The 113,613-nt window shown below is 37.6% G+C and overlaps 3 protein-coding genes and 1 long non-coding RNA gene across 5 annotated transcripts; 2 read left to right on the forward strand and 2 right to left on the reverse strand.

Annotated features, from left to right (window-relative positions):
* Positions 1-34,583: 34,583 nt before the first annotated feature.
* On the reverse strand, positions 34,584-80,572 carry PARN (poly(A)-specific ribonuclease). The gene is made up of 24 exons (XM_083872542.1): positions 80,510-80,572; positions 80,157-80,234; positions 79,216-79,295; positions 78,792-78,859; positions 78,616-78,697; positions 77,895-77,955; positions 77,075-77,240; positions 76,794-76,859; positions 76,025-76,063; positions 74,130-74,172; positions 73,418-73,498; positions 71,550-71,606; positions 70,631-70,708; positions 69,503-69,546; positions 68,973-69,015; positions 67,216-67,291; positions 65,988-66,098; positions 65,833-65,902; positions 60,655-60,710; positions 57,062-57,148; positions 52,721-52,795; positions 42,330-42,519; positions 36,305-36,498; positions 34,584-34,733 (listed from the first exon to the last, which is right to left on the reverse strand). The coding sequence occupies exons 1-24, from the start codon at positions 80,526-80,528 to the stop codon at positions 34,681-34,683; spliced, it is 1,917 nt and encodes a 638-aa protein (XP_083728668.1). The 5' UTR covers positions 80,529-80,572; the 3' UTR covers positions 34,584-34,680.
* Positions 80,573-83,187: 2,615 nt separating this feature from the next.
* On the forward strand, positions 83,188-90,046 carry BFAR (bifunctional apoptosis regulator). 2 transcript variants are annotated; one of them, XM_083872546.1, is made up of 8 exons: positions 83,188-83,323; positions 84,490-84,820; positions 85,650-85,848; positions 86,193-86,362; positions 86,978-87,122; positions 87,377-87,547; positions 87,874-88,076; positions 88,873-90,046. In XM_083872546.1, the coding sequence occupies exons 2-8, from the start codon at positions 84,555-84,557 to the stop codon at positions 89,063-89,065; spliced, it is 1,347 nt and encodes a 448-aa protein (XP_083728672.1). In that variant the 5' UTR covers positions 83,188-83,323; positions 84,490-84,554; the 3' UTR covers positions 89,066-90,046. The 2 variants fall into 2 exon arrangements, with proteins under 2 accessions (XP_083728672.1, XP_083728673.1); XM_083872547.1 differs by lacking the exon at positions 83,188-83,323 and adding an exon at positions 83,343-83,485.
* A 620-nt stretch (positions 90,047-90,666) lies between these two features.
* PLA2G10 (phospholipase A2 group X) lies at positions 90,667-100,620 on the reverse strand. The gene is made up of 4 exons (XM_083872548.1): positions 100,459-100,620; positions 95,321-95,486; positions 93,709-93,815; positions 90,667-91,255 (listed from the first exon to the last, which is right to left on the reverse strand). The coding sequence occupies exons 1-4, from the start codon at positions 100,508-100,510 to the stop codon at positions 91,110-91,112; spliced, it is 471 nt and encodes a 156-aa protein (XP_083728674.1). The 5' UTR covers positions 100,511-100,620; the 3' UTR covers positions 90,667-91,109.
* Positions 100,621-106,972: 6,352 nt separating this feature from the next.
* Positions 106,973-108,321, forward strand: LOC310915575. The gene is made up of 3 exons (XR_014591183.1): positions 106,973-107,078; positions 107,428-107,657; positions 107,923-108,321. It is a non-coding gene; the product is annotated as an uncharacterized lncRNA (long non-coding RNA).
* Positions 108,322-113,613: the final 5,292 nt, after the last annotated feature.

The raw sequence follows: 113,613 nt of genomic DNA on the forward strand, positions 1-113,613 counted from the left end.
ATATTGTAAATGGCAATAATACAACTCAGTTCAAAGAAAACAACATACGAAAAGGATTATGAAAAAATATAAATTGAACTGAAAATCAACTATGTGAAAAATTGGAAGCAAATTTGTTGCTTTTTACACTAGAATGGGTCAAAAGTAAGCTATACATGACCACAATTAAAGTTCAAAAAAGGCTTTTTTCTTACAATAATTATTAGAAAATTGTAAGGTAACCAGACTAACAGTAAGCCTCTACTCTGCAAATAAATGACTTACAACGTCTGCAAAAGTTGCAGAAACACACACACTATTGAGAAGTCATAGTCAATACCCTCTGATTAAGTAAGGATTCTGTTAGAAATAAATAATATAAAGACTTTTAAAAGAAAAAAGAAATTATTTCTTAACATTTGAAAGTGGAAACAGAATATTCACTCTAGATTCAGAATACAGAAAATTGCTGAAGTAAGTCTGGACTCCTAAGTACTTTCAGTCTAGAAATGTGATGATCCCAGGCACCTCAGAAAAAAAATTACGTTCTTGCACCAAATTCAGCTACTAAGTCTAGTAAAAGTAGAACAATTAAAAGCTTATTATGTTCAGCTGCCAAAAATATATATATATTTATCTTTCACCAGGATGACTGTATCTAAATGAAGATTGGGTGAATTAATCAAACACTATTTTAAGTGTGGCACAGCATGATAGGAAAAAAGTGTATTTTATATTTGGAAAAAAATAAGGAGATTTCTACTTAACTGGCAGTTAATTAACAACATGTATAGGTGGATCAATCATATATGTATGAATAACAGGACACACCCAAATCATAGTCAAAAATCCTTTGGGAATGTCTGTGAAGACAGCAAATATTTTTACAATAACAGTGATTAAGCCTGAAAATAAAAGGAGAAAGCCCTGAAAGGAAATCAGAAATCAAAGTCATTAGTGGTTACTCTCATATTTATCATCTAAAGTGAGTCAAAATCAGCAGGCATTACTCTCATATTTATCATTATATAAACTGTAGTGTAAGAATGCAGTCAAGAGGAAAAGAGCAAATCCATATTTAATATTCTTTCCAAAGAAAGAATATTTGAGAATAGTGCTAGTAAAAGTAGCATTAAATAGAAAATTCTTCTTTACACACTCAAATGAGTTCAGAAAAAGAACTAAAATCAGTGGACTAACATTCCAATTTATGTTTTCCAGCCAAATCCTTTGAAATCAAATTTAAATACTATATGTAGATATTTACAATTTTTTGAAATGCACAAAAAGATCATAAATGTTCAGTACAGCCCTTTTTTGAGGCAAAATTCAGTGACATACTTGAACAAGTGAGAAGCTGAACATGAGTCTTGTTTCCAAGATTGCTTGTCTGATTCAATAAACTATTTGAAGACACAGGGTACTGAGCGGTGAATTTAATGTTTGCTGTGTCTATAATAAGAGAAACAGAATCTTGCTCCAGAATGAAGGTGTCTTGTGGCAAAGCAACAGTGTCTCTGCAGAGAAATAATCATTCTCTAGTTCTAGCATCTGTTTTCCTGACAGAATACAGTATACAGAAATGTCCTACTTTCTGATTTGCAGACCTCAAAATAGAAATTTAAAAATTTTACTTTGGCGCTGGGGCAAAATTACTTCCTAAGACAACAAAAAGAAAAAGAAAAAAAAAAAAAAGATAAAAAGAAAAATTGAAAAAATTACCTTATCTTGGTACTCCTTCCAGTCCTAGAAACTGCAGAACTAGAAACTGTTTTGAGATGTGACAATGTACATAATGCAGATCAGTAAGAGCCACATTCAATTACTGTTCTACAATGGCATTAAGGAATCAGAAAGGATGACAGAGAAGAAACATTTCCAGTGCTGGTTTTTCCCTTTGGATGAAATGAGCTTGTGAAGAGTTACAAAACTGAACTAAAATCGTAACACCAGAGTACAGGCATGGTAAGAAGAATATTTTTCTATCTTCCATATGCTGTATAAGCATAAAAATAATGATGTAGCTAAACAAAAAAACTTTTTATTTATGAAGAGAAAATTATTAATAAACCTATTTTGAGATAGCATTAAAAGGAACAATGAAAAAAATAAAGGTAAGTATATAGCAAAAAGGAAGATGGTTTTGAATGCTAAACAGGTATACAAATGATTTCCTAGAACTTCTATCAGTTATTGTTAAATCTATCATTCTTTGTGGCTCATCTTTGCCCAGAGACCTCCATTATTGATCCCATGCAGATTCTTGATTAATTCTTCATATTCTCTGTATGACTATATTAAAGTATAGAAAAGTAAAGATACACAGGGCTTACACCATCTTTCTTTTCAGTCAATACTTCTCTTATTTGTTTTTAGTCTATCAAAGGGACAAGGGAAGGAGAACAATAGCTTTCCTCTGAAAAATACTCCTGGTAATATATGATATCTACTCCCAAGTATTAAATTCAATGTAATATATGCAGTGATCAATAGATATGAACTTCATGGGGCAGTGGAGGAGGAAGGCTACAGCAATTAAACTCTACCATAAGTTACAAGGGCTGCTTGTGGCTGTTCTCTTTCTACCCTAAGGGTTTTCTCTTGCTTGATGTACCAGTAGATTTACATTATAAACCTGATTTTTTTCTTATGCACGTAATATATTTTAATATATAAGTTCAGCAATGGCAATTGCATCAGTTTAACATTCAGCACTTATCTCTTCTTCATGATCTTCATTTATCTCCCTTATTTATTATCAAATAATGCATATGTATATGCATAGGATTCTTACCACATTACACTACTGCTTATGATTTAAAATCAAATGAGTTAATTTTTTCTTCATAACAAAGAATGCAGCATGTTATTTTTATGTACCACTAGGAGAAAACTGATAAAAAGGAAATGAAGCAGGGGAACAGAAAAACAAAGTGAGAAATAAAATCCAAGTTTCTAATGCAGCGATGCAATGCCAAGAAACTGCTCCAGAGAAAATGAGTAACTGCCAGCTTTTCTACCTGATGCCAAGAAAATGTTGCTGTGTTCACTGATCCTGTAATTAAACTGAGTATGTTCTGAAACAACTTCTTCTGAATTGTGCCATCTTCTGTGAAGGGGGAGGGAGCTTCATTCCTATAATACACCAATAGGAAGATAGTTCTCTAAAAAATTAGGTAGAAGAGCAAGCTTGGTTTAATGATGTACACACATTCTTTAAAGAAAAAAATAACATTTGGAAAGAGAAATTTAATTGCCTACAGACCTTTGGAAGGAAGCAGAGAACTGTAATTTGCATCGTTCAAAATACTCATGTGCAGGGCAAAAAGTTTTAATAGCTATCCTTTAATGTCCTGTAAAAACAGCAGTCTTGCTGACTTCTGCTGTTTTATCAATATTTTACAATGTGAGTTACTAACTGTCATGTCTTTTAGCAATTTATTGCTAGGATTTTTAATATTTAAGTTATTGCAATTACCCATGCTAGTCAAGGTATTTGTATCCAAGTATGTCAATAAACCAGATCATACCAGTGTACTTCTGTTGCCACATTTTATCTTGTTCAGCCCACTGTTGGTTAACTAAGAGTTCATAAAGGTTGACTATACTCTCTTCACCTCTACTATGGTTCTCTGGGATCTTCTGGTAAAGCTTTATTGTACTTTGCACAGCTTTTCTGCATTCCTCATGCTTTTACACCTGATGAGTTAATGCAATGTTGGGTTTTCTTAGCTGAGTCATTCTTTGCTCTGTGGCTGGCTGTGCTAGGCAGGACAGTGGCCCTCTCAGGCATTTGTCACACAGAGGCACTAAACAGCTGGGGTTGGAAGGGACCTCTGGAGATTGTGCAGTCCAATCCCCCTGCTGAAGCAGGTCCACCTAGAGCAGATTGCACAGGATCACATCTTGTTTCCAAAACAGTTCCCAATCCTCTTCCCCACACACAGCAATACCAACTGTCTGAACGTGCAGGCTGACAGGTTCACTCCAGAGCAAGAGCTGGGCACAGCTGGCAATCACACTCTGCTTCATGTGCAGCAGAGTTGCTTTGGTTTAATTCTTTGTTGGCTTGTTTAGTTGATGAGTAACAGATCAGAGTCATTCACCAGAAAGAAAACTCTGCTACTAATCTACCTCCAAAATAAAACTCAGAAGCAGAGCCAGGTCACTCTTACTTTCCTGGCTTGCATCAGTCCTCCTCTCTCTTGCTGATATCAGCACTATCCACTGACTTCAGTGGACATAAACACACCCAGGTGGTCCATTACTGATCATTGCTTCTAATCCTGACATCAGCTAATTAATTCTTGTACTTCTAAGCCAAGCTTTGGACAGTTTAGCAGAGAATGAACGGTTAGCTGTTGGTGCTGATTCATTACCACCTGTTATTTCTCAAGCTGTAAGCATTGATTCCAAATGCATCTCTTCATATTTTCACTGCTGAGCAGTTTCCCTTGCTATGGACCAAGAAGCAAGAGGTTTCCACAGTTGATAATATTATGAGTACATTTCAACCACTGCTAAATGTACAGCAAGAGTAACACAAAAACATTACTATCTATTTTGACTTGCTGTGAAAGAGGCCAGAAGATGGATGCACAGTTATATTGTATCTGTTCAAAGGAGACAACATTCTGTAAATATTGAGGTTTTAGCAGCCTTCCCAGTTGCCATCAGGAGAGCTAATAAAGCTGACTAGCAGGCAGAGCTCAGCTTCTGGGAGCTATTTCTTGTTACAGCACCTCACCCTCCCTTTGTGTCTCTGTCCCCGTGCCCGCCCTGCCAGCAGGGCTCACTGCACACTTGCAGGGACACATGTGAGAAGCCACTGTCTTTACAGAGGTGACATTATGAGCACAAAACATCTTGGGTGAGATGTGACATCTCACGACTTACACAAGGTTCTTAATCACCGAATTTGGAGAGGGAAATTCAGTCTGGCATACAGCCTTTAATATTGCCAATGTATGACCTAGATTGCATTTCCCTAGATGGTTTATGAGAATGTTATTTGAGACATTTTTCAAAAGAGTTATTAAAATTAAAATATACAACTGCCTATCCCTCATTCACAAGAGCTGCTACCCTGTCATGGAGGGAAATCAAACTTGATTAACTTGGTTTGCTGTTCACAAATCCATCCTGTTACTCACTTCCTGCTTATCTTCTGGATGACAGCAAATTATTTTTCTTAGTTTATTCTACTTTTTTTTATTATTATTTTTATACTTAGTAAAAGAGAAACTAGTTGGATTCTTGAATAAAAGTAGTATTTGCAGTTAAGTTACAGGACAATTAACCTGTTCTTTGTAGTATGCAACAGTAAAAGAGATCTAATTTGATAAAATTTAAACTTAAAATGGGTTTGTTTCTTAATTTTTCCCCTTAACCTTATATTGTCTTTAACATGCCTGCCCTTTGCAAATCCAGCAGGATAATGCTGTGGCAGCTTTGTGTTCTGCCATCTCCTTCCCTTTTGACCATCCTCCACAAAATTCCATTTCATATTATCCTATTACTAACCATTTTTTAAATCTTCCACTTTGTTAACAAATACATTATCAATGGCATTATTATTAAAATATGTTGTTAATATTGCTAATCTTCAAAATGGTTTAAAATCCACAATCAGTTCATGCCTAAAATCTTTTGCAATAATATTGTCATGTGAAAACTCTTCTTTCTATTCCAATGTATTGAAGCAAAACCTTTACAGCTGCACATGGCTTTAAGAAATAGAAGAAATAACACCTTGAACTTTTTATTCATTACATGTTTTGGTAATTCGGTCAAGCTTTGCAACAGTTGAAATTGTCTTTGAGACTGAAGGCCACACCAAGCTCTTTTAGGGCCATGAAGACATTAAATCATATTTTTGGGAGGCAGATTGCATACTTGTAATTGTTTTACTGGTCTTATGGGATAAAATTAATTTGCAGAGAAGTTTGGATTTCTTTTTTAACATCAGTCTACACACTAAAAACTAAAAGTGGTTTTTCTCTGTGGATGTTTATTTTATGTATCACTGCTTGCACCATTTGGAATATAACAGTAAGAAGTGCTTTATATGTACTCAAGTGCATTAGTTTATAAGAAAAGATTTGACACATAGTGTGTAGGTTAGTTCAGTTGCTTATTTAACTGCACTGATTGCAAAATGCTGAACTCAAACCAGCTCACACAGGATTTGTTTTAATGTATCTCTGTTGGAAGAAATAAAACATATAATTTAATCCAAATTCCAATGCTGTGCTCTGAGTTTTACTAGTACATGCCATCTAAAATGTACTTATAATGCCAAAAAATGTAACATTGAATGTTCTACTTATTCTCCATGTATCATTTTCTCATTTTGAGAATCAGGCTCTGAAGTGCTGGCAATTAAAATAATCTGAACCATAAGTTTTTGAAAGCTATTCCTTAATATAGACCTTGATTACCTTTGTGGGTGGTGGTTTTTTGTACCTACATGAAAAAAAAAAGGTCATGACTCCTTTTTTTTAATACCCCACCTACAACTCTCCTTTCTTACTAAAGCTTCAGATAGAAGGCTGTATATTTCACCCTAGATTTCCTGATAAATATGACAAATGCATTTCATCTGTTTAGAAAGATGAATAGGCATCAATTATGAGAAAGTAATATTGGCACACATTTTTGTTGGGCCTGAATGTAAGGGATTAACTATTACATTTATAAAGATTTCTGGACTATTACAGTAAACACTTCTTTGCTCAATGGATTTAGATGACAATTTACTAAATAAATCTTCGGGCTCGTTCAATTACATTTTAGAGTGAATTTAGAGTGAAGAAAGGATGTGGAATTGTTTCTGGACAGTACAAAATAAAAAGTCACTCCTCTTTTAGTTCCTACCACGTATGCATATTTCACACAGGCTAAAGAGGACTCTGCCAGCATAAAATCTTAATTGGAAGACTTTCTCAGTGCTTTCTGTCATTGGAAGAAAACAAAGCAGGACCATTACTATCGTGATTTGGGGGAACTGATTTTTTGTAGATGTGCCAATAAAATTGTTCATCTAAATCTTCACTGTCTGTAGAGTCTGGGGAAAGATGGAAAGCAGAAAAGCAGCCTTCTGGAAGTGACTGCTTCTTTATGGGAAAAAACAGTGGCCATTCCTTGGAACTGACTCTTTAGGAACTCTAAATTAACTAACTGAGACTAAACAGCCAATATTTAAAAAGGTGGAGTGAGAACATTGTTACAGAAGGGATACAAATTTAATCTCTGAGTTGAGCAAGGATGAGAACAATCGGCTCACAGAAATTACCTGCGAACTGGTCCATCAGAAATGGATGTTTGAATACACACAACTCATAGCTCTGAAATTAATGTTGGGTTTTGGAAGGTTTTTTGAGTTTTTTTTTAAATTGGCGATTCCCTAGAACCAATCCTGCAGAACTACAGACAGCTGCAAACCAAATGTAAGCCTAAGGGCAGTAGGCCAATTCGTATGGTGTAGCACATCATGCAGCATTGAATACTATCGTGGCAACAACATTGCTAGTATGGAAATTTTTTGTAAGCATAACGGTAGCAGAAAAAATATTTTAAACTAACATTTAATCTTCAAATTTGCAGCTAAATGCAGCTGTCATCTGAATGGGTGTAGGGCAATGTCATCTCACCTCCCTCCAAAAGTCACATAAAGGATGCATCTTGACTTACTAAAAAAATTGGTGAGTTTAGACACATTCTTCACAAGTGAGAAATATTCCTTAATCTTAAGATTAAAACCTTTTTCATTAGGAAAATACATATGCAGTACCTAAGATACTTACATGCCACAGTACAACTGTGATTTTAAATCCATACATGCATATAAATAAATGCAATCAAAATTATTTGTAACAGTAATACCATGTTTTCACAGTGCAAAGCTTGTGCCCAGAAGTTTGGAAATCTCATATTAGTGTTATAAAACATTCAAATGACACTGCTCATCATTACAGCCACATTCTTAGTCTGATTTGGTGTGCTGCCTTCAAACTCTGCATGGTCTTAAAGAGCAATTTTCATGATCTAAGTTCCTCTAAGAATGGCATTTCCTTTCTAGTGCTTGGCACTTTATGACTACTGTTGTTTGTCTTTAAATCACAAAGCTAAGAGTGTCTCAAATACTCTATGTCATTATTTTATTAATAAAGTATCAAAGTCTATGTGCCAGGAAGACAGCAAATCTCCTTTTAAGCACTAATATATCTCTGAAGCCTTAGGTGTTATTTCTGGAAATTACACACCTGCATGACCATAACACTATTTTAAGATGCATCACCTTCTGAAGGTAGGCCCAGTATGATTCAAGAAAATAATTGTGATTACTTATATATGCACACTAGAAGATACCCAACTAGCATAACCTTGTCCAGCTGTATCCATTTAAACAAGTCCCTTTTCAGCTTTCAGACAACACAGCCAATTCCCTCTTGATATTGCCTTCCTGCTTTTGTAAACTTCTGACACTTTCTTTTTCTATTCTATTTTCCTCTCAACAAGAGCAGCTCCTTCACTCTGATAAAAGCAGAATGCTGTGACTAACACGGTGCATGAGTTTAACAACATCCTCAGAAACATCAATTTCAAGGACTTTTATATGTTAATTTGATAATATACTCATTTTTAAGCATATTGCACATATTCAAGGACAAATAAGATTTCTATTAAGATAATGGATTGAACTACATGATCTGAAAACTGCAAACAGGAGGGAAGGAGAATTAATGGTACCTGGCCATCATTAGACAATGTAGAGGCAATAAAGAGGCAGGGAGCAGGTACCTGTTCAGAGACAGATGCCCTTGAAGTATAGAAAACCACAAAATAATAATAAGACAGGTAAAGAAACAGAGCAGATAAACAGGCCTGTGGCAGAAGAGCAAGAGTTACCTCATGGTATCTAGCACAGCATTTATTTCAAAGTAGACTTGATACCTCAAGGGGCATAAAACCTCAGATTATGTAGTACTTCAGTCCTGGAAGCCTTCTGAACCCAAATGCTTTATTTCCTCCTGAACTATGTGGGTTGCTTTAAACACAATTATTTGCCTAAGAACAGGATAAGCTACAGGCCACAGATCATCTTGTGGAGTTGCTCGTATTTCTGACATTTCCTAGTGCCAAGAAAGTGCTTGGGAATCACTTTGCTAAATTCATAAAAGTGTAAAACCTTTCCTACTGCTCTGAGTGATCAAGATAGAAAAATGTGTCAAAAATCATCCTTTAATATGTAAATACTAGTTTGCTGAAAATGTAAGATAATAAAAGCATATAGTGATTCACAATTGCTCCAGGAGTTCTTTGGATTACTGGGAATAACTTGAACTGTTTTTTTAAGGAGCAAGTCAGTATTTCTCAGTGAGCATTCCTGATTAAAGTCATGGCTTTGTTTTATTTTTTCTCTTAACTTTTTTGACATTTTCTATCTGGGACAACATATTTGTGTTTTGTGAGCTTCCAAGGATGAAGGTTTTATTTCTTTCTTTCTTTCGCCCAATTCTTGTGTGAGTAGGACAAATTCTTTGGGAATGAATAGGAGCTATTTGGCCTGCAACAGTTATCCTTTTTTGGTTCTGTCTTTCTCCCATGATGTCATGCAGTTATTTTTCTGAATGATTTCAATGTGTTTGCCTCAACAAGTCTGCTATTTTTTAATTATTATTGTACTTTTCATCTTTTTAAAAGGAAAATTCCACCTTTTCATTAAAAAAAACCTCAAAACCTACAACAAAACAATCCCAAACAAGAGCACATTTTTCTTTTCTTCTTTCCCCCTTTTGGTTCATCATAATATCTGGGAATTGTATTGTAAGGAATATATAAGATGGCAAGTATTACATGTATCCTGCAAATATCAACACCTGCTACAATTTCTGTATTGAGAACCTCTGATAACATCAAGGTGACTGTAACTAGTTAGTAGGACTCATATAATTTTAATCTTATAATTTTTCAATCTGTTATTGTCAATGCCTCTCTACTCCATTCTAATATTTAATTATGATGATGAAAATATATTACATTTGATACAATTATATTAGTAGGAATTTAAAAAATATTCCCTCCTACTCCCTCAAAAAATTAATAAAATTTTCTAAAAGAAGGGCTTAAATAGAAAGGAAATTATAAAAGAATTATAAAGATTTATGTAAAAGATTTCTGTGGTAACTGGAAATATACAGACATCTCCCTCTCATCTGGCTTCAGAAGTAAAGGGGACAAATTCCAGATTGCTAAAATGGAATTTGTCAATGTAGAATTTGGAACAGCTAATTGGGATAGAAAACCTGAATCTGATAAGAAGAGAATTTGTGACACTGACTACCTTTCCTGCCTAACTTCTTGGTAAAACAAATTTGTATAATCTGATCATTGGCCTGTCAGTGCTAAAATAAGTACAAAATATTTCCTGAGAAGCTTGAGGAAAATCACTCTGCTCCTAGCACAGCATTTTTTCTCTACTAGTGAGAATTTATAACAGGACCTTGTCTCTTGAGAGTACACTGGATTTAAGAGGCTACTGTGTACACATTCTGGTACTTCGGGGTGGATACAGCCAGAAAAAAACCAGCCAGGTGCCCCAGAATGTGTGGCAGCAGCAGTTCTGACCTAGGGGACAGAGGTTCCTTTCAACTACACTTTCCTGGGCTGGCTGTTCCTCAAGAGGAGATGACACTCATGGAGGGGACTCAGGGACACTTGCAGGGCCGTGGACTACAGCAGTGTGGAAAAGAACTCCCCTGGGAAAAACACCAATGACTGCACCAATCTGTCCTGAATATCTCTGATGCACCCTATAACATTGCTTCAAAGATGGAACATGTTATATAAATAATATTTAAAGTCCCCAGAAATATTCGGTTGCTGTTGGCTTATTTCCCCTTTATTGACTCAAGTCCCTGACATACCACAGCTGTTCAAAATTCATTTTCGTATCTTAAAAATGAATTCAAAACCATATGTATTCACCCATTTTTTGTTGTTTCTCACTTTCTGAAAGGCTTATGAAATGAAAATATAACCATTATGAATTATAATCTATTTTGACATTGAAGATATATTCTTCTATACAATTGGGATTGTCAGATCACTGACAATATTACATACCTTTGCAAAGTCCTTTAACTAGCTTTTAGATTTGAACAAGTTGAAATAAAAACATCTGAATTAAATACTCCACAAAATCCTGAGTAATTTCAGAAGTTTTAAACAAGACTTCTAAATCTTTTTCCATAGTCCCAAATCACATGTACAAAATAATTCCCCTTGGTTAGAAACTGCTTTCTGAAACTCTACACCTCTGTTATGTGCTGTGCCTTTATTTGTATTTCCTCACAGTGTGTGCATTTATAATACAGCAGGTAAAGGTAATGAGGAGCTGGTGATAAAACATGAGAAATAAAATCTTTGTGCTTCTCTCATGTTCTTCAATACCTGTCTAGGAAAAGCCCAGAAGAAATCCACATTAGAAAGCCACACAGAAAAGCTGTCAAGGACTCAGAGTAGGCAAAAAAAGAACCAGAAAACCTAGTCACACAAATATTTGCACTGTGGGAATGTGGTGAGTCTCTCCCTCTCTGCTTATCAAGATAAATGATGTTGTAATTGCCATTTCTCTCATTCTCGAAGTTTTCAATGAAATTCAGCTGGTTAAAATCTAACCTTTCCAATCAAAGCTCAGACTGTGGTCTCCATGAGCCAGAAGTTGCTCTATGAAATAATGGCAATGGTTTTTGGGGGGTTTTTTGGGTAGTTTTTTCTGGTTTGTTTCTGCATGGTTTTTTGGTTTTTTAATTCATGCATTTTCATTGCCTCTCATACAAAAAAAAAATCCCATTCTCCACGGGAAAACATAAGGAATGGAATTCAACACTTACACTATTTTTATTAATTTAAAACTCATGCTTTTGGCAGCAATGCATGGGATTGTCTACGTATTTCTTTTTTCACTGAACAGGGACATTCTGCTTTAAATTTTCTATATATTTAAAATACAACTGTCCTTCTCACTACCATAAACTACCATTAACATACAAAAAACCTGCTAAGTTTCTTATTGTAATATATATCAAGCTGTTGGAATACTTACACTGTGGAGTAGGGAGACCATGGAACAGTTACTCACTAACTGGAATGTTTAAAAAGAAAAGCAAAAGCAAAAAAACCCTTCATTTTCTGTATCTTTAGTTATAATTTTCTAATAGACTGCCCATATAGATCAACTGATATAAAGGACAAATTGTTAACTTCTTTTAAAGTAACATTATGTAATAATAACTTCATATTTTAAAATTATAAATCATTCTTGCTCTTTTCAGGAAAGGCACTGTTACTGAAAAGATGCTTTAAAAATGGTGGATCTAATAGACAAGATGCAAAGGATGCAGCAAACTCACTGGAATTTAATTATGGCACTGATTTATCAAAAAGTCAGTTATCCAAACTATTTTGAAAAAATAGTAGAAAAATACTAGAAAAATAGGATTTTCCCAAGACTGACAGAAACTGAGAGGTTTTTTAGCATAACTGCAGAATGTTCTTGCCAGACAAGCCTAATATTGAGGAGCATTCTAGAATCTCTGCACAAGCTTTGCAATGATTCAATTGACCCTGGAGTAAAAGATAATCACCATAAAAGAATATTAGATTATTTACTCTAAATACTATGTTTATGTCAATAAAAATGAAAGCCTAAAATAACAAGTACCTGGAGTTAAAAGGAAGTGATTTCTGGGGACTTATTCTCTCCTTTGTGGCACTTGACATACATGTTCATTTGTGTGCAAACTGTAAGTTAACGGAAGATTTTGTACTCCCTATTCCTAACAATCATTTGCATAAATTTTTGACAGACACTGGAGACAGCACAAAGTGAGAGGTGACTTCTTGATTCCCCTTTGCAACTTCTATGTGTAGCTTTACATCTGCACTTATGTGTGCTTATGAGATGGTTGGAGTTTTGTTGCTCAAGATTTATTCCACTGCATAGCTTTGTATGAATGATGAATTCTTTCTGCTCTCAGTTTAAAATGTAAGCATCTAGACTGCTTAGTCATAGTGCAGTCAGGAACCCAATATTCAAACAGATCAATAATAAAAAATTAGTCACCAAAATCTTAATTAAAGATAATAAAGGGTTGAGAAAAGTCAATATTAAAAGTGCTATTCCAAGTGAATTATTTCTTGTAAAAAAAGGTTTTTTCAAGAATCTGTATTCTTACAGAAATCCTAAATTACTTAAAATTTCTGTAAAATTAAAATCATTACTCTTCATACCTATGTAATAACTACTTCAGGGAGTGACAGGAATCAGAGAGCGGAATTAATGCTGAATCCCTGAAAATAATTCAATTATACAGCTACCAGTAACTCATATAAGGTGGTTCACACATAAAGTTGATTCTGTAAAGAAAAATCTCTGACTCACAAAGGCAAAGCGAGTTCAGAACTTTTGCAATGCAGTAATTTTGCAGAATTCCTTGGACAGAACACATTCTTTAAACCATTATAATCAGATTTAACTGTCATGTCTCTTAACTCTCTTAGCAGCAGGTGAAAAGGTTGAGTAACTGCAAACACACTGTAACCATTAACTGCTGGTAATATCAAATAAGGCCAACCTTTCACACACTACTTGTTTCATGCTAGCCATATCCAAAATTTAGGTTCATAACCTTTTATGCTAATTCCTCAGGATAAAAATTTGGGGGGAAATCTGCAGTTCAGTGCAGAGCAAGTGAAATGAAGCTGCTATTTGTTAAATTTTAACACACAGACCCATGACCTGCAATGACCACATTCCTTTGGTTCTGCAGCCCTGGAATGGGACAGCTGAGCTGCAGAGCTGACAGATGAATGGAACTCTGGAACCAAGAAATTCACCTACCTGGGTTTTCCAGCTGCGGTCAACACTTTAGAGAAGTTGTGACAAGTCTTAAGATGTCACTCCTTTTATACTAACATTTTAACATCCTCAAGCCCCACTAAATGGAACTGTCTTCCTGAGCCGGTTGGGTTCAGTTGAATTACCTTCTACAGCAGTTAAAGATTTTTCAATTAGTTATACCAGAATATCTGCAGTCCAGTCCCACTGAGACCTGTGAGGGGACAGAGCATATTCAAGAGCTCAGTGGAGCTCGAATGTACAGGCTTCATGAGGAGAGAGGTAATGGAAATAATCTGGATTAAAATTATCAAAGATTTTGCTGATTAATTCTAGCAAGTGGAGATCATACTAGGAGTTAGGCCTCAAAGGGTTAAAACTTGGTTAAATATGTAGATTTTTCACAGAAATAACAAAAGGACATGCTCAACAGGCAGGTCATTTTCTTGCCAACATCAAATCTCAACTCCAAGTCTTTGGGATGTTCCAGTATTTCAAAGAATAAAGTTGCCAGACCTTTGTTTTTCAATAAGGACAGTACAGAACACACGTCCCTAGCTTACTTTAAAAAAAATTTTTGAAGAAGTTTACCATGTTGATTTTCTAAGTTATTTCTTTGGATTTCATGTATTTGTTTGTTTTAAGGATTGCTATGGTATTCATAGTTACCCGAACTGCATCCCAGACTATCACATGTGGATATTGGGCACAGCTGTATATCTTCTAGGAATACTCATTTAGAATTTGTTGACATTTGGACTGAGTGCCAAAACATTATTTCTGCAGAATCTGAAGATTAAAACTTCTTTCAATTATATTCATCATATGCAAGAAATATATTTAATGTTTCAAGATACAAGCAAATATAATATAACGTTCACTGATATAAAGTTAGAACACTTAAAATTGCCTCTTGATAGTTCTTCCTTCTCAGTGGTCTCTCAATTTCTTAAGAGTTTTTATACAATGAGTTTTAGGTAATAAGTTCATATGTCCAGTAGTCTGGGAAAACTTAGAGTAAAACAAAAGTAAAAGTAAAATTTAATTTGAAAATGCTCGACATGACAGAGAAAATGGGGATGATGGAGCTAACACAGTGCAATTCCTTAGGCACTAACATTAGGAGCTTCCCTTGTCTCTGGTCACACATTCTTATTCCTTCCCCCCAAACCAGCATCTCCTGATATGATCCTGGTCAGAAGGACCCTGCTCATCTTTTGAAGTAAGCTCAAGGAGTGAAGCAAGCAAGATGTTATCCTCACAAAAAAGGGAATTATTTTCTGCCGGTTCTCTTCCCTGAACTGGTTTAACAGCAAGGTAGTAACATGAAGCCAGGATCAAGATGACCACTCCTGTCTGGACGCTTACTGTGTGCTTGTCAAAAATAACAGAAAATGCTATTTGAAACAACAGCAGGGAAAAAAAATGATGTGGCTTTTGAAGCCACAACTTCTGCAGCCAAAATTAAGCTTTCAAGCTTCTAGCCTTCTATGTGTCTATTAGTTTTTCTCATGTTTTTGATTCATAATCAGTCTGAGATCCTTTTGCTCAGAGAAGTATTGGTTATATCTTAAAACTTATATAAAGCAGCCGCTGGCTTTATAAATCACCTTTCTACTTAGAAGTTATGTGGTGTGATAATTCTCACTTTTCATATTTTATTCCACTCTAACACCTCTTACATACTCTACTCATAAGAAGCAGTGAGGTGAATAAGTATTGCATGAAATAGAGAATGCCACCAGTAGAGCTTGTAGGTAAAATACTCAGAACCGTTAAGAAACTACCTTTGAAAAAGCATCTGTGCCAACATGGGAAATCTATCTGTGTGCAAAGTAGGAACTGTGGTTGTGGTTATGAAACTGCTGTATCATTAAATACCTCAGAGGATGTGAAATCAGCCATATGCTGTCAGGGCTGAGTCATCCATGTCTCAGACATGGGGCTGTGGAAAATATCCCACCCTAGCAGCTCCCAGTTAAGAGGGAACATAAAAGGACAATGGGGCGTCTGAGCCAAATGGCAACAAATTCACCCAAACTCTTCCCGCAAGCCAGGGTCTTCAGCTATAGATTTTCCCCAAAATTGAAAGGAAGATCAACAGCTACAACCACACCTTAAAAGCTAAAGCATTCAATCACAGAAAGAAAGCAAGAAAACTTGTGCATGGAGAAGGAACAGCGAGGTGTGCTTTGCTAACTGAGGGCCAGCCAAATGAGAAGAAAACTGGCCTCAGAACTGTGACACAGACATGTATGCAAAATAATTTAGCAAAGTTATGTAGAGAAGTGGATGGCACAGAGTGCACAGACTATGCCCAAAACAACATCAGAACCAAGGAAGGGAAGTATACACAGTATATCCAGTGTTTTCTCAGCTGCATGATAGATGGCAGCTAATACAAAGAATCATTGATTTTATGAATTTTTTACACCTGTGCTTGTCTTCTTCAACTATCACATCTTTCTAAGAGGTGAACTATAAACCCCTAGTGCATAAAAGGGGGGCAAAAGGAAAAGCTGTGCTTAATCTTTCAGAGAATGTAGCAACACAGCTGTCAGTGTTCATCCTTGGGGCAGGAACACACGTGCAAGCAGCCAGCAAAGTCTCACATTTACCAAGGAATAGAAGACAAATAATCTGACTGGAAACCGAACCAGAGAGAAATCTGCTTTTCACTTAGGTCAAACAAAGCTTAAAGGTATATGGGCTTCAAGAGAAAGAATGGAAACAAAGCAAACCTGTCCATTTCCAGCTGACTGGACATTATGAAGCTTGTGACAAGCTTGTTTCTTCTCACTATTGCAGCAGCTGAAATTTGCAGGTCTGTTGTCAAATTTTCACTTTCAATAAAAGTTAACATAATTATGATTATTTTAGGAAACCTTCCATGCAGTCATACCTACAAATGGCTCTTTGCTACAGAGATGCTCTTCATTAAATAACTTTTACAAAAATTGAGCTGTTACTTGTCTATTCTTCCTACGGTTTTAGCCAAACGCCAGAGGAAGATTTCCTACCTGACACAAGTACTTGTTCCCAATGAAATCTATATTCTTCCTTATATTGTAAAATTACACCCAAGCTACTAAACTGTCATTTGTAGATATACCAAAAATTGGATCAGGACAACATTCAGAATTTTTTCTTGACATTATAGGTAATTAATTCTGTCCTTGACTTCTTTACTCATAAGAATAATTTATTTGTAAGATAGCAATTTGCATTTTTACTGTTTTCAATGCCTCTTCCTTATTATGTCTTTCTTATTTGTTTGTAGGAAAAAAGTATAAGGGTGCACTATGATTGTCTTCTTTTTTTTCTGGGTGGAGAACCACAAGCAAGAACTTTGGAAATCACACATTAGCACAACATTCAAGTCAAACCATGTCCAAACAGCTCGGGCTGCCTGCACTTCAAAGCACTGGCAAAGCCCCACACAATGTTCTTCCAAGGTTTGCTCGATTGCCATAGTGGTGAATCATGACCATAAAAGAAGCCGTGTGAATGTTGGTTGGGTTTTTTCTCTTCATACAGGAAACAGTAAAACATTAATAAAGAAGTGAGGTCAAATGAGAACTAAAGAACTGTTCTTCAGTGGGATCTAAGTGGCCAGTTTTTTTTTTCCACCTGGGACACCCAGTCAAAACATTTATTATTGAAGATCTCACTGTGACTCACATGTTAAAATTCCAGATACAGATTTAACTCACTCCTAACTCTCACAAACTGTGACAAACAAACTCTGAAACATTTTTTTATCAATAAATCTGACAGAATTTCGTGTAAGTGACTCCAAAGCATTCTAACTTGTTTTAGGTTTATTACTCAGAAAAAAAAATAAAGTATGGCAAAATTTGTCACTTAGCTCATAGAAAATTTAATGATTTGCAAAATTAGACATCAAAGCTAATGAAGGAAGCATTAAAATATATTATGAATTTGCATTACCACAAATTCTGATACACAGATTATGAAATGTTGTCTTTTCTTTTGAAAGACATTTCAAGTTTAATAAAAGATCTGCATGTCCTCAAAAATATTGCTCATCTGTCCAAACTTTCAAAAGCAAACCAATCTTTCAACTCCGTGGTAAATCATGCAAAATCTTGCTTAGTACAATACTTCTCCAGAAATATTTCCTCCATGGCATTTCAATTTTTTTTTTTGCAGATAAAACCTGAGTTATTATGTGTGCTATATAAAAGAACACACTTACTTCAGTGTAAGATAGGATATGCACTATAAAATCTTTATATGAAAGAAATTTTTTTTGAAAGAAAAAAGGATTATGTAAAAAAAATCCATTTAATTACAAATAAATAATTATATAATTCAAATTGCTAAGATCTGTAACTAGTACTCTTAATAGTACAGAATGCATTCTAATTTATTTTCTCTTCATGGGTATCTACTAGAGAAAACATTTGAATTGCAGGCTTGAATCTCAAGGGAGAAGAACATGGGAAAGCAAAGCTGAGTGAAATATGAAGTTCAGATATCTTTTGGAACTCCACAGTCATGTAGAAAAAAACCTTTCACTTCAGTATGTCAAAGTCAACATCTGAGGTCGTCCACTGAATTACCACTTTTGTAGACCAAAAGCACACAGCAACAGTACAACAGCAGTTGCTGTGTACTGACTTTCAAACAATCTGTCTTTAAGGACAATCAGTCAGGTATGAAAATAGCAGGAAATTTAAGATTTCTGTACAGCATTAAATATCACCCATTCAGCTCTAAGTCCTACTCAAAAACCTGGTTCGATGTAATAATTTTTAAAGTAAGCATTAAGCTAATAAACAGCTTTCAGTAGACAAATTATACAGCTTCAGCTCTTGTCTAAATTAAGAGTATTGAAATTTAAATAACATAAAATGTAAAAGTAAAGCTGTAACATTTCAAATAAAAGACTTCCTATTTCCAGTGAACATATATCTGTACGAAATGTGTTCGTTGACAGGGACAGATGAGAGCCAAGTGGATTCAGCATTAATTTACAATTGTTTCAAACATACATAATACAGAACATTATGCCAAATTCAGATGAGAACAGTAAAGCTCCTTTACAAAATACAGCCATGTTTAACAATTTCCATTAAGTTGGTTTTTGGCACCAGAAAGATTCCTATGACCCAATTTCCACCTGCTTATTTGCTTTATATACCATCCAAAGTAAAGCACCAAATGGGAAACTGCTAAGTAAAAGGCAACAAAACATGAGGTTTTTAACAGTTTGCCATGTGTATGACATTATTTCTCCCCTTAACTTATGAAAAGTAATTATGGGTTAGCAAAGTGATGGAGACTCTGAGCATTACAGTTCTTCAGGGAAATGTGAGTTAGGAGACCAACTGATTGATGTTCTGACAATTTATAACAGCAAACAAATAATCACAAACAAGTAATCACAACCATTTATTAGAGTTACTATATAAATCCTCATATTTTTATATAATGTGTGTGGGTTTCACATAATTATGAATACAAGAGTCAACAATGCAATACCAGGTAATGCAGACACAAATATTAGATTCCAAGTCCTAGATATTTTTTTAAACAGATGGCTTCCTAATGGTTTTGTTTATTGAAATAAAATTCCACTTGAGCTTTTCAGGGGAAGATTGTTTAACTGAACCCTATTTAATAATTTCTAATTGTATATGTGCAAAATAGCTCAAGCTAATGCACACTAAGTTAGGAGATTTCATGCTGCAAATGTGACAACATTGGCAAGTGCAATAATGGTAAATTTATAACATTTCAAAAAGAAAATTTCCCCAGGAGGTAAAACTTACATCTTAAAATTCTGTGGGGAAACACACTGGCAACTGCCCCTTATGTGCAGCCTTTCAAAAGGCTTTATCTCTGTCTCTTTCAGCCTCCCAAGAAACGTCAATAATCAAATCCATTCAAGCCACTTCAATTGCACCTGTTTGCACAAGGCTTGAACTCTAACTTGTCTGAAGTTGATTTGGCTACCAAAATCTCATTAAATACTGCTATTTAATGACTCAGTCATTTCAAACATCTATTGGTTTGCATAAGCCTGTGCAAAAGTAAAATTCTCAGCCCTAAATATATGTGGTTTGAGTGTCTTGTTATTAAAATTGGTCTTTTAATTAAAATGCATTTAATAACACACAGTATGTACTTATTCTATATAAAGTCCCTAAAAACTTTGAATGCTGCACTACAGAATTTTTAAATTGAGGTCAAATGAATGACAGTTTGCTTCTGGGAAAGAAGCAAAAGTTTTCAGGAAGGTCAAACCAATGAATCTTTGGAAACCCTGGCTATAGTGTCCTAATTAGGTCACCCTGAAATAAAAAGTACTTTGTTACATCACTTGGCTCTTCTGCAAATAAAGATGATATTTTATTAATGCCCACTTATTACGTATTTTCATGGAATCATAGAATATCCTACGTTGGAAGGAACCCACAGTGATCATTGAATCCAAGCCCTGGCCTGGCACAGGATACTCCTGCAATCCCACCATGTGCCTGAGAGTGTTGTCCAAATGCTTCCTGAACTCCTAAGCACCAGACTGTAAAGGAAAATTTGCTGTCTACTTCAAAAATATTTTAAATAGATGGTTTAAATACACTTTTCCTGCCTGCTATCTTCCACCAAAGGGAAAGGTTGCAATTTAAAATCACTCAGCTGTTTTAACCACAGTCACATTTTGATGGGTACCTTTATCATAAGGGACTTCTCATATAATAGTAGTGAATTATCAAACACCAAGTCCAACTCCGTAACATAATACAGATGATAATCAATAACCATTATAATGGTAATCATAATGATAATCACTCATAAAATCCAAATAATTCAATGTTAGCAGGGTTTGAAAGTTAGGCTGATTGCTTTTAGTGTAATGGTAATTTCTCATCTAAGATGTAGATATTCCTTTTAGAGAAGATAATTCCTACAATACAGTTTGTAGCATCTTCATATTCCCTCATCTTGGAAAAAGTCCTGATCCCTAAAGAAACTTATTAAACGTTACTTCTTAAAAAAATAAAAAAGAAAGGTATTTGTAGTTTTACCTTATATTGACAAATCTATTCTTTGTATATTTAAGGAGAAAGAACTTCAAACTGAAGTAAGCCTGTTATGTGGTGTTTCAATATTGCAATTCTATTAGTCTTGATCACACTATTTTTTTCTATTCCCCCTTTCTTTACCTCCAAGGCTTCATAAGGTGGTCAAGTCCCTCCTCTTGCAGACTCATTTTCCAGCAATGCCTTGTGTCCAATTGTCACATGGGGGTCCAACAGCCCAGCACTAGGATAAGAAAGATTTCTTTAGAAGTTCCTGTGATACTAAAGCTACATGCATGTCTACATCAGGGCAAGGGAAATAATGTGAAAACGAACAATCATTCACTATTTAAATTGGGAGCATTTTGTGCACTAGGACTCCACAAGCTTTTAATCAGAAGTGTTAATTATATTCTTTCTGTTTATAAAGGTGATTTTCTGTTGCAGCAATCCAAGAATGCAACTTGGAAAAAAAAGTTGAATGTCAGGAAGTAATCTGCACAAAAGTCTCTCTCTTATTTTACACATTCAACATTGATAGCACAGCAAAATATTTTTAAACTTTACACTGTAAACTAAAAAAAAGTGTAAGTGACTTATGTATGGTTCAGCTTGGCTAAATTATTTTGGACCAAATTAGGTTCAAGTTCAAGCTTGAGGTGCTTCTATTACAGAGTTGGATAGTGCACTTTGGAGGCACTGCATATGTTACATGAAGAGTTATATCCTAAGCAAATTAAAAAAATATATTATAGTTTGCTACCTTTCTTTGTGAGCCCCAGAGACTTTTTCTCTACACCCAAAGAACTCTCTCTGCATAAATAATGTATTTTATGAGTTTCTACTCTGCATGGTTTTTAAATCCCAGACACTTTCAAGCTACCTTCATAAGCCCTCTCCTGGAGGTATCTGGCTAACCAGCAATGTGCATAGTTGGCAGAATGTACATGACCTTTAAAAAAAGCAACATTTTCTTTTTTCTTAGATGTCCTAATAAGTCCAAAAACAGCACAAGAGAAAACACTGTATTGGAATAAAACAAAAGAAAGATTTTGTTGAAACTAATTTCCCATTCAAGATTTTTTTTAAAAATGTTAAAATTTTTCATTCAAGAAATAAAATTATAAGGATACAAAGAGAGCATATGTGGAAGTTGAAATAAAAAATAAATTTAAGTATTGTTTCTTCTTTGCTGTGCTCTGTCTTCCTCACAAACTCAAAAGCAAAAATAATAATTAGATTATTGAAAGAAAAATACAAAAATCCAAATTCAACTTGCTCCCATTTGTAATGCAATCAGAGCATTACAGATAAGTGGCCTGAACCTTAGAGTCCTGGTCTGTCTGTTAGGGAAGAGGGAATGCACTGGATATGAACTGGAATTAGTATGTCTCACACCACTGACCACAGGCAACAGAATAAGCCCTTCTCTTTGTGCTTGCATGATGCTTAAACTACACCAGGAAAATATTTGAAGAGAACTGTAGCAGACACTAAACGTCACTGGAAAGTATTTTTGTGTATTTATTTGAGGAATTATAAAATCTTTGTGCCTTTTCCTACAAATATCAAGATGAAAAGGCTATGTTGTCCCACAGACCTCCATTTTTACACAAATACTCAAATATTATTTAAGAAAATCTGGACTATGATTTCGAAGAATAGCTATACTAATTGTTCTTTTACTTCATTTCCCCTGCCTCCTCCCAGTACTGCATTATTCCTGTATAGCATTCAAGTTGCATTAAAAATCAGCTTCTGTGTAGCAGAACTGTAACTGCCCAGGTTAGGTTTACAGTGAATATTTATCTGTGAGACCTCGGGCAGGCTTTCAGTGCCTGCTGTTGTGAAGACATCTCAAAAAGTAAGAATTTCTCTTTTTTGCCTTAGGCAACTGCTCAGAACGAACTTCTTTAAGAAATCTCTTACAAAGTAATTAACTTCAAAATTCACAAAGCCTTAGTACACATTGTTCAAAGTAATGTCCTCACCGAATGAATACACATTTCCAACTCCACAGTTTCAGCTGGGAGTTTACAATACCAGGAAAAGCTGCATTGCAGGGCTTTTCAGGACATGAAGGCGGGGAGGGGGGCCAGAGAGCGAGATCAGTGCATAAACTAAAACCCATAAAACAACACTGGCCCTGTGCATTGAATTAGAGTACAGAATAACACAGTTTAGTTAAATAACTAGTTTAGTTAAAACACTGCAGAGGCAGAAGGAAGGGGAAAGGATCAAGACACAAAAACATGGCATTTCACATATTTTCTGCAGACAGATCCTGGAAGGATTTCAGAAAGAACAAATGAGGCAGAATATCTTTAGATGTGTATGGTCATATTGGTCAAATGAAATTGAAGAAAACTGTCATACCTGATTTAGTCAAACACTTTATAATAGATATATAACAAGTTAATTCACCATTCATGGAAAAAAAATCCCATAATACCAAGTAAATAAAAACTAAATTCGTTTAAGCAATGATTGTTTTTATATGCAATGATGCCTCATATGAAAATAAAATATACTTATGGAGCTTAACTGAATTAAATCTCAGAGTAACATCAGATAGGCAACTATCCCTTCCATTTTACAGATGGAGAAACCAGAGACACAGAAGGGTTAAAGTGTGCTGCCCAATGGCACCCTAAAAACTGGTGGCTAAGCTGACAGTGACAAAAATCAGATTATCCAGCGCCATCCTACCAGGGAAAAAAATTATCTGTCTCATAAATAACAGAGCAGCTCAGAAGTGTTTCTCCACTTTGCCAACATTGTGGATAAATGTTGGCAGTGTAAATGTGTGGAATTTGGCATAGAGCCTCTTTCCTTACAATGTGTCATTCATCCTCATTTTTAGCAATTCAGTGGCTGTTCCTTTTAGGTGGCTATTAAAGGGAAGAATAACAGAACAAAACCAGACAATAGAACACACTGACATTACACTAATGAAACATACATTAAGTAGAACGTCCTCTAGTAAGTTTGTAGCATTAAAACAACTCTACAATAACCATCAGATGAAGTGTTGGAGCTCTTGTAGCCCTGGAATCTATTGAAATATTATTTTTTTCTGGTTGGATTTTGTTGGAAAAACGTGAAATTCATTGTGATATGATTTTATGGTAAACTGAAAGAAGTGCCAGTAAAATTGTCAGAGCAACTGTTCTATCTAGAGCTAGCAGGACATAGTGTACTGTTTCCCCTTACAATGCTGTAAATCTTCACAGGTTCCCTGAAGAACCATCCTCAACTAAAAATTTTAGCTGAATATAATATTAAATTCACATTTACAAAACACTTTAAACCTTTGCAGGTTGACTCAGTGTTGAGTCTCCCAGGCACAGCTACTTACATACAGTTCCAAAAATTAAAGGATTTCTGTCTTTTAAGAGTAAGACTATGTTGCAAGAATAAAGAGCACTGTGAAAACAAGTAAGAACTCCCTTAAATTGTATCTTATTCTACAGTAAGTTTGAAAATACATTTGTGAACTGTTCTGGTTAAGTTGTATGCTGCTGTCTAATCCTCAACAGAGCAGTCAAAATACAAATAAACTAAAAGAGAAGAAAAATTCATTATTCATATTTCTTATAAAATCTGAAGTAAGTACATATAAAAACAAAGATCAAAATATTTTCAGATTCCCATCAACCATGAATTTCAGTGTGAAACTTGTGATAAACATCCCAGGGTGGAATAGAGACAAATCACTCTGTGAAGAATTGCTTTAGTTTCAGACAAATGTTTTCTAGAGGCTTTTTGGCTTCCAAGTTCAGGATCCTGTCGAATATAATATTCAGTAGCACGTATGGCACAAGGACTGGGCGTTGTACAAGGGAACTCATGCAGCTGCTCAAACTCCAAGCCTTGCATTTGTAGCTCCCGCTCAACTCAGTGCTAAAAAGGAAAAAAAAAAAAACAAAACTCTTCCAGAGCATGAAAGGTGTGAGACAGTTGCAGCCACGTGAGTGAGCTGGATCACAGAAACACATGAACTGGCATGTCTGAGTATGACTAAGTGCCAAGCAGTTCTGCAGTGATTTAAACAGAGCTCAAACTTCAGGAAATGAAGGGGGAGTGGGAGACTGTGCTTTTGAATGTGGCATAATATTATTTAATCACTAAGCCATTACCTTTTTCTAATGAAATATAAGTAAAGCACTCATGATTTTCAACTCAACTATGTCAATTCTCCAGTTATTTTTCTGTTGGGATATTTTGAATTTTATAAAGACTGTTAAGTCCCTGTCTTGGTTTTATTATTAAGCAGATACTGTGTATCTATGATCATGGATGCTTTAACTTATTTATATTACCCATTTTTTCCATTCCAGTTTCCAGTACTAATTTCAGTTACCTAAAACCCCTTCCAGCTTCCAGTACTAATTTTCAGTTACCTAAAACCAAGCCAGAGCTAAAATGGATCCACCCAACCAGAGGGATCACTGGCACAGTTCAGATTTTCTCTCAGGATCATTCACACTGATTCCTATTCCACAGAAAAAAGTCTGGAACATAGCAGCACTCTCAGTTTGTTACCTACAATGATAACTCTGTCCTGCTTACTCTAAAAGCTTTGAAAATTCAGGGTCATGGGGTTTTTTTAAGTTTGAATGTGGATAGATCTTAGGAGGGCTCTCCTAATCTATGGAGTAAACACTGATGTCTGGTAGGTTCAGAAGACACAAAGCAAGAGCAGCAGTAGAAAATGTATTTAAGTCCTGCAAATTTTTCTGATCTACTACAAGTACTTGTATTTACATCTCACTACAGTAAACATTTTTACTTTCTGTTTTTCTAGGTTAGCCTACATTAAACTTGACAAGCAACTCACTTTTCCTTAGAGGAAACTTAAAATTCATCTGACCTTTTTGCCAGACTGAACTCTAAACCTGTGTGAGACACAAATACATTTCAGCATTGAGAAAAAAAGGACAAACCCCCAAGTTTCCTGAACATGACTTAGCTGGAACTTACATTACTCAGAACACTAGACAAGTGTCAGCTTCCTGCTGTTCCTTCCCAGAAGTTTCTACAGTTGGACTGTTGGCAAATAAAACTCCAGTCAGATTTATAGGGCAGAAAGATCACTTACTCTGTTCTGTTTCCCACAGTACTGAGATGCCAGTGCTTGGCCTTATTCTTCCTGTGCATATCATACCCACATCTGCACTCATCACATACTCCTGTCTAGGGCTAGACAACACAGTTTTGTATCTTAGTTTTAGAATGTGCCTTGCAATACAACCAAGACCTCTCAAAACCATGGTGGAATAGAAAATGAATATTCTCTTCAAAGACTGCTCAGATAAACGTCTTCTTTTAGTGATGTCTTTCTCAGCAAAATCTGCTCACAGTCTCAGTAATTATCTATAAACTGAAAAACTAAGCAGAAAGCTGAAAAACTTGAAGTATAAACAGCATCTTCCATCTGTCTCAAAGAAACAGATAGTAAACTAGGATTCTACTAGGAATGCTTGATAAGAAAATATTTCTCACCTTTACAAATTAAAATTAAATGATTAAATGCGGTTCTTCTTAAGGATGTAAAAATAACCAAGTAAAGAATTTGGACAATACAAACCGTTTTGTTCATTTTCCTGTGTCTATTTGACTAAATGTTTGTGTACTGTTTGCTAACATAAAACCAAGTAGGTTCTTGTAAATGTTTGTGATATAAATTCCATAGTATTGGCATTTATTAGAAGGGCTGTGCAAACAAGTAGTAGTAACATTAGAGCTCATCACACTATTAATGCATGTCAAACAGTAATGTCAGTGACTATGAGTTAATTGTCCCTCCTAAGGACAAGGCACATAAAATCTTCCCCAGTGTGAAACATCTACATCCTGTGGTCCAGCTGAGTACTCAACACTTCCAGGTAGTGTTGACAGAGTTGCTATTCAACAAGACAGGAAAACAATTTTACCTTTTTTCACTCTAGTGTCACATTGGTCAAAGGGCCTTCCTGCATGAAATCTTACCTGCACAACTTTTCAGTTCTGTTTAAGAAACATTAAATGTAAAGACACAGGCAAGAGTTCACCAACTAATTAACCTCTCATGTTTACTAATAACTTTGGTTAATTTCCTTTCAGCAACTTCAGGATTTTTTTTAGTTTTGGGTTAGCTCTTCAGCCTCCAAGCAAAACTCTTGCAGTTTTCTGTAGCTTTTATCATGTTTGACAGTGTACAGTTCCCAGGCTGTTAGATGAGCTGTTTGCCAGTGTCCCCAGCCTCCCTGCTTGCAGGAATCCCTTTGCACTGGTGCCAGCACGGCTGAACACAATCCTTGCAGTACTTTGAACAGTCATCATGCCACATTATTCATTTTCTCTTCCACTTCACATCAATATCCTGCACGTGGAAATGTAGTGCTCTACCCATGAACACACTGAGATTACACAGGTTGCCTGAGTCACACAACAGCCTGGGAGAGGTAAAGAGACTGCAATTTCAAACACAGTGATAATTTCAGTTCTTGCTGAGAGAAACAACGTGAAACCTTTTTTGCCAAAATGACTAATGGAGCAATAAGTAGTGATTACAGCTCACAAATCTACCTTAAACTGTGTGACTACATTTGAAATTGTACTCCATATTGAATTCACAGCAGAAATTTTACCCCAATAATTTATTACTATGTAGAAAGATAAAATGCACACATTCAACATTTTTCAAAGGTTTTTTTACTGCATTTCTAAATGCTGTGTTTACATGTGTGCTTGCTTTTCAGAAATGTATTCAAGAAATAAGAAAGTATTTGGCTTATTTAACATAGGTGAGCATTTTGAGCATATAGAAATAGGTGAGAATGTGATAGTCACCTTTAAATATGTTGTGCATTACCTTCAACTGTTGAAATATGCTGGGGATGGAAGGCAGGGAAGTACCTTTATTTAAGAAACTGGAATTCAGAACTTATCACAATTCTTATCATGTCTGAACTTCTGTAGAAGCAAAACACAGAACTTCCTACATTCTTTATATGAACTGAGAAAACATCTACAGTAGATTGAAAAGCATCTACTGACAGAAAATCTGTTTCACCAAAATACACAGGCCTTAGTGCCTGTTTTGGCAAGCCAGAATAAGGAAGTCTGTGTGCTTTTTAAGATCCTGGGACACATGCACAAAAGCTTTTAGCTCTTGCTCATAACACACATAGCCTAAGATTAGGCATACACAAAATATACAAAAACAAAAGAAAACAAAAGAAAACAAAACAAACAAACAAACAAACAAACACACACAGACACACACACACAAAACCCCCCAAAAAACCAAAAAAAAAAAAACAAAAAAACCCCCCCCCAAAAAAACAAAACAAAACAAAACAAAACAAAACAAAACAAACAAACAAAAAAAAAAACCAGACAAGGTCCCTTCAAATATGAGTTTGTACATTCAGCAAGACTTTGAAAACTGCCAGGCTATACTGGGAATCCTCGCAGAACACTGAAACCTTTTTGTGCCACGAAAAACAGTGCACTTTCCTCAGAAAATGCTACTATTTACTGTTGCTTATCAGACCTATTTTATATGTTGGAGTAGCAATTTCAGATGCATGCCTTTTTACAGATTACTCCCAAGGCAAAAAACAGCTCCACCTGCTAACATTTGAGTTCTACTGGTATGGAAATATATTAAATTTAGTATCATTCTATTCTTTCGTCTTCTTAGAAATCCAACAGTTTTGTAGAGTTTGTGTAGCTGCTGTTACAATTTTTTTAGGATAAACTACATTAATTTAGATTTTAGTATGAGCTAGTACTTATACTGAATTGACTTATTGCTACTGTCATCATAAGTGTTTCAAAATATCTTTCAGAGTAGTTGTAAGGAAAAGAGGTATTTGGTAAAACCATCAGTCTAAAATATTTTTGTACTTAGTTTATATTTAGTGTAATTCTTCTAGCTCTTTCTTCAAAAAGCAAAAGGAAGGCATATAAAGGCTAAAAAGTATCAAACCAGTGATTCTGTCACTGAATCACTATTTTACTTTAGACACATCTTCAACCCAAATTTCATGTTAGATGTGATTTAAATGAACAATTAGATGTTAAATTCCTGTTCTTGGACCTGATTAAAACCAAAGGTGCGAGTCTCAAAAATCCTCTCTGCATAATTGCAAATATCCACTAGAAATTATTATTAAGATGTTATAAACACTTTAGAACACCTTAGAGCTGCAGCCTCTATGAGACAGAAGAATTTACTTCAATTAAGAAACCTGACTGAAATACTAAAAGCACAGTGACGTGTACTATGAGAATGGAATATTAAACATTTCAAGCAACACCTCATTTACCTCCTAAAATTTGCCAGTTCCCATTAACTTCTTCCCAGACTCATCATTCAGTACCACCATCTTTTAATCTGTTTTAGTAACAATTACTGTAAAACCCCAGGGGAGTATGGCACAACCCAGCAGAAAGGGTCATTAGTCTACGGGTGAGGGAGTCCAGTAATAGTGAGGGGAAATTCTCTGGCAAATCATCTCCTTGCAACACTGCATTATTCATTGAAGACAACACACTCAGCACAGGAGCAAACAACTGAACTATTATTTCCACTTTCAGCAGTTCTACACCATTTTAGCAAGTTTCTAATGGTAACTGGCAGCTTCTCAACAGCACATCAAAAATCGGATAACTGAAATTAAATCGAGCATATGAGAGAACTGAAAGGAAAGGCTGAAGGAAAGGCCTTTTCTAAACAGAATGGAGGGTCAATTTTAAATTACTGTGGTATTGTTAGCAAACATGTATCAGTTATTTATTGCAGCTTCCCCTAATGCAAAAATTCTAAATGGTAGACACATGCATATGCTTGGAGCAGACTTACTTTTGAAGTAAGAAGCATGCTACAATTAAGTCACCTAACATCTAATTAAAGAAAATAACAACAAATAAAAAAACCTCCCACCCCAAAGTATATACATGAACTAACCATATTCAGTCATCTTTAAACATTCTAAGTTTAAAATCCCATTTGAAAGAAATATTCAAAGTTACAATACATATTTAGAATCAAATAAAATAGCCATTCTTACCTCAGTAACAGTGCAAAACTTGTGAGGCTTATAAAAGGAATTGGTAACTTAAAAAGGTTTTTTAGAAGCAATCATCTTTAATGCAACTGCATTTTCTGTCATTTGATGGGTTGAAAACAGGTCACAGATTAGGGTTCAAGTGGCTCAGCACAGCCACAGCCTCCAGACTTCCCTGTTCACCACTGCCAGCCCCATCATACAGGGTCACTCTGGTGATAAACCACAACATTGCTTGCAAAACTTGCAGACTGCTCATGTGCAAATGCAACTATCAGATCTTTCAAGGAATTATTATAATTGCAGGGAAATCTAAGTTTCCCCAGCTTGGCTGAATGTGTTCTATATGCATTTCTGAATAGATGTGTTCCATACGAGTTTGCCTTGAGCTGGGACTGACTTGTGATCTGCTACAGTGCTCATGGAAACACACGGCTGCCAATAATTACTGTGAGGAGAAAAAATATCCTTTAAATGAGCTTCCTGCACACCTATTAAACCAAGAAGAACATCCTAAGTATGAATACCCTGATCCCATAAAACTCAGTCTCACCCACCACCTATTGCTCCTCACCCAAGGAACGTGTAGCAGCACATCTGCAAAGCACACGTGGAGTGTTAGTTCAGTGTATGTTTAAAGCTGTAACAGTACAATACAAACAAGCAAATACTTACTAATTTACTAAATGTACTGTGGAGTAACTCGAGGAATCTTCTTCAATGTACACATCTGCTCAGCTGGCAGTAGTCTAAACACATTGGAAGCCAAGAACTTTTGATTGTCAGGATTTTTCTTTATGCTCTAACACCGAATTGCAGAGGACATTTTTGTCTGCATTACATTTACCATGATTTAAAGGCAGTGAACACATCCAGGGTACCAGACATTTTCTGGGCACCATGACAGAACTCAAAAGTTTAAAGAAAGAAAGAATTACAACATTTACTTTTTCCCACAATCACCAGAAGTTTTAGCTTTCTCTCTCTTAGTTTTACCACTGGTTCCATAATAAATTTAGGTCTCCATCTAAGTCATCTGAAGCTTTTAACTTTTTGCTCCAAACCATAAGCTCAAATCTGAGACCAAGAGCAGGCCATTGCACTCACAGCAATCCTAATTTCATATAAGATTCATTCAGTCTCTTACCTGTCCCCATTCAAATCCATGTTTTAGGGACACACACTCTGCCCTTAGTTTATACTATATAATTATCTCTTTTTCTCATTTACCAGCAACTTCCTATATCCTGTATTGCAATCCTGGGCATTTTGACTCATTAACACTTCTCACCCATAAATACTTGAGATTAATTTGAAAATTATTATTTCAAATACAGTTTTAGTGCGCTTTCTGAGGTGAACAACAAACCACTCCATCACCACAGATAAACTATCACTGTCAAGTCTAAGTTCCAGACAAATAAGCCCATTCTCGTTTACCTCACGTGCCCAGGCCTCCTTCAGGTTCTCCACAGCATTTCCTCACACACTCCCATGCTTAGGCCTGCACTTCCAAGTGACCTTTTTCTTTGTTTGAACGCTTCTCACAAAATTCCCTCATTTTCTCAAGGCAATTCCTCAATTCCTTCATCACCTACTCCCAACACTTCTATGCACTGTTGTTTGTTGCTCCCCAGACCCTCCTCAGCGTTCCCCTGGCTCGGTCCCCTCAGCGCCGGCGGTGAGGACGGGCCGCTCCTGGCCCTGCCCCGAGCAGGAACGCTTTTTTTTTTGTTTTTGTTTAAACACTTCTCACAAAATTCCCTCATTTTCTCAAGGCAATTCCTCAATTCCTTCATCGCCTACTTCCAGCACTTCTATACACTGTTGTTTGTTGCTCCCCAGACCCTCCTCAGCGCCCCCCGGCTCGGTCCCCTCAGGGTGAGGACGGGCCGCTCCTGGCCCTGCCCCGAGCGGGACCGCGGGGCACCCACCGGCCCAGCAAAGCCGCTTCACGGCTGCTGAGGGAAATGGGCAGGGTCCTGCCGGCTCCTTCGGACAGCGGGAAGGCACAAGCACAGCCCCTGAGGGCGGCTGCAGCCCCCAGCCCCACACGGCCGGCGGGGAGGGGAGCGGAGCGGAGGGAGAGGCGGCGGCAGCAGCAGCACCACCCGGCCCTGAGGGGAGCGGGAGGAGAGCGGAGCCCCCCAGGGCGAGACGAGCCGGGAAAACGCTCCCAGGAACACGCTGGAGGCTCGGGGCTGGCCGGTGCACGGCCAGGAGCTGGACTCGGCCATCCTCAGGATATTCTGTGATTCACTGACCTCTGGAGTCAGCAACAGCACAAACCCCCAGCGACCAGGAAGCCCCAGAGCCATCACAGCCAGTGATGACAGCTTTGCTTTCCCAAAACAAATTCTATGCACATATTTTAAACATACATTATGAAATAAATGTGGATGTAATTTAAGCTACATTCTTTCCCTCCTAGAATTAATGATTTCATTCAAGGCGCAGTGAAGCGGACCAAACCCCAGACAAGAGCGAGGGCTGGGGCAGGACGAGCGGAGTCAGACCCTGCTCGGGACACCCCCGACCTCTGACACTCACACAAATTCAGTGTCAGAAATGTTGCAGCCACATCCAGCACAGGTTAGCACCTTACCCAGATGGCAACTGGTAAAATCAAACATGCAAAAAGACTAGGGTATGCAAGAGCCCTGTTTTCTTAAGCAGTATTAATTAGAGATCAGTAACATCCAGCATCTCAAAATGAGAGCTGAGAGGATGTACACAGAAATAGCAGGTATAGCTGTTAACCTTTGTAGTGTAGAGATGTATAGAGCTTGCTCTAAAGAAACAAGCTTTAAGGGATTGTATTGTAATGTAATTAAGACTTATATCTTCCCTGCAGTTACATAACCATTGCTGTTCAAGAGCAAAGATGATCCTAATGTCTTCGGGGTACAGACTCTGTGACAGCATGGCCCTGTGGCTCTTGAGCAGTTAATTCCTCATTCCTTAACTGTTTAAATACGTCTGTATCCTTTTGTCATCATGACTCAAGCTCTGTCCCAAATCCTGCTATGCCAGTTCTTTAGGATATACAGTTAATAACTCACTCCAACATTTGGACAGAACACCGTGTGATTTACCTGAACCACCTCAACAAGAGATGAATATTCCATGCAACTGTTATTAGGTGTCGAATATATTCTGAGAACTAAATTCACAAATGGTTTGGATACTCAAGATGAAAGTGATGTAAGTATTTAGTCCTAAGGTCATGAGTCTTGGGGAAGAAAAGTCTGGATTCTTGAGAGGAGAGGAGTTCAGTTACTAATTTTCTCTTGCATCACCAACAGCAAGTCTTCTTTCCCACATTTTAGTGTGAGAATGTGATGATAGAGCTGCTATTAAACAATTTAATTATAGTACTTCTGGGAGTACTCTAAGGTTAGAAATGCAGCATTTCACGTTTAACATCTTGAAATTATTTTTCCCTTTGCAATGCACGTTCACAGTCACTTAAAAACCCATGAATTTTGACATACCTTCAAACGGGTTATTCCATGTTTAAATGACAGTGGTTCCCACTCTAGTGTAAATATAATATGATGAAGCCTTCTTAATATTCCACTTTTCCACAGAAATGGTTCTGAACTTGCTGATTTGTGGAATTCTTTTGTTTTCACCCCTCCAAGGGAAAAACATAGCAATTTAAATCTTATGACAATAAGCTTGCTTTTCTTGGTCACATTTCACAAATATCTTGAAAATAGTCCATGGAACAAAAGGGTCTGCTACTCACAGGATGATAAAAAATTGTTAAATTAGGAAGAAGGAAAAAAAACCCAAAACACTCAAACCACTTCAGATGCTAATAAATAAAACCAAACAAGTTCCTAAGAAAATGTCTTTAATTTTCATGTTATGGAAATACATATTTTGGTTTTATTTCCATGATACAAAAATTTAAATATCAAACATTTTCTGAAATCTACCAATGCAGATCCTCTTTTAAACAAATAAAGGGCTGGTGCAGTTAGCAGGTTTATCACAGGTACCAAAAAACATTTTTTACAAAATCAGGATTTAAAAGTGGAAACAACAGATGTGAAAACAAAGAAAAACTAACTCCCACCAGGAAATTAATGTTTGAGGAACTTTTAAGTTACAGTTTTTTGAAAGGGTAAGGTATGTGTAAGGCTGGTATTTAGATGAATACCACCTGCATGAGGGATGGGGGTAGAGAACAGAAATCCAAAAAATGTTCCTGGTTAAAGTAACAGGTAGAAAGCAACATGTGAAACTGCAGTTCTACCTGTTTCCAGAATGCTGACAGCATACTGATGCTGCCTGGAAAAATAGCTAAATATTAGGAGAGCTGTGGTAAGTCCCCAAGCAGAGGAAACAGCCTAGCACAAAATCACAGAGTGCCAGTTCTGGTACAGTTCATAGCCAGCATGCCAAAGGAGGTGACCAAAGGACACTGAGTCTTGCTTCTTAAACCTAACATCAGTTACAACAGCAAGGATTTCACAGGATCAACAACAAGTCATGTACTAGGTGATATACACATGAGTAAAATTGACAGTGATTGTTCAAGAAACAGTTTAAAATAATTAAACTGATTTTCAGGACACATACTGCTTTGTTAACACCACTTTATTTAAATAAAGTATGGCTTCCAAGAGGTGCATTCTCTCAACTGCTTTCAATCAATTCCACTTGTTAAGGCAGTTGTTTCCTACCATGTTTCAGGGACCTCGAAAATTCCAGTGGAACTAGTTGTGAGGCTTCCTAGAAGACAGAATCATGGAATAAAAATTAAATCAAGATTTTTTTGGTTGTTGTTCTTTCAGAGGATATTAAGACATATTTTCCTATAGAAGGGAGGCTCTAGATACATTACTGGCAAGTCAGTATTTACAAAGAGAAACCAAGAGAATGTCTATGAATAGGTACTTACAAAAAAAAAAAAAAAAAAAAAAAAAAAAGACTAATTTCAGGTTTCTTGGTTTCTTACATAAATGGTAAAGACTGTATTATTTTTAACCCTAGTAATTAGGGTTTTGCAATTACTGGGATGATAAAGTTAAATACTATTTTCCCAAGTGTACTTGTCGTTATTTTTATTTAGGCTGTTAAGGCAGGGAAGAATGTTTCTATCCCAAATTAATTGGAGAATAAAGATGAATCATTAATACTGATAACACATATTCCCATAATGCCAAATACAGACTCTGAATTTTATACTCAGAATTACCATAGACACTCTTGTCATTTTGCTTATGCTTACAAGCCCCAACTGCCCTACTGAATAAAAAGAAGAAAAGATTTTCCAAGCACAGCTTTTGAATCAGCTAAGAAAGATTTTACTCTATCAAGTCAGGAAAAAGGATGCCTGGTATACAATACCACTTTCTGGATAAAAGCTGCTAGTGCAGCTATTGAAATGAAGCTTTAATTATGAATATTTGAATAGACTTCAATGCAGGCAGTGCTCCAGATGACTAATGTGGTATGGTCATCTGGACCAAATTAAGATACAATTTAATTTTTATTATAGTCCAATTTCTGCAAGGAATTACTAACAAACTTTGAAATAGAATCAACAAGAAATAGATAAATAAAATCTTCTGATGCTTAAATACATGTGATCTAAGGTTAGTTATTTACTTTTTATGTAAAAGCTGCAATAACTCACAAACCAGCAAAAATTACAAGGTGAAAACATCATCATCTGATTGTAACCTGCCTGCACTTAGTCAGATATTCAGTTCCAAGTATTTGGGCTAAAAAAAAAAATAGGTATTAAAATCTGAAAACATCCACCTTCACATCAACCCTAGGTGAAAAATCTTCAGCCAAATAAAGCATAATAAAAGCTATGGTTGCAAACACCACACAGAACACTGAATGTATTCATGCATATATCAAAACAGAATGCCTTCAATTTTGCCTACAATATGCAAAACACATTGAGTAATCTTAATCACAAAGTCACATTAAAAAAAATTAAGAATATCTTAGGAAAATTCAAAAAGCTTTATTTTAAGGAAGAAAGTAAGCAAAAATAATAAATCAACTACATTGATTCCTTTGGTTGGTGTCAGATTGGGTTTTGTTTGGTTGTGAGTTTTTTGGTTTGAGGTGAGTTTTCTGCTTTTTGATGTTGTTTTGGGTGTGTTTGTTGAGTTTTTTTACAATTTTTATATGGTGCAGTCCTCAGTTTCAAGAAGAGCTTGGAATGTAATGGAGTAAGTTACTGTTAGAAGCCAAGATTTTCAAGAAAAGAATTTCAGTTTCTGTTCAGGCCTAGAAAATTTTAAAACAGAACAGAAAAACATGTGCATGAACGTTGCACTTACCTGCTGGGACTTGTTCTGTCTTGATCTTTTTCAGCTTTCTGGCTCTCTTCTTCCCATCTGGAAGGGACTCTGCACAGGAGTCTGTCTGATCATTTTCTGGATCTTGGCCTTCTCCCTCTTCCATATCATCAGAACCAGTTTCTTCCTCAATAGGACTCATGCTTCTCTTTCCCACTGTACTGGTACCTGTAAAACTGGGACATAGAAGAAAGACGATAATGAAAAAGTCAAGATTAACTACACTATGTAGGTACACGTTGTTGTACACCTATTAATGCTTATGAAGGTAGAAAAATAAACTGTTGTAAATGGTGTAACATCAAATTACATTATCTGACAGATCTGGCTTAATTACAAAATTCCATATATTTGCCATCTAATCCAATCCTATATAGATCAAGGTATTCATTCTTCGTACTACCAATGTCTCAGCTGCTTTTCTGATGAGATCACTCATCTGAAATGTAATTAAATCAGTTCTCTATCCCTGCACAGTTTTACATTTTATTCTCATAGTTATGCAAGCTCTTTAAAGCACTGTCAATAGACACCAAATCATGCACAACTGAAGCCTCAAAACCACAATCTGAAATTGAAGGAATCTACATGCTAACTTCATCCTCCCCCCTGGAGCTACAAGTAGTTTTAATTTCTATATAAAGGTAGAAAACCATCAAGCTCCACATATAATCTTTAAATCTGGCTTTCAAGTGCAGAGTCCTATTATTCATGGAGCCAGTAAAATAAAAAGCACAAAAATTGCACACTCATTTCATTAGTAGCATTTGAATGAAGTCTGACTAACACAGTATAAAAATGAACTCAGAGCGCCATTCCATTCAGCACACACTGAAATAACCTTGCATTGCTTTTGTTCCACTGAAATGCTATTGTTAAATTTCCTTAAAAGACAAATGACAATATTAAAATCAAATTAGCATGAGCATAAAAGAGAATGCAGTAGCAAAGGGGCTAATTAAAAACCAGTTCCCATTATGAACTTGTAGATATGTAAACACCAGCTAGTAAAATGTCTAATATAATGCTTTTAGAACAACCAATTTTAAAAAGGGTAGTTTTAGATTTATGAACTTTTATTTTTTAATTAGAACTACACAACATGGTTGTATGCATCTAAGCCACATTCTATTCTGTGAGTTAAATAAATATTAATACTAAGCTAAAAACCAAAGCTTTACAAGGGTGTGTTTTTTTTTTCTTTTTAATCAACAGCAGTGAATTTCAGTGCTTCAGTAAAAAGGTTTCAGCTAAAGGAAGAACTGTTAAATTTTGCAGTATAGTTTTGGCTTTGAAATGGAATTTTTTCAGCTGAACATTTTGCAACTTAAAACAGAGTCTGTCTGGGATGTCCAAAGGCAATAAACAAAGATGAAACATATGATTACATCTCATGCTCTTACTTCCACTTTAGGAGCACAAACACCATTTACTTTGATGAATAGCTGGTTTTTCCTCCAAACATTCACACACAGAAGGCCTTCTTGCATGATTTCTTACAAATCATCATTTTGAGTCATACCACAACTACCACCAATAAAAAAGCTGGATAGAACTGTTAATCCTATGTACACACTTCAATATTGCAAAACAGGCAAAATCTAGGGTTGGAAAGAAAAAAAGTCTAGGGAAGAAGGAGTATTTAGGAAATTAAAAACTACTATTTTTTTAAAACATAGTTTAGAAAAGCTTGTAAGAATTCTACTTTAGGGAAAGCCATTCTGAAAAATACATTAGGAAGAAAAAACTCAGGAGCCATAAATTATGATCCCAGGATTTCTTCAGCATTCAGAAGGGAACTTGCACTCACTGTAGGAAGAAGATCCCTTCTTGAATGGTCTTATGGCTGAATTTAATTTTTTCCAACTTAAGACTCCTCTGAAGTTATTGCAAATAAAAAGAAACAAGTTCTTCACCTTTAGTGCGCATTTAGCTGAGTACCAAAGAACAACATAAAAATTAATTTTACGCCTTATGGTGCCCCTGCAAATACCTTAAGGGGAAAAAAAAACCCACCATCAAAAAGTGGCAGCACAAAATACAAAATAAATATGCTTTATAATGAAGAATCATTGTCTTCCTTTCTCACAAATTTTTTATTTTATTTTATATTCATTCATTGATTGTATGGCTTCTAGAGGGGAAAGGGTTCATTTTATTACATCTTGTTCTTCTTCAACCTTAAATAAGATTAAAGATCACAGCAATATTATTTATGCACTTAGTAGTAAATGAGTATGGTTGCATATATGAGTTAGAGCACTACTCAAAGTTCAGTTTTCTAATTATAACAGTTATTTTAGATGTGTCCACATATCTGCCTCGACTTCCTCATTCGGCTGAGAAACAAGTGAACAAAGTTCAAGATTCAAACACAATAATAGCTTTCAGTTGCTGTCCAATGCAGACAGACTTCTTTTATGACTATTTAGAGACACAGATTTATACCATCCCCTAACCACATAACACTTGGGTTTCAAAACACACCTGTACAACAGCTATCCAGGCAATAACTCTATTTATTTTCTAGAGAATATATTTCAAGAGGCACTAAATAGCAGCAATCCAGCTAGTGCTACAGTAATCAAATTGAAAGGATCGACAAGTGGAGGAGGGCAAAAACTAGGAAAACAATTATGATGATGTAGCATTTAACATTTTCTGTTTTGGAAAAGCATGTCTGAGATTTAAAAGACACTTCATCACAGCAAGGCATTTGGAATTGGACTGGATACTATGAGGACCTACAACGTAAAATAAGTTTCATTTACATAACAACCTAAGTTATCTTGACACTTGAAACAATATTGAGGCATGGGAGTAGATACTGATCTATCTAAAGATCAGTGATTTCAGCTGAAGAGCAGGTGAAATCACTTGAAATAACATCATAATGCAGGAACACTATAATAATTTACTTGCAATGTTTGTTATTTATACCCTTAATACCTCAGCCTTTGCCAATTCTTATTCTTTAGTGGGTAATAAACCACTATAAACAACCATTTCTGTAATAAACCAAAAGAATCATCAGTAGAAACATTTGCACGTTTCAAAAATTAGATAATCTTTGGCAAAATGAAGACACTCAAGGAAGTGGTGCTACAAACAGCACCCTGACTTGACAGAAGATGCAGCACTCACAGTTTCAGGTGGAATATCTGTAAGGCAAAATGATGTATCCCTTTCTTGTACTTCATATGAGTGTTTTGCCATTGCCCTTATTCTATTTTACCATTTCCAGATGATGATCAGAAGAATAAGTAAGTACAAACAGAGCAAGGTACCTAGTTTTCCATAGAGCACACCCTATTTGACTTTTCCTGCTATGGTTTAACACTATTTTGCGAAGGAAAAGCTCTTAAAGCCATGCATTTAACAGTCATGGCAGAGCTGGCAGGCAGTAATTTGCTAAGCACAACATAGCCAGTTCCATCTGTTTCCCAAGTGTGTTCTGAATAGCAACAGATTTGGACAAGAGGATCTTATTTACTACTTAAAGTTTTTCAAATGCAGCAGTTTTTCTTCTACTTCTCCATCTTACATTAATAATTAGGCATATTTCCATTGAAATAAAATTTTATATTTAACAGTAGTATTAAGTTATATGCAAGGGATATATGAACTATAAATAACAATCTTGCGACTGCTATTAATACTATTAAACTTCATTTTCTGAAGTATTTTCTACAGATAGTCCTGTATCTTCTAGAATGCAGGACTACAGTTTTATCAACAAGACAAGAATTAAAGAACCTTTGTTACATTATTTATCAATCTGTAAATTTAAGACAAAAGTTCCTTACAAGAAATACTCAACAACTTCCTTACTGAATGAAAAAGTAGCCAGGACACATTGTCATCATGGAGACAAACAGCTATCCTGCAGCTGTGCTCCTTGGCAGAAGCTGATGCAGCAAGCTTATTAAATAATAAATAAATAAAGGATGTAGTAACATGAAGCTATTATAAGGGATCAGCTGCTGGATACATCACAGTGCTGAGTGCTCAGCTCGATAGGACTTCAGCTAATCTGGACAAATATACACACACACATATACATATTTGTCCTGATTGTTTATATAAATATTGATATTATACTTTATAATGAATTTATTGTATATAATAGATAAAGATATAAATACTTTATATACCTTTAGACATAAATATTTTTATATACCTTTGTCTGGAAATAAGAAGTGTTTGTCCTGAGTGAAATAAAAGACCACGGTTTGCAGTTCCACGTTCTATCTAAGCAGATTACACTTCAGAGAAAGCATTTACAAAATATAAATTGACAAAAGAATTAAATATAACTAGTAACAAATAAAAATATTAAGAAAAACATGACAAAAGACCTGAATGGGAGGGAATTTGGGACAGAACCAATTCACTTTATTAACGGAATAATAAGAGTACAAAAAATTATGTAATGTTAATTACAAAAGATCTGTCAACAAAATAAAGGCTACTACCAAGGCTATCAAAATGTTGATCATTTGAAAACAAAAAGCTACTTCTTGTAGAATTTTACAACACTAGATGAAAAAAGTATATTAAGAATTTTCAAGGAGAGTAAGTGCTTAGACAAATAACTCATTGAGGTATGTCAAACTCTTAGGGGAAGAATTTTGTTCAGCAATTTTCCAAATTACACATTTGTGCTGGATGCTGAACTTCCTTGCCAGACAACAGCAAATCAGCTTTCTGCATTTCAGCTTTCTGCCACTGTTACCATCTGCCTGGAACCTGTGAGGGACCCAAACTCCAACATTCATTGAGAGGAGACACCTTCTCTGGAAGGAACAAAACTTAGTGTTTCTTTGCAGCAAACTCAGGGTGTAGTAAGTATTTCCAGACTATTTAATAGTCTGCCACCTTAGTTCTAGAGCTTAGCCATGTGCGTGCTGGTGCCATGACAATCCTTAAAGCTCCTCATCTCCTCACAGCATGGACTCCCCAGGATTCCTGAGTACAGCAGTTCAATTAAACTAACTTCATTTGATACGGATTGTATCATCATCCTCCATATGTTTTTTTGAATCAAACATGTCTATAACACATTTGGAATTCCAACCACGACAAAAGGCATGAACGTCTGACAGCCTGCCAAAATACACACCTGCAAAATCATAAGGTCGTGAGAAGAACAGAACAAGTTTAGCAAACTCGTTACAAGATAGATTAACATTTACAGGAAGATGTAATGAGAACTAGAACTTAATGGTGCATTTCCAAGTAAGATAAAGCAGAAATACCTTGGTACTGGTTTTATGACCACCAAATTTGGTTTGTATAACCACGGGGCAGGTAGGTAAAGGACAGAAAAACCCCAAAACAAATCAAAACATTTGCTTAGAGAAATATAACTTACACACTCCACTCAAACTTATTACCATATAGAATTGATAGAACTGGGGGAACAGTGCAGGAGAAGGGAAGGGGAAGAGCAGCAATAACTTGATAGGTTATTTATACAATTAGATTAACAGCAAAATACTCTTCACATGCTCAGCTACACAGATGACTGAGAAGCTGCCTGTTACCCTCATATCCAAAACTTGTCATCAGTGGGTAAATATGGAACAAGAAATACACACACCACTATTATCATCATGGAAAGTCAGCCCAAAACCAACATGGGCTTTACAAGGATATACGATGACAACTAAGTGCCCACATGACACAAGCCATTCACAAGTGTCATATGAATAAAGAAGATGATTTTTAAATTTTTGTTAAAAGAAATGGTGCTACTACATCAGCTCAGAAGCTGTGATGTGACCTGCCCTCAAGATCCCAGCATTTAAAAATCTGTCTGATCACTTTCACTATGAAATTCCCTCTGTTCCTTTACTGATCATCTTGTGACAGCTGATGGACCACTACTGATTTATATGCAAAGAAACATGCAGAAAAATGTCTTGTATTAGTCAAGAACTACCTGAAAATTGCTAGATTTTGGATAGAAATGCAGCAAGAACACGAGCTGGCAGAGCAGTCTCACCTGTTAACACAGTAATATCGACTCTGGGAAACGTAAGGTGTGCACTGGGTTTTTAACCTCTTCCTCTCCATCTCCTTCCAACTATCTTCTGTACATTTTCTCTTGGCTTGTTTTTCTTCATGTTTTTTCTCCACATATTCTGCATATGTCTGGATCTTATAACTTTCAGCATACCGGCTGGTGTTTACAGCTATGGAGAAGGAGAATGGTATTATATACAAAACACTTAAATGACAGCATGCCCTCTACTGAAATAGCTTATTTTGAAAAGCATTTGTTCTGTTCATAAAACAATTTCTAGTTCCATTGTTAGCAATTAAAAAACAAACCAAAACAACCCCAAAATGCCATATTCTCTAGAAGTCACAATGTCTGACCTAGATGCTCAAAGCTCTTCTCAAAGTCAGACTTTGTGCAAAAAGAGTTAAATCTACTTAAGATATTTCTTTTAAATTAGAAACGATCAATTCTTCAGTCGTAACCCTCTTCCAGATTGCTTGTTGGCAAGAAAAGATTTCCTGGATTTTTTCCCTTTTAGTCTCATTACTTAACCCAGCAGGTTTATTTTGCAAGTCTGCCAGGAAAAGACGACATTTGCAAAGCCTGTGCCAAAACTCTGTTTGATTGCTGTGAAACATAAGCTTATTTGAGCTGCATTTTTGGTTGCACAAGATATCCATGGAAGAAGCACTTAACTAATAGCCAGCTGTTCCATCCTTGTATCTTTCTAATGTCTAATCTCCCTTTAACCAAAAAAGACTTCAAGTTCAAGGTAGAAAGATTTCTGTCAATGCAAAATTAGAAGCAGTTTAAAACTAATGAAAAAAACTTTCACTGCCTCCACTCAGTAACAATTTAACAACATTCCTTCAAGTCCCAGCATCTTCACAGCTCTCAGCCCTTAGTCTGGGAGCCAAGCTCTGGCCTGACGCCATCCCTGTAACAGATGAATCAGCAAATTAAACTGACTGTCAACTGGTGTCTTCTGCTGCTTTCAGCCTAGCCCTCTGAAAGGAAGTATTGTAAACCAACCAATAAACCAGTTTAAATGTAAACAAAACAAAAGCCCTCACCAAACCTCAGATTGTTTTTCTGCGCATTTTAGAATATCGCAACTGTAGTGGAAACAAAATCCTGATTTTGTTTTGTACTTCCAGTTTTTTAGAGCAATTTCAGATGTATATCCCACTTCTGGATTCTAGCTGAGGTGTTTTACTGTGCTACCTCTGGTGCAAGCACTAGAGATGGCAAGCTCCAACATCAAATTTCAGAAAAGGTGAGGAAGATGGGTGGATGTGTTTTTTTTCTCCTCTTTCAGGAGAGACTGTCCATTCTGTGTACTTGCTGTGTAACAGTGAAATGAGATACCTACAGTACCTGCCATGGTATATAGATGCTGCTGTTGCAACGTACGTAAAACCAGGCAAGAGTGTTGACAATTTAATTTTAGTCCCAAGTACAGATAGCAGTAGTTATGATTAACTTATAATTAAGCCTCATGAGACTGTTGCACTAACCAACAAATATCAGACATACCTCCTTTCACCCCTCTTATATTTGTTTTGAACTGCAAAGTTACAGGATCTGTTAGTAAGAATTAGGACAATATTTATTGCCCATGAAGTTATGGGACAGACATCATGAATGAATTAATAAGGCTCACTGGAGTTTACTGCATGCCAGCCAACATTCCTTGGGGTAAAATTTGTTTAGTTAAACTCAAGCATGTTTTTACTTGCTAAAATCAAGCACAAAGTTACCATGGATCATCTGATACATACTCATTTGTTAAAACACAATAACATTATTTGTTTTGCTACAAGCTATGAACCAAAGTTATGAGTCTGCCATTTAATTCCCTAACAAACTCAGTCCTTTTTTAAATAAGAAAAACAAATCATTTGAGGCCTAAAGATAATTCTAAAATAAATCTGTGCAAGAGTCAGTATTTTTATACAAAGACAACTCTGCCTTCTTGAAATAAGGCATGTATTTTACAGCAATTCATTCCTCTGGCACATACACGCACAAATATATGTATATACACATAGAGCATATATATTGAATATAAAATGTTACATGCTGAATAAATTGCTTCATCATTGAGAAACTGAAATGAAGGCATGTGGAGAAGTCTAAGGAGCCACACATATAAATCAATCTTGCATGGTCTTGAAGAGCAGCTCCCTATAAGGGTTTAATACATTTTCTTTGATGCTTTTTTGATGAATGCTGTCCATATTGCCGAACAAAGCAAATACTGTTAGGTCATTCTGCACACCCAACAGAAGAAATGCACTGCTAGAATGCTCTGTGAATTCTAAGAAACTGAAGAGAACTCAGGGGGGCTATTTACTTATTTCTTTAAATTGTAAGAGATAAGACAAATCTTTCTGTGAGAAACCTGACCTAGTAACCAACACCACATGGCTGCATTTCACATTAATTGCAGCCCTAAAGTTTCTGTCTCGTAGCAGAATAATAGTATCTGCAAATTATTTTAGGAAAAGCATTTCTAGAGGACAGTACCTTCCCTCATTATTAGGGAAGCCATCAAACAGGCTGACTGTCATTGAGTATCCAAGAGGAATGTGTACAAGGATATCCTTTTGCCAAGTCCTTGCTTTTATACAGAGCAACATCCTGACAGATGGCCACTGACAATATTAAGCCTCTTAATAAATAGACAAATATGTTGGTGAACTGTGTAGGTAAAAGAAAAACCACAATATATAAATACAATAAACACACAGAGCTATATAGATTAAGGCTGCAATACTAAAAACTTAAGCTTATGAAATACTGAAGTAAAATTTCACTTGTGAAGCCTTTAAATGACCTCTGCATTAATCATATCTGATCATGTTCTAGTTAACATATGGGACCACTGCCTCAGCCAGAGCGACAGTGTGCAATTAGTGAGTAGCTAAGTCAGGATTTTGTTTTGCTCTCAATACTCACTGGATGGTTCCACAGCCTTATTTACTGACTACTAGGGCTATTCATGCCACATGTAACAATCCAGAAGTTTGCCATGATGACAAAAGTGCACATGCATAGTCCAGTATTTCAAAGTAAAAATCAGGAGTGGAAGCAGCAGTGCTATGTGCCTATCTTATTGACAGAAAGCAGAAGACTCAACATCCCAAATTAGAGGGCATCTTTTAAATTAACCTAAATGGAATTAAATTGTCCCCTACAGAAAATTCAGGGCTGAGTTCCTGGATCCATAGCAAATGTACAAACATACTCCCAGAGAAGCCATATATCCTAAAGAAACAGTACATGATCATGTAACTGGATAATGGACATTATCAAGGTGTAAGCAGAATTCAACTATATCCTGTAAAATATTAATAAAATTGTCAATGTAACATTAATGGCCCCTTTTGTTAGCCTATATAGTTAGCCTATATAGTTTTCAGTCTTTCAAGCGTATCTGGACAATTTCTGCTGCAAAGCATCAAAATTTTAACACACATGACTAATTAGAGCTGGACCAGAGTCTCTTAAGTATAATTAATAACAGCAACTATCTGCAGGCTGTACCTAAACTGATAACACCAATTTGGACATGGTGCTGCCCATTTCTTGGTTTTCCTCTCCTGTATCAGCTGAAGATAGAAGGTGCCTATACAGATTCTAAATAAAAGAGCATTGTACAAAGGTTGTTCTCTCTCTTGGTATCTGAATGCAGAGCAAGGAGCAGTATCAATGCAGGGAGAAATCAGCTTTTTCACCTTGCAAAGGAGGATGGCAACTTAGAGAGCAAACCAAAATGAGACTTTGAACCTCCATGCTGGAGAACAGGGGAAAATGGACAGGTGATCTGAAAGAAAATGGTTTTACAGAAGGAAGATAAAGTGCTAAGTACAACACATGCCAAAGAAAGATGAAGGATCCTTATGCAAAACTTAAAATATTTTCCGCAACAAAGAACAGAGATGATAATGTAAGTCCGGTGAGACATTTCATGCTATGCACATGTAATGCACATGTATGTAGATTGTTATAAAGGACTTTAACTCTCTTACAGATTAAGTTATTTAATTACCAAAAGAATTCAAGCTACTTAACCTTTGCACCCTGTTAATTACCTGAGTAATTAATACATTTCACAGCTTTTGTTTCAACTCATTTCAAAAAATCCAAATCAAACAAAAAGGTAGTCACAAGACTTCCAACATTAAGAAAAACCCCTGTTCAAACTTATGGAGTACAAAGGGCATTTTGGGTTTGGGGTGGCTTTTTCTTTTTTTTATTTATTAGCTGATGAGAAAAAAATATGGCTGCAGGCACCTTGAAGGCAGTCTATCATCTGTTCTCTTAATTCCACATCAGTAATGCTGGAAGTTGTAAAATAGCTATCTCTAATATGATTTATACCACAGGTTCCACTGTAAAACCAGTAATTCATTTTCCTGCTGCTCTTGAAATTCCTAAGCAACACAAGCTGAAATTCACCACATCTCAATCCCTGAATTTACTACAGATTTTAAATAAACACTGGAGAATTTTAACTCCCAGCCTTGCTAATAAAGTGTTCAGATCTGTGAACCTACAAATTAAAAGCATAACCTGTTCAGAACATTTCCATTCTAGTCAGAAAGTTTCCATGTCTATTATTTCTCAAAGCACAGAGAGCTCAGACCTGCAGGACTTTCAGACAGAAAAGGACAGAGTCTGGCCCACAGCTGATTTCACCTTGGTACCAAATGGGAGCACCCCATGCTCTGCTCCTTAGCCCCTGCTCCAAACCACCTGGTCCTTCTCTCTTAAATACCTCCAGGGAAAATGACTCCACTGCTTCCCTAGGCAGCCTGTTCCAATGCTTGGCAACCCTTTCAGTGAAGAAATTCCACGTAACATCCAACCTGAACCTCTCCTGGTGCATCTGGAGGCCATTTCTCCTCATCCTATCATTTGTTACCTGGGAGAAGAGACCGACCCTCACCTGGCTATAACCTCCTTTCAGAATGTACCTGGCAAAAAATTCACATTAACTTATTGCTGACAACACAATCATGTGAAATGTAATTTTTCAGACTGGGTAATACAGAATCTACTACGTGCCCTTTTCCCAAATTCAGTGAGGAGGGACTGATAAACACACAATCTCAAAATACTTAGATATTTAAACTGTGGTGGTAAGCACTCATGCTAAGTAGAAGGCTCTCTAGAGTAAACCTACAAAACACTAACAAACCATAAAGTCCAGCCCTGTCTGAGAAACTCAGAAGTTCAGAAAGATTAATGATTTAAACACAAATCATTGAAAGGCCATCACAATTTCAGCTGCTGCACCTGCTTTAGTCCATTGCTCCCCTGCTGTCTAAAAGCATTGGGCTTCTCAAAGCTGAGAGGAAGAAGATATCTTGCACACACTAAATTCTGTATGAGCTCATGTATCAGGGCACCAACACATGGAATAACTTAACATTATTTCAGTGCTTGCCATTTACGACAAGCAGTTGCTTTCCACATGTATTTAAAATTTCAGGTTAAGTACATTTATTGCATTTTAAAACAGCAAGAAACACATTCTCAGGAAGATTCTGAGGTTAAAATTACTCTAAAGTTGAACCAGTGGTCTTAAAATATTGCAGAAGTTACTCATAATCAGAACACAGATGTTACTAAACTGCACACAAGCCTTAGGTAAAGGGAATTAAGTGCAAGTTGTCTGCTAAGGGAAAATAAATGAGGGGTATTTTTGAGGTACCACCGATAAATTTGTCCATTATTTCCATTAATATATAATCATGTAAAATGTCTCAGAAGCCCAATTTTATTTTTAAGCACTTTAAAACTTTAAACATATTTATAACGCTTTTTTTAACATTTTAAAAATTAACCTATTCCAAGTACCAGTGGTTTTTAAGAGTATATTTTACATGGGCTATAATGACTCCACAAGGGCAAAGACACCTACAGGAATCTCCCCTTCAAGTATCAAGGTTCTTTTTCAGACCATTAACCTGAAAAGCTAGATGACAACATTCAAGGAAACCATGAAAAACAAGAGTTTAACATCGATCCAAAGCATTAACTGAGGACTCACAAAGTTGACTGCACAGAACTTTGAGGGGCTGAAGTGGTTGAAACACAAATACTTCAGGTTATACCAATTTATTAATCAAAATAAAATACCGTGTTTATCTGACAGTTAAGACAAGCTGAAGTCTCTCCCATTTCCCCCACTATTTCCAGTCTATCTGGATGAAGTCTAGACCCTTTTAAGTCATAGGATCATTGAAACAGCACTTATTCCATACTAACCTCTCCAAATGAAAAGCCAGCCTTATAAATACACAAAGCTGAACAGCATCCAAAGGCGAACTTATCTAGCCAGACAAAAATCTTAAGACCCAGAAGTTGTATGCCAAAAGCTAGTTCTGAAGTTTGTGTTCATCAGCTCTAACAGTGCACAGTGTTTTATCCTTGCCACACACTTAACAAATATGTGCTTCATGTTTGACAGAAATGCTGATGCCACTTGCATTGCAACTTGGCAACAGAAGTTTTGTCTCCCAGATGTCCAACTAAAGGAATATCAACCATTTAACAAATTCTTATTCATTACCTACTTTGAACAGCAAATCCCAATAGAACATAGACTGTGTTTATTGTCCACTTTAGTTTTCAGGTGCTTGTAGCCTGAAATGAGTTTACAGCACAGCATATTGCAAAAAGTTAAGACAAATGAGAGCCATCTAAACCCCCACTTTCATAAACCTGTTACTGGCTTTTAGATGACATTGTGGCAGCCCAACAGCAGGAGTGGCACAGAGCCCACTGGAAGCCAAGAACCTTCCCCTGGCAAGGATCAGGTCCAGCTTGCAAAGGGTGACTGTGCAACTCTTCCCCAGCATCTGTCCTGCTGCAGCTTCCACCTCCAGCTACCGACAGCAATATGATTTTATACAAGAACAAGCCTTTTCTACTCATAATAAATCTGAGAGACTGCCAATGTGTGAGTCACATGAAAAACCAACTAAAGTGAAGATTCTAAGACATTATCATAAGCAGCAAAATGAGAAGTTTAAGGCATTTGACTCTTGTTTCCCAAGGTTTCTGGTTTGTGTTTTAAACCATTCAGTTGGAAAGTTAGGAGCTGCTCCAAAATCGCCTATAAAAATACTGCCCTTTTCCCTACTTAGTTTTCCAGAGGAAATAAAGTGGAAGAGGAAACAAGTCTTTTTATATTATGCAAAGATGCATAGGTCCTTCAGGGTAACACTTAAACAATTAAAACACTGGAATGCACATTCTCCCTGGCAACATAAACAGTACTGATTATCACGTGAAATTTGGAGAGTTGTATATTAGCTAAATTCAGTTAATCAAATGTATACTTTATAAACAGAAAATCTTATGGGCCAATGTTTTATCCATCAGTTTTGGACTAGGTTTTAATGGTTACCATCCATGGTATTATGTAACTCAGGCACATTGTTTTAAAGAGCACTGGGAGATGAAGAGATATATTTTATTCCTTATGTGTTCAAAATGGATTTTTGAATCTGTGAGAAAGCCAACATATTCCCAGGATGCTGATGAACAAGTTTTTAGCCCATTTAAAATACTGAAGCCAGGAGTGTTAGAAACAACAAAAACAGCACAGCACGAACAGCTTATGCAAAGTGCCACATTTTGAGAGGTCTGTTATTTGTAAAGGTTAAGCATGATAATTAATTATAACAATTTCAATACTACCCTTAGATACAGTTACACAAAACTAGTCATCTAGACAAATCATGTTTCAAGTTGTCTTGTAACACCTGTGAAGCTGAACAAAATTAAAAGTCATTAGAGGTAGATGGTTAAGCAACCAGGCAGATCCATCAGCTGGTTATGTTGAGCATGTACATCAAGGGAGGACGGCAGATCAGTCTTTACATGATCTGCTGTTCAAGTCTCTTAACTTCATCTTAGTTCAGCCCGAAATTCAGTATATGAACCACTGCTACAAAAGAAAAATAAAGACACCTTCCAGATATGAACGGGGTTTCAAAATCTGATAGATCCAAATCAGTTAACACTCCATGCAGATAATTACAAGACCAGTCCCATTTTCATTGCTTTTTCACATACAATTTTGTTATTAAAAAGATGCAAAGCAAGTCTGGATGTTTTTACAGGACTTAGACTCCTCTGTAATGAAAATCTGAGCAGTTTAGAGGAAACTTCCATACACTTTTCATGTCTTCGATCCAGTTATGTCCCATAGATGTTCTCGTTGCACTTGTGTTTTATTAACTATACCTATTAATTAATATCAGCTCAAAGTTAAAAACCTCTCTAAGAGGTAAGCACAGAAGTACACCCATAGCAAGATCTTGTATTTGTATTGTTTCACAGTCTTCCAAGGCTTTTTATAAAGTCCAGAAGATGCAGACACTTATAGAAACTGGTTAAAAAACAGTCCACATTATTAGTTTTTCCTAGATTCTTCACTTAAGCACATCACACTAAATCACAAGTACAAACAGTTTTATTACCAAAACAATTAATTAAAAATTTAAGATCAGGGAACAGAATAACAGAATAGATATTATAATGTATTTATTACAGGAAAAAAACCCCAAAAAAACACCAACCAAACCAACAAAATACCAAGAATTTTAAGCAATTTTACAGTAAAAAAAAAAAAAAAAATCACACAATTTTTGGTATTTGAGGTTGCTTTAGTTTATCGGCTTGGTTGGCTCACTGCTTTGAGTATATGAATTTCTGCTAACCTGATTTCATAAAAATCTATGAAAGACTATAATCACCTGAGCTTTCAAACAAATAACATGTTTCCCAGCACGTAGACCACAGAACAATCCTCCCTGTTTGTCAAAGCACAAAGAAAGACACAGAGCAGTGCCAGAAAAATTCAGTTTCAATATTCTGCAGACATTCAGTTCTTTTCAAAATATGTAGTTGCTATTAAAAAAAAACCAACAAAAAAAAACAGAACAAAAAAACCCAAACCAAACCAAAGGACAACAACAAAAAGTAATGGTGATAACGTATATGCCAAGCATTTAGACAATGGATAAGTAACTGAGGTGAAAGCAGTGAGAAATTTACTGTAGCAGCATCTAGGAAGGCTTTATTTGACATAATTCTTTACTGGAACTTCTCATTAGAAGTTATTTCATTCTTGTATCTATATATAGATGAAGAAACAATGGCTCTCACTGCTAAGGAGCCATTGCTGTAAGGAGACTTCTGGTGAACCCTGAAAATCCTCTGTGGAGCTATGAATGTATGAGGAAGTATGATAAACACTCCCAGGATGTTAATAAGGAATTACAGAGATGTACTGATTGTACATCCAGACCCTGAAAGCGTCTTTATTTGAGCTTAGTAAGGATAGATGATGGTGAACTCAGTGGGGTTTTCTAATCTGTTTTCTTTCTTTTTAGAACTTAACTGTGGGAATTCTGCCTGGAGAGCTCTTAAGTGCAGCAAGATTTTGGCCAGTTGATCAGAAGTGCTACATAAACTGCTGCTCTCACTGGCTCCACAGCATTTGATGCAAGCATTTCAGTAAAGGGGGATCACACTACCAGAACATATCCCAGTATAATGGCCTTCTTCCAGCCATTGTTCCCTGAAGTAAGGGTATGGGTGAGTCCTCAAATATATGCCCAAAAGAAGTACAGAAACCACTAAGAGCTTGTGGGTTCAACTACACTCAATCAAATATCTTTAAAAAACCCCACTCTGAAACACAAATGAAACCATCCCCCAATCAACATAAAATCCCCAAACCACAAACAAACCCAACCTAAAACTCCCACACACTAAAAAGACTGCTTTCCCACATAACTAACAGTAATATTTTCAACAGCAATATTTTCAATTGTTCAAAAAAAAATTAAAAATTTTAAAAACTTAAGTCTAGAGAGACTGCACATTGTTCATGCAACAGATTGTAAACACATTAGCAGTCCAGGTTCTTTGGGCATTATTATTTTGCATGCGTTCTGCAATGCACCAAAAGGCTTCTCTGCATCTGTTCCTTGCAAATGTAAACCAAACTAAATGTGTTAGTCCAAAGAGTATTTGGAGGCAAAGGCCACAAAAGTCTTTGATAGTTTTACTCTGTGCAAAGTAACAGTAAATAGCCTCAATAAATACTGCATCAAGTGAAGAAACCAGCACTACTCTACCTACAGGTTTAGGTACTTGGAGGATCATGGAATGAAACACAAAACTCCCAGCCAAGTCCAGTTTGGGCTTGTCTCTGCTGCCACACATGTGCTGCTGCTACAGAAGTCCAGTTCCTCTGAGCAAGTCAGTGGTTTTGCCATTGGAATCACAGACCCTGCTGGCTCAGAGCACTTTGCAGGAGCCAGTTAAAGTCTTAATGCTGAAGTAAATCCAGCAACACCTACCTATTTGTACTTGCTCTGGCTGGCTCAATGATACAAATGCTGATGTATCATCAATCCACGAAACCTGAATGTTACCTAGAAAAAGCAAAAGAAATTATTATGACTATTTTTATTTTAGACTCAGTCACAGATTTTTATCTGATATGCCATGACATGAAAAATCCAAGCAAGAGTAACTGCACCTGAGAAGGCTTTTGTCCACTATAAGGTGTGTATTTCAGACCCAGTTGCACAAGGGCCTGGAACTGTTCAGCAAGTCAGGGCTGCATGTGCATCCTGTACACCCTCAGATCCTCAAATCCTCCCTTCATGGTATCTATATGAGTCTACAAAATCAACTGAAGCAATTTTATGGGAATTTCAGTCCTTTACTCAAATAAATAACAGCTCTGAGTGATGATAAATTCCAGTCAAAAGAGGTAGGTAGAAGATTGATCACATCAATGGAGAACTCACTGTTGGGACACTAAATTTTCAAACTCTGGTTTGTCTGAATCCCATTATACATCATTTCCTGGATGTGAAATAAAAAACTTAATTTGAGTCAATATGAGGACAAATGCACAAAATCATGGACCTCATTTGAAAGCTGTTACAATGGAACAGTGACTGGAAGTAAGTCCCTCTATTCATCAACCAGTTAGTGCATTTTCTATGTGAATGGCTTAAAATGTCACATTAGCACTAAAAGAGCTCATAATCAAGCAAAAGCAGAGGAAAGGATTCCCATTCCAGACACAAGGTCTTATTATAGTCTGAAATCCATTTACATCTCCTGTCCTTATCTAAGCACTTTACTGTTAGTACAATTCAGATATTGAAAATTGGTGCCATTTTTTTCACACAGACTAGAAAATCAAGTTATATATAATGTTACGCCACCATTTAACCTTCAGACATTACAAGGTTAAAAACAATGATGCAAAAGGGCTTAAAATACATTTATTCTCAGTTGTTTAATCTATTGAAATCTAATTTAGTCTACAGGTTACAAGGTTATAGAAATCTCTTCTGAAATCCGGCCAGATTATAAACAGATTTTCTAATTATAAAAAAAAAAAAGCCTAGATAGATTTCATTCACATGCTATACATTTGAGTAGCCAGCTATTTAGGAATTAAGTTATAATCATTTTGATCATTGCCAAAACCATAATTAATTCAGTATGGTTTCTCACATCTCCCTGTACTGAAGGGCTAAGGCTGCTATTAGGATGAGCCTACACCACGAAGTTACAATTTCTTTAAACATTATTTAGGGCCCATAAACTCAATTTCTAATAATTCTGTCTTTGAAAAATACAGAACTTTGCTGCCTATGGGTAAGGCTCTGGTGTAGGCAGAACATTCTTTTGGCAGGACACTAACATTTCACAACACAAGAAAAGCCCGAGCTGACTCACGATTGCAGCTCAGAACTGTAGTGCATTTGGTAGGACCCCAACACTGAGTTTCCTTTAAAGGGCGGAAATTACTGTACAAATTCATATTGCTCTACATGCATTGACAAGTCTTTGCTCTAAAATTATTCATGTATCATAATATATTGTGTATCATCATCAAAATTTCCTGAAAAATCATTTCAGATGTCAGAGACCATATTCCATTGTAACTCTGGAACACAGAAATGCTGTCCAGATTGTGTCCCTTTCCTATATATACAGTTAATTGATTTCAATCTACCTGAGCAGACTGAGACATAGATCAGACAGAAAAATTCTCCTGAATATCCTGCAATTGTACCCTCGGTATAAAATAAGAAAGAGGATTAGTGATAGAAAAAAAATATCTCTTGAAGGAATTCAGCTACTATTCAAATGGACTTCAACATCCATATTTTCACTAAGTGCCAAATAAAAATTAATTAATAAAAATCCAACCTATTGGTGGTGTATTATTTCAGTATCAGATCCTTATTGATTGTTGCAGAAAGGCTGCTGTATTCTTGTAGTCTTGCTGTACTGTATGACTTCTGACTTTGTATTTTTAGCTAATAAAGGGTTTCAATACTTGCCAACGTATGTTGCTTTTATACTCAGACTTACACATTTTAAATGTAGAATTTAAAGAAAGCCAAACATTAAACTGCAGACACTGAGTTCCAGTCTGAAGTGAACCGCAACAAACGCTCTTATGCAACTCTCCATGCTTAAAGAGATGCTCTCTTCAAATTATGCCACGTTTCATCATTATTAAGAAGTAAGAATTTAGGAGAGATAAGATTAATAAATCAAATCATTCAGCAATACTGCTAGGCACTCAGTAAATATGGTGCATTTCAGAAGTATGGTGAAATGCAAATAAAATTTGGAAAGCAAATGCAGCCGCAGTACAATATTTAGCAATCACCAGAGCCCTGTGCCAGCTCACTGCAAGGCCAGTGCAGATAAGCCATGGACAGCAATGTAATGGAACACCAGCTCCAGAGAAATAAACCAGAACATTTCTCTCTCTGCACTTCTAGAATACATTAAGTCTTCAATACTTTGAAGAATGCCAGTAGTGGACTATGCTACGAAGGTGCAAGTAACATCTATTTCTTCTATAAAGAAATTTGAAAATTCTCCATATATCAGCATAAAAATGCAAACAAGATTAATTCCACAGAATAAAATTAAACTGATGGATTACATCACTGAAACATTTTCCTTTTTATACCATGTTCTTATACATTGCCTACATGACTTTTACTGGTAATTAAGTAGTAGTTTTCATAATACTTTGATAGTACAAGGTTTAATCAAAAGTGCAAAGACATTAATTTAAGTAGAACCTTAAGGCTATAAACTAAAGCTGTATTCTAGCAAATCCTATTTTAACGACTTCATATTTCATCATCATGACCAAATAAACAATGCAAATTTAAGAATTTGAAGTGTTCTAAGAGACTGCATAGTGCTGCAAGTACTTGTACAGTGAAACTACATTCACCCCTGAGACTATAAAAACATCTTGCATGAACAGGTGTCCACTTGGTATGCAGGCAGTCCTGAGGGATTTCAGAATCATGAACACCCCTTCTAGAGTAGCAAATGTAAACCAGTTCCAAGTGTGACACTGCAGCCCTTTCAGCTGTTTCACCATATTTCGTTAGAAGCTTCATGGAAGATTATAACTGCTTCAATTCATTCCAAAATAATTTTTCTGTAAAATTCGACTAATACTGCTTGATTTCAAGACACTTTGCTTTAAATGATGTAATAAATTAGGATAATTCATGTCTGTTACTGCCCTTTTTTTTTAAGCTTTTGGCAAATCACTCAAACACTCTGCCCCTATTCACCTACAACTGGAAACGCATGGGTACGTCTCTATTCCAGAATTTTGGAAGGAATATTCTGCAGTTTGTTTTGAGACACCATGGCAAAAAGACTTAACTATGGAACCTGGAGTTTGCAAACCGAAATATGCAAACATTCAGCCCTGAAATGTGGAGAAACCCAGGAATTGGCAATTCCCACAGCGAGCACCAGCAGGGCGTGGGCGCGCCCCCTGGCGGCCGTGCCGGGCCCCGCACACGGAGCCGAAGGTGAAAATCCGCCGGGACCGAATCCCAGCGATGTTCCTTCCTCAGCCCGGACACTGCCCCGGAGAGCCCCGCCAGCTCTGCACTGCCCAGGCGGGGCTGTTACATCCTCTCCCCTACACTGACCCCTGCAGTGACCGTCGAATGCTCACTGAACTGCGGGAGTTTGATACAGCTCCCGAGACCCTGCACAGACACGGTGCCAAGCCAAAGAGAAGGAGCAGGAGACCACCATCAATTAGTCCAGCTGTCCAAGTACCTACATTTTATACTTCTACTTACTAGAGCAACAACAGGACTACTGGTCCTCAGTTATTAACTACCTTTTTTGCTATTTCTTCTCACCTGGATGGTGTTCACAATCTGGAAATCAAACTGCTTATCTTCAAGCTTGCTTGCTTGCCTAGACTGACACATGGTGGAGTTTGGCTTTACACCGACTACAGGATGAACCTTGTTCCTAAAGCCTCGACCTGCCTCACACCAATCCCCATTCCCTTTATCCAACTATATAAACTCCTATCTCCTTTCAGGAGAGGCTGTAAATAAAATGATAGAAGATCAACAATATTCAACAAGCACCAAATAAAGATTTCTAAAGAGCAGTTAATAAGAACAGTAATTTTCAACACATTACAAAGTCCACAGGACACCAATCAAAAATTACAAGAAGAGATTCATCATTACCTGCACTAGGAATAAGTCTGCACCCACAGACTAAAAATAACAAAACAAACCAGAAGTTTAACTTGTTAATAATAAAAAAAAAAAAAAAAAAAAAAAAAAAAAAAAAGGAAGACAGACTGTATCACTCACCAAAGGCACTGAAAAGCTGGTATAGGTCACTAGTCTTCCACTCTTTGGGAAAAGTTACATGAAGAACATGATCTCGTTTGGGCTGCACTACAAAACAAAAATACTTTTGTTAAAGTAAGAGACCCTAATTGTGGTCATGTAGCTCTTTTCTTCACTCTCCTTTTTCAGTAAGAAAACAGGCCAAGATTTATGAAATTACATCAGTTACAGTGAGAATGTGCCTGCACTTAGGCATGAAAGATATACTAAATCCTACTAGCTCATCTGTTTAAGAAGTGAAACAGCATTTCCTACCCACAAATGAAGTCCTCCCCATTCCTTGCACCAAATCAAGTTGTAAGACAGAAGAAAAAAAAAAAATCAAAAGCCTCTTCATGCTCCACCTTTAAAAAATTCTTAGTAATGGTTCAATTTTTGCCACTTTTCTGTTAATAAAAAACTTCCTGTGAAACAATGTTCAACTCAGTTCTCATATAATATTAGATGCAAGCTAGAATATACACATTGACATTTTATTATTACTAAAAATTACACCTCATCAAGGCCAACATCTAAAGAAGTGCAGAAGTCTTTAGTGTATATTCAAAGTCATTTTAAGGTTTGTGAATTTGAGAGAATCCAAATCAAACTGCTGGAAGAGGTAAGAATACAGCAAAAATTATCATTATGTATCTAACTTTTACACAATTCTCCCTGAAGTTCTTTCACTAGAGATGTGAGCTTTTATAACCTGTGAATTCCTATCATATTTTATAAAGAAACAAGTGGAACACTGTATTTTCAAGGGCAAAGATACTGAAATATTTTACATTTTCCTACAAAACTATTTGCATTAATTAAGCCTTTCCACAGGTATCTGCAGAGATCTATTTTGTCATGTATAACACATTGCTACCTCTTACATGTAATTTTACATTTGATGACAGAAGCTGAACCATTAGTGTCGAGTGCTCCACTTTGCAATGTGGGGCTCCACTTTGTTCAGGATAACTCAAGGGTTAACTACACACAGCTTGATGTGATCAGATTTTAATCTGACCACCTGGTAACACTCTCAAGTCAGGAAAATCTTCTCTCCTCTTTTGGTATAGAGACATAAGGATTGTTTTTCATTTTAGTGAATGATTACTGACTTACTCTCCTGCATTCTTTTGTAACACAAACTTTTCTAGTTTCTGATCCCCTTAGATTTCAGTATTAAAACTGAGAACTTCCCAAGGTGTATCTCATTCATAGAGCAGATGTCCAAAATCAGACCATCAGCCACTTATTATTGCTAAGTGTTTTAATTTGTTTCACCTAAACGAGTAGGTTAGCCTGAGTTGACCAGAAACTTCCTAGTAAGAAACTACAGGTGTCCATTAGCACTGAGAGCTCAGTCAGGCTCAGGACAGAGACACAAGTAGTTAAGGAAAGCAATCCCTTCATGAGCACAGGTGAAATCCTGTTCCCTAAGTCTGCTACTTAAATAGAAAGGACATTCCTATTTAAGAAATATAAATCTTTAATAAGAAAATGTTTTTTAAGAGCTAAAATTCAACTTTTTGCACTATACAAGTCAAACACCAAAACCTCACAAGCAACAGAAGATCAATTCATTGCTGTACAGCTTATTAGAGAGCAACTCAAAGTTTAATTATGTGTAATCCAGTAGTAGAAAATCATAGCATGAACAACTTCAGTTTCAGATATCACAGTCTTTTCATATTGATTAGAGAAAATAAACTATTTCTAACCTTGCTGTATCTGTTCATTCTTAAATTCACAGTGAATCTGCTGTTAAAATTTCTAACTTCTCCCTACTCAGGTGAAAAATTTGATTCTTTTTCTGCTTTGCAGTCATTTTGTGCAGCAACTTCATTCTTTTAAATGAGTTTTTAACATACAATAACATAAGGTGATGAAAGTCACATTCACATATTCAATACTATTTAACTTAGCACACATTACCGAAATCCATTATTTCAGGAAAACTTGAACAAACTTGCTATTTCACTACCTGACAAACAGAAACATAAAACTGTCACCCAGTCAGCTGTGCCTCAATTCTCTTTTAAAAATACAGACTCCAAGTGCACCTCCCACAGAAACCTGGCTGGATTCCTTAGGTGGCTTTACTTCTCTGCAAAACGGCCCCCTACAGAAACCACCACACAGTTTCCTCAACCTACAGTGGGGTTTGCATCTCAGGACAGCAACAAAAAACCCCCAAAACCAGGTAAAACAGCATGGCTAAAACAGCCAGGCCAACATGCCACCCCTGCCATGCTTTCTGTTTTGAGCCTTAGAAAGCCTGCCTGGCTCAGGTTCTCCTGGAACATCTGCATCAGTCTGTTCTACAGGAGTGGCTTTCAGATAAAAGAGACAGACTTTCAGAGGCAGAGTCTTTTTTTGGCAACCCTTCTTGGCAAAGTATCAAAACAATCCTGTAAGTTGGCCAGCAAGTGGAAGTAGCATCTTTACAAATTAGTAGCTTTGGCACTCTCTCAATGACCCAAAGTATTTACCCATTCTTCCACTCAGTATCAAACAGTTGGGGAAGGAAGATGCAACATAATTAGATTATCATTCCAGCAGAGCCAAAGCTCAGTGATCTGACCACCTAACTGAATTTAAAATTAAATATATGCCCTTACAGCATGTATTTTCCTCTCCAACAGTTACTTCCATCTCTCTAGAACTGCATTCTGTTACTATTACACTGGCACCTAACAGAGTCTCATTCCAGTCTGAGCTTTCCAATGCAAGGAATGGAAAATGTGTCCACATCAGTACTGCTTCCAAATGGGTATAAATTTCAAGACATTGTGTATCTGACCCCTCAACATAAAATTATGCTTTGATCTACTGAAGACCCAGATTGACCTCCAAGGCTTCACATTTTCCTAAGTCATGGCATCAGTGGGAACCCTCATCCAAAGTTTTCCCCCTCATAATAAAACATCCCATAACAGTAAGGACATTTAAATTAGCAGAATCTGTTTTCATTTAAATATATTATCAACTAATTACAGCTCCAGATCTGTAAACTGAAATAACCAGAAAGGTAAAAATGTTTTAAGCAGTATTTTTCCATAATCATAATCCCATGTGGCAAAAGAATCCTGATGTTTAGGCTGAAGTTAAGGAGAGGTACTACTGCAGGTCGATTGAGAAACAAAGTGGCCACAAGATTTTCAGAACCATTTGCTATTCACTAGTTTGCATTCTGTATTTACTGCTGGGATGAGGGGACAGTGTAAAGATTGCACTTTTTATGTGATATGGTACATAAGAAGAGTAACCCAAAATAAAAATAAATCTGTTAATTTCAAACACTGATTTAGTAACATTAACTTGAATTATTCTCGTCAGTCCCCTTTATAATGCAGATTCTCTGGTCAAAGTTGAAGAATGTCTAGATTTACTCTTTTGTTAAAGGAAAACAAGGGAACAGACACATTTAAATCATTTCATAAGCAGCTAATAACCTAAACACAGCTGATAGATATGCTGATATCCTTGCTTTAGATGTACATAATTAATCTTTACACTTCCTCCTCCAGGAAGTTTGTAAGAATGGCACTAAGATTACAATGAAAGAAGCTACTTACAGTCTGGTCCTTCTAAATTGAGATATGGTATGTCCATCACTCTCATAAGAAATAGCCTAGAAGCAAAATGGAAAAGAACCATCAGCAAATTTCTGCCTGAAGACCTTTTCCTTTTTATAGTTTTTTTATTTTTTCTAATAACCAGATTCAAAAGTTACTTGGCATCACACCAGGAATTTTATTTATTCAAGAAAACAAGGGCAAAAAAGGCCCAAACCAAGGCACAACAGAAGGGATGTGACTACACTCCAACTCTGGTGGAAGGCACTAGGCAGGATCACAGCACCATAACAGGGACCCAGCTGGGCAGAGAACTGGAATCTGTGCTCTCCCAGTAAGCTGCTCTGCAGACTGCCAAAAGAGGCTCAGTTTGATTTATTACCTATGATTTGTGCTCAATCTTCATCCGAAATGTCAGTGTCACTGTTAGTAAGAGACACAGCCCTCTTTAGACCCCAGTGCAAGGGATAAGCACAGCCTAAATAGGCTAAATACAGTTTTTCTGCTGGTCAGTAAAAGCAGTTTAGTCTTTTTTGGATAAAGGATGTCCATCATCCATGCAGGACAGCAAAAGTGGTAGGTTTTATTAAAAATTTTAAAAGGCAGGTTGTTTTAAGCTGAGTTATTTGAACAAACTTTTGCCAACCTACTACTTTTTAAAGCACTCAAATAGTAAATTTTGCAGGTTTTCATAAAAATAAAGATGAAGTTTACTAAAAACACAACAAATACTTCCAGGGAGAAACACTAGTTAAGCTTCCCCAAGTTTTATCACATTAAGGAAAGCAATACAGTGGTCAACTGCAAGAACAGATTTATGCCAAACAAAATACATATACCTGAAATTAATTAGGATCAGTTTTTTATTCCCCAAGACAAATCCTACATTCATTTGTTTGGCCAAACAATTACGTCACTAAACAGCGTGCACATACACACACACACACACACACACACACAAACACACATTCTCCCTGCAGCCTAATACTGATTTTAGCATTAAGTGCACTTCAGGTGTGTTACAGAAGTAACTGCATCTTGTAGCACCAACTTACATCACACAGATTATGAATACTGAGTTCCAACATAATCCATAATTAAATATCCATAACTGTGGTTCTAAGATTACTCACCTATCTGCAGAACATTCAAATTAATAAGATTTTTCTATATGACAGCATGAATTCTATATGAAATTAGCTTGATTCATGAAGCTTTGAGTTAATGTTGTGAAAATCAGTGTCTTAGCTACATTTCTTTAAAAGCTAAGCAGACCAAGCTAAAAAAATGTTATTTCCTACACTGTTTAGAGACTACAGCCTGATCACACAGTCAGAGGATCCACTTCTCAGTAAGAACTATGAGGTGTTTTGAGGAAGCTACTTGGAAGACAATTAATTGTTTCTGTGGAAGGTTAAATAAAATGAAGAGAGTAAGGCTATCATTGTGCCAGTCACAGCATTGCATAAATAGTCTCAAGGAGTCAACACTGTTCCTCTGCACTGAGCTAGGATAAAAGTTTTCAGAGCTGTGTGGTGAACTGTGGAGAGAAACTGATCCAGCTGAAAAAAAAAAAGGCATTTTTTTAAACCCAGCCCAGTTTACCAGTCCAGGCCAGTGACTACTTCAGCCACATGTGGCTGCAAGCACAAGAACAGCAACTGTTTACTCCTACACTGTGAGTGGGAAGTTATTGGTCAAACTGCACAAAGCACACCAATCTCCTTTTGCAGTAATTTTGCCAAGAAAAGTAAATTAATATAGAAAAGTTGAGGGATTTCCAATACCAGAGTACATAGCTCCCTAGGAGAAACTTTCTACAAATATAGCACAAACCCAAGTGATTTGCATGGATTTTGGTTTCTGATATCCATTGTATAAAAAAAACATTTCTAAGCTAATTTCTATTTCTACAGATCATGATGCTATTCAGCTCAATAAAACATGGTGTTCTCATTTCTCTACACCTCTTCCACCCCCTGACTCCAGCTACATCAAAAGAATAAACAGCATTCAAACCCAAGGAGATAAAAAATAACATTGTCATTCAACGTTTGTGAGGGGCTTGTGGGTGGGGGCAGGAAGATATGGAAAAGCTGTCGTCCTAAACCAGTAAAACAAAATCCAAACCAACTCCAAAGTACATGAGACAATAACAGTATCCAAATTATACACACAACAGTTTAGATGCTGCAATAAAGAGTCCCATCATCTCAACTCATAAATGTTCATCAGGGATTACTCACAGCAGACAAACAGGATTTTTCAAAGATGTTGTATATACAATAAAGCATAAAGATTACAGAAATGCATCTCTGGAATTCCTGGCCTATTGAGTTGTTTATCATATAACTCACTGCACTATGCCTCAGAGAGCCAAACAACCCTAAGGGAAAGTCTGTTTTTAATCAGTTCCACTCTCACAAAAGCCCTAAAACTAAAGATTTTACCTATGTTCATCATTAACCTATATGGACATTAACCTATATTCTTGGCCATCACTCTTGAACAGCCAGCTGAGAACTTCCACAATTTTGCTGACATAATGAAAGACATCAAAATTACTCTTGGAAAAAGTACTACCTTCAAGTAGTAGGTAATACCTTCAATCTAAGTTCAAAAAAATCAAAGCTAGATTTTTAAATTTTAAATTTACTAATTTAAATCACATTAGTGACAAGCCCATTCAAACAGGAAACATTTCCAAAATCCTAGCAATGACATGAAAGTTTAATCACTAAACTCTATTTAAGTATTAACATGTAATATGCAGAGATCTTGAAATTAGGACTTTATAAGTAATCCAAAGAATCATGGTGTGTTTTAAAGGACATTTTCAAGACTATCTGGATAATAGTTCAAACTGAGAACACTGCTTCTAAATAGCTGCCTTACACTGAACTCCTGTGCTCAGCTTCTTTCAGGAAAAACTTGTGACACAAGGTATAACTTCCATTTGTTTAGCTTACTGTTTGCACGTTGTAGTTTGTGTTTTGCTTGAAGAACATGACTACAGCACAAAGGAAAAGGTTTCCTTGTTCTGACTGCTGCCCACAGGATCAGGAAGAACTTCTGGAGGAAGGAGGAACATTGTTTTTTTTCTCCCCAGTAGGAAGAGAGGCTGCTCAGCTAGGGAAGGATTCTAGACCACAAACTAGAGACAAGAAGGTGTAGCAGGAAGCTGGCTGGCAGCCCAGAGCATACCTGCCAAAAAAGCCCCAGAAGCAACACACTCACTACGGGACCTTTAGGGAACTCTGAACTGCAGAGCCCTGGATGCTGCCACAGGTGCTAAAAACACCACCTGCTGCAGAGAGACCGGCAAAGATTGAGTGAATGAAGCAAAAGACTTGTTCATTCAAACACCACACAGCTCTGACTTCTGACATGTAGCTAAACCATCTTTACTAAAAGAGTTGTCTTATTCTGGTTTGTTAGTTTGCATTATAGGAGAAAAAATGAGCCTGACAAATACAAGCCTTGGCCTGCTCACTGTAAGGAAAAGGTGAGACAGTCTCATCTCTAGGCTCTGACTTAGGTGATGTGGCAGATGTTAGTTAGAATATGGCAAAGCTTCTAAAATCATATCATAGTAAGACACAGTAAGTCTTCCAAGTTTCCGTGATTTAAAAAGAATATATAGCTTTTCTGAAACAAGAAGTTACAAGTTCTGAATAATGACAGAATGGATAAACATTCTTTTCTTGCTAACAGTAATTTTCAGTTCTTGCTTTAAAAAGAAAAAAAAAAAAAAAAAAAAAAAAAAAGGCAGCTGTTCTCCCTACAGTTCATTAACTCTTCCTTTCATTACAGTCAGGCAGTGTTAACTCTGAAGCCAGAACAGACACAGCAGGCTTCCTCTCACTCACTCTCACAACTTCGAAATGTCACTCCTAGAGAAATGCCACATTTCAAGTACATAATTAATTTGAAAAGCTTAGATTTAATGTACTATTGTGACAGCTCTAGAAGCTGCTGTTTGTACTTGTTGCAAATATGCATTTCTAGAAAGAATTTTGGTTAATGATTGAAAAAATTAACCTGCTTAGTTGGCATCTACTATTTGGCACGTGTGTGTTGGTGTTCCTGAAAACAACCTAGTGACAAACCCCATCTTAAAATGAAATAGTGTTGATCAATTCTATCTTCAACTTCACATTCAAATCAAGCAGTCACTGTGGGTCCATGTCTCATCTAGGGAATATTTGTAACACCTGCTAAAATATATGGAGTTACTGCCAAACATGTCTCAGTGTCAAGAGAATCACATAACTGCTGTCACTATAATGGCATGATTTTCAGAACAATGAAAGGTGAAAGCCACTGATCACAATCATTTCCTCATTTGTGTGGGTCACCTGAAGCTAAAATAATTAATTTTGCCAACTCTTGTATTACAAATTTGAAATTATGGAATTTCTCCTGAATTTAAACAAAGCACTAGAATCTTTTTGATTTCAACCCTCTTCCTTTATGTGACAGATTGCAGCATCTTTAGAAGTTTCCTAAGGTAAAATCTACAGATTAATTATGTAAAGGATCAACTCTGTGCTTAAAGGTTTCTAGATTCCCCAAGTCTTACTTCAATGTGGTCAAGGAGTTTGCATGAAGATCCAATTCAAAAGCAAAATAGTGCTCACAGCATCATCCCATAAATCATATATGTATATTTCTCATGCCATCTTAAAAATGGGTTACCCAACAATGTTAATACCAATGCTTTGGGTTATTTGGACTGACATTACCATAGGGATATTTTAGTTTTTCCAGTCTGCTGAGCACACTCAGTTTTAACTATCACCAGTTACTGAGGGTCCTACAACATAAAGAACACCTGACCAGTTTTTCTCCAGTTCCACTACTCCCAAAGCTTACTCCAGGAATCATTTCCTAAATTGTAAATATATCCTCTACAGTGAGATGGGCAAGGCCATTAAAGCAGCCCAGGTAATCTTCTAAGTGTCCTTTCACAGGTCAACAGAAAGTAAATCATCTTTCTCAAAAGAAAAGGTATTTACTTCATAGTCTCTCCAGCACTACAGTATGAATCAGAAAGCCAAAAAAACTTCATTTTAAAGAAAAATGCAGTTAGCTATCGATTCCAAGGCTAGAGGTAGATCTGCTAAAGCTGGTGTTGTACTTCCACATTTTACCAGGTTTTTTTATACAATTACTTACTTGTTAAAAAAAGGTTCAATGAGTTTTGATCTAGCAGACACATGGTTTTTCGGAGGACTCAGGAATGAACCTGATGAATGAAGAATAAATTTAGTGTGTAATAAGCAGGTACACACAGCACCAGGGAGCAGGTTTAGAAAAGACTTCACAGGTACCTAGGAAATTAGCCATGGAAATGAAGCATAGTCCAGTAATGTAAGCATCATATCCTGCTTCATGCAGTTGTTCAGATGCTGTATCATAGCTTGGAAATCCTTCTGCACTTTCTGAGGGGAAAAACACATTTAGAAACACATTATCAGAGTATATAAAGGTAGCTCAGTATGCTTACCCACAGGCTTATTTTGTCAGAGCATAGCATAATTTGGAGAAGTTTGTACAACTTTCAGAATTTTTGAATTTTCTTAAGTTCTTAAAAAAGAAGTTTTATTTAGCATTTTTAAATAAGAATAGGTTCGTAAGATGGAAAGTCTTTCCTATTAAAAAGCCCTTAATCCCCAGACCTCAGCCAAAATGGAGTATTAATTTTAAGACAATGACAGCAGAATTCTCCACTAAGAGTATCTTTTTTTCTGACTTGCATTTACACTGACTGGCATTAGACACTCAGTCTAATTGAAAGCTTTGCTATTAACCTGTTTGCCAACAATCTGATTGACCTATGATCAGATTTTTCAAGATATTTAAATGAAGACTAAACTAAGTGATTTAAGAACATCTTTACTGATAAATGCACTTGGTGTTTATGCTCTCTCTGCACATTCAACAATATAAAAAAGTACTACTCATCTTGATTTCGATCAAGCATTGAAACTTTCCCTCTCAACATACTCCACTATTCAGTATTGCTCTCCCTTTTCTAAATCAGCAGCCTAAGAAAAATCTCAGAACTCTAGAGCTAAGCTTGCCCTTCGATTAAGTATCCTGTGTTCCCTTCAAAGGAAAAAACCCTTTTTCCTACTAAAAAACTTTAATAATTTCTAAAACACACATGACTAGTGATTACTCTGTAAGTTTTCTTGGTTTTGTTTGTCCAAGGGCCTCCTGGAGTGCTCTGGCTCTGATCTGAAGGACAAGCACCAAATGAAAGTTGTCAACAAATTTCAAATTAATCCCCAAAAGTCAACCTAAAAGATGATGGAACTGCTGTTCACTGAACACGTCCATTCTTTTACTGTCTGGATTCCTATTAAGTTCCAGGTATATTTTTTAATATAATTGCACTGTATGTACAGTGCCCTCATTTAAAGTCCCTTCATCAAAACACTAAGTATTAGCAGGGGAATTTATATTTCAGACCAAGAACAAAAATAATCAAAGCATTTTGTTTCCTCTGGAAGAGGAAAACATTACAGAAATAACAGCATGTTCATATATCCTTACCAACTTTAGGAGGACTGAATGGAACCTCTTTTAAACGTTTTTCCAGTTCTGCAAGCGATGTATTATTAATGATCTCCTGCAAGAAAAGCCCTCATTAATTGCCAATGTCAAGCACATTTTCCCTGGAAACTGAAATCAAACAGGATCAAGTGAGTATTTACTGCTGCCACCTTGTGTTCTCTAAGGATTTACACACAGTCCTATTTTCAACTAATGCACCAGAGGAATGTCAAGACAAATTTCAGTTACTTTGCCTCACTTGCATCATAATGAGTCATAAGCATTTATTAATGCTGCTCAGAATTATTGAGGGATTATGCCAAAGTAATCTTCCTATTTGAGTCTGGTTTCATGCAGGGTACATGTGGCAAGGGAAAAGACAGCACAAACAGCAGGGCAAATATTCTAAATATTGATTATAATGGTTGAGGGCATTCAAGGTGAGTATTGAAATGTGCTTGCTGACTGGACATTTTTGAATAGTTTTACAAGTGTAAATACTGCTGATTTAAAGTAATACAGAGACAGTGAAAGAAGCCTGACAATCAGAAAGTTATCCTACACTTCAACATAATTGAGTAGAATCAGTGGATCTACTGACTAATTATATGCATAAAATAAAAAGCCACAAAGATGTATTACAGATTAATTCCTTACTGAAGCTCTTAATCAAATATATATTGTCAATCAGTACAATGGAAACATGCAGAATCAACAGCAAGAGACAGCAAAACATCTCTCACAATCTTTCTTAAAGTTGTCTGAGATCTGTGAGGACCAGGTAGGTATCCTTTGGTTCTCAATCAAGCTCAGCTGTTTACACTCATGGAGTCTGTAGACTGAAAACTTACCAAGAACTAAGTACAATGAACAAGCTCAAACGATGCATTAATGTGGCATCCCAAAGCAGGATTTTGTAACAACGGCCTAAAAACCCAAGCATCTGCTGTAGAATTAGAAATATCAACACAGTTGTACCAAACATAAAACTTGTGGAGGATTCTTATTTTTCAGAATGCCAAAGCCTCTATTCTTACCACAGCAGTGTGCAACACAAGCCTGACAATACCTACACGTATATTTAATAGCACTTTATGCAATACTCTGGAGTCACAGAGCTATGCACAGAGAGATGCTGCTTCCTCAGCATGTTTTTTAATTAATTCAAAGGCACATGGGAAAACAAGAGCTTATGAACACTTATTCCAATACTTCTTTAGAGGAATAAAACTCATGCTCTAAGAGATTTTAAGAGAAACCTGTGATTTTTTCCTCCTGCTGACTACCCACTGAGCAAAGGCCACAAGAGAACCTAATGATGATAAAGCATTTTTCCAGACAAATCTAAGTCAGCATTCACAGTACTCTAAGGCTTTGAATATACAAGCAGCTTCCAGATCCTATTTGTTCATGAACAGCACTTTTTTTATCTCCTGACGGGACATGCTACTTAAGAAGAAAATAATCTACTAATCACAAAATCTACCTAGCAGAAACTACATATTTTGAAATCCAAAGCTGCCAAGTTACCATAAAACTTCAAACACAAAAGTTAGTAATAGAAAATTAAAAATTTGCATTCTATAAATTCTGTAAGTTTGGATAAGGGGTAAAGAAAAATTATTCTTCTACAATAAAAGAAGCATCACAAAAAATATTACTAGACATCTTTCCATACAAAGAAGTGTAATTTGTTTCAATACACATGTATTAATGCAATTTTCTATCTTCAAATCATTCTATTAATAGTAACTTACCTTAAAAGGTTGTGTACTTGCCATCAGTTTAGTATCCAGTAACCTAGAAACAAAGAGCTAAGTAGGTTGAAACAGAAGAATACCCATTTTACCAGAGCCTCAAAAAATGTTTTAGTGTATTAGCTGGGAAACAGCAGATACACCCTACTGAAAATTACTGTTGGATTTGGAACTGCCAAAACATTCCTTGGCTTTGTTCAGCATGAAAAAAGGACAGCAACCAAGGGAACAGCAAGAGATGCTAACAACTAGTAGCAAATAAATCTTGTTCCAAATCAAGTGTAGACTCAAAACACCAAACATCATGCCAAACCCAGGGGAGTAGCAAGGGTGCATCTTTTGCCAAGGAGTGAACCAACAACACTGCTTTTCTGAAAAAAAGCTACTCAAAATTACTTTAAAAATGGTATTTACCTAACCTGATCCAAATTTCTTTTCCAGTAACAGCTAGGGTAAAGGGCTAGGACAAAAAAAATATCAGCTTGCTAAAACTCTACTGAAATGGTTGAAAGTTTGAACTAAGAACTTACCGGGGAAAGACACATGATGTTACTTCCTTGAACTCACTCAGGTCCTAATTTAACATTAAACCCAAAGATAAAATCCAAGTCAGTGAAGTGCTACAATTACCCAAACAGCCTCCAGAAGTGAGCTACAGTAACTGAATTCTCACTGCAAGAGATGGATTTGTCAGCACTACCATAGACACCACCTGCAGTCACACACAACTACAGAGTACATACTTCTGATTTGTCTATCGTGAGAAATAAATGTTCTGTCACTGCCAACATTTTATCCTGTTTTATATCTTAGGCTACTTCTGATTCCAGCCTAGTTAACAGGTCTTAAGTGCTCCCAGCATTTGGTATTTCAATGGAATATAAGCAGGCACTCCAGGTATGCAGTGACTGTCTACAGGTTCGGATCTGCCAAGGGTCAAAAACACAGCAACTACTGACAATTGCTTACGTTCCAACACCAACCAAACCGGTCCCAAACTTCTTTCTCCATCTTATGATCAAGTCTTTCCCCAAACACTCCCAAGCCCTTTAAGACTGCAAGTAACAATGCCATGTGAGCCATCCTCCCAGTGAAACCTTTTGCTTGCTCAGACAATGTTCTTGGGGCCAACACAGTGCTTAGTTTAACTGAATTGTCCAGTCATGAACTGTTAGACTGCCCTGCTGCACCCCAAGTGTGCTCCCTCCAATTATTCTGACATTACCCCTCTTCACCCCAGTGAACATCAACCTGCTACAGCTTATCTTTTTATTAAGTGTATTATATTATTTAAAAACACACATTCCCATTTTGCAAACTACAAAGGGGAAAATGCCATATAATTGTGCTCAAGCTCCACACCAGTTTCTTATAACACCTCAGGCAGTTAAATATACCTGATATAAGCAAAAACTACAATTCTACTACCTGATCTGGACATTTTAAAAAGCAAAGAAGAACAATCCAACTGAACTTTCTACATAAATATTTACGACAATAAGGCAGTAGCCCAGAATGGACTTTCTTAGAATACTTTTCTATAATTCTCTATAGACTGACAAATTCTTCCATTCAGAAGAAAGTGTGGAGATTAAGACTGAAAGACAAATACATTAAGGCATTTATTTCATCATCTGAACACTCAAAAGGTTACTTACATCAGGTAGGGGACAATAGAACTGGTGTATGGTGTGCATAACATCCAGCAGCATGTTGTGCCCAATAACAAGCTTGCCCTGTGCAAATAACATGAAATGCCTGTTACACTTCCAGTCCTGGCCATGGCAAAGGGAAATTGTGTGAATTTCTGTGAAAACCCCTATTCCAGATGCCAGCCAAGGGCAGGTGGGAACAAACACTCAAACTTCCCCATTTGCTCTCTGCCTGCCCCACACACTCCATTCTCACAGAGCAGCCACCTCTTTTTCCTCCACTCCCACCTATTTACCACAGGCTTCCACAGCAGCTTCATTCGTTGAGAAGATGTACTGGAAAAGCTACTGACAGCTTGGTTTCCAAATGTAATGTATTTAAGATTGAAGTCAAGGCATTTCTCAGTCCATTACTTTATACAACACCACACAATATATTCCTTATGGTAATAATGTATAACAGTTATTAAGGGCATGGTCAGGCTCCTCAAAATGCAGGACCTTTCATGCCGTATGTTGTACAAGCAAGCTCCTTGAAAAAGCTCAAGCAGTTTTTTAAATGTTAACTTTGATTCATTTGACATGACAACAGTCTTTTGGTAGCCTTTAACTGCTAGGAAAAAAAAGGAAGAAACTTCACAATCTTTTCAGAATAGAGAAAAAAAAGCCACCAAAGTTTATTTACATAAGAGCCCTAAGAAATTCCTACTCTCTACTCCTACAAATAAGATTGTTCACATCAGTCTTTAGTTTGAGCTTACTTAACCCACTACACCAAACCACTGTAAAACATGAAGCAACATAAAATGTCTGTTTAACTTATATTTCATCTTATTTTCCAAAATTTAACAGCAAAAGAATCCTTTCTTTGAATTACTTATTTTTTCTTATAAACAAAGGTAGGTTAAAAATCACATTAACTTACAGAATTAGCAATGGCATGAACAACTCTGGAAAATCCTACAGCATCATTCAACTCCTCCTGTAAGCAAAGATTCTGACATTAGTGAAACATAAACACCAATATTACCAAACTGTACCTGCAAACTGCCAGATGCTCCCAGTTTGCCTCAAACTGTTTCTCATACATAGCCAAGAACAGAACACAAAGGAAATGTCAATATTTAGAAGACACAAGATGTAAAAGCAGGATGCTACTGACAGAATTCCCATTTTGTACGTAGCTCTAGTTCACTGTCAAGTAGGACAAGTCACAAGCTGCTGTCCTGGGTTGCCCCTGGCCAGAAGCTAAACAGCCACTCTGCCCTTTGTTCACTCCCCTCACCCAAAATTCAGATTTGTGGATAAGGATAATGAGAGCCCATCCCCTCCAGCCTCCTTGCTTTTGGGGGAGGGTGGGAGAGAAAGCTTTGACACTGTGCAAGTGCTGTTCAGCAGTAGACAAAACACAGGGATGATATCACTGGAGTTTTAGACACAAAACAAAGCACAGCAAAATACAGGCTGCTACAAAGAAGGGTAACTTCACCCCAACCAGAGCAGTAACAGCTGCAGTCAGCTCATTGTAGCACAAGATCTCCAGTAGTGCTCTGCAGCTGTGACACTGCAAACAGCTCAGAAGGTGTTCAAATTAACCTACAGATCTTCAGCTGTACTTTTCACATGAATTGTTATATATGCAACAGGTGGAATCCTGATTGCTACTCCTATTAAATCAACCATACTGTTATGCTAACACAGATTGGGGAAGAAACATTCTTCATTAATTACATAAACAAAACCAAGAAGAAACATCAAAATGTGTGACACATTATATAATATTGTAGTTGTATAAACTGAGTCCTGATTGGTTTGGGGGGATCTGACTACAGCACAAACTGTTCTGTAACAGATTTTTCTTTTTCAGGTCTAGGGAAGTAATTTCTGCCTTGTGTTAGCTGTCTTTATCCAACCACAGCTGAAATTCAATAAAAACACTCACTGTTAACTTTAGTTAGCTCTGAATGCCACTAATCCAAGCAAGTAATACCCCCACTAAAAATGCTTCAGAAAAGTCTACTGTAGAAGTAAATTGTTCCTGACTTGCCTTCTGGAAGAAGAGATGTCACATTAGTTAATGTCTCTTTAGATATCTCTTTCCCTCCTAAAAGGCTTTCTGCATAGAAGTATCATTTGCTGCACCCAAACTGACTTTATCTTGATATATGAAGGCACAAATCACAAGAGTGTAATCAGGAATTCCCACAATTCAAGTCTTATGACCTCCTGAAATTTGCATCACTCAATAAGCAAAATGCTAAGTCCCATGAACAGAGAGAGTGCCTGAACACAGCAGGTGTGACCTCCTGGTCAGCTTGTTAACACAGCAGCAGTGAACAGTGTGTGTGTGTCTATCCAGAAATGATACATTCATTGTACAAGGCACTAACTCAGATAACCAAGAGAAAGCAAGCTTTGTAAGAGGAGAGGAGACTGAATCCAAACCATGTAACAACTTGCTCAAGAATTTCTGCAAGAAACTGATGTTTCCTCATATTAGGCCACATTTATGTGAGACTGGAGATCCACATAAGGAGGTGGTCACTACTCCAGAACACTCATTCAGTATTCCACAAATTCTGATTTTTTAAAAAAATTTAGAGTGTCTTGCAACTCTTTTTGCTCTGGTGCAAAGCCTAAGTTACCTGGTAGAATTTAGAAAATCAAACTTAGCCACAGCAAACCAAAGGGAAACAATACCAAACTCTATCCTGCATTTTTGCATTGCTGAGTGAAGCCAGAGATTCTCACCCTTCCCCTCTCACATAAACACATGGAATTGAATTTATTTACCTGTTCTTTTGCTTGTTTTTGCTGCTCTCTTCTTTTTCGTTCCTCTTCATCCACCTTACTAATAACAATGTATCTCTCCTTCTAAAACAGAATAGTTTGAGGAATGACTGAGGAGTTCAGATTTAAGGTTGCTGCAAGTTTCTGCAGATTTACATTGTAAAGAAAGCTGTCATACCTCAGCAGCAGTTACTTGGCAACACAACTGTTTCTATTGTAGGCACCACATTATCACCTACTCCCAGAAGCTTACTTTAGAAAGCTGTATTTGATTCATCCACCAAAACTAATTCCTAAACCCGAATTTTACTTCTCAGAAACAGTTATCAGCATTTCCTTGTAAATAGTTTGTTTGAAATATCTTTTGAAGCAGGGATCTGTGCTGGGAAGTAAGGACACAGCATGTGATGCTGCTGTTTTTCCTCTAAGATCACAACCTGCTTTTCATTAATACAGAATATCAGATCCATTCTATTTTAAAACACCTTTTGGTGTCTGTTTAAAAAGTAATATTAAGCCACACAAATACATGCCACACTCCATATGTTGGTCAAATATAACATTTAGAAAGTAGTGCACTATATTCCATTTAAAATACTTTGCATATGCATAACAAAGCTCAAGTTCAATCTAAAATCAGGAGAGATGGTGAAATTGAGAAGTACAATTTCCTTTCAATAGACTGAACGTTAGTGGCAGTAACAGGCCTGGTTACCTTATCTGACTCCAGAGTTTCCACGTGGATACCTTTTGGATACCTACATCAAAACAAATGAAAAGTAAATATTAATAGCTATTCACTTGGCATTTAGCATATTGAAACCACAACAGTACTTCAGAAATTCCATGTTTCTTTATTTCTATAAGTCTTAGGTGTAAAAGAACTATTATAAGTTTCTTTTTAATTTTAATAATGCAAAATTTGAAGCAATAGGCTAGTTTAACTGTTCTCCTTGCATTACCTAACAAGAACTAGCACTTACACAATTTCCCATGTTATTGTTGTAGAACCTGTAACTTCTTACTTTGTGATGAAATATCTAGATGAAGTTTGCTTAATATCACCAATGTAGAATCTTTGCTTTCAAGAAACCCGAAACAAAAATGCTGGTGAGAATGCTCTCATTTACTTGCAGCCCCAAGACAGCTTCTTTGAAGACTGCATCTCTTTAATACATCACTTATTTGAGGATTTATTAACAACCCTGAACTTTCTCCTAGCAGTAGATTTTAATAGCAATTATTAACTCAAATCCCATCACCTATGCTACAGGATTTCATCACACTACCACAATTGCATTTAATTTCCAAAACAACACCATACACAGAGCCATAGAGCACCCAACTGATAGCAAAAGTAAGAGAATATTGCCTTTTCCTGCTTAACCAGTAGCAATTACTCTCATCACCTCATTATAATAAACTCACCACAAGTGTGCAACCACTGCAGAACCAGCGAGTTTCCTTGTCCTCTGGCTACTCCTAAAATTAGCACTGGAGAGCAACACTCCAAACACTGTTGTGCCCTTTCCACCCTGACTCCTCAGACAGTTTTGAGCCTCCATCTCACAAGCTGCCTCACACCACAAACCCTGCATGCATCAAAACACTGATGCACAAGAGAATAGTTCAATAGAGAAAAGGACCTGTGAAGAGCTCAGGACACAAGGGCAATCAATAACTTCACTCTTCTGCTTTAATTAGCTCCATGCTACCTTTACAGCTTGGCTTTCTCTCTCCAGTACACACACAGTGTACACAGCTGTACTCACCTAAAGCAACACTGCTGAATGTTAAAAAAACACAACTCAAGAACACATTCTTCCATCCACTCAGAGAAGATGCAAGGATAAGTGTCAGACAAACATAAAACTACATGCTACAGGAAGCTATAAATATTCTATAGATATGTTAAAAAAAATGACATTGAAAACTTGTTGCAAACACGTTTGCTTTTTTCAGATTAGTTCTCGAGCTCACTTCTTGAGATTCCATTTTCTAGAGAGTAGCTTTATTTTATCTGCTTCCAGGGTAAGTAACAGAGTGCCAGATTCAGTGCTGCAACACTGAATTAACTAAGCATACAAAAAAAAAGACTTGCATATTTTCCACATCTTACTACTGCAGTCAGAGCAGTGAAAATCTTACTCTACAGCCTTGGGGTTTTTCCTAAGGCCTTAAGGGATTTATTTAGGCAATATACTGAGTTATCAGAAATGCTTCTGCTTGGCATCCAACAGAACACTATAACCATACCAGTACCTACTAGATAACTATTATTTTTTCAGGTAAAGCCCACAATCTGTGTAAGCACATGCATTTTCTGTTCTCTGAAAACCTAGGATGCTGCATTTGTTACATAATTCTAGGCTGTGCTGCTCTATTCAGAGATTTTACATAGGAATGATAAAACAAATACTAAGTTTAATATCTAAATTAATCATCACAAATAAGTTTAATATAATTCTTCTTCATAACATTGCAAAAGTCTTCTTTTAAAGGGAAAAAGTCTAAACCAATCACCCCAAGGTTAGGTAGATCAGATCTTACCCAGATTTCTTATCAAAAGTACTAAAAATATACAGTAAGGCAGTATTACCAGTAACTTACTTCCAGCTCAAGGTCTGATAAATTAATTTCCTTTGAAATCTAAAACCAAAAGACAATTGTGTTACTAATAATCCTTTTACAGAGAGTCTCCTAATAATGATTTCCAGTTTAAGCTGACTCTAAGTGTTCCTTTGTAGAAAGATTTTGAAATCAAGACTAACTGCTACCAGAACTAGAGGCTAGGAAGAGATTGACTGAATTCTGCTGTTCAGCTGCCAAACTGTAAAAGCATTTATACCACATTTTACAGTTACCCATGTATCTTCTCATCAGAGAGTATTCTGTAGTCATGATCACTCAATATAGATACAATGATGGTACCTTATCCCCAGCTCCACCATGCTCTATTTCTAAATCCAATTTTTTAAAAAAAATTTTAATAATCATACTCTCCAAATATCTACTTTCCAAAGCTAAATTTGGGAAGGAGACCTACTAAAAACAGTCATACACTGCCAACTGTGAACAACCAATAGCTCAATAGATTTGAAAAGTTTCTTTATAAAATGCATCTCCAAGGCTTATGGATAACAGCAGTAACAAAAGGCAGCTCACACATACAAGACATTTCTTACATATGCAGAAGTTACAGCTCAAAATAAATTACAATACCCATATACATCCCCATGTTTTCTCACCATTCAAAAATTAGTCAAATACAGATTTTGCTAGTTAACCCAAGTAAACATATTCTTCCCTGTCACTCCCCTAATTCTGTATGACCAAAATAAAAAATATCTTTAGAAAAGATGCAATTTCAGAAACTGACCCTGTACATGGTTCCAGTTCCAAACTTTCACTTTCTTCATTCTTTATTAAGTCTTCTATCTGTTCCCTGGAAGAAACAGATTATTTGCTTCTATATCTCCTAATTTATTTTTTGCAATTTTTTATTTTTTGTCTCCAAAAGACAAGAAAATGCTTCATAACAAAAAGAGCAGCATTTTAAAAACAGTGAATTAACAGAAATGGCTTCAACATATGAAAATATCACTACTGCTCACATTTCAGTTTTAACAACATCAGAGTATATTAAACAGTGGTACTTACACTACTTTCTCAACAAACTTTTTCTGATCCTCAGGAATTGTCACAGGGCACTTTGTGGAATTAGGAGAAATGTATGACAGAGATCCTGCACCATTGGCTTGAGAACGTCTTTCATCATACTGTTCCCTTAGCTGTCTCTCTTCTTCCTGATTTAAATAGGGAATTCCTAACAAAAAAAGTAGAAGCTCATCATAACTAGAGACAAATTAGAGATGCACAGGGATTCAAGCATTTGGCTCTGTTATACCCCTGCAGGCTGAAAGCAAACACTTCCCTCTCAGTGACCTGCTGCAGATGTGTCTGTCTAGCCTCCAGCACTGCCAGGTTAGCTGGTAGCTCTGCACACAGAGCCTGCTCTGCACAGGGCACAGGCCCCAGCACTGCAGAGCTGCAGCTCACAGCCACAAAGTACTGAGCACTTCCCTCCTTGCTCTGTGCAGCAGAAACAACAGACTGCAGCAGCCCCAGTCAGTGCACTGGGATCCCTTCTCTAAACATTGCTACTGATGTATTTATTACACAACTCCATACCTTGTCACTCTCTCTCTATCCATGCTTTGTCTCCACACAAAAAAAACCCAATCAATCTCTCACGTTAGGGGGAATTCCGTTCTGCTGAACTACACAAGGAATTCTTTGAAAGGGAGTTACCATCAGCACAACAGCAGACTGGATAAGAGTAATTCTAGAACTTCACTACATATTAAGACAGTATCATGGATGGCAACCCTATTTCTTTCTGCAGAAAACAATGAAAGGTGTCATCATAGATTTTGCAGACATTGAAAGAAATTGAAAATAAAAACCCAGAACAACTCACCATTGCGAAAAACTTTATTAAAATCAAATCCTTGGTTTGCTAAAAAATCTATACTTGAACTCTGCAACAAGACAAAAAGGTTTTACAATTAGCAAAAGTGGCTGCAAAAGTGCAGCAAAAAGATCAGTTATTTTCACACTTATTAAGAAATTATACAAAGTCCAAAGCCAAGAACAGCCAAGTTTGTGACCCTAAAGAAGAGACTGAGAGTTTAGGCTATGCTACTTTTCTCACTGATTTTTGCCTTCTATAAGGTACAAGAACAATGAATATGGTAAGGGATAAAGATGAAAGAATAAACTATGTGGAGAGAGGCAACTAAAGAAAGCAAAATTTGGTTCAGGAGAACAAATCTGAGACCAGAAAAATGTTGGCAATAGCCTGGGAAGCAGTGAAAGCAAGATAAGCAGATGAGAATAAAGGATTAAAAAAGCAAGGAACTGGAATTTCAGTGAGCAAGGGGAAAAAATAGAATCATCTTGCCAAGTCTGGAATGTTATCTCAAATTCAAGAAACCACACAATGTAATGTGTAACAAGATTTAAAAACTGAAGTCAAATATTCCCTTAAAGCTCATTTTTGGGATTGCTCTTTTGGGATGCTTATTTATTTTATAACAAAAAAACCCCAACTCAGAAACTTACATTTTTCTAGCTTTTAAACTGAAGTTTCTTAATTAAATTAATAAATTAATAATAAATTAAATTAATTTTCTACTAACCTGACAGACAAACTTGACATCTGGTGAATTTCTGTTAAAGGGTTTTGGAAAAATGTAGAAGTTAAATGACTTCATTATATACCTGTAGAAAAGATGAGTTACAGGTCAATACAGCTTACCAGTATTACTTTTGAAAATCCTCATTTAAGAAAACAAGAAATAAAAGAATAACATACTTTTCTTCTGTGTCATCATATTTAAAAGTGCAAAGGCCAAACTGAAAGAGCAAAAAATCCATGGAATGCTGGAAAGGAAAGAAAAACCTTGCATGAGAATAAAACATGTACACATTTAAAGATTACCAGGGTGCATCCACATACAATTTCTCTCCATTTCAAAATTAAGTAAAGTGAATCTTCTTACCCAATGTTTGTTTTGCTGGTAATTTTAAAGTAAACACACCAGAGTTTTTCTGCTAATTTTCATCCCCATTTTATCATCTTACAATTGGCCCAAGGTGACTTTACTATGCACTTTCATTCCACAAAGAAACAAGAACTGAGAGAAGTCCCATCTCTCTCTCCTCCTGTTGGTCACATACACAAGATGCTGCATCAAAAGTAGCTTCAGTTTTCATTTTAGTCCATGTAAACACTTTACCTTTTTAAGTTTCTGATACCTCTCTTCTGGAGTGTCAAAGCCATTTGTCAATGCACTAACTGAAGGCCCATCACTGATCCCTGAAAAAGTAGAACATATTTTGCTTTGGGGTAAGCATTTCAAAATTAACCACAGCAAAGAAATGCAACAACTGGCAGTTTAAGAAAAACGCTTTTCGCTTAAAGTACGTGTTACAATTATTTCATTTGAGAAAAATACTACTGCAACAAGCCACTCATTTTAATAGTAGTGCTCTAGAAGCAAAAGTCTTTCACAAAAGCTCTGTCATTGTGGCTCCTATTCAACATGTCAGCGACAGGCCAAGACCTACCAGTACTGTAATATATGGGCTTCACAACACAACACAGGATCAAAGCCAGACTAAAAATGGGAAGTGTTGCCCAGAGATTTATCAAGCCATATGCAAGAACTGTACTTCCACAAACACCACATGTGACAAAACCTAGTCTTGCTCACATTTATGTCCCATGGGTGCACTGCATCCCAAAAGCAAAGTACCTACTAAAGCTAAAGCATCTCTCTGCTGCACATTCCCTCTGAGTTTCACAAACACAAATGTTCTCAGTGGTGCCTTTCCCTGTGCAAACACTTGCAGCATCTCCCTCACTTATCCCAATCCATGGCTTTCATGACACATCTAACACCTCCTGGGTTTTTACCTTGAGCTGCCACAACTATCAGTTGTCATGCTGAAGGATTGCTGTGGGAGCACAAGCAGTATGAGCGTGAGAGGCATCTTTGACCAAAGTCTTGCTATCGCACATGTAGTAAGTGCTTTAATCACTTTGTGGCAGCCTCAGTTTTAGCTTTTTCAAGCCAACCCTGAGACGCATCACAGGAACAAACTCGGGCACCGAGGTCAAATCAGCCTCCCTCAGATACATCAACAGTTCACAGCCACAAAACAGGTGCAACTGTACCTGAAAACTCCCCATCGATGGCCAGGAAGTCCGACTCTTCAATGGCTTCATACACTTTGCTTAGGTTATCCTTAAAATCTGCGGGTAAAGGGTTACAACACACTTGAGACCACGGACGACATCCCCCGGCAGCCCGGCGCCCCTCGGGCCTGCCCGCCGCCCCCTCAGCGCCGGGGCCGCGCCTCCCGCTCCGGGCTGCGCCTCATGAGGGAGCGGGGGACCGGGACCCCTTCGCCATAACGGAGAGGCTGAGGCCGGAGCGGCCGCCAGCCCCGGACAGGGACGCCGGGACGCCGGGACAGCTTAGCGCCGGCGGCGCAGAGCGCGGAACGCGGGGCCGGGTGGTCACTCACTGCTCCGGATCACCTCCATCCCGCGCCCCCGCCCGCCGGAGCTCGGCCCGGCACCGCCCCGCGCCGCCCGCCGCCGCCGCCGAGCTCTTCCGGGGCCGCCCCGCGCACGGCCGGGAGCGCGCACGGGAGCGGGGCCGCCGCCATTTCCTACCGGGGCGGGGCCCGCGGGGCCGCGCCGCCCTGTTCTCCTCCCGCGGGCTGGGCTGTGAGCGGCGCCTTCAGAGTCCTGCCCTGTGCTCTGAGGGGCCGCGCCGCCCTGTTCTCCTCCCGCGGGCTGGGCTGGGAACGGCACCTTCAGAGCCCTGCCGTGTGTTCTGAGGGGGCTGTGCCGCCCTGTTCTCCTCCCGCGGGCTGGGCTGGGAACGGTGCCTTCAGCCGCCCGCCGTGTGCTCTGAGGGCCCGCAGGACCGCGGTAGGGCTGCCGGGGGAACGAAGTCCTGCACCAGCCGCAGTTCTGTGGGTGCGGTGAAATGCCCTGGATATGGGCCTCGCCCTGAAAGCCAGAAACGCGTTACTGGCAGCAGCAAGGAAGAAGGGATGGGACCCTGCCTAGGAGGCACCAGGGGGACGGTGGAGAACTGCTAGCGGCGATGCCTTAATGATGATGATTGCAGGGGAACTGGAGGTCCTGGCGTACTGCAGGAGGAGCGTGTTCCTGCTACGAGCGGCCCTTTGATAGCTGGCTGTAGAGCAGCGCCCGGCAGGACGGGCCCGCAGAGCTGTGGGGGAACACCCGCCCCACAGAGAAGGTGCCGCACAGGGCACAGGGCAGGGGATGTGGGCACGGGGTTTGTGCTGCAGGGCTGCAGCTCACAGCGCTCATAAAGCATCCTTTCCAGGACTCCAGCAGAATGAAAACACATGAAAAAATCTCCACACATTGAGGGGGGTAATCTCTGCATACAGAATTTAGTGGAGAGAACTTTTAAATTCTTCTTCAATATTATGCTTTGCCTTTTCACTATGAGCAATTTAACAGACATTCCCTGCAAATCATTTAGTATGATTAAATGGGCTCCCACTAAGATGTTAGTTAAAATGGCGGAGATGTTTTTATTTTGCAGTAATGGGCTGAAGCCTAACACTTTCATGTTACTCCTCAGTTTTTAAAGATGCATTTCTGCTCATGGCACTTTAAAGTTGTTGATGGCTGTTTTAGAAGCCTGACATTTTCCCTCAGGTAGCTGACAAATCTGGGAGCTCTTTGCTTCCCCCCCTCCCCCAAACTAAACTGCAGGTCAAACAGTAAGGTACTGTAATAAAGTACTTCTAGAGGAATTGACAGATCAGACATTTTTTACTTCAACGTGTATGTATTTTTACGTAAGCAGAAGGAACACCTAAAAAGTGGGAGAGGGCAATACAAGCAGTTAGTTCAAGATTCCATGGCTTTTACATGTCATAAGTTTTATAAACTGGAACAGAAAGACCGTGTTTTCACATCATTCAAGTCTGCTGCACAGATTATCAAACACTTGTGTGGTCTTTTATTTTACTGAACATTGAATGTGAAGCTAAGTGAAAAGACACAAAAAAGTAGTAAAAACCCGTATTCTAGAATAAATATTCTGGGCCTCGTTTTTGCCTTGCATGCCCAGGTAGATCTAGATGCACTTCTTCAGATGTAGAAGAGGTTGAATTCTTTCATGATAGAGTAGTTTAAAGATCTGCTGATTGGTTCTCTGGGAAAAAATGGATAATATGAGACGGGAAACAATGAGAGACTATTTTCTTTCTTGAAATAGGTTGGAATAATTAACTGAAATGTCATTTGAACTGGACTCGTAGTTTTGTATCAAACTGGAACAAAATCTTAAAAGAAAATGTCACTGTGTTGAACAGTTGAAAAAAAATACATCTCAGGTTTAAAAATTCACGGAATCAATTAGGTTGCAAAAAACCTTTGGGATCATTGAGTCCCACCTGTGGCCAGACAGCCCCATCTCACTCAGACCGTGGTGCTCAGTGCTGTGTCCAGTCCTTAAACGCCTCCAGGGACGGTGATTCCAGCACCTCCCTGTGCAGCCCATTCCAGTGTCGAATCACTCTTCCCAATTGTCCAACCTAAACCTGCCCTGGTGCAGAGTAAAACTGTCTCCTGTCACTTGTTCCCTGGAAAGAGAGGCCCGGCTACAACCTCCCATTAGGATCTTGTGGAGAGTGAATAAATTTTTTTTTTTTTTTTTTTTTTTTTTTTTGGCGGGGGGTGGGGAGCTGGTCAAAAAGAATTTCAATAAGGGAGCAGAGACTGAGAGAAGTCGCTGTGAGTGTGTGGAGAGATAGACTCTTACGTGGTGGGAATAGTCCCTGTGCAGGATGCGTTAGCACTGCAATCACACTAGCACCTAAAAGTCTCATTTACTTCTAAGATTACACCTCGAATCTTTATTGTAAAGCCATCCTTGTTCAGTGCCTGCGAAGGCAGGCTGCCTGGGTGCGCAGTGTACAGTAAACAAGCGTACCCCAGTTCTCCCCAGTGCCGAGGGAGGGAGGGAGGAGCCGCCGTGCCCGCGGGGCGGAGCGGGAGCGGCAGCGGGCCCGGCCCCTCCTCGGCCCCTCCTCGGCCCCTCCTCGGCCCGGGGTGCAGCCGGGGCGCCGCGGGGCCCGGACCTGCTGCGGTATCGGGCCATCGGGCCATCGGGCCGGGGCCGCCCTGCCCTGCCCTGCCCTGCCCGGCCCGGCCCTGCTCGGCCCAGCCCGGCCCTGCCGCGCCCGGGGAAGCCGCGCGGAGGGCAGGAAGCTGGAGCTGGGAAGAGACGGGAGAGGAGCTGGGAATCGTTCTGCTGCTGGCTCTTACTTGGCCCAGACTGAGCGGTGAAATATTTTTTCCTGTATTTTCCACAGAAATCCCGTTGCCTCTGTCTTTCAGGAAAACTAGAAGAATGTTTTTAGGTGCAAAATCTCGGGGTGTTTTCTCCTCTTGTAGGTGCTGTTTCCGGTTTGTTTTTAGAAAGCCGACAGCCTGTGCTTTGCCAGGTTAGGAAGTCTGAGGGTTCTTATTTCACTGTTGGTTTCTGTTTCTGTAGTTGGATTTTTTTTCGTCATTTCTGTTCTTTATTTGCTTGCGTGCTTTCCTCTTTGTGCTTGATCTGGGTGGCAAGTTGGTAAGTTAGTAGTAGGCAGGAGCCACATGGTGGAGAGTGTAATCACATTTTGGTTTGGTAGTGCCTGAGGAGAAAATTGTCTAGTTCTTGGTATCGTCTAACATATCATGATGATGAGTGAATGATCTGGATCAGTGTTTTTCTTAAGGAACTATATATATTACTATCTAAGAGAATGGAGTAGGAAAATCAGGCAAATGGGTTTATATTTTTTGTAAGCTTGGAACCATCTTAAACTCTTCTTATCTGTGATTTTTCTGTAATACTAACAAAATAACTACAAGTAAAATTAATGTGGAGTTTAGAGCCTTGCTGAGAAAGTGTGCAGATCAATGAGTCTAATGATTCTGAAGCATATTACTTGGTGGATCAAACTTTTTTTTTTTTTTTTAACATTACCCAGCAATGTCTAGCATTGACCTCTGTTAGTAATGTTTTATTCCATATGCTTGGAAAGAAGAGAGATGAAGTAAATTAGATCATTATGTTATGCTGGTATTTTATTTTTTGTATCCTCTGATGGTACTTTTTAATGATATTCCCTTTGACTGGTTTCTTTTACTAAAACCTTGATTAAAGCTGCTGTCAAAAGTCATGTGAATCGTAGTGAGTTATTTTGTTTCACTTTCATGTATTTCGTAACGCGGGAGAAGAAAGCATAGGGAGATCGAGCCCAGCTGTTTAAATCTATAATCTGGTTTTGATTGTAGTTGGCAATGAATATACTGTTGAAAGAGTAGATCATGTTTCATTTTGGGGAGGGCTGAGTTACTTAAAAAATTTTAAACCATCCAAGTGACAAAAGCGGTGCAATGATAAATCACATTGCTTACGATTCTGAACTTCTGTAATAGCTGTTTTCATGTTGCTTTGCAGAAGTAATGCCTTATCTGGTTTGAAGATCTAAGAGAGCTTTCTGTTTGAGTAAGGCATAAAGGAAAATGGAAGAAGATGAGACTTTACGAGGGGAAACAGAGGGGGCAAAAGCTGAACCGGGTGCTGCTCCTGGCCTGGGTCGGCAGATATCGGTCAGTGAGTTCCTGTGCCACTGTTGCTACGACATCCTGATCAATCCCACCACCCTGAACTGTGGGCACAGCTTCTGTAGGCATTGCCTGGCCTTGTGGTGGGTATCATCCAAGAAGAATGAATGCCCTGAATGCAGAGAAAAATGGGAAGGATTCCCCAAAGTCAACATCCTTCTCAGGTGAGTGAACTATTTTGTGAATGTCTTTTTTACATAAATGAAACCACAGAAATTAGCTGTCTGGTTTCTTGAGTTTGCTGCAGATATTCTTTGATAATTGGTAGTCTGAACTGTCAAAAAGAAATTTAAATCCCAAAGACTTTCAGCTTGTGCACTTGTAATGAACTGTTCAAGCACATGGAATTAAGGGGCGGGTTGGTTGTTTTGTTTTGAGGGAGGAGGTTTGTTTGGGGGGGGAGGGCTTTCCCCCCCTTCTAAATTTTTTCGGAGATGGAGGGGCAGGATCCTGAGTCTTCTAATACAGCTGCTTGTTTTCTAATAATTCTAAGTTAGATTGATCTTGGAAAATTGTGTAGTAATTTCTGTAATAAGAATTATTTATTAGAAGAAATATGATCATATTGCAGAACAAAGCTAGAAACATCTATTTGCTGTCTTGAATTACCCACAAGTTTTTTTGTTAATAACACTTTACATGGTTCTAATATTTAAATAAATGCATGATAGGATTGATGGTATGCTTTTATGTTGTCTTTTGCTTAGCACTTTTTAATAATTGAGCCTTGCCAGTGGCACACAGAATTCTAATTTTATATAAGAAATAACTTGGGAGTTATGTGGTATTTTAGCTTTAGAAGCTAAGGAAAATGTTGTTTGGCAGTGATTGATATCATTCTAAGTTTAATAAGCTTTAATAACTCATTTTTTCTTACTTTCAAAGATGATAGTCTTCAGTAAAGGCTGGAAAACAAAAATCCAAAAATTAGTCCCTTTTCTGAATATTAAGCCTCAATAGTTCCAGTATAATGACCAATATTTTTCCTATTAGGGATGTTATTGAAAAGCTATTTTCTGATGCCATTGAACAAAGAAAAGAAGATATTCAACAAGACAGTGATGTAGCACGCAGCTTAGCAACTTTCCAAAAATATGGGAATGACCAGATGCCTGCAGTTCGGAGCACAGGAAGGATTAATCCTCGAGGAGGGTTTTTCTCCGGCGTTCTGACAGCTTTAACTTGTGTAGCAGTAAGTTTCATCTGATTGCTTTTCCTATTTGCTTCCTTAAGCATGCAATCAAATATTCTTAAATTACATGCACAGAGAAGAGATTGTCAGCACAGAAGAGACTCCAGCTGGGCAGAGTAAGTTAAGTGGCCTTCAGAGCTGTCTGTCAGGAACTACAACTGCAGTGTACAGCAAATGGAAGTTAGTGGGTGAAACTTCAAAAGACTTTCTTGTAGCCTTCTAGTCTCCATGAAATGAGAGACTCTACGTGTCAAGCCTCTTACTGTGTTTTTATTTATATCATTCATGTATTTGCTTTGCTAGTAAAGGATCTTTGTTTATTTATCTTTGTAATCTACCCGTAGGTAGTTCTACTTGGCTATCACTGGAGTAGCAGAGAATTTGAAGATGATCTTCTTGTCCACAAGCCTGTTGCTAAGTGGACTGCTGAGGAAGTGATAATCTGGCTGGAGCAGCTGGGCCCATGGGCTTCACATTACAAAGAAAGATTTTTACTGGAGAAAGTAAATGGGAGGTGAGAGGCCTGATGGTTGAGGACAACTATTATGTGATTGGACTACTGATGAATTCATTAGAGGTGGCTTACTGTGAAATGACCCTACTGTGTTACAAAGATTGAGAGAATATTCCGTTGATGTATCAGAATAAATTTCAGAAGAAGTTTTAACAATTGCTCTTGAAAACTTTTAGTAGTAGATGCTTAACAAGCTACCTGGAAATTTTCTAAGAATTTTTTAAAATGCTGACAATGCAGACTGAAATGATACTGAGAGTAAAATTCTGCTGATGTATTCTCCACTCCTTCCACCTTTCCTTTCTTGTGGAAATGTGCATGTGCTATATGCATATGTATTCCACCCAAGAGCCATGCTGAAGGCAAGAGGAAGCTGGAAAAGAAGGAAATTTAAAACCCAGGCTCTGAGATGCAGTTGGCATAGAACACTTGATATGCAATGTAATGATGATCTTTTAAAGTCCTTCCCAACCCCAAGTAGTCTATAATTCTTTAACCCAAAAGGTGCCACCTTGTATCAGTAGTATATTGTTTCAGTATGCAGTTGTGTAATTGTTAGTCATCTTTTTTGGTGAATAGGCACTGTTTACCTTTGTAATTCTTCTGCTTTTGTAGACTCCTCCTAACACTGACTGAAGAGGATTTCACCAAAGAGCCTTACAATGTAGAGAACAGTAACCATAGGAGAGCTATAATGGCAGAATTAGAATGTGTGAAAGCTTTAGGTGTTAAACCACCACAGAATCTTTGGGAATATAAGGTAAATTTTATATAAAGTGTCATGTCATGTATATTAATTATTTTTAAAGTAATACCTTTAAAAGAAGATTCTCTTAAAGCCAAGAGGTATGTTAAAGTAGTGGAATTACCTGTGTAAAAACTGTTCAGTTTAATGAGCTGTTGTATTTGAAAAACAACCCTGTGAAAAATGATTGTCAGAAAATCTAACAACTGGCATGTCCCTTTCATTTTATTTTTTCACTCATTGAAACTTGATAATTTGATACCTTTTAGGCTGTAAACCCAGGAAAATCACTCTTTCTTCTGTATGCACTGAAGAGTTCTCCAAGACTCAGTATGTTATACCTATATTTGTTTGATTACACAGAAGCTTTCCTACCTTTCATCCACACAATTTGTCCTATGCAAGAAGACAAGTATGAAGATGCTATCACAAAACTGCTTGTAAGTATCAAAACATTAAATACGCTACTTGCTTTAGTTATGAGCTTTCAACCATTACCTTTAATGGAATTGATTTTAGGCTTTTAAGACTTTAAATGTGTGAAACTGATTCTTCTGAAGTTCACTTGACTACAGAAAGTGATGTTCTAATCTAAAGGAAATTACTGCATTACAGCATTACCTACTGACAAGTAAAATAAAGATAAATTACTGCTTCCAGTGTATAAACCCCCCAGCTTTTCAACAAAAGACTAATGGAACTAAGCCAGTATTACATCAGTTTAATAGAAAATGGATTAAGTTTTTTTTTTTATCCTAATTTACAGGACCTTAAAGATCCTTCTTGGAGGCAATGGAGAGAATTCACTGTAAAGTATTTATTTTTGCCATACCAGCTGATAGCTGAATTTGCTTGGGATTGGCTAGATGTGCACTACTGGACATCAAGATTTATAATTGTAAATGCCATGTTGCTCTCTGTTCTGGAATTAGTGTCGTTTTGGAGGCTCTGGTCAAGAAGAGAATTGAAGTAAGTCTTACTAAGCTCGTGGAAGAGGGCCTTACAGTTGTCTAACCCAGACTCTGAGGTCAATAACAATATGTGAATCTGCATTCCCACAGGTGCTACTGGCTTGCTCTTGAATACCTTTATTCCTGTCTATGCTTCCAAGGGTTTCTTAGAGCTGGTTTTACTTATCAGATGTAGCAAATGTGGAAACAGTAACAACCATGTTCACTGGGAGACACTAAAGATACTAAACCTTACCTTGAGAACTGCTCTTACAGTGTCTGGTATTAGCTGTCAGCTGAGAACTAAATACATCACAATATAGTCATGATACAGTGTAGTTATTACAGGATGAGTCCCTAGAATCATAAATAAGTTTAGTTATACTGATACTAGTTCTGATAAGTTATCAGAATCTCTGTTTTCTGTTACTACTTTAGTCTTAATTCAAGCATACTAACATTGATTGGTGGTGTGATCTTTGGGAATTGAGTGGGAGAAATTCCAGTTTAGGTGGGTAGTGGGATTTCTCTTTGCCAGCCGACAGAGGGCAGGACGTGCCCAGGACAGCACAGGGACCTGGACAACGGGAGGCAGAGCTGGGATGTGACGCTGGAACCTGCTGGGCTTTGGGCTCTAAGGACATTCACTTAGTGCTTCCTCTTCAAATCTGGTACTACTGGGCTTTAGGGAAGTTTTTTACAGGTACCCAAGTAAGGGCTAAGTGATTTAAAGCTGTAGCACCTATTAGCTTTTCTTGAGCTGGGTAACAAAAACCAGAAAGTCCCTCTAAGCTTTTCCCTTTCCTTTTTCACAGGACTATTCCTCACAGAATGTGGAGCCATTTCTGGAAAGTCTCAACCCAGGGACTTTTTGTTGCCATTTTTTGGCCTTTTATTCCTCAGTTTGTTTGCAATTGTTTGTTTTACTGGGCCTTGTATTTTAACCCAGTTATAAACATTGATCTTGTGGTTACAGAGATAAGGCGTCTGGAGACACAAGTGCAGTGATTGGCATTGGAACTCTTGAGATGCTTAGCTTCTAAAAATGGACATTTTGAATAAACTTTGCTTTTCTTCTTTATGTATGTGGCAGTAAAAATGGTGGATTATGTAAATTTAAACACACAAAAAAAGCTTTAAGGTAAGTTACTCAAACCAGCTGATTCCAAATTGGAGGATGAAGGAAAAAGGGAATTCTTCTGTTGGAAAAAAAAAAGTGCATTCCTGTACAGCCATGTAAAACTCATACAGTCATCTCACCCTGTTTGTATCAGATGAATTTCCTTATTCTGTCCTGAGCATTCTGTGTATTTTCAAGCCTGCCTTAAAATCAGTGTCTTCTGCACTCCTGCAGTGATTTCCTTCTTTTTCTTTTTAAACTTAGCGTTTATACCAGCAATGTGTTCCTCAACTTCAGTTTGCCAAAGGAATGCCCTTCCTGGATAGGCTTGATTTTGAAAGAACTTCATTTCTTTCAGTCTTCTTCACATGTAGCATTGTGACTGCCCTATACACAGTCTCACAGTAGAGTTTTTTCCAAAATTCCTGCAGTTGAAGGCAAAGAATTTTCTTGTATCTTTGAAAATGCGGTAATTACCATGGAAATTTTTTTATTCAGATCAGTTAGATTTCATTAATAGCTCCTTTCACTCTCTCTTCTTGAATTCTGTTGCTAATTCTTATATTCAGGATTATCTCTTAAAAAGGATTATTTTGGAAAAGCAACCTGACACTGTAATTACTTACAGCAATATATTGTGTGTATCTATGTATGTGATCAAATAGTGACTGGAAAGTTATTTTGTGTAAGCAGGATTGACAGTTGTTAATGTATGTTCCTTTGAATCAAAAGGTAAGATTTTTTTTGAGAACTTTGTCCCTTTGCATTCTGCATTTGTTTGTTGTTTTGTTTATTTCATTTGTGTCAGTAATGTGAACTAAACTTGCCTATGAATATTTTTCACAATTAAAGATCTCTCTTGAAATCTTCACTGTTCTATGGAGGTGGGTTATTTTGTTTGGGGTTTGATTATTTTTTTTTCTTTTGTATATTGAAATATACATCATTAGCTTTGACTTGTGCAAACCTGTTCTTTAGCCCTGCATCTTTGAGTAAGTTGAGGTGGGTGAAGGTAGGCATAAAACACTCCTGGCTCTATAACTGTTAAAATCAGCAGTTACAAAAAAGTGTATTATTCAGCAGTTCAGGGTACTGATTTCTCTTCCTAAAGGGTTAAAAATATCTATGAAGTGACCCTAGCTAAAACCAGCTTCATACCCTTCTGAGTTTCATAAAATCTTGCTGTGCAGGATCAAACACTTGTAGGAAAGCCAGTTGGTCCCAACAACTTCTACATTTTTTTCATGTTTCTCTTTTGGTGATGGTTGGCATTTGCATTTTTAAATCTGGCTCTTAAGTTCTAAGGGTAGAATTCCTCCCTGTGCTTACAGGATATTCAGGGTGTACATAGAGTAAGGAGTTGGAGCCGTATCAAACAAACAGCTGTTTAGAAAACTATTTTAAAACTAAATGCTAGAAAATATTACTACATTAGGCCTTCTTCAGTGCAGGTAGGATTACTTCATGTGAATGAAATTCAACACTTAAATTAGGCTTTGTAATAAGTGTTTAATGTAGATGAGAGGGCTCTTTGTGCTGACACTGTAAATTCGTGCACTTTTCCCAGTCAGTTCAAAGTTAACAAGTGCTAAGATTTGTTAGTGGAGAAGTTTGATTTGTGTCTTACAGCCAGTGGAGGGGGGATAAAAAGTTCACAGTGAATGATAGTGCCAATCTGAAAAATCTGTGAATCTGAATATAAACAAAAATTGTCAGTTACTCCTTAAAGTGATTAACTCAGATTTCTATTTAGTCAATAAAAGTGTGTGGGAGAAGGTAAATAAGAGGAAAAATGTTTACTTTGGCCATTTTGGCGTGAAGAGGCTGAGGTGGAATGCAGGAGTATCAAGAAAGGGGAAAATCATTTGTTGTCATTACTGTGGCCACAAAAAGAAGACATTTTAGATTTAAATACATACAAGAGTCATGTATCTAATACCTACACAGAGGCTGAATCTCACCACACAAAAAGTCTGGCCACAAAAGGTATTTTCTGTGGTAGGGAGCTTTAGAAAAACATTTGGCAGCTTCACGGTCACATTCACATGCCATTTTTTGACATTTATCTTCTAGTGAGTCTGAAAGAAAACACAACAAGTTTGATATTAGTCTGAAGAAATTAAAAATCCCAAATGGAATACCAAGAATTTCTCCCTCAAGTCCATATTCGCTGTACAAATGCCTTACATTTCGAGGGCAATAGGAACTGTACTGAGCTTTAGTAAGATTGAGAACCTGTCAGTAATCACCAATCTTGGCAGAAAATACAACTTAAATGCCCTTCTTCCAGTTTTTTATTAAAGGAACTCTGATAACTGATCCCTCTTTGGAAGGTGGCATGGAACCCTCCCTGCCTTCCCTCTTGCTCTAGGGAAACTTGACTTTGGGAAGATATTCCATTCACATACCCTTTATAATCTACTATAGGATATAGCATTAAAAATAATACATGGGACATATACATGGCATGCAAAGGTGTTCCATGTCCAGCCTAACCTTTTTTTATTAAGGCATTCAGTAAGAAGTTAGGTAAAGTGTGCTTGTGTGATAAAATCCATGTCTTGTCATGTTTGTTTTATAATTGTAGTGTTGTAACTTAACAGATTTCTTGGCATGAGTGTTTGTTCTTGGCATGAACATTTTCCTCTTCTACAGCAATATATTTTGGGTTCAGTATGCCAACCCAGAAGTGTCTTGGATTTTTTTCTTTCTGTAACTGTCTGTAAACTGAAGAATCCTTGATTACATTTTGTCTGAGTGTTTACCGTTTTAAAAGCTTAGCCAGATCTCTGCTTGAGATTTGTCCAGGAGCAGAACAAGTGTTCAGTTTTGTGAATGAACTCAAATTCTGCCATGAAATGGAAGTGTTCTTTATGTTTATGTGCTTATGCTGCTCTAAGAGCTACTCAATAGCACAGGTAGCATAAACAAAATGATAGGATAAAAAAATCAAAACATCTGAACTGAGAACTATTCCTTCTTCTGTTCTTCTCCTGGTATTGCTCCAGACTTTATTTTCTCCATGCTACACCAGGGGCTTGGTTTCCTGCCTGGCCAAGACACCATGCCTGCTGTCTTGGCCAGTGTTCTGAGTATTGTCAGGAGCAGAATCTTTACAGCCAAATACGGGTGGACAGTAATGTGATTAATTAGTTTGATTCTCTCTCAATGCTTTGTACATCTGGAGCAGGGGAAGAAATAAGCAAGTAGAGATTCTGAATGAGGTAGGCATTTGGGCAAAGTAAACATTGAATGTGAAGGAGGAAAGGAAGTAATGTCCAAACTTTCATTTGCTTTCAGGTCAAGCAATTCTAAATTAAGTAATGAAATGAGAGGGTTTTGTGTTCTCTGTGAATGGCCAGCTGTTGTCTTGAAACCATGGTAGTTAGAAACTCAGACTTGTTTTAAACAAGTTTATGTACGGGGTTTTACATTTCTGTAGTGAAAATAATAACCAATTCTCAAGCTCACTTGCATTCTAGGTTAGAAGCATAAAATTACATGCAAAGTAACTGGCTAAGCATCTGGTTAAAAAAACAAAAACAAGCAAAATCCCAAACACCACACAAACAAAAAACCAATACAAAAATGTGACAACAAGTAAAAACCCTGGAAATATGGGGGCTTGTGAGAAACTACAATTTCAATGAGCCTTTGAGTATAGCGGAAAGCATTTGCTAAAACTTTGGGAGTTGTGAACAAATAATGTAAAAGAAAAGCTGCTTTTTCCCATTAACCATTTTTTTTTTTTTTTTTTGAGTTCTTTCTTGGTGATCTCTTTGTCCTTCCCTTACCTCAGCATGGCAAGTATATTTTGGAACAATCAAAGAAAATTTATCAGGATGTGGTCAGCAATCTGTTGCAATTTGTACACTTGTGTTATGTAAATATTTTCAAATTAATATTTGTTAATTTAACTTCCAGAAATAAACATACTCATCAAATACTTTGTTACCTCATTGTTTGAAACTGTAAACTGTAGTTATTAATTCATTCATAAATTGCAGCCATCAGTGCAAATGATCAGGGATAAATATGCCAAAATCATGCTCATTATAAACTTTCAAATAGTGGGAAATATTTTCTGGTAAGTAGGGAAAAGATCCTTTTTAAACGGTTACAATTTTTTTGTCTCCTGTTTGTAGCTGCTCTCCAGCTGGAGACTTGCAGGGAGTACTATAACATGGGTTCCTCAACAAATGTAAGTGCTGAGTACAAGGAGGATGGTTGTGGTTCTGTTTTCTGAAAAGGTAATAGATGCTTCTAGATCACAGTTTTATTTGCTTATGTCAGTCAGTAGGGGAGGACTAAGAAGAAGAAACTGCATTCAGTTGATTTAGCTGTGCTTTCTGGAGGCACAGTGTATCCTGGCAAAAGAAGTCACAAAAGGAAGGATGGTAAAGTAACAGTTTTACAGTTAATTAAGAAAATACTTTTCTAATGAGATAATTAGTAGAAGTAAGAAACAACCAAACAGAAATAAGAAAACAACCCAAGCCCAACACCAAAAAACTCCCAAGTGCTCACTCACCACACACAGCGGAATTGTCTTTGCATTCCCAGTGGTAGCTTTCAGTCTTTGGCTGACACCCTGCTTGTTCTGCCCTCCCATAGCAGCAGTCGTGGTGAAAGCAGCACCTGAGAGGCACAGAAATGGTGATTTATAGTCACACAGTCTGGTGGGGTTTATCAGTGGGCTGCTACAGCTGTGAAATAATGAAACAGTCAACATCAGTGAGTGTACAAACATTACCTGCTCAGGAACCAAACCAGGGTAATTGTTTAATAGATCACCTGGAAAAATACACTACTTTTTCATATAATAAGTGATGAGAAAAATGTCTGATATCCATTGAGATAATTGAATCTTCAGAGCATTCTCAGTTATATGTAAGTATGCTTTTCTCCTAGCCCCTTCCACAAAATGAACTGTTAGCTCATTATCATTAGAAAATTTGGAAAGTTGCTCAAAATTATTGTCCCAAAATTGTTCTTGTCATTATTGGTACAAAGAATTTATAGGCTTTCTGTGACATTGTGAAACTGAACAGTAAGAATTATGACATTTTAATGCTTAAAAAAGGCATTAAAATATGCTGTTGTAGTGGCTCTGGTGTGGAGTCATTGCAAGCTCAAAAAAGCAAGTAGAGGAGGTAACAAGGACCTGAAATTAGGCAGCTTATAAGTTTTTGCTACAAACTAATTACACCCTTTCTTTTTGACTTTCTGGAAGAACTGGGTGTATCCACAAAGCTAGCCTTCCTTCCTTCCTTCCTTCCTTCCTTCCTTCCTTCCTTCCTTCCTTCCTTCCTTCCTTCCTTCCTTCCTTCCTTCCTTCCCTTAGTAGACTAAAACCATCAGATTGCAATAGGTAGATGGTGTTTAGGTTGCCTGAGGAATTTGTGTCTGCAATAGGAAAAGTTAATGCTATGAGCTCTCACTTTGCAATTACTGTTTTTCCTGTGCTTATTAAGTAATTACTTGGTCATTTCCCACAAATCACTGTGTAAAGATCCTGTGGTACATAACAGTTGAACAACATAGCTCAGTAACTCCATTTCATGCATAGAAATTTAAAAGAAAACAAACCACAAAACAATAACAAAACCAGAACAAAACCCAGACAATCATTTTCTTGTCAGTTAATGTTCAATTATAAATTGCATTGATGATAGTCAGTATGCTGAGATTTAGTACTAAACGGAAAGGTATGATTTTTAGAATTTTTTTTCAGCAGGCTGAATTTTGCATGATTCTTATTTATTATTTTGAATACTAATAACATGGAAGATAGTAAAGTCAAAATATTTTTATTGACTTTGTTTTTTAATTTTTCCTTTAGATACCTTCAATGTTTGAACTTTAAAGCTTCTCCAACAAGACTTTAGTTATTTAGCTCTTTGCTGAACAGCAAAGAAACTCAGCTGTTCTGTGAATCCTGTACTAATACAATGAGAATTTGAGCTAAAGGCAAGATTGTGTAGATCTACAGAAACACAATTTCAGTGCCTCGGAGTTTCTTAGCAATCTGAGGTGTGTTTAAACTCAGTTCCCTCTCTCAAATAGGCCTAATTTATATTTTAGTCATTTTATTTGTTGTCTGCATTCAGCACTTAATTAGTCAGATAAATAGTTACTCTCACCAGTCTACTCTGTCCGTGGGCCACCCTTTTCCTCCCAGGCCACAGTAGCATCCATAGCGCATGTAGGCGAAAGGGGAGCGCCCCGTGGTGCATCGGATGGCTCCGGCTAATTCCAGAATTCCTCTTCGATTTCTCAAACGGCCTTCCCCAAAAGTACCTTTAAAAACTGTGGGAGAACAACTATTATTGAATCCAACATGCAACTATAAAATAGTGGGGATTGTTTGGGTTTCTTAAAGCATTGATAATAAATGACAGTACTTGAAAATAGTCCAGTTTTATTTTTGACACTTTGGGGCTGTGCTGCTTGACCCAGTCAGTCCCTCTGTCCCCAGTCCACAGTGAGCAGAATACTGAACACTGGGAGCAGCTGCAGTGGTTTCCTCCCATGGAGGAGTGCACAAAGGCAGACAAGTCATTTCCAGTCCTCCAGCTGCTGAGGGCCAGCGTGTCTTCTGTGGCCCAGGCCCACCCAGTTACTAAGATTAGCTGCCCCAGGGTTGCAGTGTTTTCTCTTTAACATAACGTGCAATTTTGCCCATGTTATTTTGTAGAATGTAGTGCTTTACATTGGAACAAATAGGTCCTTTATGATAGGGTTTTGGTTTTCCTCATTTTTAGACAAAGCAGCCAAATAACTAGTAGGGATGGTATGGTGGGTGTAAGGCAGGGAAATGGGTGGCTGCTTTGTAATTTCCTTTTCCAGGGAAATTACAAAGGTGCGGTTTGGTTATTTTCCTGTTTACTTTTGTTTGGGCTGGTTGTTGTTGTTGTTGAAGTGATTCTCACTATTATTTCTTCAGAACAAGACTTACTTTAGGAACTGTATTTTAACCATCTCACTAAATACTAAAGCAAGAGGTCCCAAGCAGCAGAAAACTGTTGAGACTCTGGGTGACATTTTTAGGGCTTTATATCATCCTGAGAGATTGAACTAACACACTGAAGACCCCAATGGTAATGGGCAGCCTCTCCTTGAAGTGCAGGTTCCAAACTATTCACAGCAAAATTTAAGAAGCTGAATGACTACAAAAAACCTAGGTTTAGGAGGCTTCTGATTAGAGTTTCTTATTAAATAAACTAATTACTTATTCTGGTATGAGGAGAACAGTTTATAAACCTAAACTCCAGTGCTGGTTACAGATTCCAAAAGATATTAAGATTAATAACTGATAATACCTGTGATGGAGACAAACAGCAGAAAAAAAAAATAGTTAGACTTCATTGTTGGAGTCTAACTTTGATAGTTACTTTCCTACAAAATAATGATATGATTGTGCAGTTTTTATATAATCTGCATGAACACATAATCTATTATGATAGCATAATAGACTAATCTTTTGTAATAGATGGTATAATAATAGATTATATGATTAACTATAATCAGTTAATGGAAAATCTGACAGAAAAAATACCGGTCCCATCACAGTTGGGTAACTTGAACTGTGTGGGATGCTGGTGACCTCTGGCACTTGTAATGTCATGAAACAAAGGAATTTAAACACCTCATAAAATCACCTCGGTAAGGAATTCGATTGGTTTGTGTGTGAGTGATAAAAAAACACTTTAGGAAGGATCCTGAGGCAGCATTTAGTACTTTCCTGACTGTGACTGTTCCCAGATCTTGTCCCTCCTGCTTTTTGGGCATGTGATCTAAGAGTAGAAGTGTTGAAACAACAGTGTTAAAACTTGCACATCCAGCTTTGGCCATTGATTAAAAGCAATCATATCCTGAGGAATTAAGAAAAGCTTCCTTGTTATGTAGTCAATAGCAGTTTCATTTCAAAACTGCTGAGCTGACACTAAACTTCCTTGCTAAGATATTGAACAGTATCTGTTGTGCATGGCTCCTGTTCCAGAATATTACCTGTATGTTTAGTGGGAAATTTTAGTTCTGGATAGCAGAAGCATCCATTTGGTTATAAACAGATTTCTTTTATGATAGCATTGAAAGTGTTATCTTCACTGTCAGTACAAGTTCAGTAAATTCTGAGCTGAAAACCCTGCAATAAAAATACAACATTACAAGTGACAACTGGTTATGCTCTTCAATGTTTAGTAATGGGGACTCTTGTAGACAGCCAGCAATGTCTTGAAGAACCATGGTTAGTGGCATGAACTGCATGACCTTAGGGATTCTGAAAAAAGTGAAGATTTTTTACATTGTGTCTCAGTTCCTGGACAGTGTAGGAGAGACACAAGTCAGGAAGAAGAAAATAAGAATTTCCAAGTCAAACTCCTGGTTTCATCAGAGAATTGTTTGCTAACTCGGGACAATTCCCAGTCCCTTGACTTAAATCCATGGCAACTAGAAGTGATGAACTGTCTAGTACCTGAGGAGCTCAGGTGTAATATGCCATGTATCTTAAAGAAAAGGACATAAACTTTTTGTCCTTGTAATATATTTGTCTTACAGCATCTTACATACATTACATAGATCAGGACATCATAAAGCAGCATGGCATAGATACTCTGTCACAACAGCTTTATGAGCTGAGTTAATAAAAGCAATGAAATACCATCTGAGAATGCACAGAACTATGGAAACAAGCAGAGTATAAATATGTTGTTGTTGATGATAGCATTGGTGTGTTTGCTATATAACAAAATCTCCAGAGTGTTTTATCAGAAATACTGTGGAATACAGTTAGAGAGTGAATTGATGTTCTGTGTATTTCCAAATATTTTATGCTTAAGTTTTTGAAATCTTCTCTGTGGTTTTGTTTGTTTTTATGAAGACTTTGTGAATGAGAGGTTTGATATTGCATTCCTGAAAGAGCACTGTTGTCCCTTGATGTCTAGTCTGTTTTTTGAGTTTTGTCACACAGATTGTGTGCAGCTGTGTCAAACACAACCTTGAAAGTGAAGAAAAAGGGAGTGAGCCAGATTGGATTTGTTTTCATTTCATTGCTTTATAAGGTATTTTAAAAATCCACTCCCTTAAATTTCCATATGCAAAGAGGGGGAAAAATTAGAAACACATTAATTTTTTGTGAAAGGACGTATTTCCTATAATGTTCTACTCTTTTCAATGGGCTCAATGCAAAGTATGATTATTTTTCCAGATACATACTCACATTTTTGTTGAGATTACAACTTTGCATAATTATGATACTTAACTACATTATTAACATCTAATACAGTTTATGCTGTTTTGTGGGTTTAAAAGATTTTTTTAAACCATTCTTTCAAAGACTGAGGGGACAGAAACATTTTTTTACGTTAAATATGTGTAAAATTTCCTATAGAGGTCTCTCTATGCTGTCATAGTGCTCCAGTAGTTCAGAACTTGAAACTTGGGAATAAGCAGACTTTCTGATGCATTTCCAAGATCTTGCAAAAAAAAGAACTGTATGTCTTATGGAAACCTTAGCTTTTGCTCATATTTTTACCTCTTGTTTCATAAGCCATCAGGAATGGCCTTGTCCACCTCATTTTATTGCCCAGACAACTTACATGCTATCTCCACAAACTCTGGTCACATGTACATTTTTGAAAGGTTAAATTTGCCTGTTTTGATACTTTGGAGCAATTGGGAAAGAGGTGAATTGCATTTCCCGTGCTCCTCGCTGCCCACGGAGTGGGTGACTGAGGTGCCTGACTCAGAGCTATCGGAGTGCAGCCAGGCTCTCTGTAATGAGCACTCCAAGCTGGCAGAAGCAGTGATTTCATTGCTTTCCTTAATGTTCTTGCTGAGGTTTGTGCCATGCAAAGGATGAAGTCTGGAGGATGGTCAAAATGCAGAAGGAATCATAGGGGCAATCTGAGGTCAGGAAGTAGAATTGGGGCAGGGAGCTTGGTGGGGCCCTAAGTTGGCCCCATTATGCAAGCACCTTACCTTATGGGCTTTAATCACACGACTGCCTTCCCCAGACCCTGCTCCATTCTGTGCCCAGAATCTGTTCTAGGAATGAATTGAGGCTCTTTTCTTTAGGATCCTGCTATTTGCAAGATTTGGTGAATTTGCAAGCTGTGTAGGAATGTATAAAAAAAAGTGCAAGAGAACCTTTTACTTAAGACAGCCGATTGCTATTCTGGAAGATAGGATTTTATCCTTACAGCTGTCACAAAGGTTCAGTATGGAGTTAATTTAATCACTTTAAAACAATGCCTATTAATGTTTACAAATAGTAGCCTGCTGACTGTCCTGGGGTTGGAGTACCAAGCTGCCAAAGCACTCAGTAAGGAACAGGCTTTGAGCAGTTGAAGTTCCATGTAATTTTATGCAGTTGTAGGTAAAATTGGGTTCTACCATGTCACCATGGGAACCTAAAATTAGAGGATGCTTTTTTGTGTCAGCCCATCTACCTATCTGAAAAAGAGGGATGATAATACAGTTTCATAGAAATGAGTACAATCAGGTACTGGACTGATGAATACCTCAGAAAACCTAGGAGGAAATGGACTGTGAATTGCTACAACCGGTCTTTAACACTGATTAATAAATAGGATGTAGGAGACAAAAAAAATAATTAAATATTTGCAAAGTGAGTAATTGGCTGCGTGAAGGTGTGAGGCAGGGGTCCTTTAATTACATTCTCACATCATAACTCATTCATGAAGACTGATTCATTTTTCAGAATAACCCAGTTAGGGGTTTGTAGGCAATCTCAGTTCCAGCAATTCCTGCTTCTGAACCGCTTAGTAACTCTAGTGCTCAGCGACAGCTCACTCCACTACCCAGAGAAGAGCGGGGGTAAAGCTACCGGCTTTATAGAAAGATTGTTACAGCACGTGCAAGCTGCAAGCTGATTTGAAACACGGGATTCGGTTAGCAGAGTTGTACATTACTGATGAATTTACAGAAGCAATGTGCGCCCCTCCAGCCCCGCTGCCGTGTGCAGGTGGGGTCTGAGCACGGCCGGGTGTCGGGGCAGCTCCAGCGGCACTTCGGGGCTTCCCGCGGGCCATTCCCCCACACCTGTGCCCGAGCGCCGGGCACCTGTCACAGGGACTGCTCTCCGGCGTGGGAAGAGCGGCACTGCCCGTGAGTGTTCCTCCTAACACTCCTTTCTCTACCCCTCTTCCCACCTGCCCCCCGGCTGCCAAACCCCATCCGGGCAGGGGAGCGCGTCCAGCAGAGCCCGAGAAGGGCCGTGCGGATGCCGAGCCCCGGGCCGGGGCCCTGCTCTACTCACCGGCCGCGGGCAGCAGCAGCAGCAGCAGCAGGAGCGGGGGCAGCGGCGCCATGGGCAGCGGCGGGCGGGGGCGCGGGTCCTGTGCTCGGCAGCGGAGCGTGTAGGTGTGAGGCGCAGCGCCGGCGTGCCGGCTATAAAAGGCGGCTTTCTGCCCCGAGCCGGGTCCCCCGCAGCCGGAGCCCAAGTCCAAGCTGTGCTGTCCATCTGGCCAGAAGGGAGGAGCTGCCGCTGGAGGAGCCGGCGGGAGCTGGGAGCTGTCACTCGGGCAGCGGAGCGCCGTGCGGGCACTGGGGTCACACCCCGCGGGTCGGGGATGGGGCCGCCTCTCCGCTCCTCCACACCGTCCTGCTCTGGCAGCTGTATTTTCTTTTTGAATTACAGCACTTCCTAGGTAATTTAATCTAGATCTGAAGAGGAAAGCAGGAACTGTGTTGTAAGTTAGTGTAGTGGTTAATCATAACCAGTGCTGAAGACGTGCCCTATCTGGAGTCTGCATCAGCCAGACTTCATCTACTGATTGCTCCTTTCCTTGGATGACTAAAGGACAACCAACTCCTAAACAAGTTACGGATATTTTTAGCTTGATAAAAACTTTTTAATTGTACCTCAAACAAAATAGACTTTCAAAGTGAGTAATTTTTTTTGTACATTGTATTATATTTTCATATTTTTCCACTCCAACTCTTGTATTATTTTGTAAAACATACAACTAGGTGCCTTATTACAATCAATTTAATTACCTTTCTCAATATCACTTCTATATGATTTTTTTCTGTGTTCATACTTTCCAATTATTCATTCAGACCTTTTATTATTGCACTGAAACCAGTGCATTTCCTGTCAATTGTTCAAGCAATCAGGAACCCTGAAATTTAGAGTATTGATTTTGTGTGCATGTGTTTTGTCTTGTGGTGTTCATATTTTTGGATTTTTTTTGGCATTATTATATTCCAGGATATTACCCCCATAGGATCCCATGGAAGCCTACATGGCTAGGATATGGAAAGAGAAATAAAACTAGTTTTACTTATGAAACTTACCAAGAACTTTTTCTAGGTCATGTCATCTTACTGTTGGAGAGCAGCTGGTAGTTTGGTGGGGGGATTTGTGAATGGTATTTTCATCAAAGAAATGAAATTGTTTCTTCACGCATATACTGAGGAATAATTCTATTTTTGCATTAAAATGCTCTGATTTCTGTGTTATAACATTACTCTTTATTCAGGAGAGGTAGAAAATCATATGCAATGTGATTCCAAGAGACAAAAAGCATGCACAGACAGATCAGTTTTGATTTTTTTATGATCTCATTAATCCAGGTTCTCTGAAATGTTTGTGTTGGCACTGAAGTGAGGGTAGTGTGGGATGTATGTGGAACATTGATAGGAGGCAGAATATGGATCTACCATTGTACACCTGGTAGGCCTTTGTGCCACCGTTTGCAGAACACCAGGCCAGGTGTGGCAGCTCAGCCAGGACTGTGCATGGCACTTGGCAAGGCAGAGGGTGCCAGTGTGAACTCCACAGAGCAGAAATAAGCAGGGTTCCCACCCCAGTGCTGGTGTTCTGCAGAGAGGGGAAGATTGCTGGAGGCTTCCTGTGAAGCCTTGATGCCTGACAGATCTGTACTGCAGGTGTGGTGTGCTGGGACAATGCTGCCAGCCCGTCCTTCTTCCATCCCTGTGCCTGGCTCTGGCCAACGTGGGGAGCACAACTGTCACTGCATGTGCCAACACAGCTGGAGTGGAATACCAGTGAAGTGGCTTGTGTGGCAACCAGAAAGGTTGCTCATGACCCTTGTAAGTGTTGATAGAAAACCCATCTATAGGGGATGGTTTTTTTTCTTAATTTTTTTAAGATTTTGTTGCTATTGCCATCAACTGGGTCAGGGCAATTTTGCTATTACTCATGGAGTCACATCGCTAATTACTGTTACTCTGGTCTCGTACTGTCACTTACAGTTCATTTGTTTACTGACTCTTCCGGTCAATAAGTCACACCTATTAGAACACTTTAATGGTGTCCGAGAGCTGCTTAATGAAACTGCCAGTTGAACACTATCCCATTCAGCATACCATTGCATATGACAATGAAAACAGTATCCAAGGGAGCAAGATGAATTACATTTCAGGTCGTTCTTCAGGACACTGACTGATGCAATGTGTTGGTGCAGCTGATATGTTTTTCTCTGAAGAAAGTAACTTTATAACCACTGAAAAATCGAATGAGACTGAAATGCTCAGACTACAGCTGCTTCTATCAGAAAGTACACAAAGATGTGTAAGGACAGAAACTATGTAGTGATGAAGTAAAGAATGCAAGTCATGAGTTCTGATTCCTATGAGTGTAGTAAAAGTTCGAAGGAGAACATTCAGTGAAATTGGTGAGAGGGAAGGAAATCTGATAGAAGGAAATACTTTTATTAAGGCTGAGCTAGATTGCCCAGTTAATTGCCAGGCATATGGCTAAGAAAATATACCAGTAACAGACTGAATGGATTACAATGATAGAGTCATATTTTTTAAAATTAGATTTGGTTCCTTTAAAATTCCTTCATTAAAAACTTATGTCACAGTGCAGACCTGTCATATTTCTTTTTGTAGTGTTTCTTTTCCTCTATTTGAAGTACTTGGAAACTGGCCTAAGTTGTATGTGACAAATGGCATTTCCCTCTTACTGATGAATTCTGTCTGTCAACTGGAGCTGTGCAGGGGTGGGGAGAAGCATTTGCTTTTCAAATATACTTTCTCAAGCAAGGCTGCATATGCCTTATGATTGCTTTAATTGTTTTTAAATCTGAGAAAGAGATTAATGTAATTGAGACATGGCTGTACTGAGGAACATTCTCACAGCATAACACTGTTACTGGCAAACTTGTTAAATGAGTTCTAAAAGTCTCATTTCTCAGGGTTCAGGATTATGTACATGCAGGAAAATTACAGAGTATAATAACCCAAAATGTTAAAATGTTTATGGAAAGTGCTAGAATGTTCTAAAATATAGTTAATGTAAGTGCAAGTTATCCACTACCCTGTGATCAGGTGAAGGTAGTGATCTTAAGAGAAGTGTAAGAGTAGATTTACTGCTGACTTAATAGCTGAAAAGCTGTATTTTTGAAGTAATAATAGTTCCATTAAATTTTTTTTATTTAGTAAGAACAGTTATTTTTCCTGAGAAATGAAAAAAGCATGGCACCTACTTTGGTCATATTTATATATACTTTGCATTTAGCTGTTGTGAACCAATGCAGTGTTGCTGCTGATGAGTACAGAAGTATTGGGGTCTGTAGGTGTCTAAGCAAAGTCCTAAAAAATGCCTACAGCATTAAGCATGTGGCATTTAAGCAATAGGACATACTTGTTGCCTCACTGAATTAATGAACTAATAAAGAATGGTGAAAGAAATTATTTTCCCATTGTTAGAGATGGGTAGGGAGGCAGGATGTTTTGCTTAAGGCACTTTATGATGGCTGTAGCAGAGGTGGGAAGCAGGAATTTGATGTTTTGCATCCCAACTTAAGCCTCAGATTGGGTTCTTTTGTGGCACTGTCTCCCGGAGGAAAATAAGGAAAGAAGCACGTGCCTTACTGTGAGGGTATAGAATAATTAGAACTGAAGAGCTGCTTCCCAGCAGTTAAGTCAAATGACTGTGTTTACTTGTTGCTATACTTGGTAAATGTCTCTGAATTATCCCACATCTTCTTAAACGTTGGATTGGGACACAGGTTCTGCCTGGAATATATCCTTCACAAGTGTATGTTCCTTCAGATACTGAATGTCCACATAATACATAACTTCTTTATCATTGTTGTCTTAATAAAAATACCAAACCAAACAGCCTTAATTATCTGAGTATTTGTTTGGAAACATTGAGTGCCTTTGTTCCCATTTTTGGAGGTTTGGCTGGGTTTCCTCACTTTCATGTCCTTTCATCTTCTCTTAGTTCCTTTTCACAACCAATGCTTCCTGTTTACCAATGTTTTCTTCAGCTCATGTTGTTGGAGATGTTGTCTCAAAGCGTACAACAGTTATAAAGCAAAGTTTGGAGAGACAAGCTCCATTTGGAAGATTAGAAAACATTCTGCTAAGCCATTTTATAGTATTTTGCAATGTACATGTATTATCTCAAATCCAGTTCTAGCATAGACAACAAAATCCAACTTTAAAACTATACCAGCCTATAGCATAGCTTGAAATGTCTCTGGCAATAGTAAGTCTCTGAGTAGCACAATATGTCCCAAGAGAATTTTGGGGATCACATCTGTAGCGTTGTCCTTTCCACGCCCTTTGGCAGCAATGTTACTCTGTCCATGCTGCAAAAACACCGTGTAGTGTGTCACTGCACATAACAGTTTTGTGCTGGAAAGGTTGTTATTACAGAAATGTTCTTGAAACTGCTACAATGTCTGCAGAGGACCTGAATTCCTCCTACAGTTCTCCTCTCTCTTCCTTCTAGTTTTGTTTTTTTCCTGATCACCATTCTCCCCTCTGCTCCTTTGGTACAACAGCTGCTAGCACAGAGTCCACTGTGTCCATACAATCACCCAGGCAAGTAACAAGATTGCAAGAATGTCCTCAGAGTACCAGGTATTTACTGATGCAGTTCTGTCCATTTTTATGGCATGGAAATATATTGCCTGTTTCTCAGCAAAGGCACACACTGGAGATTCAGGGGAAGGACTCTATAAATAACTTCCAGCTTGCTTAGCTCTTAGCTTCTGACAGTCATCTCTGCCTTCCAGAAGATCTGCACTCTCTAAGTCGAGTTCTACATTTGGCATTTGCATCCAGAAAAAGACTCATGGCCTGCTTCTTGTGGAACCCAGGGCTACTTCTTATTTTTATATCTTGAGAAAAAAAAGACTTGGCAATGTAATGTGTGCAGGCTTCTAAAACAAAATTTGAAGTCTCCTTCCTGTGGAAGGATATTTGACTTGCTTTCTTTATAACAGGTTACATCAACTTGGATTCTTGAAATGGCTGATATAATGACCAGAATCATGGGATAGAGTGACCTCTCAGCACATTTGTGGGTGATACGAAATTGGGGGGAGTGGCTGATATACTGGAAGGCAGGGCTGCTACTCAGACAGACCTAGTCAGACTGGAAAAATGAGCTCTTGGGGACCTCATGAAGTTCAGCAAAGGCAAATGCAAAGCCCTGCAAGTGGGTTGGCATAACCCCCCAGGTGGACAGGCTGGGATCTGACTGGGTAGAGAACAGCTTTGTAGAAAAGGAGCTGAGGGTTGTGATGGACAAGCTGAATGTGAGCCAACCATGTGCTCTTGGAGCTCATGTGCCCAGCTACAAACTGGGCTGAGTACCACTGAGAAGTTTGGAGGGAACTGATTCTTCCCCTCTGTCTGACAGCACATGTGGAGCTCTGTGTCTCATTTTAAGAAAGCCACTGACACACTAAAGCAAGGCTACCAAACTGCTCAGGCAGCTGCAGTTCATGACATACAAGAAGATGAGAGCTGAATTTGTTCAGGTTTAAAGAAGATGGTGAGTGGAGATCATTGTGCTGTGAAGCACTTTGTAATGCAAGGGTGTAGAAGAAATGCAGCCACATTTGTCCCAGAGGTGCTCAAGAAGCAATGAGCACAACCTACTGCAATTCAATATAGGAAACAATTTTGGGGTTTTTTTTAAGGATCGAATACTGAAACAATTTGCCCTGAAAGGCTATGGCAACTCCATCCTTTGAGATATACATAACTCAATTGAACATGACTGAAAGCAACCTGCTTTAATGGGACCTGCCATGAGGAGAAAGTTGGACTACAAAACTTGCAGAAGTCTCTTGCCACCTACATGATTCCAATATTGTGATGTGATAGCAGACACCTTCAAATTAGCAGTTCCACCCTGCCAGGGAAGGAGACTCCAGTATCACTTCCTTTTGCCTAAAGGTTTTTATGGAACCATGGCCTGTAGGCAGGGAAGGCAGTAAGCCTGTTCTGCAATAATAAATTAATTGATAATATTTTTTTCCATATATCACCAAACAAAATATGCAAATGCACTGGGGAAATCATCTGTACTGAATTCAAAGAGACTTGAGATTTTGCCTGCTTTTAGTATCTAGACAGCTTTGTCACAAAGAGAAGCAGTGCCCTTTACATACTTTCCTACCATTTTAACTCACTGTTATGAAATCCCATTTCTATGCCTTAGTCCTTGTCAACCATTTCTGAATCTTCTTCCTGTTCTATTTTTACTGAGACTGGGGGGAGGCTGCAGAATTGAATGCAGTATCCAGGGTGGAGACAGAATATGGATTTATAGAGACTGTGGACTATATTTCATTTAAGAGAGAAGAAAAAGAATTTCACAGTTTTGTGTAACTTTTACCATGTCTACTGGCTTTTCATTGTCTCTAAATGTTTTAAATTGCTTGAAAATAAAATGAAGATTTTTTTGTTACCTGTTTATTTGTTCACCTCTTAGCTGTTTTGTTCTTCATTCTGTCAACAGTAAACAGACCTATTGGTCTGGTCTGCTTGTCTTGTAGCTTTTTTTCAGGACTTGTCTTTCTTGTGCTCCCTCAGCTGTGCAGTTTTATGGCAACTGAACCCATCAGGATAAAAGCCCTAAGTAATGTGTCCATCAAAGGAAAGGTGAGTAGAATGTGGCCCTTGATTGTTCCAGACTAATCTCCACAAGAGCCCTCTGTCTTTAACACCATCCAGACTGCTTTGGGAACTGGGAAGTTACTGAATTTATTGTTGAGAGTCAAAAAAATCCCTGAAAACACTGAGGGGTAGGGAACGCAGGGATTAGCTAGAGAATTTAGGAGTAGGAAAAAAAGTGAGTATAAGAAAACTTGCATCCTAAGACATGTAAGATCAAAAAGATGCTAAACAGTGCTAAAGAACTGAGTATGTGTCACTTGTCAAGTAGGTTCTGAATCTCTGCTCTCCAAGTCTCTGTGGGATGGTCTCCCACTTTTATTCTTTGCTTTTGCAGAGTGGTTGGGATGAGGAGTAATTGAACCAGAGAACTGTCAGCACTACATCATTATTTGTTACACCTGAAATAAACCAAATACTTCAAATCAGCAAAAAGATGCAAGAATCATTTGCTGAGAGCAGGCACAGAGTGCCAGTGCACAACGGGAAGGCTGATGTTCAATAAAATGTTGTTTAGGCACCAGCAGCCTGTTTGATTTTCAGAGAGAAGAGAGGACTCAGTAGAAGGTAAGAATTTAAATGCATTCTCAAATCTGGGTTAACATGACAAACATTATGTTTTATATGTAGACTTATTTTCCACGGCATTGGAAGGCAACAAAATGTCATGGGTACTATACAATAGAAACAATTTAGAACAATTTATATAACATATAATTACAAAGAGTTAAGCTTATGCTTCTTTGGAGTATCAATTACTGTCTTAAGAATACATTTTCCTAAAACTAAGAAAGATTTTATAGTTCTATAGACTTTATGTTTCCTTTAAAAGGGTCAGTTATGGACAAAAGAAAACGTATTCATGACACTTATGAGCAGAAGACTCTTAGACTCATTGCCACAAACAGCTAAGGAAACAGTGGAGTGTCAAGGAAGCTGCTGAATTGAAGTCTCATCACCTTGTACATGTGACAGTGCTCAGGGAAGATGATATTGAACTCTTGTAGAGTTCAACGAATCTTCAAAGATTAAATAGAACTGTTTCATAATTTCCATAGTACAGATTGAAAACCAGCACACCAATGGGTTTGGCAGTCTTCAGACTTTGTAATTATTTTTGATTTTATTTTAATACAAGGAGGATGATCATTGGGTGACAAGATTCCCCAGAGTGGCTGTAGAGTTTCCCTCACTGGAGATATTCCAGGACCAGCTGGATGCAATCCTGTGCCATGTGCTCTGGGATGACTCTGCTTGAGCAGGGGAGTTATACTGGACAGCCCACTGCAGTCCCCTCCAACCTTACTCTTCTGTGATTCTCTGACCTGATCCAAATACATAAACTGCTTCCTTGGTTTAATAAAAACAAATTCCTCATGGTGATACTATATTTACAGAATTTCATCATGAGCCATCTAGAAAAACTCTTACCTACAGATCCTGTGACTAATAAAGCTCATACCATCCTAAACAAGTAGAGCTGTATTCTTTAAAATAACATGTATGAAGACCATTGTTCCGACGCATAAAGGAGGAAAGGTTTGAATTGCATATGAAATGCCATCATACAATAAAGAGACCAAATGGCATGAACTACCCCATTTGTACCAGCAGTCATGGAACCACCATTCTCTTTGCATTTACTCTACAGAACAAGAGAGTTTGCTGTACTTTCTGTACCAGGCCTTGCTAACTGGCATCAGGATGTGCAAGACAAAAAGGAAAAAATGGAATGAGGGACCAGTCCCAGTAAAGCTTTAAAATGAATAGTTTTATCTTCAGCTGTTAGAGGTGTAAATTTTACTAAACAGATTTAAATTCTTATGAATACTTATATCAGAATACATATATGTAGCATCCAGTCAAGGGTGATCTCCCACCAGCAGTCAAAAAGTGACTGGGAACAAAATAAAGTAGTTCATTTCTCTGACTTTGTTGGTAGCTTTCTAGTTTCAAATCTAGTTTATAGTTTTCACTGATTAGCCTTTTAAATAAACAGTCATTTTCCCAAATAGCCATATTACAGTCTTCATTAAAGTCTTTCAGATCGTAGGTACGAAATATATTTTTACCTTTTCAGGGTGTAAACCAGCACATTTTAATTGTGTCTCAGTTACTTCACCAAAAGTATCTTCACCTAAATTATGCTGAGTGATAAAAACTTTGTCTAGCTTCTTTTTGTGACTATGATACCCCCAAACTATGGTGACCATATTCAGACTACCTTTTAAAATAAACAGCTTGTGTGTACTTGACATTTTTACTTCACAGAGCAAAACAGTTCTGCATACATGGAGTATTCTGAATTTTGTGTGTCTGCACATAGGATCTGCATACTGAAACTTAATGGTGATTTGATGCTGCTGTGAGACTCACAACCATCTAATTTCCTAATTCTGTTTGCAATTCTTTAATGCCACATTAATGTTTTAATGTTCCTCTAGTTATCTCCCCTCTCAGAAAGAAGAAACAATAAACCCTTATTAGTTTATGCACCATGTAATCCCTAGGAAGGATTTGCCTGGGACAGATAATCTTCATTTGTGTTGAAGTCTTATTTAGAATGGAGGGTCAACTTAATTACATAAGCAGGCCTAATTTTTATTCTGTAAAATACTAGATTGAATTTTTGTTTAGATTGGTTCTTTCTGACAGCCACAAAAAAAAAAACCTGTATAGTTTTTATCAAAAAATTCAATGGCCAACACTGCACATCACTCTTCCAAATGCATGGACATTCATGGATAATTGTGTGCAGAGATGCTGCCAAACATCTGTTTTCTTCCCATCAACTGGGCTTTTTCATTTACTTATTTTTGTTGAAGCACCACATAGTTTGTCTATGGATGTGTGCAAACATGTTTTGCATATTCAAACAATAAAATAGAATTCAAACATAAAGCAATGTAAAGTAGTTAATTCTCTGTAATGATTTCACTCCTGTTCCTAGGAGAGGGAATACATTCTGAGATCTAAATAATACAAGCAGTAAATGATCACTTCTTTCATGTAAGGAGAGAAACGTTTTCTACCATAGCACATATATTGCATCCCCCCCTTCAGTTTTCTGTAATCTGCATAGTTAGCTGATTACTGCACAACTGGAAGGACTGGAATTAGGTGGGTCCCTTTATGATTATTATGATAGCAAGTTGAAGGAAGAGGAGGAGCTGCAGCAGTTCTAATTTTACTTGAAATACTGGACTTAGAGACCTATGTGAGAACACCAAGCATCACCATCCCCTGGAGGAGGGCTGACCTCAAAACAAGCGTCACTGCTTACTGCTGTGCTGCTGCTTTCAAGTTTTTGGTCTTTGAATTTTGTTTTTCATCACTTTGTTCTGGCCTCTGCCCACCATCTTTTTATCTTTGGCTTCTTATGTCACTTTTCATTTGTTCAAGGAGCTGAAGGTCAGATCATCTCATCTGACTTGTATGCCATAGGCCCTGAAATTCCTTGTACCAGCCCAAGTAATTTCTCTTTGAGCAAGGCATATTTTTTACCTGCTTAAAGCATATAATTAAATTCGGAGTCACACAACATTAGAAGATAAAGAACTTCCTGTTCTGTTATCAGAAGAACATCTTGTAAGGGGCCTGTGTCTGGAAAAAGGCTGAATGGAGCAGGCACCAGAGGTAGAGACAGGACAACCTAATTAGGGAAGGATTTATTTAAAACTGATCGACTTACAGTAAAATGGGACTATAGATACTTGGAGTGTGTCATATTTTTATAATAAAAACGAAATTCAATAAATACAATTTTTTTTATCCTCTCAGAAAAAAGGTGGGCTGTTAACTGAAATATTTGTTTTAAGCAATAATTTGGACCTTTGAGAAAAGGAAAGAATTGTACAAAGTTCAATACTAAAATGTTTCAACTGAAAGTCAGAGAAGGTTTAGTCTTCAGAAAATATAAAATATAAACAGCATTTGTTACAGGTTAGGTTCTGACCTCAGTCAAACCAGTACATACCTAAAAGGTAAGAAAATGTATAAAAATTATCTAATACCTGAGATTCAGCAGTTTACAGAAGAAAATATATTTTTTAAATAAATAAATAATCACAGTTACCTAAGTCCCATTTTACAAATTTAAGTAGTGAGACTCAGGATAACTGAAGCTCTCTACAAAGTCAATGGCAAGCTGCAAATTCGAAGAGCCCAGCTGCTTGTTATTTTCTGTGCTAGTGCTGCTTATTGATCAAGAATAACAATGTTGTGGTTTTAAAGAAAGGCTGACATGCCCAGGCTACATGAATGTAAAAAACCCTCAGAAGGCAGGCAACATTTCCTTTTAAAATAACTTCTAACAATGCTTTAGTATAATTATACATGCTCCAGACTGAGGTTTGGAAGAATGTTAACTCTCCTGTCAATTAAAAACCTCCTTTTGTATGCAGCCAATGGGTGGGGTGCCACATTTGAGAGTGCAGCACTCAAGTCAAAACCTCAACCATCCAAGGTTTGTTTTGAGCCTTACAGCACACAAACTCAAACCTCAAATTTTGTGAAAGCTTCTGTTGTCAGAAACACAAAACAATGGATTTATGAAACAGATTTCAAAAGCATGTAAAAAGTGAAAAGTTGATTAGAATGAAGTATGATACAGCAGGACTCTGCCTATTGTAGCAACTTCAACCTTAGTGGCAGCGCAATTCTGTTGCAATTGCAATTGTTTCCTAAAAACATTACTCCATGTATCTATGTCCTCCCTTGCGATAGCTGTGTGGACTAAGACTCTGTGACAGGTCTTGCTGCTCCATCAGTGCCATTATTTGTATTGGCTGCGGTGAACTGCACGTTCTTCCGGATTCTCTTCCACACTTCAGAATTAGAACGCTGTGAAGCCGAGTCACTGTTAGGCCACAGTCATGGAACTCTCATCACTTCTGATATTGCCTGTTTGTAAGAGTGATCTGTATGTACTGGGATGCCTCCAATCCAGCTGACAGCTGCAGTTATGTCAGCACTACTAAATTAGGCAGTGCTAAAACAGTAATTCATACTTGCTTCCCAAAAGCCTTGAGCAGTGTGCTTACTAGGGAATACTGACTCTTTCAAGGAAGAAGACAATGTGCTAACCTTATGCTTAGATGTATTAATTTCTTTAGAAAAATTCTCTGAGGAATCACTAGTTTCCAAGCATTGTGTTGCTCATATGGCAAATCAATTTTAGCCCGAGATTTTATAATTTTAGAGTCACATTGGTTTGAATGCAGGACAGAAGGAGGCAATGCACAATTCTTTATGGAAAATACTTCCCTAGGGTGTCTATGGCAGCATTCACAGGGTCATGGAATGGTGTGGGTTGGAAGAAACCTTAAAGATTATCTAGTTCCAGCCCCCTCTGTCACACACTCCACTAGCACAGGTGGCTTTAGGGATGCACTCAAAGAATTCTCATGCTTTCTTGCTCTACTTGTATGATTTCCTTAAAATGCTAGTTTGACAAACAATAATTAAAATCCTCTTTACCCTTTTTGTATTTTAAAACACTTACTTGCCCAAGAAAAGTCAAGAATTGAAATGAAGATTGCCAGGAAGGAATGAAAGGTGAATTCTACAAAGAAATTTTATCTGGAAAAACATAAGTGTTTTAGGAGGGTGGGAAGACTCTTCTCTCCTCTGCCCTCTGAAGAAGATGCGTTTTGAATCCTGTATTTTGGTAATGATTGTAAAGAAAAAAAAAATAAAAAAACTCTTATCAGTTTGATGCTCAGCAACATAAAACCAGAAGTAAGTACATTGAATGGGTCAGCTAACTTCATTCTCCTTGTGCTTCTGCAGAGGTATTTTCTTTGAAAGACCCTAGTCAAGTCTGGCCACTCCTTATTTAAAGTTTTATTTAAAATCAGAATTAATTAGTGTACATAAAAATTGGTTAGTTTTGTTACATGGCTTTTGTTTCACTACATTCCAGGAGACATTATTAATTTTTTTTTCAGTATTTTCTGCAACATGAAGCAGAATGATAGAAAACAAAAAGCAAACATTACTGTTAGGGACCTGAAACTCCAATTGCTTGCAAAGTGTCAGAGGTGAAGGTGAAGAATTCCTTAAGTATGTTTTTATACTCAGACAACTTGAAGATACTTTTCCAATTTTACTAGTGCTCATAAACCTGAGTTTTGGAGGACTCCTTGACCTTTTGGAATAAGTATGACAGTTAAGATAAGCTGATGAATAACTGCTTATCCTGTTTGCAGGAATTAGGGTGTTGGTCTATAACTGAGCATCATGGTGGCTTCTCTATAGAGGGCCTGAGCTTCCTCCATAGTACATGGAGAGAGTTGAGAATTCATAAGAGCCAATATGATCATTGGGGAATTTCTGTTTTAGGCCTGTGGATATGGTTAAGCAAGGCAGAGAGGTGTAACATTTAGCCCCTTTGATCTAAAACTGCAGGGAATCACTCAGTGCTGATGTGTTAATAGCTTTCAGGATATGAGAGAAACAGTTTAGAGGCTTTGAAGATGTTTAACCTACTTAGCTCACCTACGAAAAGGATAATCTGATTGCC

This window comes from Zosterops lateralis (assembly GCF_965231275.1).
Source record: "Zosterops lateralis genome assembly, chromosome: 15".
In the NCBI taxonomy this organism is placed as follows: Eukaryota; Metazoa; Chordata; class Aves; order Passeriformes; family Zosteropidae; genus Zosterops; species Zosterops lateralis.

Bases quoted from the DNA above. Each gene is read 5' to 3' on its own strand.
- PARN (XM_083872542.1), bottom strand. The intron at 74,173-76,024 runs GTAAGTTACTGG...GTTTTGATGTAG, and splicing joins TATCAGACCTTGAGCTGGAA to GTATCCAAAAGGTATCCACG. The intron at 34,734-36,304 runs GTAAGTGCAACG...TCTGTCTTCTAG, and splicing joins GACAGAACAAGTCCCAGCAG to GAAGCCTCACAACTAGTTCC.
- BFAR (XM_083872546.1), top strand. From the start codon at position 84,555: ATGGAAGAAGATGAGACTTTACGAGGGGAAACAGAGGGGGCAAAAGCT. The intron at 87,123-87,376 runs GTAAATTTTATA...GATACCTTTTAG, and splicing joins AGAATCTTTGGGAATATAAG to GCTGTAAACCCAGGAAAATC. The intron at 88,077-88,872 runs GTAAGTCTTACT...CCTTTTTCACAG, and splicing joins TGGTCAAGAAGAGAATTGAA to GACTATTCCTCACAGAATGT.
- PLA2G10 (XM_083872548.1), bottom strand. From the start codon at position 100,510: ATGGCGCCGCTGCCCCCGCTCCTGCTGCTGCTGCTGCTGCTGCCCGCG. The intron at 93,816-95,320 runs GTGAGAGTAACT...TGTGCCTCTCAG, and splicing joins CCCACGGACAGAGTAGACTG to GTGCTGCTTTCACCACGACT. The intron at 91,256-93,708 runs GTGAGTGAGCAC...GTTTTCTTTCAG, and splicing joins AGACAATTCCGCTGTGTGTG to ACTCACTAGAAGATAAATGT.